Consider the following 144179-nt stretch of genomic DNA (forward strand, 5'->3'; position numbering starts at 1 on the left):
CAGTCTCATCTCGAGTGCAGACAAACATCGTGCAGGTGTTTGTCAGATAAGGTAACATTGATGCTAACTGTTTAGGGTAGTTTTTTCACCCCCATTTGAGCTTTCGGTGAGTTCGGACAGTTTTAATGGTCCCTTTGAAGGCCAAATTAACGAGAGTTTACTTTATTCAGCCGCGATCTGATTTCTCCACATAGTTTCATGGAGGTCCTCCTTAAGTACAAGAAACAGGTGTACAGAATCCCGTATAAAATATATACTGGGTTTTTCTGTACAGTATACAGTTCTGTGCAGTTCTAGTTTAATTTTATTTGCAACTACCAATGAATTCTGAAAAAAACAAGGTGAACAATTTTTTCTATACCTTGATTTTTCTTTCTTTTTCACTCATCAGATATTAATTTGTGCCTTAATTATCTATATATTATATAATTTATTATATTCATTAGCAACTGTAGTCAGCTACCACATTAGGAGAAAATAATCCGACATGGATATTGCAACGAGTAGAAGGCGGATCAGTTTCACACACTGCACTCGGCTTCGTCCTCTTTTTTTCCTCAGTTCCGAGAGACACGCGGCATTGGCAATATAAAGCAATGTTTTAACCAAGCCATGTGAAGATACTGCGTGGCCTAGAATTGTCTGAAATGGGTTCAATTCCCATTTCAGTCTCCTCTCTTCCTGAGAGCAAAGTCGTAGGTTCATGACACTACACAACCCATAGATTCGATTACAATTTGATTCATTGTGATGTTGCCTACCAACTACCTCCTGGCAGAGGCCGGCATGCTCATAATTTTTCACTCGCAACACCGCATTTTTGGAGAATGGAAACATTATTGCTACTGCATTATAATATATTCAATCTGTTACTGTATTGCAGTTCACTGCACAGAACCTACTCGGGTGCCTGAAATTACCTGGAGCCTTATACTATGACATCCCTCATAGCCACTCGCTTTGGAATCTTATACACTATGAGCCACAAAGGTGCGAGCCACCAACATTTTGTTAAGGTCATTAGCACAGCTGTAAGCTTACATAAGAAGGCTAAGCAGCTTTCATGGAAGCTTCATAGTTGAGAAGTTCACCCTGGTCCAAGTTGTTTAGAATATCACAGTCTATCTGAGGCAATCTTTTTATGAACTAAGCTAACCAGTGCTGCTGCAGGTGACAAGGTGAGGCTGAATTGGTCTAACAGCTTGAAGTGTAGCATTGTTCAGTGCACTGTAAGGAATTGGATGTATTAATTATAAAGGTGAGTGCTTCTGTAGCTGCCTTCTTCTTGTTCTATTTGTTCCACAGAACTTAATCGTCCAGACTCTCAGCAATGCCATATATTAAATACTGTAATTTATAGGACGACGAAACAACATATCATGCACATGCACTATCGACATGATGACGGTGAGGCTCTGTGCTGATTACTGTATCGGCCATCAATTCTTTTTTGAAAATTTGCATGTTTCAGGTAATTTTTCACTCAATATCTCAATTCTGAGGTATGGAGATGCGGTTTTTCGCTCGAGCGAGCCCAGTATGCTATTAACCCAAAACAGAAAAGCGTGTCTGTAAAAAAACTTGCATGCGACGCAGTTTTCAGTCATATGATTTTGCTTTTCATTTAGCATCCATCTGCTAGTGAAGAATTGGCTAGCGCGATAGGGATTTGGGCTGACCACATGTGCACCTCCAATTGTATGCTGCTCATTGTAAGTGTAGGTGTCCATTGAGAAGTGACATATGCATGCTTCCTTTCTCGCCAAACCATACTAGCTACCTGCTGCGGTGGCTCGGACGCTGGCAGCTGTGTTTCAGTGAGAGATTTTGGAGAGTCATCTGTGTGCTATGTGATTTCAGTGCCAATTAAAGATAATAATAATTGGTTTACAGGAAAGGAGAGGCACAGTATCTGTCACACTTTTCTATGGACACCTGAACCCTCCCCCCTCCCCCCCCGTCCTATACGTAAGGGAAGGGAGGGAAGTGAGAATAAAAGCAGAAAGGTGCCATAGTGGAGGGCTTCGAAGTAATTGAGGATCCCCCCCCCCTCCTCTGTGGTTGAAATTACTCCATAGCCCACCCACTACAGCACCTCTCTCTCTCCACATTCAGTCATGTTCTAAGAACATTGCTTTCAGTCAAATTTTCCCTTCTGTTATGGCGCCGTTCATGTGCCCAGATACTGCGACTTTCCTTTCCTACAAACCAATTTACTAGCCTCCGCAGTCGCTCAATGGTAATCGCTTGGTAGATGTACCCACGTGTTCGAACTGGACAGCGGCGGAGGAGGTGGTGAAGGGTGGCTTTTCCTGGCCGTACGGGGCTGGGACTGGTAGGTCAACGCCGTTTGCGGCGGGGGCCAGCCTGCCACCGAATTTTTATCTGTTGTAGGCCGTCATTGCACCCGCCGCCGCTTAGGTGGTGGACAACGGCTGTTGCGGCGCGCGTTTTTCTCTCCCTCTTCTTTTTCTTTTAAGGCAAAAGCTTTTAAGGGCTCATGAGCCTCGCAGGGTGGTGCAGTGGTAAGACGCCCGACTACTGTGCGGGAGTGGTGGTGGTGAACTCTTTTATTGCACCCAAAAACGGGACCAGTCAAAGGACCGGTTGCGCTGACAGAGGAGGTCGGCGGGGATCCTTTGGGATGCCGCAGCCTCCACCGCGCGCTGGATAAGCCAGCGTTGGTCTGCTGGCTCGGAAGTACACAGGAGAGACTCCCACGTACGTCTCTGGGGTGTTTGAGAATTGTCTGTGTTGTAATGTGTACAAGTCCACACCATGTGTATGAGTGTGGCAGGAGTTGAGCAGTGTTTACACATGGGGGTTATCTGATCCGGAAAGATCCTGCTGTATAAGAGGGGGTGTGGGAATTGCTGCCAGTTTGTAGTTTGCGGGAGCACCCGGGTTCGATCCCGACCGCGGCGGCTGCGTTTCGATGGAGGCGAAACGAAGAGGCGTCCGTGTGCTGTGTCAGCGCACGTTAAAGATCCCCAGGGGGTCGAAATTACTCAGTAGCCCTCCACTACTGCTCCTCTTTATCTCTTTCCACTAACTCTCACCTTCCTCATTTCCCTTACGGCGCGGTTAAGGCGCCCACAGAAACAAGTGTGGCAGATACTGCACCTTTCCTTTCCTGTGAACCAGTCAATCAATGGCTGCTGTCGTGGACAAAGTGTGTCTCGCTTTTGAGGCGTTCTGATTGGCCGAGGAGGGATGTGTCCCTGCCATCTACAATGCCACTTTTGAACGCGCGTCCGTGTGCTGTGCGATGTCAGCGCACGTTATACTGCTGTCACACGGGCACAGCTGAACTCCTTTTAACTCCCTTCAACCAAGGTAGTCTTTATCTCAATGGAGATACGCGCCGTGTCACACGGCAGTCCTTTAGGAAAGGAAGTTTAAGGAAGTTCCTAGCGTAAGGAGTTCTGATCATCTCCCTCGAGCAGGTAAAGGGAGTACTCTGGTTCCCTGTGAGCTTCAGTGCAGGTGTTAAATAAATGCATATGCATTAATTTTGAGTTTATAACTAATTTTAATACTGTAACACAACGCAAAGCATGGAAAAATGTAAATGTGCAAATATCCAAGCATGCACGCAAGCACACGCAAGAATTTCGCAAGCACATTGTGGCCAGCAGAACAGACAAATACGATATGCTAGTAAAAGTAACAGCGCATTCCTTTCACGTGAATAAAGATACATTTATATTTTAAAGTCAATTCAAACTGTTGAAAAGAAAGCAGCTAAAAATTATTTCACGTGTTTTTAACTGGATTATTTTATATGCATACACAAAACGAACAGCGCCTAATGGGACCCCGACGGCGTCTCGGAGAAGCTGGTTCTTAGCCGTGTGACACGGCGACAATTCCTTCAGGGCTGAACTCCCTCCGTGGTCCTTTATGGAAAAGAAGTTCGAGGGAGTTGGGACTTGCCCGTGTGACAGAAGTATCAAAGATCCCCAGGTGGTCGAAATTACTCCGTAGCCCTCCACTACGGCTCCTCTTTCTTTCTTTCCACTTTCACTCCCACCTTCCTCCCTTCCCTTACGGCGCGGTTGCGGTGTCCACAAAAAACAAGTGAGACAGTTACCGCGCCTTTTCCTTCCTATAAATAAATCAGTTCGCTCTGTGAAAGGTGGCTGTTCCATGGCCGGCTAGTACTGGTAGGTCAACGCCGCTTGCGCTGGGGGCTAGCCTAGCTGCCACCGAATTTTGCGGCGGCTAGCTGTCACGTGGCGTTCCTTATTGGCGCGCATTCAAATGTGGGATTGCAGATGGCAGGAACGCTAGAGAAGATGAGATAGCTGAAGGAACGGCGCAGTATCTTTCACACTTTCTCCGACAAGTGTGCGTTAATGGTACGCCAGCACTCCTGTCACGTGGCATTCCTTGGCGCGCGTTCAAGTGCGGGATTGCCGATGGCAGGAACGCTAGACAGGAGACTTCTGGAGGAAAGGCACCCCAAGCAAAAAAAAGTGTGTGGCAAAAGATAGGGCCGACCTTTCTCGCCGACCAAAAAGTGGCCGGCCGACCTTCGGCACCCGAATGAGGGCCGGCGTCGGGGATTGACACTGACCTAACGTTGGCCGATTTTAGGCAATCGACTACGGCCCAACCTTTTGGCCCGACGTGACCGACCACCTGCCGCACGTGGGCCTGCCGTCTGCCAGCGTTACTGAATGGTCGGCCGCTCGTCTGCCCTAGCATTTTGCTGACGAAAGACCATACGTCGGCCGGTTGCTTCCCGACGCCGGTTAGTGGCCGGCATCGCCCCTCGTGCAGGTATCATGCCATGCATTTAATATATCGTGGGCCATGCATATATAACGGGGTAGCACATACAAATGCATCAAGAAAAGCAGTAGCTTTTCTGATGCCATGAAGAAACAAAAGCTGCAGTATTTGGTGAAAAATTTATTTGTCAACAGCGTTCAGAAAAAGCTCGCGATTTGCTTTTTAATAAGCGTGGATATATGACTGCGCGTGTGCCACATATGGAAGATGGGCTTGAGGCTTGGTCTCCTTCTTTTGGCAGCCTGTCGATCACTTGATGTCTGCGACTGGTCGGATCTGCGGCAGGTTCCATCTTGGTCAGCTGTACGAAGACAAGTGTTTTAATGAAATATTTCCTTTTCGCCTAGACTTTTACATTGCAGGCAAATATAGGGTGAAAGGTAGAAAAAATAATGTCTGCTCACTGCCACCAACTGCACTATCACATCAATATATTTTATGCGCTTGACTTCATGCGACCCTACTGAAAACGCATTAGCGCAAAGCCGCAATAGGTAATCAGGATCCGTGAATCCGCGAGAAAGGCGCGATCACTTCGTTTTGCTGGAGTCATGATGTTGCAATTTGAAACCGTAGCGCAGTCAAACCTTATCCTCCCGAAGCGCGTTCTTGAATGCTAATGCTGCAATTTAATAATTCTAGCAAAACCAAGTGTCCGCGCTTGTCATAGAGCGCGTATGAGGGATTCCAACGCGGCTGAACAAACAGTTTCCGCGATATTTACATGAAACCTACATAAGTTTATTCCGTAGAATACAGCTTAATTTTCTCAAACTAGATGGAACTTTTACAGCAAAAGCGACCGGATATTTAACGATAAGTCATCTGATTTATTTTCGTTATTTAACAACCGAGCATTATTTTAAAAATTCGGCTATTTAGACAGCCCAACTTTTAGAAGCTTATAGAACCCGTTGTAAATTTTTAAAGCTTGAAACAGGTTAGCTGAACACCTCATGAGCATGTAAGCACCAGGAAATAATCCGCACGATGAAAATACAACTGCTTGCCCAGAAAGCAAGCGCACAGAGCAAAATCAATGTGAAACGGCTCAGATCTGCGTGCATCACATATATAATTCCAAAATCCACAAAATGAACGCACTGGCTCACTTACCTTGCCAGCATACCGCATCACTCAATCATCAATTTTCACGTATAGACATCATTACAGCAGCAAAAAAAAAAAAATAATAATAATAATAATAATAATAATAATAAACACGGCATAAACATTGTACTCAGTCCTGGCACGAGCTTGCTTGGCAGCAGCGATGATGCTTGTACAGCTTCTGATCGCTCCTATGGCGAGGGGTGCTGCAATATTTATATCAGTGATAGCATTTGACATTTAACTGGGTTGCATGCGTCCCATCGATGTGAGTCGGATAATCGAATTTTTCAAACAAAATCAGCGCTAATACCTGTCCTGCAAGTGCACCGCCATAAAGAAGTGAAAGGCCAGCGTTTTAGTGTAGAGGAGACCAAGGACTTCGGGCTTCGGCGAAACGAGCTTCCACTGTCGCAGCCAGTTTCCAGATCAGCTGATATCGCCTCCCTGCACGATCAGCGCAAGGCGCGCATACCAATTACAAAATATGCATTTACAGTAACAAGATGCGCATAAGTCTCAAAACAATACATAATTAGTTGCAGTTCATTATCGTATAGAAGAAAATCAGCGCTAATTTGACTTACCTGATGGGTATACATGTCAGTGCATGCACTTCGATATGAAGTGAAAGACGGGCGTTTTGGGGCAGAGGAGATCGGACCTCGGACTGCAGCGAAAAGAGCTAATTCCACCGCCACAGCATCGTTTCCAAGTCGGCTCAGCACGTCTTCCTGCGCAATCAGAGCGAAATGCGCACACATCGATTATAAAAAAAAAAAAAAAAAAAATGCACGTAGTAACAAGATGCGCATATATATACGCGCTCCAGAAACAGTTGCAGTATATTGTCGTATCGAACAAAATATGTGCTAATTGGACTTACCTGATCGGTATAGTGAGTGTCCCTCCATGTTAAAAGGCGAGCATTTTGGGGCAGGAGATACCGAAGGACCCAGACTGCAAAATGAGCCAATTCTGCCACCGCAGCCAGCCGCAGCCTTGTTTCCAAACGGCTCAGCAAGTCTTCCTGCGCGATCAGCGCCCACACCAATTATATATATATATGAAGAAAGATGCAAGGGGTATATAACAAGACGAACATATGCTCCAAAACAATACATTATTATGTTCAGTATAATATCGAATCTAGCAAAAAGCTCCTCTGATCAAGACCGAAAGATCATGTACTTACGCATGTTTTGGTGAACTTCGGCACGAAGAATCTGTACAAGCGGCTGCAATCATCAGCTGCATATATGGGCTGTTCTTTTCAAACGCTGACTGCACCAGGAGGTTGAGACAGATTGAATTTGCGCGAAATAAAAGCGGACGATAAGATTAGGCAGTACGCATCGCGCCCACACGGAGGCTGGCCGTCGACTGAGTGACGCCGCGGCCGCGCATCTTAGCTCGCGCGGGATGTGTTTTCCCGCCATTTGGACATGTGACCTCAAGAAGGGAGGAGGGGGGGAGAGAAGCTGCAAAAAGCAGCGAGAATCTCCCTGTGTGCGGTGCATGCAATTCTTTTTTTTTTTTTTTTTCGCGCTATCTCTCTCTGCTTCGGCATTCCTGTCGCCCCCCGCGGTAGGGTGCCTCGATGCCTTTCGCCTCCCCGTGGTTCTTTCCGCTTTGCCGCAAGGAAAAGAGATGGGCCGATGGGGGGCAGCGGGTCCCGCGCAGCGAGAAGCAGTTTTCTTTCTTTTTCACGTACTCCCCCTCCCCCCCCCCCCTCCCTCGTCGTTCAAGAAGCGTCGAGGTAGTTTCTTTTCTTTTCTTTTCTTTTTTCTACGGCTTTTGTAGAACCCCCGTCTTGATACCAGCGGCTGTAGTTCTTTGCATGAAAAAAATATGGCTTGGAGTGAATGTATGTAATGTTCTTTTAACCGAATATCTTCCACATAAACCAAGTGTGGGGCAGTAGAACACCTGCAGCTTCATTTAGCCAAAATAGCAAGACCTGGCTACGTATATAGTGTTCAGTAACTTTATCGGAACCGTCTTGGAAACTTTTCCAAGACGGTTAAGTTGCAGAACACTGTATATTATGAGTGCTTTTGCAGAGATTACATAGTCCATGCGGATTTATACTTCCCAAAGCAGTACGTGGGTTATTTAGAGTCCCTCGGGCTGTCATATTAATCGCAAACCACATTTCCGTTTTCGCGTTTGGTTTCCATCATAATGCGGCTTCTGCAGCTCGACTAAAGCCCGTGACTTCGAGCTCAAGCTGGTAAATAACGATTGAATCACATAGTAACTGCTGCAAGTTTCTGACAAAAATATATTTTGTCCATTTGTTCTAGGGATGCATGAAAATCAGTAGAAGGTCGCAGGGCGAAGTGCACCGGATCCGGATGAAAGCTCATAAAAGCTCACCGCCTCTTTTCTTGACCCCGTACGAAATGTAAACTCACGGAGGCTGCGAAACGAATTTAAGGGCGTTTAGGATTGATAGGTTTCGAGGGCACTGGCAAAAGTAATTGACGGTTAACATATAAACCTTAAAGGCACGTGATCTCTTCGGTTTACCGTGGGTTTGCTTAGAGTTATGTTATAGGTTAACTTTATGATGAGGTTGTTTAAATTCAGAGGTTACCATTTAACCATAAAAAAAAAATGGACAATTACATTCGTAGGTTCATAGCAGTTACCGCGCAAATCTTAGGCACTTAATACTAAGTACGCTTCAAACAGACAATCAGCGCCTACCAGTTCACAAATTCAAACATAAGTTCATGACAACTCGCGATCAACCACAGAGTGTACCATACCCGCCGCGGCTCAATTAGCGCGCGGTTAAAGCGTTATTTCAAAATATGTATAAATAACAGTTAATTTCACCTCCTGTTGCGCAATGTATATTTCTATCAGCAGGCTCAAATGATATAGTGTCAATATATATCATGCACGCGGTATAACTCAATGTTGCATAAAAATAGCTGTTTCAATGATACGAATTTTCCACTTTTCTCCTGCTAAGCCGACTGCCTCATGGAATGTAGAGGGGAAACCTGCGGTATTGCAGGAGACTTTACTTTGATATGGACAATGTTATTTAATGATATATTATAGCAGCAGTGAATACGCGGCTGGGGAAAAGGGGATTCGAGGAACTTTATATATTTTCTGGCATTTCATACCATATTTCTGCGTGTGAGGCTGACGTTGAAGAATTTAACAATGTAGACCGCCACTGGTGCAGGAACCGATCGATCCTCGTCATGTTGCGCGGGATTCTCAAAACGCAATCCCTTTGAATTTTCTCAAAAGAACCAAATGTTACTTTTTGCACAATGCTTGTGTTCGCAGGAAGTTACGTTCGACAGGCGAATCGTCCGGGCGATCGGCTCTTTGCGTGCCTTTCATTTTTATTTGAAAACTATCAGGACCACATTTGTGTTCTGGATAAACACAGTCGGCCTCGGCATATTGATATATAAGGAATAAAGCTTTCCTAATCCCCGTGTTTTAACTGAGGCGGGCAAATATTTGTCCCAAGCTGTTCCATTTATCCTCATGTCGGCAATATACCCGAGTTTCGTCTATCGAGAGTGCAGCATATATATGCGAAGCGTTACAGCTCATTTGGTCCAAAAGCCACCTCGCTAACCCGGTTTTCGCTTGAGTATCGTCGAGTTTTGTCTGAAATATTCGGAATGTGGTAGTAAATATGCAGATGCGGTCCAGGTTCCCACCGGGATCTGTGACAGATGCTGCGCCTTTACTTTCCTATAACCAATTTGCAATTAACTGCGGTTGTCCACCGAAATAGAGAGATAGAGAGAAGAATGAGAAGGCGTTGTATCCCGTCAAACGTTAAGGGGAAGCTTGAGCGTCCCCCTAATTTTTATTTCCTTCTTTCAATTATTATTAACTATTCCATCGTACCACTGTGTAAGGTCGTGGAACAATTTACTCTGTGCGACTGCAGACGTGCGTAAGTGCGTGCGTGCGTACGTGCATGCGTCACACACGGCTTCGTGCCGGTGTCGGGATAGACTATTAACTCAATAATCTCGGACATCTTGTTCATCCTAAAGTTATAGCTAATTAACGTATGCGCGAAACTTCTGATAAAGCCTAGTGCACACAGGTGCCAACTTTCCCACATCTGTGTTCCTTGATTGTTTATTGATCCAGCCTCCCAATGATACGACCCTGCATGGCTTAGCACGTGTTTTCTTGTGTATTCCTCTTGCAAAGTCAATCTACTTTGATTATATTTTCACTATAGCTAGGTGGTGGCGCCTATTTGGGTTCCGCCTTGTCTTCATTATGCCCTTTGTTGTGCGCTATTGGGTATCCGAGTTAGTGGATCACATAGGTTACGTTGGGCGGCCTTAACTTTTATACTGGCTTGGAAGTAGAAGGCAGATGTTTGTAGTGCATGGTCAGGGGAAGCAGGCGCACGTGTTCGCATAGTTAGAGGAGATGTTCGTAGACGGAGCATGGATAGCCATAGCAGTATCTAATCTCTGCGAAGCGCTCTGCTATTCTGCGCCCCTACACATATGTGCCAAAGGTATGCGAAGTGGGAGACGCCTGTTGCACCCAATCTCCCGCATGCTGTAAGAGACTTTCGGTGGCGCACTGAGTGTGGCGTATTCGATCCCCACCAAATTAAACAGGCTTTACAGCTGGCATATTGATCTGCACTGTATCAACTTTGGTCAGGTCGAGTCTCACACACGTGTCCTTAAGGACTGTGTCGCAGCTTGGACATTCCGCTGCCTAGCGCCGTGAGCTTTTTCGTCGCACAGTGGAAGGCCGCGCGAAGCGTTCGAACAACGTGTAGTGAAGTCCGTGGGATTGATCATTTGGCAGAATAGGAACGCGGTCGATCGTATTCTTTCGGTGACCCCGTTGTCTACTGTTCCCCATGCTAGTGCGTCTCACCTAGATATAGCCATCTGTTAGCTCTTGGAGAGCAAAGCTTTATCCGGAGGTTGTTGACGCGGCACATCAAACTCAGGAAGGTCACTTGTACATCGAAGTGATTTGAACTCGGTTCTTGTCTTGAAAGACGCAAGCCTGCGGCTCACGCGTATATGTGTGAGCACAAAGGATCGAGCAATCGACTGTCTGGAAATTTGTTAGGTGGTCAGAGCTCCCGAGGGAGTCCTGTTGCAGCTGCGCATTATTGATATACAACGTGTGACCAGAAACTCACTGCATTATATATTTCTTGCCGCTACCTTATATGTTCGGTACTGTTTGCTGTTTTACTGAAACATTATTTATTGTCCCAGTGTGCTTTGCTATTTCCATGTTTATCAATAAGATTTCTTTGGTTCCCTGCTAAGTAAATGGTTGAAGTTCACGCCTATGACGTCATGATCGTTTCTACTCTCTTATCCCGGTACTTTTCAAGCAGAAGTCTTAAGTTTCTGGACCTATGCAGCATTCCTTCCACATGCAGGGCTATTCTACAAGCGATCTCTCGGCTTAGTACGTACGACAGATAATTCGCTTTAATCCCTTCCGATACATGTTCACGCCTTTAAACTAAAAGTTCTCCATATTATTAGTATGAAGCCACAACAAAAACCCGAAATTGCGGCAGCTGCTTCAGGAAAGAATTCTTTTCAATTAGCTTCTTTTATTGCGCGTACCTCGTGTAGCTCTCAATAAATATTATTAATTTTCAATCACTCTGTATAACATAGGGGTCTCAAACTCATATTGATATGCAGGATGCGTTGAGAAAATATGTCTCTCGCGGACCAGGAGTGGACAGTAACAAGCAAGAAAATATAGAAGCCATAATTCAAAACAATCTGTAAAACAAAAGCGAAATACTAATAAAATAAATAAAAATCAACTGTATCGTTCCTATGAAACCACACTCCCATTATTGAGCAAAAAGAAAAAAGGAAAAAACAAACAAACAGAAAAACAGAAAAAGCGGAGCATCTTCGATTTTTTTTTGTCCAAACGCGCCGGAGGAGCGCGTTACTTCAGGATGGCTTGGCGGAGTTACTGAAAGGATACAGCGGTTGAAAACTATTACAGTCACTTGTCCTGACAATATATAAATGCGAATGAAAAAGAGGTCTGGTTGTCCAGCGCCTAGTTATTGAAGGTAACAAAGTTGACTGTCTTGTAATTTTAACTAATAACGCGCAACTTTGGAAAACGCGCTTGCATTTCCAACATTTCGTTCGCACGTACAGCGTCCTCGCGCGCTCGAGATCGTCTCTTGGTCGCGCTCTACACTTCTGCAACGAACTTGAAAGCACGCACGCACCCACGAGCACAAGCTGCCGAGTCTTCCAAGAACTGTTGACAAGAAGCGGGGGAGGAGAGGGGGTTAGTTTCCGGTGTAGAATCGGACCGCTCGCTGCGAAAATGCGCCCCTCCGACTTCCGAAAAAAAAAAAAAAATGAAAAGAGCCGCCCGTCCCACCCTGGCAGGTCGTAAAAGAGGATGAATGGGCCACACGCAAAGAAACAAAACCAAATGACAAGGACGCTGGCCTGTTTTCTCGCGGCTCTTAGCTTTACCAGACTGTTTTGAGAAAAACAGTATGCGATTAATAACCTGGACAATAATCATTTTCCTTCGTTTTTTTTTCTTCATGTATTTGATCGTAAGACAACTTTGTTCGAAAAGAGCTCCTTCAAAAATAGTATACAAATACCACAAAACTGCATGCTCTCTTCAAAGTCGGCGTGTATACATTTCTTCTCTCGCCCAGTCAGGAACGCTCGCCACCAACTTTCGAGCTGCGGGGGTGACACACAGTTGCCCCGCCCTTCCCATTTTCCCCCTCTTTTCCGCCCTTCCTTCGAAACGTCCGAGCGTGAGGTCGGTTTTGTTTCGTCCGAGTCTCCCTCCGTGTACGCATTTCTCTTCTCCTGCTGCGAAGTAGTGTTTTTAGAATTTGTCTCTGCTTGCCTGCTGGAGCGTTCGCCGCGGCCAAGGCTTGCCAGTGCCCTACGCATAATTTCTGCCCCCCGTGTGCTTTTTCTCTTCTGTCCGCTTCTTTTATTTTACACAATAGCCTTCTCCTCCCTTACAATGCGAAGTTGCGTCTACTCAAGTGCCCAGCTGCCATATAGCGAATTTCAGTGAGTGATACGGGCTAAATGGGGTGTACGGGAGCTTGTGCGCCAAAAATATAACTGATGTTACATCACCTACAGATGCGCTTCGTAATAAGCAAACAGTATAATGTATAATGACATGATCTACACATGAAATCGCGGTCACCTTGTGGCGTGCTGTTTATCAGAACTCGGTAAATAATTTTACTAACAGCTATAAGGTTCACTAAAAATGTGAGCGACAAGTTAAACAAACAATAGCATTAATTAATGTAACAAAACATTTACAATAAATAGCATGTATCATTTTGTTCCATACTAAGCGCAAATTACATAACATCGCGAAAAACCAAAGCCGAGTAACAGGCAAATTTAAAAAAAAAAGTAGCAGTCATGCTCTTCATAACCTTTTTTCAATGTACCGCCTCAACAGTCGGGCCGACGCATTGCCGCACTCTTGCCATTAACCTGGCGCCGTGCCCGGCATTTAGTCCGGCCAAAAAGTCGGGCCAAAGCCCGCTGCGAACTACTTGCCGAAATGGCTAGCGGCTACCTCCGGGCCGACCGCTTGCCGTGGTTTACTAGCCGACTAAGTAGGCTCCCGACCATTTTCCGAACGTCGGCCACACGTAAATGGTCGGCCAAGGATCTGTCACACTTTCTCCGAAAAGTGTGCGTTTGGACAGTGCACCATCGCTCCTGTCACGCGCGTTCCTTGGCGCGCGTTCAAATTGCAGATGTCAGGAACGCTAGACAAGATGAGACAATTCTGGGGGAAAGGCACAGTATCTGTCACACTTTCTCTGACAAGTGTGCGTTTGGACGGTAACTTATATCGCTCCTGTCGCGTGGCGTTCCTTGGCGCGCGTTCAAGTGTGGGACAGATATGGCAGGAACGCTGACAAGAAGAGACCTCAGGCTTTTGCCTTTCACTAATTTAGTCGCTAAAGTCCCCCTCGTAATTTTATTCTCTACTTCCTCTCAATTCTGTCCGCACGAGTATAGCACGAGGCAGCGGAGGTGGCTCAGCTACAGAGCCAGTAGCAGTCCCGTGCACTTTCTTTTCCTTCTTCAAACAGCCACAAAAACAGCGGCGGCCGCGTTTCGATGAAGACGAAATGCAGATGCGCTCGTGTGCTGTGCGATGTATGTCAGTGCATGTTAAAGCTCCCAATTAAGGTGGTTGTTGACGAAATAACATATAACATATTGAGTGGTCGAAATTGTTCCGGAGCCCCCCACTCTTCTTTCAATCTCATATTTTCCAATTCCCTTACGGCGCGGTCCCAAGTGTGGCAGCTGCAGCGCCTTTCATTACTTGCAAACAATTAAATACTAATTTACTGAAAATAGGGAGGTCCTATTGCCATCGCATTTCATACACATATGTATTAGCATAGCCTCCTTTATCCATGTATTAGTTCTATCATTTCGCCAAATGTAGGTTTCGTTAACCGCACAGTTAGCAACATTGTAGCGGTTGTTTTCAAGATGGATGCGTTTGTCGAGTTTCCCGAGAAACCGTGTTTAAAAGACACATTATCTAGTTGTTTTGGGAGACTAAAACCTAAGCAACACAAGGTAATTCGGCGGAAATACGATTTTTCACTTGTGTGAGTTACGCGTATAGCTTGTCAGCTAGGAAAAAGCTGCACAAATCTGTCGTAGGATTATGCCGACAACGTGCTTGTCACGTGGAATGCACTGTCATTTTTTAAATGAACTTTTGCATGCAGTTTAGCGCTCGCTGTGTGACGGTAGCAGCCGTGGTTCCAGGGCCTGCGTTGTTGTTTAGATCTGTTGCACCCAATCGTGAAGCGACGTTGATACCGACATGTAGAAGTCGGACGAAAGTTTGTCGAAATTCTACGACTTCTGTTAGAGCAGGGGTGATCAAACTGCAACTTGCGAGTCGCGTGCTGATCCTCGCGGATCCAAGTGCAGCTCGCGACTCTTCGGCTTCTGTACCCCTCAGCTCACATCTAATTAAACTGCTCCGAACTGTGACCACGTCATTCGACGTACACTTCATGTGCTTGTTCGCTTCACGAATAGGGCAGCACAATAGAGAGGAACAATGAACAATCGCTGCGTGAGTGGTATTCACTGTGGCCACAGTTTTTTGTTGGGCGGATTAAAAAGAATTTAACGCAGTTATTATTTTGTTGTTATTTATTGTCTGTGGCAAATTCAGCGGGCTGAAATTCTCCCTGCGCTCGCTTCTGAATGGGAACAGGGACTTCTAGGGGATATTGTTAGGAGGCATTTTTGAGGCATGCTTCATGTAAGCAGAGATGACATCCATAAATAGTAAAATCATGAGTTTCCGGCAGGAACGTTGCGAGGATACTCGTAGAAAAAAACAACACACAAGTTCTTGTAGCAGCTGTGTAAAATTTATGTATATTGCTTTTATTTTAGTTGTGTCGAGCCGTGGTCATGCAAACTTTTGGCTCGAGTTCTCAGCAGCCAAGGACAAACGTGAAAACAGGAAAGAAATTACTCTCATGCTGCATTAGGTGCCCAGTTACCAGTATGGGATCAGTCTGGTAGTTCTCACTGCAGCCAAATAAATCAACAGCTCCAGAAAGTCAAGTACTGCCAGTAGAGTCAAAGGCCATGAAAAAAAAAACAAACAAACAAACAAAAAAAAAACATAAGAGGCTTTTACATTGGCTTGCTGCTGGAATGTTTGTTGACCATTCATTTATTTTTATCATGCCTAGTGTTCTTTACCCATGCAGAGCAGGTGAATAAAAAGAGTTGCTGAGACGTGCCAGTGGTAGTGCATATCATTACAAAATATACCCAACATTTACTGCTGTGTTTTTTTTTTGTCAGGTTATGGGGGGGGGGGGGGGTCATTATCTTTAATGTACCTAAATGACAATATAAATATTTACCATAGTGAGACTAAGTATGCTTGCTACACGCACGTAGTGACAGGCCTATGGCCATGTGGTACCACAGTATCTGCACAGCAGTCATACGCCAATCTGTTGTACTCCTCAGCTATGTGAAAACTTTATTATCGGTGCTTTCTGTGGGTGTAACTGTAAGAGTAATTTCTGTTGTTCGAGTTGTTCCATCTTGACAGATGTCTAGCAACAGCAAGAACATACTAAACATTTTCTTATCTTGTTTAATAGGTCATACAAGATGTGAGCAAAGCACATATAGAATCATTTAACTATGTTCTAAGGGAAGGCCTCTCCAGAGCAGTAGCGGTGAGTTCCACGTTTTTTTTTTTCCAGTCTTATGTCTGTTGAGAAGAAAATATCCTCATAGATGTGCCAATTATCCAATGTTATTTTGCAGGACATTCCACCATGTGAGTTCGGGTTGCCCAATGGTGATCGAGTCAAACTGGAACTCAGAGTATGGCTTTCGTTTTACGTATTCGTTGACTTTTATTATCTTGCATTAATTCGTTCAGTACTTGGTTTCTACACATAATGAGATTGACATGGGAAATGTGTGCATTATATCTGCTGCTTTTTGGTACTGTGTTGGTGCTGTACCATGATTTAGATTGTGTGTGGATTCAGTAGTCTTTGTAAAAGGCGAGAAGCTGTCATGCTAGTATGCAATCTGTGCCATTATTTAGAGCATTAGTAACTAGCAGACCTGATCACTATTCGTTGTGAACGGTACTTGTGTGAGGGAGCCAGCCATCTTTATTATTTTTAATTTTAGGTTCTTATTCCGTTCTTCAATTTTTTCATAATGGGAACTTCACTAAAATATACTACATGAGACTATCTAGTTTCTCTAAAACACATGACTGAATACTTATTGTTAATTTCAGTCCATATATTTATGAAAGGCCCCAGGAAAAAGCAGGGCACATTGATGCAAAAGCACAGTGTGTAAGGCATATAGTTGTGATTATTTTGGTCAAGATTGGCTTTGCAGGTGAGATGAGGGAAAACACATGAGAAAGCTGAGTAGGGCTTGTGGAGTATGCATTTATTGTTTCATAAACTGGTAGCTTGGCTATAACCGCATGAGGTGACAGGCCCTAGCGATCCGTCGCGCGCCGCCGCTGCCAACGCCTGTCGTCGCTGGTGCATACCGCACGAAGTGACGGGGCTCAGTGACAGGTGCATTTTCAGCGTTGCTTTGTTACTGTCGCCTTGCCATTCAGTCAAGGAGAGTGCAATCATGCTATATCCCATTTCTAGCACTAAACAGCATGAAGTAATGATAAGACACTGATGAAATTTCTTGTAACGCATCACATTTTAAAGGGTCACAGCGCAGCGGTGCGCTACTGCACTGCGATGCCGACTTGCATTGCTAGCAGTGACTTTCTCCTGCTCCTTTCGAAAATTAACAATATCTAGCCACACTAGCCTTTTTTTTTTCTTTTATTACTCTTCCAAGCTTTTACTGAATTGTCTCAATGCATTCATATATACAGGGATCAGACGAAGTCAGCACGTGCAGGCACCAGGTTCTTCGCCCAAACCGGACTAGGAAAACAAACTTCACACGCAAAAACAAACAAAAAATGCCAGAGCAGAAGTTGAGTACCCTAAAGCCTTCTGCGATTGGCTGCCTTGCGAGCTGCTTCCGGGCGACACGTGAAATTTTCTAAAAACCCTGAGAAACTGAGTGACAGCGACAAGCGGCAATGCTTTGGCGGCCCTCAGCCTGTCACGCGCGCGAATTGTTGCCTCATGCGGTTAGCGCTTTAGGAATAAAATTTTAGGTCTGGTAAATTTTCAAAGTTTTCATGAGCCCCTCAGGCAGCTTAAAAATTGACTGAAGTTAAGTTTAACAAGCTAAATTTTTGAGTGTAGTTTTTTTGAAAGATTGAACTATCTGCTTTAAAGCAGCCATGAAAAGCATTCCTCATACCCTGAAAGAAAACTAGTTAACCTTGATGAATTAATTTGGAGATGAAGAAACTTAATGGAACGTAAGAGAAAGCCAAAAGATTGGCTTCGAGGCCCCTTAAACACCGGCTGTCCCACCAAGACCGTTACCATGGTTTCACATCTACAGTATCGCTTATTTGTTGTATCGATATGTGGTCAGCACTTAATGTGCACGTGTAGTATTATGTTTCTAACCTTCATTTTTTGTTGTGTGCAGGATCCTTACATTGGCAGCCCTATGATCAGCAAAAACACCATTGGTGTAGTGACACCGCAAGTTTACCCTGCTGAGGTAAGTAGCATCCAGTCTTAATGGCACCTTCAGTTTGCTTTGTAGTTGACTGCATGACCGCTATCATTTGTGGCTACAGCATAATGCAGAAAAAGTTTAGTGCAATTCTATCAAGGGTAGGCACTATCAATGATATTAAATTATGGAAGATATGAAGGTCTGGATGCATATGCAAAAAACCTCTGGTCAGCGGTTTGCATTTGTTCACGCACATTTGTTAAATATATACTTTCATATTCATATACTCCATGGCTTAAAGGCATATTGATATGAACATGCTTGCGTGTACAAACAATAAAGGGTATGATGACTGGCTTGAAAAATATTCCTTGAGTCCATACACTCTCTAGCAGTGTAGTTCTCTCTTTGTGCGTTTGGTTGTGCATGCTAGCGTCACTCATTGGATGGGATTGCATGAGCACTATCAATAAAATTCTTGCTGTGCGTGACCACAGGGAGCAGCGTTATTTGGAAATTTCCTGAGGGCTTCTGAAATGGCTGTCCGGCTTTTTTGTGAAAGTATGCAAGCACCTTTGGATATGACTGCCATTCTTGTGCATAAAAGTTCAGATGAGCATTTATAAACATCAAGTATGCACAGTTCCTTTTTTTAGGTCTCACAGAATTCAGTGTGTGCTTGCGTTGTCCTAAGCATGGAAGAGATTCCACAACAAATCCAATTTGTAGAAGGCAACAACAGTCGGTATTGCTTTCTGGGTTGGTTCTGTATGCTTCACCCCCTTACACCAGTGTCATGTGGAGAGGCCATGGCGATGGCTTACAGTAGCTGCTTTTTGGCTCATGCTGCATTCTCCAGACCCAGCCCGCTTGCATGCAAGTAATTAGTTGTAATTACCAAAAAGTTCATCCCTATGCTTCTAAGATGCTGCAAAGAAGCCACTGGATTTCTCCTCATAAAATCATGTTTCTGCATGAATGGATGCCTCGTATGTTGGCTTTCTTTGATGCTTTGCCCCTTCGCATCCATGCTGTGCAGGAAAGCAACTGTGGCGAGTGAGCACCGCAGATTTTTTCATGTTGTGAGCAATTGTTAGCACATGTCGGGTTGATCGCAAAACATATTATATGACCTCAATTCGTCGAAATTTCGAGCGTGGTAACCGGGAAATCGTGTTATCAGGGAACATATCAACGGAAATAAAAATAGTGCAACTCTATGGGAGATGTTTTACTTCCCGGGATTTTGAGTGTATGAAACGGGAAATCGTATGCACCGGAGACATATCAACGAGATTTTACTGTCTTGGTTTTAATGGTTTAAGCCAGATGAGGATGGATACAGGTAATGAGAGCTTATTCATTTTATTCATGGCTTGCTTATTTGCATTATCAACATTTTGTTATCCCCTGTGAAGTGTTTTTTAAGGCCATGTGTACAGCTTTTTACCGACGGGCCAGTACACCTAGAGGTAATTTATTTGTTTCAGGTGAATTTAAAACTCTTGTTGGGATTGGGGATGCTTATTTATACTGGATGACACAGTAATTTCTAAGAACAGCCAGCTTGAGAGCACATCATTTGACATAGGGATGTAGTTAGATATGGTCACCTGTAATACTGTTCTTTCACATTAAGTATCTAGTTCTTGTCCATCTGTGAAGAAATGTGATTCTGCAGTATTTAGAATGCCTGCTAGACCATTTCTAGTTTTTTTGGTGTTACGATTTCCAGATACCTGCTAACTGCATCAAGCATTTAGACAGAAAGCTTTCTGCGGCTTTGAAAAAAATCTGATGCTTAAAATTTAGTGTTTGGTCCTTATAAGATTATTGTTATTTGGGGTCAGGATATAAACGTGGGGTTATGGGAGTGACACATTTCTTGAACCAATTGGTGTGACAAATCAACATACTTTATTTACCACTGCTATAGACCATTATAGTTGCCAGCCGTCTAGCACGTCCTTATGGGCTTGTTTACAGTGCAGAAATCGAGGCACCACATACAGAGGGAAGCTGGACGTGACGGTTGTGTGGAGCCTGAATGGTGTTCAGCAGGACATTGTCAAGAAGACTGTTGGAGAGGTTCCCATTATGGTCAAGGTATTAAAAAGTTGGGTTTGGAATAGCATTTTGGAATAGTTGAGTAGGACTTGTGCTGCATGGGGGCTGCAGTTTCTTCGGTTGTTAGGGCAGTTGTTTCCGAAAACGAGATTAGCGTGCTTCAGCTGCACGCTGTTTTGTGCAATTACTGTATGTTGCTGCATGCAAGTCATGCTTTTTTTTTTTTACAAAAATGTTTGTTCCAAGTTAGGCATACCAGGAGCTAACCCATTTACAGAGTCTAAGGTAGTTTTCAGCAAAATTCAGGATATAGCATACGCCTCACACGGGTGTTGGTTGCCAGCAAGGTGCGTGAAGCTCCGCGCATGAAGGTCAATTCACGCGACGGACCAGATAGCGAAGCGATCTGTCACGTGACCTTTGATGTGCAGTTTGTTCGTCCACGGCGAGCATTCACACGATGGGAGGAGATAGCAGACGACAGCGAGGACGAGTTGCCCAAAATACTCTCGCTCACAAAGCCCTTACGCAACGGTGCCGCGTTCTAGAGTAATGGTGCACGATCGCGCCTGGTCTTTTGAGCAGGGTGCCAAAATGGACAGTGCTTTGGCTGTCATCCTTGAAATGTCAGAGGATGATGAAGACGCAGCTGGTATTGCTCCCAGCAAAAGATCGTGCTGGGTTAAACCATGGCTGACGAAAAAGTCGCTTGGCATGCAAAATCAGTTGTATGAGGAGCTGCTCGCTACTGATCCGGAGCACTACAAGCGCCTGCTCCGTGTCAGCAACGTACAGTTCCATCAGCTCTTGGCCCGTGCCCAGTCAAGGATCGAGCGCCGGGACACCGTAATGCGGAATGCCGTTCCAGCAAAAACCAGGCTTCAAGTTATCCTACGTTTCCTGGCATCAGGTGAGCAATTTCACCTATACCAAGCAGATGACAGTTTTCGAGTCGTAAGCATACAGTTTAGGAGTGTGCATAGGCGCTATGTTTAGCGCAAGCGAATAATAAGTGAAAACAGTGATTCATCATAAGATCGCGGGGAAATTAGGTAACAATTGTCAGCAGCAGCGTTAGGTTGGTAAGTGGTGCCTTAGGAAGCTACTTCTTGCATACTCTGAATAAATCATGTTGCCGACTCCTTAAAAGGTATATGTGGATATTTGAATAACTTGAGACGTGTATATACGTCATCATTATTAGAGATGCATGCCTTATAAATAAGAAGAGGTTCATTGCAGCAAGTATGTATATTTATCTGAATTAAAAAGAGGGTGTGGGAGATGTGAGAAGTTCAATTGCGGCTGTGTTGAGTACAGGTACAGTGTCTCATGACAATGGAATATTCTTTTCATTTTTTATGAGATTAGCTAAGGTTTCTTTTTCTTCCACTTCCTTATAACATGTGTTGGCGTTGCAATGATGTGCGTTTTATTTATTTATTTTTTTTAACATTGCATGCAACTTATTCAGTGCTTGCTTTGCTTTTCAGGGGAGTCAGTATTCACTGAGCCGCCAGTTCCGGTTGGGGCACTCGACAGTAAATGGAATTTTACTTAAGACCTGTCTGGCCATTTGAAGGATGACTACCTCAAAGCACCAAAAATGGAAGAACAATGGCATACAAATATCAAAGGTTTCAATGAAAAATGGCAATTTCCAAATTGTTGTGGTGCCATTCACAGAAAACGTGTTTGCATTATAAAGCCCCAAAAATCTGGATCCCTCTATTTCAATTATAAAAATACATTTATCATCATTCTCTTTGCCCTTGGGGACTCTAATTATAAATTCATTTATTTGGACATTGACTCTCCGGGCTCACAAGGGGATGGAGGTATATGGCAGATAAACTTCCCTGCGCAAAGCTATCGATAACAACAAAGCCGGTGTGCCAGCTTCAGTGAAAATTGGGCACTCCCCCATGCTGACTGTGCCTCCAGTGATTGTTGGATACGATGCGTTTTCGCTGTCCGAGCGCTTGATGAAGCCCTATGCTGGCCACGTCTTACCACTGGACACAAGGACACAAGGTAACCATAATCAGCGTGTTGCATATTTAATCAATCTGCATGCCACTTTGTGGCTTGCCATAGCACCTTAGGGCTTGCTTTTATTTCTATAGGTATCCATTTGAAACTATGAGCTCTACGCACTGATTTACATTAAGCTGTGATGACTCTCTTGTGCAGGCTATCAAGAGCACGCCGGACAGTGGAAAATGCATTCGGGATGCTGGCAAACGGGTTCTGGCTTCTTCATAGTACAACAGAGGCAAAACCGGAGCGTGTCAGCACCTATATGTTCGCTGTATGTGCCCTCCACAATTTCTTGGGCTCCGACTTGCTGAGTGCTGCAGATGCCAGTGCTGCAATGCCACAAGAAACATTCTTTGGTGTTCAAAGTGCCCATGGGAGCCACTCAAGAGCAGCAGCCTGTGTACTGCGAGATTCTCTTTGTGAATATTTCAGTGGCCAAGGAACTGTGCCTTGGAAAAGAGACATGGTGCATTCCGACGTCAGCAGGTACAGGCAGCCTCCTAGCCGACTTTACTGAAATGCACTTTAGCTATTAATTGATGCACTGTGCTGTCTCTTCAATGCTTTTCTTTCTGTGCTTTTTCTTGTGCTTTTTTTTTTTACTTTTTGGAACTTTCCCCTCATGATATGCCTGATTTATGTTGTGGTGTCTGCTGTTTGTTTGCATGCTATGCTAAAGCTGCAACAAGCTGCATTATTTAACACTTAGCTGCCTTGAAATGCATGACATGAATAATGAAGAATGTTTATTCATTTCAAGAAAAATTCTGCATTGTGACTAATTCACATGCAGTGGATTGTAAAGTGAGTTGTATTAGAACCCAGTTTATAACTACGGAATAAATAGAGGTACAGAATTGATACAATACAGAGTAAATATTAAAAATAATACAGTCAGCATTAAAAAGTTCAATGAACACAGTTTCACAGTTCTTGAGTATTGAAAGACAATTTGATAACAACGAGTACATTGCTCTTTTAGGCCACTTGGCTAGTCAGGTACACTCAAGATGAATATCTAGCATTGTTTTATGATCTGAATATATTCACCTTAAAATATTGCACTTTGAGGGCATCTCGTTTGTGTAAAAACTGTCAAGTGAGTGGTATTAGAACTCAGTTCGCAACATGGATTATAAGTACAATGTAAACAGTATCACAGATCTTGAGTGTTAAAACGTAGTTCTATAGCAATTTGCACTTTGCCCTAGCACCAACACTACTACAGACTTACCATGTCATAGCATTTATCAAAGACATGGCACTTCAAGCACTCATGTGAAACAAGGTAAAAGTGAAACTAAGCATCAGATGAATTTGTAAATGTTGGATTAACTTGTGACAGAAAATAAAGACATTGCCTATGTAAAACTGCATCTTCTTAACGGCACATTACAGCTACAGCACATTATAAACTCTCTCTCTCATAGCCCGAGTCACTTCTGGATGTTAAACACCATAAACCAAACCATTATAAACCTTGACAATTTGAACTCAAAAGGGCCGAAAAATTTGCTTTAATGGTATTAGCTGCTGCCATGGCTCAGTGGTTATGGCACTCAGCTTTGACCGAAAAAGCATGAGCCTTTATAATTCATTTCATTTTATGGGGTCAAAGTGTCCGGTAGAATTTAGCGAGTTTAAGTGAATGTGCTTACCATACCTTGTTATGGTTGTTTGACCATAATGCTGTAGTGACATCAAAGCAAAGTAACTAAAAATTACTTAGAATGGGTGTGCAACTGTAGCCAACACTTCGTTGGGTATGGCACTTTGGTTCCTCTAGCATCACAGTAAAACAAAGTTAAAAATATCACTAACAACTGGCTAAATTCAATGCAATTGCAGCTAACATTTAGTAATTATAGCAGCTTGATTCCTCTATGGTAGAATACAACCTAAGAACACAGCAGTTGCTAACTATGGACTATGGTATGTGCCATGTGTATTGCTTCACTCAAAAGTAAACAAAAGCTGTTTTTGATAATTGCCTATACTAAGTGAGCCAGGCGCATTGAAATTCTTTAGCTTATAATTTGATGTTATGGTTATCTTCTGATTTAGGCAACAAAGAGCACTGAACAAGGATAAAAGGGGGAGCCTCAATTCGTAGGTCGAGCCAACGTTTCGAAGACAAGTCTGCTTGTCGAAACGTTGGCTCGACCTGCGAACTGAGTCTTACCCCCCTCTACCCTTCCTTGTTCAATGCTCTTTCTTAGTGCCGCAGAGGAATTCGTGTTTAAGGTACAGTTACAAAAGTTGCACTTAACTACACTATCAAATTAAAAGCTGCTGCAAAATATAAAAAGAAAAGACATTCAATCATCATTCGGCACATATTTCTCTAAAACTGTGAGCAAATCTTTTTGGCACCTGATGAGGTCACGGGGTGGCGAAGAACGCATCATGGCTGCCATCCCCTTCGCAAAATGAGTTGCAGCATTGTCATTTTGCTGATAAGCATCAGCAATCTTTTCGATGGCTGCCGTCCACCCTGTGATGGACCCCGATTTGTATGGCGTGGGCGACTGTTGGGTGTCAGCGTTGGAGGATCCAGCAGCACATTCCTCGTGTCTAGAGATGGGTCAGCCGCCCTCTCCACGTTGCAGCATGTGGCATCATCATCGGCTGACGTTGAAAACACACCACAATAATCTGTCAGTTGGTAGCCAGAATAGCACATAAATTTAGACGGTGCTAATGCTGCGATGCTTCAAGCCTGAGCACAGGCAAAGAGGTACTTTGGAGTAGGTTTGGTGCAAAATGGTTTATATTTTATTGCATGACACATCCTAGTTATGTTGATGTGTAGATAATGAGGCAGCACTTACCAATTCACATTCGTCACCGAAAGCTTCAGTGACAGTCCTGGCCGATGACGATGGTTGTGTAGCATCCAAGAATGTCATACAGGAAAAGAATTTCCATTTACCAGAATAGGTGTCTGAAGCTGGCTGGCCACTCTTGGTCGTGCGGACCTTCTTTCGCTCTGTGCGATAAAGTTCTCCTTTTATTGTTGAAAAACGACCGCAAGAGATCTGAAACAATTTACAACATCTGATTAATAACTGCCCTCGAGCCATCATACACTTGCAATAACTGTAATGTGGATATGCCCTGCTATAAAGCACGATTGGGACCACCAGTCCGATTTGTTTTGCTTTTTTTAATATTCTGGTCTTTCTTATTTTTTGAATTTCTGCAACTGTTGTCCTTTCCCTCAGTGCCCTGCAGCGTCCTTACGCTAGACGAGGAAAATTGGGGATTTCTTAGGAAGTTGCCGTCGATGTTGCTCAACTCATATTTATTCAGGAGACGCTGGGGATATGGCAGCAGTCCTGACTGGTTCCAAGACACCAGAGTATGGCATGCGCCTTGGCTGGGGAACAGACGGATGGTGGTTTGAGTCCTGGCATGGACACAACATATTTTTTTTATTGAACCTATTTTTCTAGAGGTATGTCGCACCGTGGTGACAACTCATGCATACCCTTATGAGGCAAGAAATGCTTTCACATTGAAGTATACCAATGGGTCCAAATGAATTTATTCAGCTAAATAGCAAACAAAATAAAAAAATTGTCAGCTGAGCCATATTTGATTGTGATATCAGATCAGTTATTTTTGACTGAAAGCATCAATTCAGCTGAAATGGTTAAGCTGACTGAACGGTGAAAACACAACTCTTTTTCGAGCAGTTCGTTTCAATTTCTACTTAAGCCCACTGGCTTTTCTTTTTTTTAGCAAGGCGCGCACTGCCTTCAAAGCACCTATGCTGATATGCTTCGTTTGTCGTGCAGCACACTGCTGTAGCGCAGAATACAGTGTGATCTGTATCGAAAGCTATATAGTAACGGCGAGCACACTTAAGACGCGCGTATGCGCTGACAAATAATTGCGAACGAAAACGAGAAGAAACAACTTGTGAGTTTTGGAAACTTACCTGCAGTGGAGCTGCCCTGCGGGTACTTCAGCTCCATTTCTTCAGTAATATGTTGCCACAGCGTGGCCCGCAGAGGTTTGTCGGAATATTCATTGTTGTGAATATTCCAGAGAGCAGGAAAACTTTCCACCAGCGCGATAAAAAAGAAAGTTGCCTCGTCGCTGAATCTTGAACCGTACGAGCAAGATGGGCTTTGAATTGTATAAAAATCTAAGTACTCGGAGTACAATTCAGCCATCGCTGGGTCGTTAACGATCAGCGTGTGACAATTTGGAAATTTAGCGCGGGCAGACAGATAGACAGAGAGAGAACTTTTATTTGTTCAGCAGAGTGACTTGTTGTGCCAGGCCGGCCAAGCTTCACCGTGTCACCGGGTTGTGTGGCACCGTTGTGTCGTGATATGGACGTTGTTCTACTCACCCTGCGTTTGCGGTTTTGGGAGGAACGCGACCTCGGCCAGCGGGAGAGAAGGAACCAGCGTGCTGCTCCAGTACGCACACTGGGATGCGTGGCCGACCATCGGACGCTTGTTGCATCGGCTTCGAGATGGGTCCCGGGCTGTGGCCCCATTCCTGCGACCTTGCGACCTGCAGCTGCATCTCTACCGCTTGCTGCCTGACAGTGATTTGTGACTGTGTGGGCGGGGCCAGACAAGAGGAAGATGAGAGAGCGTTTTCAGACGCGAATATGTTGTGAAGTGACCCAGAGATTGCTCGAGATCTCAACGGAGGCAGGCCGGCCTCCTGCTCTCCTAGTTCTTTGTTTATGCTGTAAATACCTGTGTGAAGCTCTTTTCATTTGTTCTTCCTTACTCCATCTCGTACGTCCGCTTCATTGTTGTTCCCACCCCGACACCACGCTACCCGTGAATCACGATACTCCCGCTCTTCGGGGGTTAGCAAACGACTTTTGCGCTCAGTATTTCAAACCAATCACAAGCTTGAATTGGATTGTAAAGCTGCTTGTTGCCAGACTAAAACGTTTTACCACTAATGCATCGAGAGTCACAGCTACGGACCTGAAGTGTGAAAAGGCCTCTTGGCCATATCGTGAATCGCTGCTTGCAGACTGAAGCGAAGCGGCAGAAATCAGTGACGTAGCTTCACGTCATGCTAAATCGTGAGAGCGCTTCGCGATTTGGTTTGTCGTGTGAATCCACCTTAACAAACAGGAAATGTATTGGTAACCAAATTTGCTTCGTTCACGAAAATTCGAACCATGCTTTGTTCACTTGGCTTGCTCATGCTAATGGTTATTTTTCCGTTTGAAGGGTATATACGGCTCAAGCAAGCCCCCGGTAAATTCCAAAGTGCGCACCATATTGAAATCTGAAGCTATAAAGCCATTGGGGATTCGGTCTACCACTTGTCAGGCTAGTCAGCCGGGTCACATGGTAGTGCGGAAAGCAGGAAGGTGGTCTGTTTCATTACGGTTTGTCTCTGCTGGCCTTGAGTTTGTATCGTGACGTGCTTATTACTTTGACATATATATATATGTGTCCTGATGCTGTACTATAGGAAACTGTGTAACGGAACACTTATGTGGATGTTGTATATTATTGGCTATATAAACTGACCTGATCGTAAATGCTTTCTATCGAAGCTGCACTGCTTTCCCAAACAGGCAAAGCAATAGCCTGGAATGTTCTCAGATTGCTTCATGTTGAGTGTTTGAGCAATGCAAGCTGATCAATGTGCTGATTAAGAGGGCGCTGTAGCAGTAAGCACAGTGCCTGTAGCAGATTGGGGAGGAAATATTAAAGCTAGAGTTGCACAATTCTTTTTTTTTTTTCTGTGTTTTCATCGGAATACTGAGATTTAGGGAATGTATTTGAATTAACGCTGATAAGCAAAATTAGACTCTGGTCTGAGAAGGATAATATTTTACGTTGTTGTGTATAATATTGGCCTTCTTTAACAAAAATGACCGCCTGAACATAGATTGATGACCTCTGCACAAGGTTAACTGGTACATATGTGACGGATAAGTGCAGCTTTATGTGTCAAAGGAAAGCATTAATTCACATGCAGGTTAGTTCTGCTAACCAAAATTTGAGTTGTGCACTGTTTATTCTCCTCATTAGTGCCGTCACACTTTCGTGGATTAGCGTGGTTGCGTGGTGCGAGAATAAAAAACTGTAGGATCTTTGAAAGCTTGCTTTTCCGCTCTATGACTGGAGCGGTCATGAGTATAGAAGGAGGAGGAAGTGCCATTTTATTGCCTGCGACAGCTGGCCTTGCAATTGCATTGTCGCATTTTTTTTGCTTGTGCTTTGATGCCATTCCAGTGCAAACCACATAAAGAGTGCTGTGGCAAAGCTAGGGTGTATGCATCGACTTATAATAGTTTGATTCAACTTTATTTTTATTTTTTTGACAGTGAGGGGTGTGAGTTGAGAAGGTCAACCTACATTCGAAGTCAACTTATAGGCTGCAGTGTAGTGTATGGTACAAGCTTCATAGCTCACGTGGGTTCTTCAAAGGGACCATGAAGTGGAAATATCTTGCAGCAGCGAGCTTTCTTTTTTGTGTAGTGTCAAGTGTACGTTTTCTCTCTAAATGCAATGCCTTGGAATTTTTAGAGATAGCCGCCCCTGTTACATCAGGGTAATGGTTCACTTAAGTGGACATTAATGCCTCTTATGCTTTGTCTGTTAAGATGGCTGCACATATTGTTTCGCTTTGTGTAGTAAATTCTCTTAGTAGCATATTTTTTTCTGTCCTCATTGGTGTTTAGTCCCAGGCTTGCAACATTGCCAAGATGTCCCCTGCTGAACTGGTGAAAAGAGGTGAGGAGGAAGGCGTAAGTATTGCGACTTCTTGGGGTTATTCACCACCTCAGCTTATGTTTATTATAGACCCTGTCCAAATAATACCATTCAACCTTATAGAAGCTCAGGGATGGGACTCCTGCTTCAATTGTGCCATTCTGATACAAACGCAACCTCTTGTTCCAAACTGCACCGAAAATTGCGCCACTTTGCATTAGAACAGCCAGAACGACTTCGGCATCTGTGCTCTGATAGTAGTCACGAGCAGCGCGATCGTTTGTTTTTCTAAAAGAAAATGCAGCCGTTCATATTACATGTGGTGGATACCGCCCGCAGGGGTTTTGATAATTTTCATGCTCTTTTAGGTGGTTTCAGTAAATGGTGGTGTGCGCGCTTTGCCACTCCCGAGTCCCGGCTGTCATCGCTGAGGACGCCAAGGAACTGAATGGGGCTGAGTGAGCCGAGCAGCACAGCCCAGTACACGGCGATTCATAATTTAGGCACAAAACATTAAAAAGAAGGGTGAGGGGGCTGCGAGCAAGCTTGATGTTGATGGGGTGCTGAAAGATGTTGATTTGGAGGGTATGGCGGATCTAGAATAAAGATTGGAGCCGTTTTACGTTTTACCATCCCTTAGTCAATTGCGGCACTCTGGACCTGCGGTCAATCAGATTATGTTACTGCGTCCATTGGACCACGCGTTTGGGAGCGCTTCCAACCGTCATGATCATCCGCGCGGCGATATATAGTTTGATGGTAGCGCCAACAATGTTTTCGGTTTTAACTTAGGGAAAGCCTGCGCTGTGCTGCCGATTGACCCACTCATTCATGTCTAGTTGTCGATACAAAACTACAAGTATCAGGAAGAGCAATGTGTGCTGCTGACAGTCTTCGCTGTCAATAACATTTTGATAAAGATGAAGTGTTATAGAGGCACTTGTATTGTGTGATGTCAGTTCACATTAAAGAACCCCAGCCTCATAATAATATAGTTGTTTTGACTCATAAAACCCCGGCAGGCATTATATAAACTGCTATAATATGAAATTTTATCTGCTTCCAGTAGCTCTAAAATGAAATCTAGCTTGCTCGAAGAAGCTAGAAAGTGCAATTTTGGCTGCGCCAAAATGCTCCAGCAAGTTTGCCTGAGCCATATTGCTCCAAAACACGATCTTGCTTGGTCCAAAATGACTTTGTGCAGTCCCACCCTGGAAGCTTCCAAAATATCAAAGTTTGTAAAAACATCTGCACACTTAATAAACTAGTAGGCTGGAAACAAAAAAATTGGGAGGGGTTTATGTGGAAGTATTAAGAACCCTTTCTGAAAGAAGTAATCTTGAAATCCTGCACTTGATTGTGGTAATGTGGCACATTAACTGATGAACTAGGAGAGCAGCAGGTGACATTACTCTCGTCTCTTTCAGGAATTCGGTGGTTATTTCATCGTCAATGGCAATGAGAAGATAATCAGAATGCTCATCATGACGAGGAGAAATTACGTGAGCCCAGCATGCTTTTCTGAAATTTATGAGGAGTTGTTTTGTACCATGAACTTGGTCAGGCACTTGTGATGTAAAAATTGTTTGGACTGCAGTCCTTAACATTCAAGAACCTTAAATTTTCTTTTTTTTTTTTTCTTTTGCACCAAGCTTTATCTACCATATTTGCCCTTTTAATGGACCCACTCTTATAATGAGCCTCTCTCCTCTTTTGTCGCTCGAAATTTACATTAAAAAAAAAAGGGTGTTAGCTGCTGGGACAGTCGTCATTGCAGTCCATAGTGCATACCTTGGCAGCGCGCCAAGATACTGGGTAGTGATAACATTAGTGCATGTTTATCTTATGACCTTAGCTCCTGCGGCAGTGAGGGTGACTTGCCCGTTGAACTTAGCAGAGTGTCAAGGCACTGTGCATCCTTGATAGGAGGGCCAGCGATGGCTTGCTGGGTGGGCTGCCTGAGCTATGCTGCTGCGTCTAGTTGCGCAAGCCTGATGTTCATCATGTTCGCTTTCTCACGCTGCAATTGGAGCGGATGCCGTGCACTGCAACAAAATCGTTCGGATGCGTGGTAGTAGCAAACACCTTTGCAGCGAACAATGTTAAAAGCTTGCGTCATGATCGTGCCTGACCCTGCACTTTTGTTGTTGACGGCTGGACAGACGGGTATGAAATTTCTACTCTTGCTAAAAAGAAATGTAAACTTTGTTTGTTTATTTGTTTTTTTCTGTGTAGTGAACCCTTCCCCCAAAACTAATTTCAAATTTCTTGAATAAAAGTGGGTCCATTACGCGAGGGCTATGTACAGGTGTGTGCAAATATTCAATAATGTCGATTATTCGGTCAAATAGCGAAGTATCTTATGCTCTGTTTTACTTGAATGTGGTTTCGAAAGTCCTCGACTGCATGGACACTCCAGCGGGCAGAGTTCCCACAAATTGATCCTCCGTCCCACAAACACATCAGCTTCTCATGTAGATCAACGGTCATAAAATCCAGTGGTCATTTTTCGCAGAAGTTTACTCGATTTCAGTGAGTATGGCAAGGCTTCAGCGCAGTCCTTATTTTTTAAATGTAATAGTGTTGTGCATTTAAAGGCCCACGAGAAGCTTTGCCTAGAGCCTATAACTTACAATTTATTTGTAAGTGGGTGCACCTGTTAAGATGACGTCGTGCGTCCCGCACAGGGTAGCGTCACTCAAATCAGTTGCAAGTGGTCGCCAAGAGCATGTTTTAACATGCGCTTGACCAATAGGTACAGTAAACCCTCGTTAACTCGAAGTTGTAAAATCCAGGAAAAATTTCGAGTTAAGCGGAGTTTCGAGTTAAGCAAAGTGCCGAAAATTCTGGCAACAATCCCTGACGATGCGTTGCGCGACGCCGCCGCCAACGCCTGTTGTTGCCGCTGGTGCACATCGCACGGAGCGACGGGACTCTACAACAGAGAGGCACGTTTTCAGCGTTACTTTGTTTCCACCCCGTCGTCGTTCGATCAAGGGGAGTACAGTTATGTTATATCCCGTTTCTAGCCCTACACAGCTTGAAATTGAATAACACGGATGAAATACTTTGCAACACATAGCATTAAAAAAAAAAAGGGTCGCAGCACTGCTGTGTACTGCTACACCATGGCTACACTGTGATGCATACTTGCATTGCAAGCAGTGACTTTCTCCTGCTTCTTTCGAAAGTTAACAATGTCTAGCCGCACTAGCCTTTTTATTTTCCTTTACTACCTTACCAAGCTTTTACTGAATTGTCTCGATGAGCTCATATATGCCTGGATCAGAAAAAAATGAGTGTCTGTGGGTTCTTCGCTCAAACTAGACTAGGAAAACAAATTTCGTTCGGAAAAAAAAAAATTGCCAGGACGGAAATTGAGTAGCCCAAAGCCTCCCGCGATTGGCTGCCTCGCGAGTTGCTTTCGGGTGACGCGCAAAAATTTTAAAAACCCAGAACCGCCCCGCCGGGGTGGCGCAGTGGTTACGGCGCTTGACTACTGTTCCCAAGGATGCGGGATCGAATCCCGGCCTCGGCGGCCGCTTTTCGATGGATGCGAAAAGCAAAATACCCGTGTACTGTGCGATGTCAGTGCACGTTAAAGAACCCCAGGAGGTCGAAATTTCCGGAGTGTTCCGCATCTCTCATAGCCTGAGTTGCTTTGCGACGGTAAACCCCACAAATCAAAAACCCAGAACCTGTGCGCGAGAGCTACGAGCGAAAATGCTTTGGTGGCCCTCGACCCATCGACGCTCCGCAGCACAAAGGGAGCTTTTGTAATAAATGCAAAAGAATTCTCAAGAAAAACTGAATTTTATTATTTTGGAAGGAAGAACTGGGGGTAATATTTGCCTGCTTCACGTTTGCATTCGGCCCGACAAAAACGTCCTCGAGCTGCTGAACGCATCGCATAAGCCGTTGGTCACCGCCACTGCATTCAATTTTGTTGCGGACACCACATACACAACAAATATCAAAGTCAATGCTTCATGCACATAGCGCGACGAAACAGAACCACACAATCACTAAATTGCTCTTGCCGGTATGCACGTGCGAAGGGCAGCTGACCGAACTACGCTGATCCGACTGCCCGATAAGACCCATCAGCCCCCGCTTGTGAGCGGTGCTCATGTGACTGCTCTCAAGGCGAAAAACGCGTCCGCGGAAATTTTGTATTCGCTCTTATAGGAACAAAGCGCTCGCTCGGAGCCCCTATCACTTTTTGCTAATGACCTTTGCCTTCGGTCCTTCCAGTCAAAATTTTGAGATATCCGCATTACGGCCAAAAAAATGCTTCGAGATAAACAAGAGCTAATACTATATATACATAGCACCTATGGGAGGTGAAGGTGCGGCGTGGAAAATTTTCGACTTATCTGATTTTTCGAGATATGCGAGTTCGTGGTAACAAGTGTTTACCGTATTCCTTTCTGTCCATAGTGCAAGAATTTTTAAGTTGGCTTCACCACCACCGAACAAATTAGCGATTGAATATGACGCTCCTCATCAACTCAGTGTACGCAAGAAACAATGAAAAAAAAAAGAAAAAAAAGAAAAATCAAAATGATGCCTTGCTGCACCCCGTGGTGGCCCCGTCACTAAGGAGCATCCAGTAAGTGGGTGCACCTAGCAAGCCCCGATGACACCACGGGGAAGGGGGCGCACAGGGAAGTGTCACTCTAATCATTTCAGAGAGGTTGCCAAAAGATGTTTTAAAATAATTGTAAGTTATAGACTTTTTCACGACCCTGGGAGAAACCGGTTTGACTGGGGTGCGAAGCAAGCGTGAGGGAAGGATTCACAGCTTTTTCCTGTGCTATGAGCACAGCCCAGTCTCCAATATGGCAGCGCTGTTTGGCCAATTTTGAAAAGGGCCTCCCTGCAAAGCTTTAATAATTGACTCGAATACTCACAAAACCAACCTCTGTGAATTCCTTGCATGAGAATAGTGTCACAGGCATTATTTTAGGGACCTTTTAAAAATAAAAGGTTTTTTGAGTTGTCTGAAAAGTGTTTTCACCGCCTTGCTATAACACATACCAAAATGTAGCTATTTAGGTGCTCTTTTACATAAGTAAATAATTTTCTACCTAAGTGTTATACATAACGTGAAAAAAAAAAGAAAGGTTCCCTCCATGCAAACTTGGTCAAATAACAATACAAAAAGGCAAGGATATAAGAACCATTATATAATAAACCAGGATATTCAAAATATAATATGTACATTGCTTTTTCTTAGTTTTGAAAATTTGGCACCCCTGTCTGTAGGTCTCTCTGAAATAATAATAATTTTTTTTTGTGTTCTTTGGTACCAGTGGTCACCACCAATGCTACAGGGGTGTCGCCCACAGCTCTTGTGCCAGTCAAGTAAATAGATCGGTGCCACAACTTCAACTTCTTGAAAGAAAATGGAAAGTTGTTAATGTGGCGTACTCCAAATCCTGAAACTGTTACTGTGTTCAGTCGTAGACTTACGCTTGCTTATTGCTTATTGCTGAAGTTCTTTTTGTCACATTTGGCCTATTCGCATTTTTAATGGTGTCAGTGGTTTTTTTGGATGTTTCAGCTAAAACTGTGTCATTTTCGCGTTTATTCTAGCCCATTGCAATGGTGCGCCCGTCGTGGAAAAACAGGGGCAAAATGTTTTCAGAATATGGTGTCTCACTTCGCTCAGTAAAACCAGACCAAGTAGGCACGGTGAGTAAATTTCTGCTCTTTTTATTTCAGACTTTATTTTGGACTAATTCTGTCGTCTGTGCCAGCCAGCATTATTGCGCTAGTGTGTTGTCACTTGTATGTGTTACAGCAATCTGACAAAGACAAACTTGTGAGCTAATATGCTGCACTCATAAGTAAGCAAAGAAGAATGCAGTTAAATCTGGTTATATCGAAAATGTAAATGTCCGCGACTTTTTGTTACTTCCAGGCTTTCATTATATGTAGTTTTCACGTGAAGACCCAAAAGGACGATGCATAAAGAAAACCAAATTAAGAATTGAATGTAGGGAAAACTACCTGAAAATGCTTACAGTAAATTAGAATTACTCAAACTTATAGAAGCGGGCACGATTGCGCTGATAGCGCGGTGTGACTGCGATGGTAGCCTCCACCTCCACAGTAGCTCGCGTGGCGCGTCTGCTAGGGTGCGAGGAAAGAGGGATAAAGGAGGTGGAGAAGGAGAAAATAGTTGGGTGGAGAACGTGCACGTTCGCCGAGCAAAGAGCAGCCTGTGTCCCCACGCATGTTCCTGCTTGCCCAGTACCGTCTGCACAGGGAATTGATTCTGCCTCGTGTTGCTGGTGCGGGGGCCTGCGAGGAACTGCACGGCAGTGATAGATGCACACTGCTTGCCCCATGTCATTTTTCTTTGTTCTGTTATTCTTTGCCGCTTTTAAGCATAGACTATTGTAGTGCCACATTCCAAAAGCTAAAGCAGAAAAGACTACTGCGTCTGCTACATAGATGCGCTGTTGGCGCTGAAACATGGTGTGTTGTATCAACTGCGGTCGCCTGTAGCTATTGGCCTCGAGATCGAGCAGAGTTACCACCTAGCGGCATGGCGGCAAAACCTACCCAGTGTGGATGCGTGTTCGCGTCGCGTGCCAGCCTGCAGTGATTTACCTGCGTGCTGTTAACTGCACTGTTAACTGCGGCTGATGAACGTGTATCGCGTTTTCAAGCCAATAACTGCTAAAATACTGTAGAATGTGCTATCGCAATCAAGTGTTTAGGTGAAGTGACTGTGCAGAAAATATTTCAAAGGAATTATGAAAACCAGTCGTTTGAAATATGTCAAGGTATGAGGCGCCGTGCATGCTCTATCCGCTGTTATTAATACCACATCACTGTTCGAGGCAGGGCTATAACATTTTTTTTTCCCCAAGAACAGGTGTCCCATTAACTTTGGGTCGCTATAGTACTCCTGCTGAACTGAAAGGCAACGAACAAACTTTCAAAAACAGGTTTGGTGTGTGAGTAGTGGTGACAAAATGTAATTGGAACCTTGATCATGACACTGATTTACACACTTGAAAACCAGGAACAGCTGATTGGCGGACGCCAAGGCTGCTGGGGCCACAACAGCATTTTCAGAGCTCTTTTCAGTTTTTCAGTAAACCTTCTAAATGCAAGACTTTGGAAATATTAAAAAAGACACCGTTGACAACATTTGTCGTGTTCGTAAGCTAGTTCGTCTAAGGAACTGAGCGCCTTCGAAATACCTTCGCCAACGCAGAGCTGCACCTGCATAGAGCTGCCTGCGGCGCTTCCGCCATCTGCTGGCGAGCCAATGAATGGAGGCGCCCGCGATACAAGGCACCTGTGGAGAGTTTGACAACTGAACCTAATCTAGTAACGTTGAGACAGGGTTCATTGTCTAAGAATGCATTGTATAGAACTACTGGCAGTCTTGACTAGTGCCATAAAGTGCTAGTAATTTTTAAAGTTTTGTATTCATTTCATTGCAAACCATAACACTTCTTTTTGAACATTCGATAAGAGTTGAAAGGTCATGACACAAGCTTTAGGATCGGCAGTGTGGGTACGAGGTATGTGGAGAAAGCCTTTGGGGGTCAAGTTTTAGGCTTATTTAACTACAATGATGCTATTTAATCAGCGAGTCCCTTGACCCATTGATAAAACCCATTTCATCCTTTATTGATTGCAGGACACATTCATTCCGCTAGCTTTGTGTGTCAGCAAAAAAACATTGCTGCACCTTATATTGTATTTTCACATTCTCAATATTTCTGTGTAAAACCTCATTACAAGAGACACTCAAGGGACCCGAAAAAGATGTCTCTTGTAAGCAAGGTCTCTTGTAACCAAAAATTATAAAAGCACTGTGTTAATCAGTTTACTGCACCTCAGCATATAAATGCGTTCACGCGCATAACAGGAAATTGTTCAGGAAAGCTTGAAGAAGTTATTCATACTAGTATGTATTTTTGTGAGTGCAGAGTGTATTCCTTCCCAAATTCTGGAGGTAAAGCACTTCACTTTGCAAGCCTTCCTGTTGCTCTAATATTTTTGAAGCACTCTTACATGCTTGTCACCCTCAGATGCTGACACTTTTCCTCTGAAGTGTCCTCGTAGTCATCCTCTGTGGAACATGTGCCATTTACTTGCGCGAGAATTGCACAGTCTATAAGCTCTTTGGGAGCACACAAGATCCACATCTGCAGATATGAATTCCTCAAAAGATTCTGGTACCTCAGCAGTCTCTTGTGGATGCTCGCCCAAGCTTCATCTTCAAGGAAGCTTTCCACAGTATCCGTATATGGGTCTCTTACATCATGTCACCACATTTAAAGCCTGCTTGTCTGAAATGGTTTTCATTTCTCATTTCTTCATTTCTCAGGCCATTCTAGACACCTGAAATCACCTGAGCAGCAAACTTTGCATCAATTACTATTGTACAGTCTTGCTTTCTGACGAGGAACAGGCGTTCTACCAACCTTGTTTTGTACAGCAACTTGACAGAGTGCTTAATGCCTTTGTCTGTTGGTTGAAGGTAGGGTGTGGAGTTTGGGTTGAAAAATAACTTTGGTGGCTTTGAGTACGAGAACTTTGGTGCTTTTGGTGCTGTAAGAAGCATCGTTCACACAGAGAAAGACGTCAGGATTGTGAGCTTTCATCTTGTAATCAAATTTTAACAGCGAGGAGTTAAAATGCTGAATGTCATTCATGTATTTTGATTTGCTTCGTAGGTGACAGTAATGCGATTACAGTGGCTGAAACAGCGGGGTCGTTTTGACTTTCCAATCAAGTAGAAGCACTCCTTAGTTCTTGACATATACAACAAAAAGGATGCTCATATGGAATCGAATTTAGCTAAGGGAATCTGAAGTGCATCATGTACGAGTTGGTACGCTTCAGCTGCATTGCGTGTGCACACCTGGGTTGGGTCTCTTCTAAATAGTGAAGAATTTACTCCAGGGACCTGAAAAAGTTGTCCTTAGTAACCGAGTGTCTCTTGTAACCATGTCTCTTGTAGGCAATGTTGTTAACATGGCAGACATAGGAGAACCAACCAAACCATTTTCAAATGTCTCTTATAACCGAGTGTCTCTTGTAACGAGATTTAACATCAAACAATCTAATAAGCATACTATTTTTGTCTTGCACTGATAGACTTGCTTAGTGTGTTTGCACATTAAAAATGGGTATGTGCGGCCTTGTAGCCTTTTCCATTAGCTGCTTCTTAACACATTTTGAAGCAGTTTTCAATTGTTATTTCAAGTTTTCTTAAACAATAATGTTTCTTCAACTCAACCCCTGTTAATTTGGAAATTTACCACAATGTGTCTTAACATGTACTCTCTGGTGAAGTATTCTCAAAATGTGATGGGGCTGTTTTGTGGAGTGTCACCACTGCTACTGTGTTGCATCGTGAAAGTGGTGGCGAAGGCTTTTGCAATTTCAGAGCACTTCTTCAAAGTTCCCGACAGTGTGCACAAAGCAAGCACTAGACTAAACTAGGAAAAAGATCATAGCGAGACTGTAGCGCAAAGCAGACAGGACATACGAGAAGAACGAACAACACGAGCGCTCGTGTTGTTCGTTCTTCTCGTATGTCCTGTCTGCTTTGCGCTACAGTCTCGCTATGTTCACGCACCAACAAGCCCAAAAAGCCACCCTTTAGGAAAAAGAGTCGCTCTCACTTGTCTTCTTCTCAAATGCAGACAGCCATCATACAGGCGTTCATTAAAATTGCTGCGATGCCGGTTTTTGGCAGTTTTTATAGGCCCATTAATGAGAATTAATGAGAGTTAAATCTCAAAACGATTGATGTACAGGTACATTCTGATTTTGTTCGATTTATGAAATCACTAGTACTATTTTTGTACCCCTTTTTTTTTTTAAATTATAAAGCTCTGGACACACTGGCTGGAGAGAGATGCCATTCAGTTTCTAGAACCATTTTGAGTCCAATTTTAAGATTTTATGCTTGTAAATCATGCATGCAGCTTATGATATAAAGAGTTTTCAATGTCACGTTGCTTTTGGTAATCGGTCATGTGATGCTGCTTTGGAACGTCACCTCGTGTGGGCAGTTGACGCTCTAAAAAGGGAATATTCACAATGGTAATTAGTACAGTATTGTTAATTCAAACTTTAAGGAACCATAAGATATACAGTCGAATCCGGATATATCGAACTCGAAAGGGATCGCGAAATAGTTCGACATATTGATAGTTCGATATACAGAAATCGGCTTCAGGCGCTATTTGCGATCGTGAACAATGATACTGTATTTGTCGTGTCATCAACCCAGTCGCATAATGAATCGACCTCCCACATTTGCCCCCGAGAATTTGAAAAAAAAAAAAAAAAAATGCATTCGGAAGCGAGTTCCTCTTTTTCGACCGTCGCTTCCACAGCTCATTTCTTGACAGCGCGCCAAGATGCTATGCAGTGATAACATCATGGCGTGTTTATCTTTTGACTATACTTATGATAGATCTTGCGGTGGCAGGGAGCGAACTTGGCAGAGTGCCCGTGATGGTTTGATTGCACAAGCCTGGTTCGATTTATCACGCTGCGCTTCGGTTGAGCGTAGTTCACTGCCACAAAATCATTGGAAGCGTATAGCTGCAAATGCTGTTTGAAGTGAACACTGCTTAAAGTTGGTGTCATAATCGCAGCTGACCGCGAGCTTTCGTCGATTCATAGATGTAAAAATGGATGACTCTCATAAAAAAAAAAAAAAAAAAAATCCTGCCACTCCTTAACTAGGTATCGCGCCCACGCCGGAACGAACAGACCAGCTTTCCTGACCCAGACACGAGAGCACTGTGCTATCACCTCAATGTTTTGGTGTAAAACTACAACACAATCGTGCTGTGTAGCAAACAGTGTCGCCTTCATCAAGTTCCTACTGCAACACACTCTTGCACTATGCCCAGAACATCATAGTCTTCATGAAGTTTCACCTGTGCTGTTCCTTCATTTAACCTGTGTAAATACACCATGCACATACATGATCTGGGCGAGGGTGGGCGGGGTACACGAGCATAGTGTCAGGCAAATTCACCAGGTGGCATGTTGAAAAGAGGCGGCTTGGTATAGAGAAAGCTGCTCTCACACACACCCTACAGCCATGGCAGACATACACGTCTTGAAGACCCATCAAACAACGAGAAGCCGGACTTGCCCATTGCCAAGAAGGTTACCAAGCGTAGAAGCGAGCCAAGATCGAATTGGCCGCAACAGCGACTGTGGCTGAGGCCGATGGCATACGCTCGTGAAACTTGGTTCAAGGATAGTTGAACCTCCTCAATCTTTTCAGTGTGCTTTTCATTCAGGCCTGTATAGCAGTTTCTGCTTTCTCTGTGCAGAACATGGTGCTTCACTACCTGACCAATGGCACAGTGCAAGTCATGTTTGCATACATGAAGGAACTCTTCTTCATGCCTGTCATGATGCTGCTCAAGGCTCTCTGTGACGTCACTGACTACCACATCTACAGCGAGCTCGTTGCAGGGAAGGAAAATGACTCGTTCTTCAAAGGGTGAGCAGACCTCTTTTATAATGAACGCGGATATTGTGAATTAGAAGCTGCAGTGAACTTTTGCTAGATAAAACTAGTGTTTGGTTTTTCATATCCTATGGAATTGATGCAAGTGTTTCTGAAACTTAGAAAGGAACGCCTGAAATAGTATCCTGCGAGATTGCATTGCTGTTTCGTGCTTTTTTTGACAAACTTCTGTAGTATTACGAATTTTGGCTGCATCAAAGTATTTTATGATTTTTTGCCTGTTTTATAGCGAGGTTGGACTGCATCGTGTTGTGAGCTTCTAAAAGAGACTTAAGTCTAGGTCTGTATTGGTCTAAGTCTAGGACTGCGATCTGTGCATTTGCATTTGTGAACCTGTACTGGGATTAGTACATTTTGATCATTAATACCACCAGCCAAACAGTATTCACCGCAGGACACAAGCCTCTCCCTGTGATTTGTAATCAACCTTGCCCTGGTCCAGCTATGGTTGCCTTGGCCCGCAAGTTTCCTAATCTCGTCCGCCCACCTGGCTCCTTTTCACTATTTTCAGTGCTTTTTTTGTTACATTTGGTGTATCGTCAACTCCTTCAAGTAAGTTAAACCGTAAAAACGGGTGACACTTAAGCTGTAATTTTAAGGGTACGGTAACGACCACCCCCCTGACATAGAAAAATCCCTGCTTTAAACAAGCCATATGAACGGGCCTGCATGACCTAGGGGCAGCATGCGTAACCTCTGAATCCAAGGTTCTTGGAAAGCTGTATCCTGATCTTACTCTTAGACCTCAAAGGTCAAGCCCGAGCTGGTAGCTCCACCATGTCATGTGGTCGCGTGACGTCACACAACATGGCCATGTCATCCGTCACCGCGAGAGCCATGCTTGTGATTTTTCGCTCACAATGCTAATGATGAATTTTGTGGAGAATAGGGCCTTCAGTGCTGTCACATTAATCATTAATTCTTCCTATTCTTTCCTGCTTTAAAAAAAATGAGGCCAATTGGAAGATAATAATAATGTCACTCGATGAGCTGGGCACTCTTTCGTTGCTTTTATTACGTAAAGGCCTAACCGGAGCCAAATGGCAAGGACGGACTTCGTTACACGATTTACGTGCTGCAGATTGGGAAAGCAATTAAACCAATCAAGGCCAATTAAGTTATTCCAAGCTGTTAGGCTGGCTGAGATGTCAGGATCAGGGTGGAAGTGATCATTTGCGAGCTGCACGGTGAGCATATTGTAGCTCGGTCTAGTTTTGAACAAATTTTCAAACGATTACACATTCTTCTGCACTTTGCTGACTGAGCCTGTAGAGGATGCCATTTGCCTTTAGACTGGTCTCTTTGGTACAGGTTATTTCAAAACATTACAGGATTGCATTTAGTTTTGCTTTAGAGCTTAAGGCGAAAGCCTTTCCTTCTTTTTCCCTTCTATCTCCATCTTGTGGATTTGTGTACTTGTTATAATTTTATTGCTTTCTTTCTTTTCTTTGGCTTCTTCGTCGGCAACATCGGCGTCTCAGGACTCCTCTCCTCAACATGCAAGACTGAATTGACTTACACGTGGTCCTACAGAACTTTTTATAGGGAGTAGGCCTAACGAGCCGAACGGAGAAATTATGTTGACATCAAAACCTATTGCGACGTCCTGACCGGGGAAATTATGTCAGCGTCAGAGCCTGTTACAACATCTCGCTGGCACATATCGCGGAATCTTGCGAACGCAAGATTTTCACCATAAGCCTAGAAAGTGTTTCGCCTTAAAACGAGTCTTTCCTCTCTTCTTTCCCAGGTGCATTATCACCATGCTAAGGCAGGTGCAGAATGAAGGCCTGCTGACTCGAGACCAAGTGCTTGCGTACATTGGGGACAAGTTCCGCATCTGTATGAGGCTGCCCGCGTGGTACACTGATCAAGAAGTGGCCACCTTCTTGCTTAGGTAACAACTTTTTGCTAGAGCTGTTTGAAATTCGCGATGAAGAAAATTAAATGATCATTGATACGACTGGTTGCATACACCGTTTTTATTTCTGTTGTTACTATTCGAAAGGCTTTGGCCAGATTCCTTTGCCTGTGTGTCAGTTGTTGGTTGTAACCATCGCTTCTGCTTTTTAGGCACTGCATTTGTGTACACACAGAGTCAAATCTAGACAAGTTCAACATTATAATGTGAGTAGTACTCATCCCAGAAGTTGTAGTGCATGACTGTAGTGAACTTCAACTAGTTCATGCTTTTTCGTTTATATTATCAAGATTGATGATAAAGAAGCTGTTTGCTGTTGCCAAGGGAGAGTGCGCCATTGAGTCTCCGGACAACCCAATGAACCATGAAGTTCTGCTTGCCGGGCACCTGTATCTTATGGTACTCAAGGTAATGACTCCATATATGACTTACAAGGTTTAAAATGGAGGCTGCTGTTTTTATTGCGAGTTGAGAGATGCTAGTGGAGTTGGGAACTGTTTGTCACCGTTTTTTTTTTCTCTTGTTTAATTTTACAGGAAAAACTGGTTGGTTTTTTGTACTCTATAAGGCAGAACATAGAGAAGAAAATCAAGTCAACGGGCCCCTCATACAAACTCAACATAGGTGAGCGCATTCACTGAGCTGTATCGCATGCCTCACCTTTGTCATACTGATTTGATTATATAGTAAGTGGTGTTTTAGTGACTCATTTTCATTCTAATCATAGGAGTGCTATGTAAACAATAGGAACTGGAGAGGTTTGACACTGCATTTATGTTGATTCTCATTAATAACGCTATGAGCAAGAGCTGCTTTATGGTATGATGGGTCGCTCGCCAAATGTAATTTTTCACGCATTATTGAGGAAATGGCAATTTTAGTGTCTTTAATCGGGGTTATCGCGAACCAACCTTGGTGACCTTGGTTAGCGTCGTTAACTGAGGAGACGGTGATGTCTGCGGGCAAGAAGTGCACTTTGGCATCTGAGTGTGTAAATGCGTACAAGCTGGCCCAATCCAACTACATACACATTGCACGCTATAAATCACATTTCAAGAGCAGCACATAAAATAGGCCATGTCTAGAGTACCGCTGCGCTTTTATGTTACCTTCAAGTACTGCCCGATAGCACAGCAACAATATACTGCAGCCTTGTCAGCACCGTCCTATCATTGCAGCATTGTTTGCGTAGTGTGTTGTTAAGCAAAATATTGAGAAATGTCTGGCCCTCTGGCCCGAGTCATAGCATAAAATTACACAAATTTGCAACGCATACAGCAGCGGTTCTGAAACTTTTTTGCCTCATCTCTATGTGACAAGGAACCCTCTCTTCCTGGTTGTCACAATCGGGCAATGTTACTGTCCATGGAAACATGCCAATTTTTTTCTCTTTTTATTTTATAAACTAAGCATATATATCTTTTGTGTTTTCTTGAGTTTGGCAAACGGCTTTTTATTAAATGCCCACTTATCACTTATGCTCAAATTTTTAAATCGAGAACAAGAATACAGAAAATTAGTCACATGACCAATGTTCTGTCTCATTCATGTCCTCGGCCAAGTAACGACTGGCTGGGTTGCACGCATAGTCACGTGATGGTTCGCCCGGCTTTCATTGGCTATCTGCCTCTTCCGGCTTCAGCGGTAGCGTTGTAGAGACATATTTTTCTACTTTAGTGGCAGGTACGACTTTTTTCGGTGCAAAGGGCTCGCCAGCAGCAAAACTTTGGCTTATTGCACCATGGCCATCGAAATAAAAAAACAAAAAGGCTGAATAAGACGCATACATTTTTCCCTCTTGGCTTCGATTGGCTAGCTCAGCCGTGCTACTCAGCCTTTTAGTCACCACCTCACGAGCATAAGTACCCCAACAAGCATCACTTCGTGGGCCATGCCCTATTTATACATTTTTGCGGGAATTCTAGTACAGGGCCTAGAATATACTTCCATTGTAGTTCTAGACACGTACATGCTGACAGAGCAACTTGGCGTTGTGTGAAGTTCGGCAGGCGAGCCGTCGCCGGCGTTCCTGTCACGATTGGTTAAGCAGGCGACATACAATGTGTTGGCACTCTGCCAAAGTCTTTGCTGCAGATAGTGCCTAAACTAACGACGCAAAACTGAGCATTGAGGTAGGATAAGAAACTCGAAAGCACTAAAATGAGTTTCAACAAGCCATGCATTGTGCCTGGCATGCATGCGTAGCAAAACGTGGGACATGGATAGGGGGAGGCAGTCTAATTAGACTTCACGGAACCCTCGGAAGCAGGCCACAAGACCTCTGTGTTCTCAGTTCGAGAACACATTTTTCCTTTGTAATAAATGTAAGAGGGGGTTAACTTCTGCGAAGCTTAGCAGTGGAGCTCGCATGCAAGAACATTGGCAGGGAGCCGCACCGGCAGCAGCTTCTTTTTGACTGAACATAAACTTGCTTGTGTCGCATTTATGACTCAGTATGAGTCAGTGATCCATTTATTTTTGACATTTCGTTAACCCAGGGCTTATTAAGAGAAAAAAAAAAATTAGCATGCTTCTCTGAGAATCTGCCATATCACTGGCATGGACAGTTTTCAGATGACGTGGCTGGCGTTGCGGTAGGAGCAGTGCTATACCACCGGCTGTACAGTGTCGATGGTCACTCCAGCGGTGGATGCGGGGCAAGAACTAGATAGCGCTTCGTTGCACTGCTCTTTTGTCGAGTGCGCTCAGTACATTCTAAGAAATATAACAGCGTTGAAACGTGCAGCCACAGAACGAGGCAAGAAATTTCAGGAGACACTAGGGCCGACTGTCAACTGTTGACATTCAGCGCACTCTCCCATAGAGATGTCCTAATGAAGTCCTAACTGTCATTACGAGTTATCATGGTTGGTAAGCAAATCCGAACACTGTTCATATGGTGTATCTGCAGCCAATCGGAGCCAGCACTGCAGATGACACGGCGACCTGTCTCGGTTCATAACGTCACAAAGCATTGAAAGATGGTGGTAGCTGTTGATGGGAGGAGCTTCACGGTCTCAAGTGCAGCCACCTATTTTAGAATAAAAATTACGTCTAGGGAGCTCAGACTTCGTGAATAAAAAATAATGTCTGGTGTTATCTGCAGGAATACAAAAGTGCAATATGTTGGACGACAATGTTGTGACCCCATTAAGTGACATTGAACCCACAGAAACAACACAACGTTCACACACAGCTTTCATTCTGGTGCTAACTCAAAGTCCACCCTCACACTATATTTGTGGCTGCATTATGTTTACACAGATATATAGTTCTTTAGCAAGACGAACAGAATTGAAAAATTTTACATAAATGGTGATAACTAAAATTATTATCGTATAATGAAGTTCTTAGAGCGGGATGAAAGGTATTTCTATGCATTTCTTTTTTAATCCAACACTGCATTTAATAAGTAAGCAGATTGCCAGACCGCATTCTTAGACCTATGCCATTACCAACAATTTATCTTTCCAAGATTTTTGCTGATCAGAGCAGCCTTACTTTCCAGAGCTTCTACTGTAGGGAATAAATTCTCAGGACCATGTGCTTTTTCCACGCTGTTGACTTCATTTGATTCTTTCATGGAGTCAGTTTCAGTTTCTCTTTTCATGCTGTCAACTTCAGTTGCTTCTTCTATGCAGCCAACTTCAGTCGGGCACTAGCAACCTCGTGGGACGTCACGTCAGCCATGAACTACTTCCTGGCTACCGGCAACGTGATAACAAAGTCAGGCCTGGGACTCATGCAATTCACGGGCACCACGGTCATCGCCGAGAAACTCAACTACTGGAGATATCTGTCCCACTTTCGTTGCGTCCACCGGGGTGCCTTTTTTGCCGAGATGCGCACCACCACTGTACGAAAGCTGCTACCCGAAGCCTGGGGTGAGCCAGTACTGCCTTCCACAGCATTGTAGTGTCACAGCACTTCTAGCCTAGTATGATGAATTTTAGTGCATTTTTGGACTTCATCCATAGCAGCAACCAAGCCTAGCTTTGCTGAGCATGGTTATGAATTACGATCTTGATATGTATGGGGAGCAAAGTCATGTCAAGTACCAAAGCAGTATGGTAGTCTATGATGAGCTGGATACATACAAAATGAAGATAAATAAGGAACATTGTAAACTAGAAATATTAGTACTCTTTTCTTAGAGGCGGGAAAGAAAAAGAAAGCTATTCTAAATGTTTAGAGCCAATTTGGATTTGTCAAGGGTGATGATTTCTTTACTAGTGCAGGTTGCCATGTGGGGACTTTGCACTGGGCTTCCCATTGTTGTTGTGTAGCCTTGGAGCTGAGTTGCCAGCTCTGGACTGATTTGTGTGATGTCATGGGTTTCTCTTTTCATTCCAGCCTCTATGCAGTACTGTATTAGACATTCCTCCTCAGTTCGTGTTTTATTGTTGGGGAACTTTTTTTGTGGCTATGCCAGATTTAAAAACTCTGTCCCACTTAACAAATGGTTGATGTAGGAGTTTTGTTACATCAAGGTCATCCATCGCAACACATTCTTTGCATGGCGTTCTCAGATATACACACTTCAATGGGGGCGACATTAGGTAATGGAGAAACCTATAATATTGAGAAATTCACTACATAGAGGTTTATTAAATCTAGGTTTAACTGTGTACTGTTTTTGGTTAAACTGAAGGCTTCATTGCGGACTGTGGCTTTCTTCTAGTGCAGGTTTCCTGTGCCCCGTACACACACCTGACGGTTCTCCATGTGGCCTGTTGAACCACATGACAGCCCTGGCTGAGGTATTATGTTCTGTCTTCTCGATTGGTTTCTCATTCCACATGATGAAAGTTTTTTGACATTTCTCAATACAGTCAAACCCACTTATAACAATACCAGTTTTAACAATGTATCAGATATAGCAATGGGCAGTCGCTTCATCGTTAGGTTTGCCATGTGTTCTGTGGTAAAATAAACCACTTATTACAATGGTGTCATATTATATTATCAATTATTACAATCAAATATGGTCACTAAAAGTAAAAAAAAATGCGGAAACGTGGCGACCACAAAAGCACGTGCGCATGAGGCGACGCCAACAATGGCGATGCAGCGACATTAAAAAAAAAAAAACGAAAAAGAATCGGGACAGAGTGCATCAAGCCAGTGCGTTGGTCGAGTGCGCTGGTGAAGCTTGCATACCACGGAGACGTGGGGGAGGACTGAGCGCTTCGTTACGTGGAAGAGGAGGGAAAGGCGTAAGGCGCCGCTATGCATGGCTGTTCTGAGGAGAGCTTTGAGCGCTCCCCCTCAAGACTGCCCACCCTCGAGACCACTCGTTACCTATGAAACTCGCATCCTCTCTGCCTCTGCACGATGGAGCGTTCCATTCTGAAGGTGTGCTGACCGTGGTGCGCTGCACTATCCTCCCCTATTTGCTTTGTCCAGGCACCCGCTTCACGGTTGCACATGTTTTGTGGCAGGCGTGCAGAGCAACATTCATGCACGTGTCTTTCTAGCGTGGTTCTCCTAGTGTGTCATCATTGTTGCCACGATCTTGCTGGCCCGGGATTTTTCATGAATAGCAATGGAGAATTATTCGAGAATGCCGACAGGTGCCAGACTCTCACTCCTGATGGTAGTGCAGTTCATTTTTGGAGCATGGGCAGAAGAAAGCTCCTCCACCATCATGAACTGCTTCAGGAGGGCGGGCTTCGCTGGGAATGCTGGCGATGCGGAAGGTCTCGATGCTCCTGCTGACACAGCGATGACTGAACTTTGGTCCACAGAGAGCAGTAGTGACGGTGACGCATCGGGATTTGAAGAATTTTTAGATGCCCACGATACAGTCGCTACAGATGAAGAGCTGACAGACGAGGCTATCGTCGCAGCAGTCACTGGCGCAGAAGACGGTGACAGTAGCGATGACGACGATGAACTGGAACCTGTGCAGGTTGTGTCTCAACAGGAGGCTTTGAGAATGATCGACTCCCTGCGGGACTTTGTTTTAGCTAAGAACCTTTCACTGCACTATGTTCAGCAGTTGGATGCCCTGCAAAAAGATGTCAGCTAAATTTCTGTGATAGAAACAATGCATACAGATTACGGGTTTCTTCCCATTATGAAATAAAATGTGTAAGCTACCTCGCCCTTATTAAATTTATTGTTTATAATGTTTTCTTTGTTTTTTTTTTTTGTTTTTTTGCCTAATCCGGTTATAACAGTGATATTTCCGTGGCACTTAAATATTGTTATAGGTGGGTATGACAGTCAAACCCGCTTGCCATGTTATGTAGTATTTGTCACTAGATAGTGCCACAGTGTTTTGAATTCCTTGGATGAAGTGGTGACTAGGGCCCACTAAAGCTTTCGCTGAGGAGGCATACATACACTTCTGTGTGGTAATATCCTTGAGTGTGGAAACTGATATAGGCACTACTCAGCATTAAAAATGTCTAATTACTCTTTGGTGGGCGAGATATTTGTTTTTGGTACATATTTATTGTCGACATCTGACCATTATCGCGGTTGCTGCTCGTAGTTCCCACCATCGGACTACATAAAAACGGCCACATACACTGATGAAAAAATGGGGGGAAAATTTCCTGCAGCGTTTTTAACCGAACCACTATGGAATCGAAAACTTTAGATCGGAAGCTTCCATTGCTCTGCAAAAAAATTGAAAGCCTCAATTCCTGTGTTCTGTCCCTTTAAGGTATGATCCCCATATTGCTGATTGCATCATGCTTGTGTGTTCCTTGGAATTGTGGCATCTGTCGGCTGTAGTCCTCTCATAGGAAGGCCACCTTCGCACCTTTTCTTTTATTTTGCTCGCACTTTTGTGACATATTGAGTGCAACCTTGCTGTTGGCATGTTCCTTAAGCTCACTTTTGTGTCTGCACAAAATCACTGTGTCTGTCCTGCATTCTTATCTTGCTTCTACAACATTTACTCGGAACAACGAACCCGTGACAGATTTTGGTTCGGTTGTAAGGGCTCGGCTGTTAGGGCACTTGGCCACCGAGTTGGGTGACATGCGCCATCCTGGCCACAGCGGCTGCGCTTCGTAGGAGGGGAAGTGCAAGGCACCTATGTACAGTGAAATTTCAGTATACATTTAAGATTCCCAGGGGTTTAAAATTATTTTTCCCCGCCGGGGTGGCGCAGTGGTTACGGCACTCGACTACTGTTCCCAAGGACGCGGGATCGAATCCCGGCCTCGGCGGCAGCTTTTCGATGGAGGCGAAAAGCAAGGTGCCCGTGTGCTGTGCGATGTCAGTGCACGTTAAAGAACCCCAGGTGGTCGAAATTTCCGGAGTCCTCCACTCCGGCGTCTCATACCCTGAGTTGCTTTGGGACGTTAAACCCCACAAACCAAACTAAACATAAATTTATTCGGAGCCCTCCACTGAGGCACCCCTCATAGTTGGATGTTAAACCCAATAGACTGTAAGCCATAAAACACCTTTCATGCTTTGTACTTTTGTGTCACAGGTGGTGAACCAGCAATTCCCAGTTGGCCACCTTCCCTCTCTCCTGGTCAGCTTGGGCATGGCACCACTGGATGGCATTAAACCGAATGTAGCCAAGTCATATGTTATCGTCCTTGATGGCCGCGTCCTGGGGTATGTCGAGGATGACAAGGCAGAAACCCTGGTGACCAGCCTTCGTACTCTCAAAGCCTGTGGATTGGAAAAGGTATAGTTTTGTCTTAGATTTTACTGATGCATGTTATTTGATACCGCTCTCATCTGCTCGGGAATGGAGCAGCTGTTTTGTGTTGTTTTGTATTCTTGTGATGTGCTTGTGAGCAGGCGAACATGTACATCTTTAAAATACATGTGGGCTCGCATGCTTTTCATTTTTTTTTCACGGGCCATGGCGACCCATATACTTCATTATATTTAATGACATTAAAGGGACAGAATGCTCACCAAAATGTGTCATGAGATTTTGACGTGAATGAAAACATTTTGCCTTATGTAGTACAGATTGAGCACTACGGTATCAAAGAAATGATGGTTTATAATTTTAATTTGCCATTTAAAATCGCATGGAAACAACTGAAGTGACCTCTTGCAGAGAAACGTTGTTACTATCACTGTAGTACACCACATGACCACATCTTGAGAAAATATCACTAATCTTCGTAAGTGCGCACTGTTCTCTTTTTCTAGGTTTGCGACAATATTGAAATTTTTTAGTATAAATCGATTACTAATATATAGGGAAAAAAATGCCTTCAAATGTTGAATATCTGATCAGTGAAAAAGGAACGGAAAATTAAAAGTAGAAACATTGTTCGTCTTGTTTATTTCAAGTTCACATGGTATTTGGTAATAAAATTGAGCTTGAATTGAACAGAAGCATATATCTTACAGAAACATCCAGTACGCATATTCTACAGGTTTTGGTATAGTACTGGTTTTTTTTTTTTTGTCTGGGATGGACCTGCATGAAACCGGGTGAAACTGCCAGATTGCTGCTAAATTTAGTAAACTCTCATTAATTCAGCCTTCAAGGAGCCAGAAAAAAAATGTCTAAATTAACCGAAAGTCAAATTATCAAATGGGCGTGAAAAAAGTATCGAAAACCGTTTGCGTCACAGTAATTTTATCTTATGAACGTTATCTTGTGGTGTTTTGTTTGAGATGAAACCAAAGTGAGAACTATGTTTTTTCGTGGTTTTGTGAAGTGCTTTGCTTTACGCACACTGTCATGAAAGCCCTCTTTACAAAGGAGAAGGTCCCTCTAATAAAAAATGGCCTCATTGCGTTTTGACGATGCTTCACTGCATTGTTCGTGTGGCCAAGCATTGAGGCAAAGCCCACAGTGTGGTGAAACTGCGGTGAATCCAAATATTTTCATTGTATTAGAAAATTTGGAATATGAGTTTTTCGAATATGAATGTGAATAAAATGACAAACATAATTGATTCATATTCAAAATTTCGAATATTCACGTGCCCTTACTTTTTTCTTCCGGCTGTGCTCATCACATTTCATTATATTTTGCACTCTCTCCATTGCGTACTTCAATAAAAGCCAGCTCTCCTTTCGCATCACCAATGATGTACTTTTAGCTTTTGTCACTTGATAGCGCCGCAGTGTTCTGAAATCCCTGGATGAATAGGTGGCATGGCCTACTAAACCTTTCGTCGATGACGCATACTGTTGTGTGCCTTAATAGCCTTCAGCATGGAAACTGAAATCGACGCCAATTTACACTGAAAATGTCTACTTACTGCCTGGCGGATGAGATTTGTATTTGTTTTCGGTACTTCTTTTTTGTCGACGCCTAGTTATCATTGCGGGCACTGCTCATGGTTTCCAGCATTTATGTACATAAAAAAGATGCATGCAGTGATAAAAAAATTCTCTGTAAAAATTTTTACGGCATTTCCAACAAAACCACTATGTAATCGAACAATTTAGACAGGAAGTTTTTCATTGTGGTGAAAAAAAATTTGATGTCTAAATTCCGGTGTTCTGTCCCTTTAAACTGTTGTTTTCGCATATTAAAAGGAAGGCACTTCTAGCTTATTTAACACACAGATACCATTCATGTGATGATGGCATACCTGGGTAAGCAAGCATGAGAGTGCAGCAAGGTGGTTGTCAAATCGAGGGCAGTGTCCTTGCCATGTATCGGGTCTACAAGAGGGAAATTGGTCAGCTGTCTGGAATAATCGATGGAGAGGAGAGGGGGAGCAGTTCTGTAAGCCATGAGCAGTTTGGATCTTGGGGAGCAAAGGCAGAAGATCTCCTCCCCGAACACTTGCCCTTCAGTTCAAGCATTTTTTTGTGTACATTGTGGCTGTAAGGGAGCTGTCTTTTTGCCAGCCATATCTGAGAGTGTATAATCTCTGACAAGGTAAAGCAGACAAAGTGTATTTTCCACGACACCATATTTCTGCTAGCATTCTGTTATGTGGCCAACTTTTCTATGTTTAATTCCAGGCAGGCTTTGCTTATTAAGGCGAAAGCCTCATCTGTCCCATTAGTAGCAAAACTCGGCAGCATGTTGGGTGCAAAGGATGGTACCAAGATCGGTTAAGCAGGGCTGTGATGTCATCGGCTTGGCAACCGGTGCCAGATTCAAAAGTTAAAAGTGTGGATTACATTGGAATAATAGCGCATTGCGTTGCACTTAGGGTGTATCTTGTTAAATTATGGTGGACTGAGGAGGGCTCAAGGGTGGTATACATTGTATTAAGCTGCAGTAGGGTGGATTATGGATTGAATATGATTGAGCCATTTATGTTGGATTAGTGAGGTTGGGGGGATTGCAATGGGTTAAGAGTGGATTATTGCAGTGGATTTATATCGATAAAAGGGTCTGTTCTGGTAGACTAAAAATTCTGAGGTGTTAATGTCCAGTATGGTGGATTAAGATGTATAATTTTGGTTATGGGGGATTAATTTGTATTAGGAGTGGATTGCAGTGGATTGATAGCTAATCTTTTTGCCTTCACATCGCATAAGTACTCTTAAGTGCTTTCCGTGGGTTGGTTTGTTGCATGAAACAACTGTTCGGCAACTGTCTGCTGCATGTGGACCTCTTGCCATCATCGCTTCTAGGTGCCTCCGACACTGGAAATTGGCTTTGTGCCCAAGACGAGCCAGTCTTCTCAATACCCAGGCGTGTTCCTCTTCACAAGTGTTGCACGCATGATGCGTCCCGTTCTGAATTTGGCAACCAACACCACTGAGTGGATAGGCACTTTCGAGCAGGTGCACCTGAGCATCTGCGTGGTACCTGAAGAAGCCTATGAAGGGGTGAGCAAGCTTCAAGGTTATGTTAAGTTAAGCATGGTAATGTGAGGTAAGGCGAGAAGTGAAGTAAGGTTGGCATCCAACTTAGTTGGTGCACATTTTATGTACACTGTGAGTTTGCATCAAGATTTGCACATTATGTGTGCCTGTTTGAGTGCTGTTGATGTTTTTTTTGATGAAAAAAAAAGACAATGCTGAAGTAAAGAAATCAGAGAGCCTTTCAAACGCACTGCTTTAGTGGTAATCGCTTGTTATCTTAGAATGCTTTAGCTGTACCAGGCTTAGTTCTAATTCATCGCAAAAAATGTAATCCATTTGATTGGTGTTGAGTTCTTCGAGATTAGAGGCGAGTGTTTTTGAGAGAATCATTGAAGATTGTGAGTATCTACTTATCTCTCCACATCAGGTGTTTGTAAGCAGCCCAAAAGTGGGCTTCTTACGAACACCTATGTCGTGCCAATGGTGCCCAGTGAGAAGCCCTCCAGTGCGGCACCTCGAAGAGTAAACTGGGTGGCCAGGAGTCTAACACGAAAGGGGGAGGGGGGGGGGGGGGAGTTCACGTGTGTCATATGAGACAGCACAGGCTGCCCTACAGATGCCGCAAAACCCAACAGGATTAAGAATGAAAGGTTGCATCTTTGACTTCAGACAGAAGCAATGTGAGTTGCATGCACCGTGCAGAGGCTACTAGAAGCAAAGGAGTTCTACTTAGTTATGCTGGGTGGCAAGGAAAATGTTAGAGATAAGAGCAGCATTTTTGGTGATGGCTCTTTTGGGACACATTCACTTTAACAGTAGGTAGCATTTGCCATTTCGTGGCAGCTGCTGGGAAGCGATGCCTGAGAAGATGCTTGGCAGCAGTGCTGTCGCACCTTCGTAATGGCGGACTGGAGAAGAATGCCTTAAAAAGAACATGTCTGTGTGGAAAACTATTAAGAAGTGTGTTCTAATACTATATATATATATATATATATATATATATATATATTTTTCTTTGTCACGTACAAGGTGATTCGGGATACCAAGAATAGCTTTTATGACAGGGGGTTAGCCCAGACACAACGGCAGCAAGCAGCACAGACACAAAAGCACCAGCGCCACTTCGTCGTCCTTTCAACCTTTCAACTTCGTTTTTCTTCACTCCTCTGTCATGCGCCACCTGGCAACGCTAGGTGCCAATATATATATATGCATATTATTCTGAAATTGTTTCCCTCGATATATCACTAAATACAATATCTTACCAGTTCTTCGTTAATCTTGTGTTACACAGTGGCAACTGTCTTATGTGTTTTCTTCTGACCACAAGAAATTGGTGCATGTTAGAATCGCGTTAATGTGTTACTTACTGACAGTGCACCTTCTGTAGATGTTTTCTGCGGCCTTACTGACTGCGCTGCTGGTATGGCGACATTAGTTTGTATTCTTTCTTTCAGGTGACCACTCACCAGGAGCTGAGGCAGACTAGCATGTTGAGTGTTCTGGCTAACATGATTCCATACTCTGATTTCAACCAGAGTCCTCGAAACATGTACCAGTGTCAGGTAAGCAATAACCTCAGAAGTGCTTCCCTCAGAACAGTCTTTCTCGGTGGTGTAGTAGGGGTGCCTAATTATTTCATTGATGCCACATCTGATTAGTGAAGTGCACGAGTGGATTTAGTTGGTGCTATACACGGTTGGCCTTGCACCAGTTAATTTGGGCATGGGATCACGTCAGGTATGACGCTCGCTCGCAGCCAGCAATTTCGGAAATAGACCTGCCAGAGCCAGAATTGCATAGAACAGTGGACCCTCTCTTTCCTCAACTTCACCCATCCCATAGCTGCGATTGGGCGTGCACACTGGCCAGTCGCGCTGCTTTAAATGCTTTTTGGCGCGTCATTATACTTTTATTTTTAGTTAGGGATGGCGGCGAGCTACTCTGACGCCTACTTGTATATTCCTCACGTGCATCCACATGCTGCTTCCAATATGCAAAAACAGCGCGCTGGTCACACACAGTTTCATCGCACTGCATGCTTTGCCGTTTTGGGAAGAGGGGAGTACTGCTACTGCGTTGCACTGCGAAAATGGTAGTGGATGCCTTTGCGATTTTGGAGCAGCAGAGTGCGTGAAGGAACCGAGAAAAACCATCGTTCTCACTTGGTCTTTATTTCATCATCGGTTACTTGCCCCACCACAGTGGCCCAGTGGTTAGGGAGCTCGACTGCTGATCTCAAGGACACAGGTTCAGTCCTGCCTGCAGCGGCTGTATTTCAGCGGAGACGAAATGCAGGGTGTCTACGTTCTGTGTGATGTCAGTGCACACTAAAAGTCCAAAGTGGTCGAAATTTCAGGAGCCGTCCACTACAGCATTCTTCATATTCGACGTCATTTGAGGATGTTAAAACTGCCATATACCATGTTGCCAGTAAAATCTCGTTACAAGAGACACTCGGTTATAAGAGACACTTGAAAATGGTTTGGTTGGTTTCTCTATGTTTGCCATGTTAACAACATTGCATAGAAGAGACATGTTTACAAGAGACACTCTGTTACTAAGGACAACTTTTGCAGGTCCCTAAAGTAACTTTAAGAGACACAATTAACCCAGGTATGCTCCTTCAATGCATCTGACTCGTACCAACTCATATGTGGCAGTTTTGATTTTCTATCTAAATTCTGTTCCATATCAGTGTCCTCTTTTGTCGCAATATGTCAGGAACCGAGCAGGGGTGCCTCCTCTTGATTGGAAAGTTAAAATGTTCCTCGTTTCAGTCACACAGGAATGTGATGACAGTGGCTGAAACAATAAGGACATTTTGACTTCCCAGTCAAGAGGAGGCACTCCTTCTCGGTTCCTGACATATTGCAACAAAAAAAGGACACTGACAGAACATAATTTAGTTTGGGGAAACTAAACTGCCGTGCATACGAGTTGGTAAGAATTTTTGGTTACAAGAGACCTTGGTTACAAGAGATATTTTTTTCGGGTCCCTTGAGTGTCTCTTGTAATGAGGTTTAACTAATAACCGTGCCGTACTATCAAATATCCATCCCCGCCTGATTCTGATACTGACTTGTCTGAAGTATTCCGGCATTGACCATTAACGTTTGTCTTTGGTATTGACATGCTTTGCTCACTCTGGCTGCATTGTGAAGCCTTATTGAAGTTCTTCTCTTTTTCATTCAGATGGGCAAGCAGACTATGGGAACACCGTGCCAAGCACTTCGTTACCGCTCAGACAACAAGCTGTACCGGATCCAGACTCCTCAGACTCCTTTTGTGCGGCCAACAGCCTATGATCACTATCATATGGATGACTTCCCGACAGGCACCAATGCCATAGTGGCAGTTATCTCCTACACGGTGGGTACCTGCTACAGTGGGCATAGTTTATAGGCAGGGCAGCCTGAAAAGAACCATTTAGAGTCTTGAGCAAGCCAAAATTGAGAGACAGGTGGGGTGATTGAATAGGCCCAGCTTGCAGATTAGCAACTACAGTCGAACCCTGATATATCGAACTCGGATAACTTGAATTTTGGTTATGTCGAACTCGCGGAATATCCCCTTGGAAATCCCGTCTAAAAGTGTAGAAAAGCTGCGTCGTATATCAAACTCAATTTCACTGGTCGTTCGATATCTCGAACTCCGCACCACGCACTGGAAGGTACGCCTTCCCCAAAGATGATCGCATCACTCTCGGCCGTTTGCCGTATGACATTTTCAAGCCACGCACCAAAGAATTTAAAGGGAGCAGTTCAGCGACGGCTGGTTTAGGGCAGCGCCGTGCCCTTTCCCCAAAGGCATGTGCCAGCGGTGATCGTTTGAGACGTGCCAGCACGCGACGTTTGCAAGCCATGTGCATGAAGGAACGAGAGGGAACCGATTTGGCAACGGCCGGTACAGAGCAGATGTAACTTATGCAGCCGTGGTGTTCGGGAGAGGGGAAACAACGCAATAGAGCGAAGCGCAAGGGTGTGCCCATTCTTCTGCCAAGCTTTCTCTATCCTTCCTCTCTCTTTCCCGGCCTTCATTTGCAGTAGCACGTACTACGCATGCGCGGACAAGTCGGCTCAGCCCGTGGCAGACAGAATTTCGGACGCTTTCTCCAATGTGTGTTGTAAACCCTCTGTGCGCGGCGGCTGGTGTCGTGCTGAACGTGTGTAAGCTATGACGGCTGCGGACGTTAAGAAGCGGCAGTTTTTTGTTTGTTATATTTTTGCAATAGTCGACCATCTTTGTTGTGGTGCTGAACGTGCAGCGTAGCGTAAGCTATGGTGACTACGGACGTTGAGAAGCAGCAATTTTTTTTTTCTTTTGAGAGAGTCCATAGTCATTGTGCTGAACATGTGGCGTAGCGTAAGCTATGACGGCAAATTTTTTTTCTTTCTTTTTTTTTTGTGCAAGTCGTCCATTCTTGCATCTATGAATCAACGAAACCACGCGGTCAACTGCGATCATGACACCGGCTTTTAGCATTGTTCGCTTCAAACGCATTTGCATCTTCACGCTTTCTTTTTTTTTTATGTATTTACTGCTTATGTACTTGGAAGTACTCGCTCATTCCATGTCCTTTCTTGCTTTTTTGCGCGAAACGAAATCAGCGAGCAAGTTTCATTCAGTGTGGTACCCACGCCAGCCTGTTTCTGTTCGTTGAAATTGCCGTTTTATAAAACCCAAAACGATGCCAAGCACTTTTAATCCTTGCCTGTTGTCATGCTTTGTGGGTGTCACCAACATAATTGTATACTACGGCGTCATGGTTGAAGCTAGCTTTATGGAAATGAGGTGGTCCGAAGTTAAATTACAACAAAAAAGCACAAATAAGGCAGGAAGTCAGGTGGAAGGAAGAGGGGGTTCTGAGCCTCTACATGAGAATACTTGGGAAGGGCTCTCAAGGACAATGAAATTTTTCTGTTGCTTTCTGATGGGTCTCAAGACAAAAGCCAAAATGTTGATTTAGTATCTTTGCGCATTGTTTCTTTAATCTGAAAATTAATTAACTTGATTAATGTTCTTTTTTTTCTTTGAGTTTGACTTACAAGCCTATCTTTATGGCTTTGCAGCATAGAATAGGCTCCGTACCTGCACTGTACTTTAGTGATACAGTCGAACCCGGATATTTCGAATTTTAGTTATGTTGAACTTGCAGATTATCCCTTTGAAAATCCCATGTAAAAGACTCGTGCATCTGTAAGCCATGTGCATGAAACAAAGAGAGGTAACCAGTTTTTATTATGGCCAGTGCAGTATGGAGCAGATGCAACCAATGCTTCTATGTTAGGGGGAGGGGAATAAACAATGAAAGAGCAAAGCACAAGGTTATGCACGTTCTTTCCTTCCTCCATTAGTGTGCAGGAGCATGGAGGAAGGAAAAATTCTTCCACGCTTTCTCCCTCTCCTTTCTTCCTCTTTTCCTGTCATTGTTCGTAGCAATGTGCACTGCGCATGCGCTGAAAAGCCATCTCGTGGGACTCTTTCTCGAGTGTGTGTTGTGCCTGCCCCAATCATGGCATGATGAAGGGAACATACTGAAGTTTTTGCATGACTGGCAAAGCCAGGTAAGCCACCTCGAGCACTCCTGTCAAGGGCGCTGGCACTCTGCCAAGTTCGCTTTCCCTCACCCCGTAGGAGGTAAACATTCTTGGTGTGCTGCTAAAGAATGCGGTGCCGACTGCCACGACTGCAACGTGAAATGTAGGGGTGCGCTAATGACTAATGTTTTTGTAGAACGTTCTCTACTGCCACTATTCCTAAAGGTCAGATGACACTGGGATTTGACCTCTAACGAAAGGGTGCAGTCATTAGTCACATATGTCACCGCCGTGGCAGGGCTGTCTCTCCTGGCATGTTGCCATGTGGTCAAAATATCGATGTTCAGCCTGTGGCAAGCACAATGGTAACCCCCAAATTGAGCCTGAGCCGCCCCCAAAATTCAACCTTGCTCACTTTGGATCAAAATCGAGATCCAGCCTAATCGACTGTATGCCAAACAAAATGATGACCTCCAAATTTGGCCTGTTCACCCCTAAAATTTCATCTCAGTCGATTTGGACCAAAATTGGTGTCCAGCCTATATCGACTATGGTGGTGACCTCCGAATTTGGCCCTGGTGATAGCGTAATTTAACTATGGAGAACTCGATGGCGACCTCCAAATTTGGCCTGGGGCACCCCCAAAAGTTGACCTCAGCCAATTTGGACCAACGTCGATGTCCAACCTAATTCTGCTATGGTGAACACGATGGTGACCTCCAAATTTGGCCCAAGCCACCTCCAAATTTGATTTGGCTGATTTCGATTAAAATCATACTGCATTGTGTGTAAAAATTGTCATTAATAAACATTTTATAAAACCATGGAACCCACGCGCCTTCCCACATTGCTAAGTAACTCGGAGCGATTGCTTGATATCGAGGTTCAGCAGCATAGAATCACTACTGATTTCCATTTTTTTTTCTTCCTTGCCTCGCCAAAGTGGCGCAGTGGTTAGTGCGCTCGACTACTGTGCCCAAGGATGCGGGATCGAATCCCGGCCTCGGTGGCCGCTTTTCGACGGAGGCGAAAAGCTAGGCGCCCGTGTGCTGTGCGATGTTAGTGCACGTTAAAGAACCCAAGGTGGTCGAAATTTCCGGAGCCCTCCGTTACGGCGTCTCTCATAGCCTGAGTCACTTTGGGACGCTATACCTCGTGAAAACCAAACCAATCATTTTTTCTTGTTCTCACCTGCAAAAATGAAGAGTGGTTTCATTACGCTAGTAAATACGGTTTCATTTGTCACAATTGCGAGAGGTGTTTATTTCGATTTCTGTATATCGAATTATCAATATATATAACTATTTCGTCGTTTACTTTGAGTTCAATATATCCGGGTTCGACTGTATTCCAAGTTTTTTATAACTCTGTTAGACTCTATCATTTGTAACTGGAAAAACTGGAGGTACACTATCTTCAGTCTAGTTTCTAACACTGCATAATTTGCTTGAGCATAACAAATTTAGCTATATTTGAGAGTTTGCTATGTAAATAGCCATATTATAGCTTTAAATACTATGTCGACTATGGAATTGACCTCTTGTCCAGCTTCTGTGTCGGACACGACTGAACGCCTGAACTGAACTGAACTGAACCAGCTTCTGTGAAGTCCAATAACTCTGAATAAGCTTAGCTGTATTGCTGGAAGATTGTGAATGGCCAAGTTATTTTTATTGCGAAAGCAATACTACGACAGCCAAAGCGAGACCTCAGGTGGTCGTAGCTACACCATGAAGAGGCCTTTTCACAGCGTAGCTGAGGTGTGAAGAGGCGTAGCTACGGACTCCTCATAAAAAAATCAGTCTGCCATGACATTTGAATTCACATTACCCCTATGCCACGGGCAGGAGCTGCCAACTAGGGTTGCTCCTTTCATATGGGAGGGTGATATCAGAATCAGCCTGCCAGAACCGTTTGCATTCTCGTTACCCCTATGGCACGCAGGCACGTCCATACGACTTGGATGAGGCGTGATTTGTTATTTTTATTTATTTTTTTATTTAGAAACACACTGCCAGCCTGAGTGTCAGGCTTTAGGCTTTATGTGGGCTGGTAGCTTACGCTCCCGCGTCCTACCCTTAAAGGATGAGCTTAAGTGTCCCCAATAATGTAACATCCTTACGCTGATAGGGCATGATAGGGAAATAATGTAGCAGGCAAAAGTTTCCGCCGTTGATTTCGCAATTCAGCTAGGGTTAACCAGAGCTAAACCACAATTAATTTTTTTGTTTATCATGAAAGGAATGGAATATCTTCTGATTTGATTGTTCTTTTTTTAATCAAAATGTGTATCTAAATTCTGTTTCTAGTGCTATCTTATGCACTTTTCATGCAAGTGCATTGCATGAACCGATTTTGATCGTAAGTCAGGGTGTATCTCTGTCCTGCAGGCTAGTCTTCCGAGTGCCCCTTTGAGATTTGCTTTCCTTCCCACCCTGTGACAGGGCTATGACATGGAAGACGCCATGGTGCTGAACAAATCCTCAGTGGAACGGGGCTTCAAGCATGGTTCCATCTACAAAAGCGAAGTGGTGAACCTCCGGGTGTTGGCTGGCGACACAGGCAGACAGGTGTCGCTCGTTTTCGGTCGCAAGATGAGCGACCGGCATCTGGAGGATCACGTTGACCTTGACGGCTTGCCTTACATTGGTACCAAGGTGGAACACAATCAGCCTGTGTGCAGGTGAGTGGCCTAATTTGTCAGAGGAATTCTTGCTGTTAGAGCATGCTTACCAGCAATTCAGTTTTGCAGCATTTTAAGCTTGTGCTGATATTGCAGTTTTGTTCAGTCTGTAAAGTATTACTCTTAGTAGTGACGGTCAGTTGAAATGCAGTTTACGGTACGGTCCATTGTTAAAGGGAACATGAGGTCGCATTACTGCCAGGCTTTACAATGCGCTCCTGACAGAGCTAGCAACAAACGATCGCACAAGGTGCACAAGACGCTGTCGACGTATGTCGACAGCGTCTTTCGTAGCACCTTTTTTTTTTTTTTTTTTTTAACTGCTGGTTGCTCAAACGCGTACGGTAAGTATTAGAGGTGTTTTACATTGCTCAAATAATCAATAACATTTTAGATTGAGCTCTCAAGTCCACTGAAGCGACGCGCACGCAGGAACACCGCCGGCCTCACATGCCCAAACTTGACGTCTTGATGGGTCCGGCCAATTACAGACAACAGCGGCGTTTGCTTGGAGGGCAGTCCCACTGGAGCTCGTTTTCTTGTAAAAACAGCCGTTTGTGCTCCTTTCTGCCTTTTTTAAGTATGATAGTCTTGTTCAGCGGACAAAAACTATAATATGCCGCACATAACTCATTTTTTGCAGAATATGTTTCAGCTTCCCTTTAAGGTTTGTCTCCATAACAAGCATATTTGGCCACTTCTCAATGAGCCATGAAGCGATATGTGTCTTGAAAGAGCACTGTTATGCAGATTCCGGTGTCTGCCTTGCCACTTTCTTGCATCATTGGGGAAGCTAACACATGCACTGAGGCAGCAGAAAGTGTCTAGAAAGAAACTGTAGTTTGCATTTTGCCTGTCAGCTCTGCTCACACGTCACAGTACATTTCCAGCTCACTTGATTTTTGTAAAACGTCCCAGCACGTGCAGTGTAAAAGCAGAAACGTTTGCAAAGGAGGAGGAATGAAAGCTTAAAATGATAGTGCAGAGTTCATAAAATCTTTCAGATGGCATTATCTTTGCAGCGATAGGATCATTACCTGGAACTATTGTTGTTTTGTTGCAGCTTCATCAATGTCGTCACTGGAGAGACCAAGGTGCACAAGTACAAGAACATGGAGCCTGGCTACATCCACGAGGTCAAGCTTCTTGGAAATGACACTGGAACTGATGTTTTGCAGAACGTTTGCATCACCTATTGGATACAGGTTTGGGACCGTTTGGTTATATACAGTAGAACCCCACTATAGTAGTAAGGTTGAAAGTTGGGCGAGTTGAATCTGGTTCATTTTGAAGGTAGCGCGAAAAACGAGGACCAAGAGTAGAAGGACACAACACGAGGTTCAGATGTAATATCTGAGTTTGGATTTGATTGTATTTGAGAACCTAAAATATTTTCTAAATATTTTGAAGCTCAAGAATCGGAGAAAACAAAATTCAGTAGAGGCATTTTAGACGGCTTAAGTGTGATAATGCGAAAGGATTGCGGCACCACAACCTAGTTTCATCTTTGCATATGTCTACCTTTCAACATGCAGCATTTTAGAATTGCAGCTGTAGAATAATAGATGAGTGCACGTTTCTTTATTTGTACAAAAACTTTGGGTATTCACCTCGGCCTCTAGTTGCCGCATCTTTGCATCTTGCTGGCACTTTTGTTGCATTGCCTCAGCCCCTTTTTCGTTGGCATTTCGTAGGTATGTTGACTTGTGCGACAAGTACGGCACTTGGACAGTGACACGCAGACGTTTTTTTCCTATACCAAGGGAAGCTCTTTTCGCATGGCACACCTCATTGCTGTCTGCATACTTGTGGGCACCCCCACTGTCAGACCAAGTTGATGTGGACAGTCCGCTTTCCATGTATGTGATGACATGTTAGTGCGAGGAGGAGCGCACAGGCACACGTGTAGAAGTGTTCTTGGGGCAAGCTTCGGACGACATACACTCTCGCCACTACCCTTGCACGCATGCTTCATTGCGCAGCACCTCTCTCTCTCTCTCTCTCTCTCTCCACTTGCTCCCACTGACTTCATGCTGCCGCCAGTGACAAATTTTTTTATCAGTGGAGCTGGTGAAGGAGTCGCTTTAAAAAACTGCTGGGAAAGGCACTCAATGGTCTTATGCATGCTACGAGACTCCCGCATGTGTCGTGCACATACCATGGCAACTGTGACCACAAACTCGGCTTTAGACATATTCGCCATTCAGCACATCAAGGGAAATTGCATGTAATAGGACAAAGCCAGTAGCCAGTGTGCAAAGGAGGTGCAAGGTAAACATGCTGTGGTAGAAATTGCACTGTGCCCTTCACATATAACGTATGAAAAGAGGAAACGATGAAGAAGATAAGAATATTGAACTGCCAGCATGGCCTGGGCAAGCATTCTATCGCTGTTGGCTGTTAGAGTTGTGGTGTTGCTGCAAACCAGCTTCAGATCGGCCGACGCCTTATACCCTCTTTACACGGGCAGAGTTAACCACGGTTAGCGTAACTGGGGTTACGCGAAACCATGGTTAGCCCATTTACACGGCAGACCAAACCATGGTTACACCCCTAACTGCAGTTATCGCAAACCGAGTTTGGCGACCTCGGTTTGCGTCGTTAACCGAGGTTATGGCGGCGTCTGTTGACGGAGGCTGCTCGTCAGCAGCCGAGTGCGCGATGCGTACGAGCGTGTCTGCGTCAAAAGTGTACTCGTTTTCTCGTATTGAATAGGCGGTGTCTAATGTGCCGCCCGGCGTCTTCGATTACGGCCTACAGCCAAGCCTCTGCATACTGAAGCCCCGTCCTGTGTTTGCAGTATCGTTTGCGCGGCTTGGTGCTGAGCGCGGAACGTAAAAAAATGCGCGGTCTTAGCATTATCATGGAAGTGCCCACGTTTGCAACGCTTGCAGCGCGGGATGCTGCGAGCAGGCTGAGGTACGTTACGCTTATTGCTGCGGTGAAGCCTGCGAGCGCGGCGAACGACGGCGGGGTGCGTAACCCCTAGTCGTCGATAGGCCTAAATTATTTCTCTTCGAAGCCGCGACGGTGGGCGCTTTGTAACTGATCAACACTGTTGAAATGGTGCACTCATGAAACTTCCTTATTGTGAATCCTATTCTGCCGCCATAAAATAACGATATAATTAACTTTGGCGACGCATGCAGAGCTAGTATAAGCTGAGCGGTGAGCCGCAATGCACCGGCGGCAGCTGGCTTGAGCAGAAGCTTGATAGTATCGCGGTTATCGGTCTTGCCAGCAATTTACCGCTGGTCAGTGATCCTCAAGAGTGATTCAATCCTGATATTCGGCTCAGTATTCCAGATGGCAATAAATTTAGCGCGCTTTATTTCTGACGTCGGCGCCAGCGAGCCGCCGTGTCGTTCGCGTACGGTCTGCGGGAAGAGGGGCCAACGCGGCGGTGTTTACGGTGGCCGATGAGGTGCTGCCATCGTGCGGGGCTTGACCGCGCTGTTGACGCCTTGTCGGATGGCACTCCGGAAACTAAGTTATAAATAAGATATTTGTAAATGCTGCTTCGTTCCGCAGATCACCCCGTCGCTTCGGTTGTACTTTATGGGTAATGGCGGCCGTAACCGAGAACGGTGGCGGGCTGTGTAAGCACAGCTAACCGCGATTGGCGGTTAACCGTGGTTAAGTTCGGTAACCGCGGTTAAGCGTAACCGTGGTTAAGCCGGTCGTGTAAAGAGAGTATTATAGTAGTACAGTCGAGCCCACTTATCACGATACCGGTTATTACAATATATCGGCTATAACAATGAACAGCCATGTCACCGTCAAATTTACTATGTATCCAATAGTAAAAAAATCCATTTACTACAGTGATGGGTTGCCGCACTAACGGTTATAACGATTAAAACCGGCTACTGTGACCCAGCTTCAAAATAAAATACGCGTGATTCCGACGAAAACGCAAGCGTCCGCAATCGCGCAAAGCGAGCGCATTTCGCTCCGCATGTCACCCTTCCACCCCTCGAGACGAGTGGACTGCGCCCACGATACGAAGAGAGGAGAGCACTCCATTTCTCTACCCTCCCCCCCCCCCCCTTCCCCCACACCTCCGCGCTCCGTCACATGGTCGCGTCCCCGTCGCTGTCCCGACGGACTCTCTGTGTGGCGATAGCGGCGGCTGTGTGCGGGCAGGCGTCGTAGTGCTTATACGTGTGGGGTGCACGTGATTTTAAGATTAGCCTACTGATGGCAGTTCAGTTCATCTTCGGTGCATGGTCAGAACTCAATGCTTCGACGGTGCAGAATTGTTTCAGGGAAGCAGGCTTCGTTCGGGATCGCACGACTGCCGCAGCTGATGCTTGCGTAGCTCCGACCAATGAAGGGATGCCAGAACTGTGGTCTGCGCTCAGCAATGATGCATCGGGACTGGATGAGTTTCTGCATGCAGATGATGATGTGGAAACGTCCGAAATCCTCACTGATGAGGCAATCGTGGAAAATGTGCGAGTGGCGGGCAACGACAGCGATGACGACGACGACACTGCAGATCAGCCTCTCCAAGTAGTGTCCTCACAGGAGGCCCTGCATATGATTTATTCCCTCCGGGACTTCGTTTTTTCAAGGGGCCTTCCACTTGAGCATGTCGAACAATTAGATGCTCTCGAGACCAATGTTAATAGCTTTCTGTGAAGCAAGCGAAGCTCACGGACCATGCTTTTTTTGTTAAGTAGTGGACAACTTTTTTTCTGCTTGATTAAAATTTTTGAACCTTATGTTGACTGCATTTTTTGGCAAACCCGGTTATAACAATTATTGGTTATAACAATGACATTTTCTTGGCACTTGAGTATTGTTATAAGTGGGCTCGACTGTACCTTTCAATGGCCGAAATTAGGTGAGAGCTGAAATGCCATTTATTGTAGGTACCACAAGAAAAGTGAGGCTGTGAAGAGTTTTGATGCAAGTGCACAAACCTCATTTTGAAGGATACCATCATTTTTTTGCACTTGCAATCTTGATATTCTCTGCGATTCTCTGCTACCTTTCTGTTTGTTTAGATGAAATGACCTGCAGCAGAAGATTCCCATTAAACCTGCTCTCTGAGGATAGGTGTACACTGTGCTGAAGGGCAGCAGTGCATCTGGCTGGAAGTGCAACAGGGCATGCTCACAGCTTACCTGGCCTTGTGATGATGCACCTCTATCCTGAGCAGCTTGGCGTGCAATGTTGTAGGGTCGGTCTGTACGACCTGTTCAAAAAATTTGCGGGTGGCTTGTTCGCGGTGCTTTCACTAGGTGTTGGATGGCTCGGTCCATAGCCTCTTTCAGAAGTGTGGGAGAGATATGAAAACGCAGGGCATTCACTTGACCGCAAGGTGCGAAGTGTCTTATATTATTTCAGCCTTGTTTGTATAGTGGGATGCTTGTCTTGGTGCCGTGCAAGTCTTACAGGTGAATTATGTCTCAAAACTCTCAGCAGTTCTACATTCGAAATCGGCATCATATGAAGAATTGCTGCATAAAGGCTTGAGACTTCCTTGCTTACAATACAGGAAATCAGCGCCATATGAAAATTGCTATTAAGGATTGAGACTACTGTGCCGAGAACACTTTGACTTGCTGTCATTTGAACAATACATAATTCAATTTTATTTTATTTTATTTTTGTTGCTTTGTTGAATTGTGCAAGCCATATCGTTTAGCTTATGTTACTGAGCTCTGATGTATTGCCTCTTATGTTTTCTTTTCCATTACTGCATTTGCAGTGGCAAATTATTCACTTTGATTTCCAAAATAAAGAAAACATTTTGCTGAAAAAAAAATTCTTTGTGGGTCTTCTAAATTGATATTCGTTAATTTATTTTTTCCAGAGAATTTCCAATGACTGAGTGAGTTCCACATTCTTACTCCTGCTAAACCGTTTCTTTCCAGAGGAATCCTATGATTGGAGACAAGTTTGCCAGCCGCCATGGCCAGAAAGGCGTGTGCAGTCAAATGTGGCCTGTGGAGAACCTTCCTTTCACTGAGAGTGGCATGACACCTGACATCATCTTCAATCCCCATGGCTTTCCCTCCCGAATGACCATTGGTGAGAAACAGCTCTTAATGCAACATATATCCAAGAGCCATGATGCAATTTTATTTGTGCATACAGTGCTATTTGGGTGCAATTGTGCCTACAGTGTAATTTGGGTGTAATTTAGTGCCTACAATGTAATTTGGGTGTAATTTTTAGCTTATGGTGTAATTTAGGTGTAATTTTATGCCTACAGTGTAATTTGGATGTAAAGTGTAATTTGGAGTCAGATCACTGCATGTGCACTGCAGGTGCTGCTCATGGCAGCATTAGCATAGTTAGGATAAAGAACACGGGCAAGTTTGTGTGCAAATGAAGTCATTAGTGTATCTTGAAGCTGTTCATCCTAAATGCCTCGTTCACTTTTTGAGTTTGCACACTCGGTTTTGCAAAGAAGGTTGTGCTTCGGAACATGGCATTGCCCATATGTTTCACGAGCTGTACTTTGTCACTGAGTCCTTGGCAAAAAAAATTATGTAAAGAGCCTGGTGCGAAATTCTGTTCAACAATAAATGGCTTCTGCATGGCTCTCATTTGGTCTTACAGAGCATATTAAGGCCATACTCGTCCTAATTTTACCTTACTTTCCAACGCACTATAATTATCCTAGCTTTTCTGGGATGTTTTGGCATTGCTTATTTGCATAACAGATTTTCAGGAGAGGCTAACCCATGTGCAAGCTTGACCTTTTTCTTTTTAAGTTTGGTGAAATTCCGAGGCCTTACCCATGTACAGGAAGGTTGAAAGGAGGTGGGGTGCCGAATGTTACGTTCAGAATGTTATGAAAAAATGTAAATTCTCTTTTATATGTACTAACAGTAATGTCAAAATTTCATGCCCCAAAGATGGTGTTTTTGAAGTCCTCTTTAAATGCAAATTATTATTGTCCAAACTGAGGAGTGTGCTAGTAGTATTCTCAGATTGTACTTATCGGTTACATGACTAGATTGCACAAAAAATTTCCATCTTGTCAGATGCTTACTTATGCAGTTTTTTTCAAGACCTCACATCTTCACATTGCAACTCAGCAGTGGTTTCAGGATCTGTTATACTGCTTTCAACCCTTGTTAGAGTAATAATTAGTTATGCAAACAAATGAGTAAATTTAAGCATCTTAAAGTGCCCATTCTTAAAAACAAACAAAATCAACCGCATATGGACTGAAAGCATACTAGAGGGCTACTGCAGAAGTCAAAGCTGTGCCCTGAATTGAAATGGCTCTGTAGACAATTTTGCACATTTCGGCACTTCGTTATGAAATCAACATTTGTACACACATAGTGCCTTCTACAGTAAAAGCTCATTAGTCTGAACTTCAGGGGACTGAAAACGTTATTGGAATTATCTGAAGTTCAAATTGTTCAATGATCTAAAAATTGACAGGAATTGCTTGCGTCTTGGTGTATTTATTTGATGAAAGACTGGGCACTGGTCGCCTGCTTTATTAGTGTGACAGCGGCTGCTTCTTCTTCATGGCGCTTGGGGCAGCAGCAGGGCCCTTTCACAAGTACCGGCATCTCATGTGACGAGGCTTCACCACACAGTGCATGAACGGCATTTGGCGAGTGCCTAGTTTTCGCGCAATGAGAGAACCACACTGGTGGAATATGCTGGTGGGCTTCGTTGTCTGATGCCTGGCTAACAGCCATCACCACCTAGCTTGAAGCTCATAAAAGAAACCAAAACCAAACCTAAGTGATCAGTACATTCTGGGAGATGAGGCAACCCATACTTTGTCGCACTTTGCCATTGCGCGCACATCGGAGATCTGTGGTCAACTCCGTAGCATGCAGTTTAGGTTTGAGAAAGGCTATTTTCACGATCGTTTTCTGTACAGATCATTACTGGACATGGCCTGCCTTCATTATCTCATTTCACTTAATTGGTGTGAGACCTTTAGCTTTTGATTTAGCAAGCATCCATCCAAGCCATTGGACCATGCCACTAGTTTGATTATCTGGATTTCTTTAATAATGGGACCAAATTAATGAGCTTTTCCTGGAGTTGCAAATTTGGGAGGTCAGCTGTAACGGGTAGGAGGCAGCTGCTTCCATAGCTGCAGTGTTAGTCATGGCACTAGTGTTGCAGTTTTACGCTGTTTTACCTTCTTTTTCCTTTGTCTTCTTCCCTGCTCTGGAGGCATTGCATCCTCGTGATGTGGCTGTCCTATCGTATGGGGCATTTCTCTGGGCATGTGCTGGTGGCGCAGGACTGCCCAAGTGCAGCGGCGTGTAGCTTGAATTATCCGTGGCAGAACTGACTTGTGTTTGAATTACTAGGCTTTTTTACACAACTGTATGGGCTGCATTCAAGGCCATGATGTGGTGGATGTGACTATAGTCCCTATCAAATGATTTTAGTTATTTTGCCCATCTCCCCCAGGTATGATGATTGAGAGCATGGCTGGCAAGTCCTCTGTGCTTCATGGAGTTGCGCATGATGCAACGCCATTCAAGTTCTCAGAGGAGCAGCCGGCATCTGAATACTTTGGCGAGCTGCTTCAGAAAGGTGAGGCACTGCTCTTTGTCTGGTAGCATCCACATCATTTGGGGTCAGGCAGAGTGCGTGCAGTCTGTCTGTCTTCAAAGAGACAGACATGCCGCACCGCATACTTATCGACTGAAGCAGGCAGCGCAACTATGTAGGTGCACCCAACTCAGTGAACTCTCATGGCTGTTTTTTTTTTTTTTTTTTTTACACATTTTCATGTATCCTTTATTCCATGTATACTTTAGGGATTATCAAAGCATAACTGCTCAAAAATCGAAAAAGGGCCTTCATCGTAATTCACAATGTAATAATGTTAATACAACTGGTGCCTTGTCACATCCGTCACAAGTGACAGCATTGCATTTGACACAGCTTCACAGCATAAAAGGGGAATGATATGCGATGAGCGTGGTTTTGGTACCTTTGAAGAAGGAGCTGATGATGCTATGGAGACAGAAGTGAAGAGAACGCTATAAAAAACAAAGAATACGCTAGCAGCACACCATTTGGGATGTGAAACAGTGCTCAGTTGGTTAACTGGCTAAGTGACACTGACTGGTCTAGCTGTTGCTGCAGTAGACTGGTGGTACAGTTGCCGACCAAGTTTTCAGACGCCTGACTTTCCGGACCTGCCTGATTATTCAGACTGCTGTGGCACCGTCACGTGCTCCATAGAGTCAGTGTAGGATGCTGACCAAACTTTGGGGCGCTTGGAACTTTTCTTGTTTGATTTTCCGGACTTTTTCTCTCGATCACAGGTCAGAAGCTACAAAAAATTGCCACAACATTGTTGCCATTGTGTTTTTCTGCAACCTTGAACCTACGTTGCATGCTTCCCGCATACCTGCTGTACTCCCGATAGCAGGCACCGCTAGCTGTAGGGAGTTAGTGGATCCGTTACTCCCCCAAATTTGGCGGCCTGTGCACTGTGCTGCAGCAGGGTTTTGTCGACCAATGGCGACAAAGCGCTGCCCGACAAAGTGTGGGTAAGTAAGAGCGAACGTGCTTTTATCATGAGACCATACGGCCATACATCACAGCTTGCATATAGCTGCGAACAGGAGAACCAGCGGCCACGTCGCTGCGGGCTGTGGCAACAGCAGCACGAGTTTGCTTGCAGAAGAGGAAAAGCAGTTCCATGCCTGTCTGGGGGCTCCAAAAGCGCCTGCTGCCAACTGACAACAGACACTGGTTTTAAATCATTTGCAATACACCGGGTGTCTCAACTAAACAAGACCTCCGAGAAAGCTTTGCATTGGTTGGACCAGACGGTTGCTGAAGCTCGCAAGGCATTGTTGTTGCCATTATTTTTTTTTAAGCGAACGTGCGCAACAGACGACTTCCACCACCCCCACGGAGACAGCCGTCGTTCTTTTTTAACGCGGGATAAAAGAAAAAAAAAACAGTGCTGACATTGTCACGTGGAACAGCGAGGCTCCACCCACATTGATTATCATGCCGCTGCGACTTTTGTGCGGTTTTCCCCGCACTTGTCGTTGCGTCAGAGAGAAGACTGGCTGTGGGATTGAGAAGATTGACACAGAAACGGACTGACCAATTTTCCAAGCCACTTGGTAAACAAAATGATGTTTTTGTTGTGAATTCGTTTTTTTTGGACTACCTGGTTTTTCGGATGCTTTTTCAGCTCCTTGAGGGCTGGGAAAATCTGTTGGCGACTGCATACGCTCATAAAGCTGTCGGACCGAGTTCAGATGTTGTGGGGCCATCCATTCATCGGCACTCCTGCTATCATACACATAAGATGTGTGAGCGAGTCTGCTGCATTGAACTCGGCTTTTGAGGAAGGCTGTTTCGACGGCCTCTTGCTGTGCCAGCCAGCCACCCAAGTGGTCCCCCTGTTCGACTCATAGAGTGGGAGACCCATAGGGTCGTAGTTAATGTCTATATATATATTTACATTGGCTTTGGCAGACAATTTGAACTGTTTGGGCTTTCAAATCAGTAAGGGGCAAATTATTAGTAAGCTTTTACTGTACTGATAATTCAGTATGCAAAAAAAAAACCCAGAAGAAAATATATAATGCACCTATTCTAGCAGCAAACTGCCTGTAGTAGAGTTCCTGCAGCATATATGTCTCTCGCTATGTTTTGCATCGAACGAGCAGCACATGCGTACTATGCTCAATACTTTCAGTGCCTTTATTCTTTTTTTTTTTTAGTAATATGCACCACCTTCTTTTTTGTGTTAACAGCAGTCACCTTATATACATTTTTATGCTGCGGGGTTTGCCCCAACGACATTACCAAGTAGCTTAGCTCTGGCAGTTCTTAAGCCTTGTGGCAAGGGCGCTTTAATGCCTTGGCTGGAAAAAAAAAAAAAAGGCTTGAACTCTTGAAAATTGAATGCAAGGTGCATTCCGAAACATTTGATGCGTTCTGTGGAGTCTCGCTAGTTCTTTATTCTCAGTTTGTGGAATTCAGAATTTCCTGCTGCAGAAAGGGGCATTATATGGCATTTTGTGGTCATATGTGGGTTTGCTAAAGTGGGGATACTAATGATACCTGCAATGGCTTTGTGCGTCGCAGCTGGCTACAACTACTATGGGACTGAACGAATGTACTCGGGTGTGGACGGCCGGGAACTGGAAGCTGACATCTTTTTTGGAGTGGTCTACTACCAGAGGTTGCGGCACATGGTAGCCGACAAATATCAGGTGAGCAGGGGAACTACCCAGTCCAATTTCATTTTACCTTGAGCATCTTATTGCGTTTGAAAGCCATTGAAATTCATTGCGATAATTTCTGCCAAAATGTAATGGCTGTTGCGTACTGTTATTTGTTAACTGTTGCGCAAAATGGCAATGCAGAAGCTCAAAGCCATTTTGGTCGAGTGCAGTTGATAGTGTGCACAGAAAAAGGACATTGCCATGGATCTTGGTGTTGCATCTAGCAGAGAGAGAAAACTTTATTTCAAAAGAAAAAGAAAAGAAAAAAGAGAAAAGCACTTTAGCTTCGTTGACAATCTCAAATGTGAGGCAGAAGATGCTTGAAAAGCTGAAAACCATCTACTGCAAAAGCACTGCGAGCAATCAAAATCGAGTGAGAACTTGCCACCACCTTGCCACCACATCAGCTGGTGTTTCCAAATGTTACGTTTGAGGACTTCATCTCTGTTAACACCTTGGCTGTGGCACCGCACACAAAGTAACCTGCTAATGTCCCTGAACAACTGTTTCAAAAAGTGCTGCATTCGTGTTCACGGATTGAACGTTGAGGAACCATTTGCGCAGAGCCACTTCAACATTTTCACATGCAGCTCTTTGAACACATCTGGCGCTGTGGGCTCTGGGTCTCTTCTCCGCTTTAGCCCGAACGTCATCTTTGTTCTCAAATTGGTGCTCCGAGTGCCTTGTGGAATCTTGTACACTGTGATGACTGAATTTATTCTTATCTCATTCAGCTTGCCTGATATTTTCTTGTTTTATGGAAAAGTGGCTGCCACTGTGCATCATGAAGCACCGTGCTTGTAAACTGCTTCACAACGCTGGCTCAACTATTGCAATGCACAAAAAAGGCGTATTGCAGTTGGCTATGCGATAAAAGAAATCTGCGTCATCAATTGGTCAAACAAAGAAACGCATGAGTGTTCTGTTCTTCCATCTGCTATTAATGCTACTTCCGGAAGTGCTGCTGTTCCAAGTGCCACCGTTCACTCGCTTCAGTGCTGCTGCTTTGTGTGCAAACAGCAAGCAGCAGCATTTTGTGCGTATATGTGTTGCATTAGCTTCATGGCTGCACATTCAAGGCAGCAGAGGCTCACTGTAATAAGGTCCATTATGCTGCAGGTTCTAGGGACAGGGATTTTGGGATTTGGGAAGAGGGCAGGACCGCATTTAGAAAAGACAAATTTGACCATTAAAGGGAGAAGGGGTGAGAGAGTTGCGACTCGCCATGCATTGCAGCGGTAGCCATTTAGAATGTGTGGAGCTTATTCACGTGACGTTAACATTGTGGCACACCTATGTGCCATGCACAACTGGGATGCACAGCCAGATGGAAGCCACACCAGCAAGACAGCCCCATTGTTTACAAATCCGGTAATGACTCCTGCCTCAAGGTGTGACAAAGGGAACTTTTACCAACGCCCTTCGACATACCCCATCTCTGCACTCCTTTGTGCAGCGTATCTCGGGCCTGTGACCATACCTCATCTCAGCTTTTAGTTGTGAACCTTGCAACAGTATTGTGGCTGCGGGGATTACAGGATTGCTACACAAGAATCTCCTACTACCCGCTCAGTCTGATAGTAAATAGAGTCTATACAAAAGAAGCTAAGGCAGTTCGCTGCTTTTGCGATTTTGCATGTTACACAATGTATACGTGTTGCAGAATAAATGTTTTTTCCAACACTCTGTGATGTGCACAGGTGCGGACCACCGGTCCCGTGGACACACTGACCCACCAACCTGTCAAGGGTCGCAAGAGGGCTGGTGGCATCCGTTTTGGGGAGATGGAGCGAGACTCCCTGCTGGCGCATGGGGCCTCATTCTTGCTGCAAGACAGACTGTTCAATTGCTCTGACAAGTCGCTGGTATGGCTGAGCAGTATAGCACTGCACTGCTTTTCATCTGTTTCCAATTGGCGTGCAGCACATGAAATGGATTCTTGGTTTTCCTCTTCAGCTAAGTAACAGTTGTAGTAAAATGGCACTTCAATTCTTGACTGGTAATAATCCAACTTAATACAAAAACAATGCTATAAATTGATGGCACTGGTTACTGGCCAGCATCAATAAAACTGGCATAAAATATTACCTTCCCCTTGAAAGCAGCTCTGCAACGGAGGAAATTAAGTTTGTATTCTGGTGCTACTTCATTGTTGATCTCGTGCACTAGAATGGGTTTCCAGTCCACTGAGGCATCTCTCTAATTTTGCAGGTTGTGATGCTGATGAACAGGGTTGCTGCAACTCTTAAACCTTAGTTCACTAAAGGAGAACTTTCTGTGGTTATGTGGCGAAAGCTAAGGAGCCAAAACACTTCAGCTCACTTCATGGCAGAAATTTTGCAGACCTTGCTTCAAAATATTGCACAGTTCCGGAATTATTAACATCATTAGAATAAGACTAATACTGCAGTATTAACCAGTGCAGCACGAGGATAACACTCCCTGTGCATACCAGTGGTTATGCCATTTGTCGGAAATCATGTGAGGTGTAGGCAGGCCGTTTTCGCCGTTTCTCCTCGTCAGTTTTGGTACACTTTTGCGACTGTCCTCAATCTGACGATGTCCATCGTATGAGCTGTTCATCAATCGTGAATTTATATTCACCTGTGCCTTCAGTTATATACAGAAATAATTTCTGCATATTAACTATTAATTCAGCGTCGAGTCAGAAATGAAACCAAAGCTAACCGAGGCTAGATATACAGCTGATGCAGAACTACTTGGTATGATAACACTGTTAGGAAAACTCTGCCCTCATAGCCTTGCCATACATAGCCACAGAAAATTGCTGCCGACTCTGGAGTCCTAGCGCTTATGGAGTTCTGAGGCATGTCCCTGCACTTTCTCTCTTAGGGTTATAAAATAGTTTCTATAATATATTTTCTTTCTAGCACACGCATTTGTTGTGGGCTTCTCATTTGTTTCGTTATTATGGTAGAAAACACATTCCGAATTCAGGAAATCGAAATAAATATAACCTGGAGCCTCATCTGCAAGCATGTCACCTTCCAGCTTAGTGCAATCACAATTTTATGATGGTGTGTGTATTGATCACCTACCTCTGATGGGTGCCCTTTTTCATGGTAGTTGTCTCATTGTTGCAGGCATATGTGTGCTGCAAATGTGGGAGCATGCTGTCACCTGTCATTGACAAAGCAGAGAGTGACATGGTTCGCAAATGGACGTGCCGGACGTGCCAGACTGGTGACTCCATTGAAATCATCAGCATCCCCTATGTGTTCAGGTACCTTGTATCTGAGTTGGCAGCCATGAACATCGGCATCAAGCTTCAAATCAAGTGATGCTATGTGCCTGCACTCTTGTCATTGTACATATTGTATAAATGGAAGATAGGCATTGTGTAATAAATGATGATATATAAATCTTAGGCTTTCTTCAATTTTTGCTGTACAGTACATGATTACTGCTTGTTATTTGCAAGAAGCTGGCATGCACTGCAAGACAATGAGTCATGCTACTCCGAAGCAAGATTAGTTTGGTTTATGAGGTTTATCGCCCCAGAGTGACTAGGACTACAAGAGGTGCTGTATTGGAAAGCTCCAGATTATTTCGATCGCTTGAGGTTCTTTGCGTGCACTGACATTGCACAGTAGGCGGGTGAATTGTGTTTCACATTTAAAGCATGGCCACCATGGCTGGGATCGAACCTGGGGCCCTTGACTCAGCAGTCGTGTGCACTAAACACTGAGCCAGTGCAGTGGGGTATTCAGAAGCAAAAGCAAAAAGGCTTAGGGAATTCTTAACTATCCTTTAAGAGGCGCTAGAAAGGTGTCCTTGGATTGTAAGGAAAGCCAGTGATACTTACATTGGATTGCCTCTCATCCTGCCATAAAGCTTTTTAATTAACTTATATAGTACCAGAGATATCTATGGTTAAAAAATTAGTTGTGGTTTAACTCTGGTTAAACCTTAGTTGAATTGCAATAGCAGCGGCAGAAGCTTCTTCAGCCTGCTACATTATTCCCCTATCACGCCCTATCAGTGTAAGGTGCTACAATATTGGGGACACTTAAGCTCATCCTTTAAGAGTATGACGCGAGAGCGTAAGCTACCAGCCCACATATAAATGAGAAGGGTTAAAGTGAAATCCCGTGTCCCTGTTGGCACTGTGACGGCAGTTCGCAAGCGGCAATTGGTGTGGCGCGCCGGTCAAGCTTTCTCACATGCGTCTCCTGCTTAATGGTACCACGGCAGAAGTCAAGTTTTTCGTCGAACGCATTATCTTGAGATACGGCGCCTCCGAAGCGCTTATCACGGACAGCGCAATATCATTTACGGCGGAGCTCGCGAGCCATCTTAACCTAGCTGCAGTTAAACCACCGACGTACAACAGAGTATCATTCCAATACCAATGAAGTTATGGAGCGCTTCAACAAAACGATTGTGGACATGATTGCTATGTACATCAACGTGGAACACAAGACCTGGGACGCCACTTTGCCATACATGATCTTCGCGTATAACAGAGCCGTCAAAGAGACAACCAGAGTGACCCCGTTTTATAGCTTGTGTAAGGAATTTGAAGCACAGCGATCGACGCGATGCTGCCGCACGTGACAGAAGGATACAACCTCGACGTAGCTGCCTATACCTGCAGCGTGCAGAAGAAGCTCGCCCGGCTGCGCATTAAAGACCAGCAACGCAGCGACGCCCTGCGATACAACTTGCGCAGACACGACGCAGAGTACAAGCCAGGAGACCAGGAAGACGATGCTTTACTACGCGACATAAAGCCAAGGCCACCGTGTGCTTCCATATACCTTCAAACAGCTAGTTCGAGGTCAAGTTGGAACTTAAACCGCAATCACTTCGCCTTCTTCCCACTATTATGCCCGAGCAATCGGCCATAAATCATCCCAGAGAGTCCGTGCATTCGAAGAGGGTCGCTGGAGAGCTGGCTGTGGTTTTTCGAGAATGCGGCAGCGGACCGAGGCGTGTTGACCGCGAACATCAGGACAAAGGAGCACGGATACTTATCTTCCCGACATGGAGAGGTGCGTCTTGTACAAGCTAATTGAAGTCAAGTGCTTTTGTCGGCAACCGAAACGGGCGTCCTTTGATCTCCGGCACCCCTCTTCTGAACAGTGGACCAGGGCGGCGGGGCGAACCAGCAGCCGCGGCACTCCGTTGTGTTGTGACTGAGCAGCGGGAGATGGCTTCCTCAGCTGTTTTTAGGGAAGCGACTGTTGACTCAAAGATGCTGCTTGTGTCACCCCATGATTATTAAGGCATACTGGCTTGGACCGGGGTGTGGTTCTCCCGGGCTCCAGTTTGACGGCGGGGAGATGGGTGCCCTATCTCCTGGCCAGCGCCGTTGCAGCAAGACTACGTTTTGTGACTGAAAACTTCTGGACAATAGGCCGGGTCGTTGGGGCGAAATGGAGCAGCTGCACTCATCGTATTGTGATTTCACTGTGGAAGCTTGCTTCCTTTATTGTTCTCAGGGAGGTGGTGGTGAATTCAAAGGAGCTGCTGCACGCGTCGCTCGAAGGCCTTTGTGTACCATTGCCTGGCCGGCGCCATTGAAGACGGCTGGAACCAGATGAGACATCGCCGCATCATAGAGAGCAACGGGGACGGCCTGGCTATTCTGCAGCGGTCTACTGTATTCCCTGTTCAAGTGCGAGGAGGTGTGTGCATGTGTGCGTTTGTGCGTGAGGTGCTGGTAGAACAGTTGGGCGGAGCCAAAGAAGCCATGGGCGGAGCCAACAGGAGCGGCTCAGCGCCCATTGGACTTTTAAAAGAGCTGCGGGTTCCACAGCTGCAGGAAGCTTGGACTGAAAAGTGATTTAAGCAGCCTACGAAGGCTACTTCAGTGTGACTCCTCTCTGCTCTCAGTTGATTAAGAGCTATCTCGCTCCCTTTGACGTGCTTGCACGTTTGCATTGTTGTTAATATGTAAAATAAATCTTCAGTTTCTCTTCTCCTAACAACTCCTGCCGTCGTCTGCCTTCCTCAACGCCTTGCAATGAAGTCCTATAGGCCCCGGTCCTCCGATCATATCACCACCAAAGGTTAAGGTCAGAGGTCAACTGACGCGGGAAGTAGCCATGCTGAGCAGCTGCGTGCTGACACACGATTGCTGACGGCCGCTCACCTTGGCGGGAGCTGCGCAATGGACTTGGAGGAACAGCAATTGCTGAGCAGCAGTGCGCATTACGATCGTCGGTTGGCCGCATCTGGCGATTCGGAGGACATTGCGTTGCGAGCTGAGCGTTTGCGGAGGAGAAGAGAAGGGATAAAGCCAAATGAGCGCATGCACAGGACATATAGAGATCAGAATTGCTCATGCCTTCCCAACTTCCCATGTGAGGCATGTAACGAGGGTGGGGCCGGAACCCTTCCGGAAATTTAGATGCCAAAGCTCACGAGGGTGCTGTTGCGGGCTAGTTTCTTTAACTTTGCTAAAAATGGGGAACAACGCAAAAACAGGACGATGAGCTAGAGCAGCGCCTGTGACACAGGCGGCTGTGTTGTTCGTTCCTCTCTTTGTCCTGTTCTTGCGCTTTTCTTGTTCCCCCCCCTTTTTTAGATGCTAAATCACTTCTTCGCTAGGTCCAACTGGGTTTATAAAATTGTGCGTCGCCAGTAGGTAACCGAGTTGGCAGAAACTGCAAACTCGGGCTACCAACTTTCAGTCAGAGGTGCTATTCCTAGGCTATGCAGGAACGTTCGTGCTACTAGGTTATTTCATGAAGTGGGGCTTTATATCTACCTCGTTCCTGCCAAATTGAATACCGTATATCATGGTCCTCCTCACAAGTGTGCCTCTGGCAGGTGGTAGTTTCCAGGTGACATGACCGACTGGTCCATGGGATGGGTCACAGTCATAACTGACTTGACCCGCACTCAAACTTTCGGAGGCCCACCCGCAATATTAAGGTTGGAAAAATCTTAAATGTTGATAGACAGTGAATATTTCGACGTGTTCGCACAGTGCCGTGTTGGTTAGTGGAGTCAACCATGTCTCATTTTTTTCAGACTCCCCTATCCTCGCACGGGTTTCTAAAGCACCGCCATATCACTTTATAGCTATTCGCAGGTGTTCGCCAAGGCTTGGAAGTGGTCTCTTATTGGGCCGCGAACTCCCAGAAAAACAGCACTACGTGCGTACAATGCAGCTAGCGGGAAAGAGAGAGAGACTGAAACAGTATTCTTGAAAGGAAGTGACACACTAAGGGCGTGAAAGAGATTTATACTCTCAGCTAAACAATGGCTAAACATTTTTGCCTTTCTCATTATTTTATTGTTTTGAAATACCAAGCAACTGCTATTGAAAAAGCCTCACCTGACCTTTCAAACTATATATGTTTCACAGTCCTTCAACAAAAATGTAAACCTGTGAATCTAGCAATGTTCGTATGTAATCTTATGCGTAACTAGTGCAGTAAGTGATACGTCTCAGTCCGCCAGAGACCATCACTGCCGAAGCCTTTGCGTGCAGCGTCAATAATGATATTGAAGTTGCTAGCACATACCTTGGTTGAACTTGCGTCTGCGATAGTTGTAAAGGCTTTAATTAATTCAGTTTGCGTTGTTGAATTAATTGAAAGCCTTTACAACTATCGCAGGTCACAACAACTCAAACCTGGCTTTGACGAGGGCCTTTTAAATGATCACAAAATCACTGTGTTGCTGCAGGGGCGGCCTAAGTTCTACCTTTTGTGAAGTTAGGATGAGCAAATTTCACATGCTTCATGCGAGCTCGTTTCTTTGTTCCAGAAAGTCTCCATACGAAGAGGTTACAGGGACCGCATGGCGCGGTTAATTTCTTGGGAATCCTGGAGTGCCCTTTCTATGAAATTTCTATAGAATGAGTTCAGATATCTATAGTGTTAGTTTAATTTATTCCGCGGTTGTTGATATAGCTCCCAGCCGCTGCATCATTTTCGCGTGTTTATTTCTCTTTTTGTTTTCTATACTGCCTCGGTTTCGTTCCTTCATCTGATCCGCTGGCACTCCTCAAAAGGAAAAGTTGAGACACCTCTTCCCTCCGCTCAGCACATTCCCTCAGTCCACAGATGCAGTGTGGCCCTCTTCACATGCCTCGCTTTTCTTTTCACGTGGCCCCTGTTTGAAGAGTTTGAAGGCCTCGTTCGTAATTAGTGCTCCTTCTATAAGCTCACTCGTTCTTTTATGCCCTTTATGCCCTCGACACCGTATCTCGCAGTAGGTTCGCCTGGCCTGCTGTGCCATTGGCCGCTGAGTCTTCTTCCCCGAATATTTTTTTAAGCTGTCAATCAGCGACCTTTATGCGTCGTCTCTTCCTTGTTCTTCTTCTACGCGTTGCTTTCTGTCATGTTTACAGGAAATATGCAAAAAGCGCTCGGAAGCAGCACTCAGCGGTGTGTCGCGGAGGCAGGGCTTTGAGACAATGCAGAATACTGCGGTTGGCAACATCAAGCCAGCGAGGGAAAGTGCACGCAGTGTCTGCCGAATGTTAGCGCGATTGACTCAACAATGGTATGCTGCGAACGCAAGGCCAGCGCGGCGAAGGTGGCGCTTTTCTGCCTCTGTCTATGGGCATAGAGCCGTGCAGAGCCGTGCCAAAACGAAGAAAATCTACCACCGGATGAATGGCGGGCGCTCAAAGACCTCCAGAGAGACACGGACTATGATGAGAAAATTTTTTCTCTACTCAACAGTCAAGAATACGAAAAATTGAAGAAGGACCCCACAACAAGCACCCAGGCAAAGTTGGTCAAAATATAGAAAGAAGTTTTCCAAAGCTTCCCAAGGCACCGAAAAATCTACTTGAACTTATCATGCACCAACGAATCTGCCCCAGCGTTTTCGGTCTGCCTAAAGTCCATAAACCTGGGACCATTCTACGCCCGATTGTCGACTTCAGTTTCTCCCCGCTCGAACATTCTTTGTCAAAATACCTGCACAAGCATAGCACCAATCACGGGGAAAGCTGCGACCCACATCCGACACGCCGGACATTTAATCGAACTCGTATCCCAGGTGAGCCTTGAGGCCGACGAGTGCCTTGTTTCCTTTGACGTGGTTTCCCTTTTCACAAGTGTCCCTGTAAAGCTTGCGTTGGCCGCCACTTGAGAAGCCATACAACGCGAGGGTACACTCAGCGCACAAACCCCACTCATCTATGTAGACAAGGTATGCCGTCTTCTGGAACTATGCTTATCAAACATATAATTCTCGTCCAAAGGAGAATTCTACAGACAAGTTAAAAGAACACCAATGGGTGCCTCCGTCTCTGTCACTATGACGAATCTAACTATGCAACACATCGAAGAACGACCTCTCAGCTCTTTCCACCCACCGCCGAAGATTTTCTGAGATACGTCGATGTCTGTTTCTCAATCATTAAGAAATCCAAAGTCCAAAATTTTCTTTCTCATCTAAATTCCATTGAACCAGATATTCAGTTCACCCTAGAATTGGAGAAGCGAGACGCCCTACCGTCTTTGGACGTTCTGGTGACCCGAAAAAACAACTGTCTGCGATTCTCCGTCTACCGCAAACCCACACACACAGGCCGATATGAGCACTTCATTTCGGGCCAGTCGACAAGCCATAAGACGTCAGTTGTGAAGACCTTATTACGAAGAGTCGAGGTACATTGCAGCACAGAACTATCGCTATTCAAGGAACTATAGCTATGAACGGCTACCCTAAAATTTTATATCCGGAAAATCATTCACCTCCAAAAACGCACGACAGACTCCGAGAAGAAAATAACTTACAACAAGCAGCTACAGCTCAAAAGTACGTCAATATTCCGTATGTCCAAGGCGCCAGCGAAACCATAAAGAAGGAATCCGAGTGGCGCACAAGCCTTCGAACACTGAGGAGCGCGCTACCTTTTCCCAAAGATCGACCTCCAAGAGAGAGCCAAAGGCATTTTTACAAAATTTCCCGCGCCGACTGGGACGCCAGCTACATTAGCGAAACAAAAAAGTTAAAAGAAAGAATTCGGCTGCGTAAGAATGGTGTACAAAACTTCTCAGGAGACCGCAACACCATAGCTGAACATTCAGAGGATTCCGACCACTGAATAATTTCCGTTTTTTGATGGAGGCGAGAAGCTGGGCGCGCGTGTGCTGTGCAATGTCAGTGCACGTTAAAGAACCCCAGGTGGTCGAAATTTCCAGAGTCCTCCACTACGGCGTCTCTCATAGCCTGAGTCGCTTTGGGACGTTAAACCCCAAAACCAACCAAACAGAATAATTTCAAAGAAACGCTCATACTGAAAAGAACAATGTCAACCGGACAAGAGGCAACCTTCCTGCTGTGTACTTACAAGGTGCTCGCTCCTTCCTGGCCAATTCAAAAAAGAAAAGAACGACGCCAACGGGCATAATCTCATCTACTCCCCCCCCCCCCCTCCTTTATTCGTCCTCTCCTCGCCTCTCCGTTCCCACGTCTCCCACCTCTCAAGAGGGAGTCGAGCCGGCTCCGAAACGTCGGGTTTCTGTAAAATAAAGAAGTGATGGCTGGAGAATTTTCCAAGTTTCACTTAAAATTGGTGTAGTATATGTTTTAACTAGACAAAAATATCAAAGGAAAAACAATGTGATTTCACATGCGTACACGTTGTGCACTGTAAATTTTTTCTTCAAGGTCCCCTCGTGCCATCTCTGCTAACAACTCTCTACTACGTAATAAACGAAGTGCGATTCGATTAAGATTGACGGTTTGGGAGCGGAAGAAAAAAAAAATGCGTGTTTGAACTATCACCATTTCTTCCACATTTATGTGTTTTTTTTTAGATGGTATGGAGACTGCAGCTGTTTGGTTTGGCTCTCATTACAATTGCTGTAGCAATGAAACGGGTTGACAGTTTGGAGTTAGAACATCGTTCGTCTTGTGCTGCTCACCGAATTGCTGTGCATCTTCTTCGAACGCATCAGCTCCGCATAAGATGGTGCGGAAAGCACGTACCAGACGGCTCCGAGATGGACTTCGCGGACGCCGAGTCGTAACCATCGCTGCGGCCGCACCCTCATCCTCCTCTTCGCCTGTCTGGCGGTGGCTTCGACGCGACTCAGGTGCTTTCCCCTGATGGGGTTGGTACAGGTGGGTCACCGCCGCTTGCGGCGGGGGCTAGCCTGGCGCCGAATTTTTATCTGTTCTAGGCCGTCATTGCACACGCCACCGTTGGTGGTGGACGACGGCTGTTGTTGCGGCGCGCGTCTTTCTTTCCCTCATCCTTTTCTTTCTTCTCTATATTCTCTTCTATCTGCACGAGGCTGTGGAGGTGGCTCAGCTACAGAGCCAGTAGCAGGCCCGTGCATTTTCTTTTCTTTCTTCCTACAGCCACAACAACAACAACAGCCCCGCCGGGGTGGTGCAGTGGTAAGACGCCCGACTACTGTGCCGGAGTACCCGGATTCGAGCCCGACCTCGGCGGCTGCGTTTCGATGGAGGCGAAACGAAGAGGCTTCCGTGTGTTGTGCGATGTCAGCGCACGTTAAAGATCCCCAGGTGGTCGAAATTACGCCGTAGCCCTCCACTACGGCTCCTCTTTCTTTCCAATTTCACTCCCACCTTCCTCCCTTCCCCTATGGCGCGGTTGAGGTGTCCACAGAAAACAAGTGAGACAGTTACCGCGCCTTTCCCTTCCAATAAATCTATCAGACGCGGCTCAGTCGGCGCCGACCAGCGGCCACCGCTTGTCGCTCCCGGCTCGGCTGCGTTAAAAACCCCTCTATCTCTGGAAAGTAGCGAAATTGTAAGATCTTTGCCGCCGTTTCCCTCTCCCGGCGGTTTCCTCCTCGCTCCTCTACTCTCCCCTCTCCAAAGAGAGAGTGAGGGCGGGTTTTCTGGTTTGTTGTTGGCTGCAGGGCCCCCTGACGTGTCAAACATATCACCATACGTCATCAGCTCACGCAAAATCTTGTTATGCTTGTTTTTTATTTTCTCGCTGCCGCCATTAAACTGCCTCTTCGTACCGTTCCTGTGGCTTGCGCGCGTGCAGTTTCGTGCTCGCGATGCCGTGCTGCTGCGCGTTTCAGTGTTCAAGTAGAACAGAAACAGAACATAGAATAGTAGAACAGAACGACTGCCGCGCTTTACTGATTACCAACACGGCACCGGCAAGGTTGAGTTGAAGAACTTTTCACAATCTCACGTGTCACTGACGAACCCATCGCCAGCCGTAATCGAAACTGTAAAAATTGCTGAGAACTTTTTTCGCAGTAACAGAGAGCGTCTCCTCAAAAATTCAATCAGCACTGCACAACTGCAGGCCCGGATAAAAGATAGCATTTCATTGGTATCTTGCTTCCCTGCCTGCCACGATGTTGTAAAAGAGATTGTGAGTTTGCGTAAAAGTACGGATCCAGATTTTTGTCCGAGATGAAGCCTCCAAAATATCTCCAGTGACTAGCAGTAAATGCGGTAGCAAAAACCTAGTCATGCGGGTCGCTGCAGCTCAGATTCGGTGACAGTATGCATTCGTAATTTCATGTTTTATTAATTTGAAACATTTGTGAAAGTTGTGGTTTGAAAATCTGCATACAATTAATATTTTGCCTGTCGCCTGAATGAATCTGTGAATGGTTCAAAATTTCTGGTAACTGCTTACATTTTTAAAGATATTCTCGTGCATATCTGAAGCTTATAATCATCGAAATTAAAATTGGATTGCAGAATGTGTGAAAAATGTTTGTACGAAAATTATTTGCTTGCGTTTCGTTTTTATATCTTTTCACTTCGTTAAGGGTTCTCGGCATCTTCCAATTGTCTAACAGTGTTTTTCTGTGCATTTATTTTTATTTGAAAATGTGTGTTTTGAATTAATGTGCCTGCGCCAGTCTTAGAACCCTTTTCAAAGCGACCAGTGCTGTGTCAGTAAAATCAAAGATGCTACTTGGTTCCAATGTACAACAGTGTTTATCGCTACATTTCTTCTGTATTTGAAACTGCGTATTTTGTATGTGCCACATCTTACGACCTTTAAAGCAAACCAGTATTGTGCCAATAAAATAAGACCCTATTTTGCCTGAGTCACTTCGCTGATCAATTGATTTTGCGAAGAAATAAAAGCCACTTTTTTCACCTGCACTGCCTCTGATTAGCAGCTGTAGGAACACTGCTTCATTATTTTCTTACAGATGCGATTTGAAAATGAAAGCATACAACAATCGACGCTTTTGCTTATAGGTTAGCCAAAGGCGATCGATGTCAGAATTCGCCGGTTTGCCGCTCGCGCGCAAAGATGCAGAATATTTTTGAAGGAGGCATTGGCTCTCATTCAGGGTCATCTATCTGTCACCCAACACAGATGACACCATGATTGCCTGCTCAGTTTATTTCCCGTTCTTGATGCTTCAGAGTACCCGAGCGCGATGCTGAATGCAAACATTTCTTGCCGTTTTGAGCGTGTCTTCTCCTTCCTTCTTTGTTATTGCGAACAATATGTGCCGCTAAAACTAAACATAACATTTTCAAATCGATTATTCTTTACCTGTGCAAAGCAGATTTAAAAGAACGCTTTAAAAGGCAGCACAAAAAGCCCCCGCCATTCACTATCATTGAACCTTCCGCGGCGCCCTTCGAGCGCAGGCAGGTTCAGCGTGCCGTGCGCAGCGCTCCCACCGGTGGGAGAGTGAAATCAGAGGAGAATTGAGGTGCGGTCTGCGAACGGTGAACTGCGTGCGTTCCGCGCAGTGAGTGTGTGTGTGTTTGACCGTGGTTTTGATTGCATAGACGCGCGCGCCAAATGGACCATGTCGCGGCCCGGGCCCGCAGCAATCAGCACTTCGTCGCATCCTGGCCGCCTCTGCAGAGCCATCGGCTGATGCTTCAACACCGAGCATCAACTCCCCGAGCGTCTCCCTAGTGCTGATGTGCGGACACGTTCACAGACTTTGCCTGACGAACTTTGCTCTGTCAGATGGAAGGAAGGATGCACTAGGTGCGATCCTCCTGTGAGGGTACAGACCTCAACCTGCGACCATCATCCTACGGCTACCCCAGACAAGGCCTCCCGCACCATAAGGTTTGGGGGATTTTTTGTTTCGGGGAGCGGGCTTTTCACAGTCAAGGGGCTCATGCAGTCCGACCTGTTCCCACCGGGGCGGAGTCACAGTGCATATGCACCACGTCCACACCACCCCGGTGGGTCTTCGCGAGCAAGTCTTCTAATACCTCACTTCTAGTTTTCCGTTTTCTTCTTTGAAGATCACCATGGGGTGTTCCCATTCTTCAAAAAACTTATTTCCCCCCAAGTGGCGTCCCGACGAACTTTTCCGCGAGTCTATTATGTTCTCCTCCGTTCCTTTGTTTCTGTGATATGTATAGTCGTCTTTGTTCCTCCTCCTTTTTATGATGGCTCTTTTTCGTTTTGCTTCATTTAACGCGCAAGGCTTTCGCCACCTGAAGTGCCACCCTGACAAGCAAAGGGAGGTGCTTCATCTTGCGCGTTCGCATCGAGTAGATGTTTTGTTTTGCAACTTCCGCACCCCCGCCGATGTCCTTTCCTTTCGTTCTTGTTTTAATGTTGAGGCCTTTTTTTTTTCGTTAACGGACTCTCGTTGTTGTGGCGTAGGCGTGATATCTTTCTTTCACCAGCATACATGGCATGTGCTCATTTACATATATGGCATTGATGGGCACGTGATTGTCGTTGACGTTTTTTGGATGGCCGCAGGACTCGTTTTGTCAACGTCTACGCGCCAGTCACGCGTAGTCTGACAAACGAGTTCTTTCGGTTCATCATGACATACTTTCTCGACGACGTGCCCCACTTTCTGCTCGGGGATTTCAATTGTGTTTTAGACACAATGTGCGATATCAGGGGGTCTGGTCAGGGCGCCTCCAATTACCACGCGAAAGAACTTGGAAAGCTAGTGCGATCAATACACTTAGAGGACGCGTGGGTCACTCTTCGAGGCAACACGAGTCTGGGGCATGAGCGCGAGCCAAATAGATCGAGTTTACATCCCCTCCGCCATAGCACCTGACTTGCTACAGTGTGAGGTATTGCCTTTCCCACCAGGCCTTAAACTGTGATCACTTCCCGGTCACGGTTACTCTTCGGGCAGCCCCGGGCCGTGTAAACAGCCCTTGACGTGGCGCATGGATGCAGCGGTACTACGCGATGAACAGTGCTTCACCTATATACGCCGAGAGTTGCGCTTGTCTGTGGCCGCAGTTAGTGACATAACACCTGCTACCTGGGACGTGCTGAAAACACGCTGGCGCGATGTTGTGAGTGCGGGGAAGGCGCGGCGTGTCCGCATTACGACCATGCTGAATGACGTTCTGCGCCGTATACGCATCGTACGTGGCGGCGAAACGCTTACGTTCGCGATGCGCGAATACCTCGAGACGCTGTGCGAGCGTTATCACCGCATCTTTGAAGACAGTTCACGCGCATCACTCTCCGCGGGACCATCAAACGTGCCGCTTGAGGATGCCGCGGACCTCGGACACGCTCGAGCCGTTGGCCAGCGCAGTAACAGGCGAACTCGCGTGGATAGCGTCACGCTTGCGGACGGTACGACGTCTTCGGAACCCGCGGACATCCGCAATTCGTTTACCGAGCATTTCGCGACTCTCTTTTCATCGCAAGGCATCGACCAGGAGGAGCATTTTCAAGAAGCTGTCGGCCTCTTCCTCAACTTCCAGAAGACGCATATGTTCGGCGCTTAAGGAGCCGGCAACATTGGAGGTAATGCGTTGTGCCTTAGACGCCATGAACAAGTCGACCGCTCCCGGTCCTGACGGATTTGTAACCGGTTTTAAAGTTCCCGGGTTCGAAACCGACCACGGCGGCTGCGTTTCGATGGAGGCGAAACGAAGTGGCGTCCGTGTGCTGTGCGATGTCAGCGCACGGTAAAGATCCCCAGGTGGTTGAAATTACTCCATAGCCCTCCACTACGGCTCCCCTTTCTCTCTGTCCACTTTCACTCCCACCCTCATCCCTTCCCTTACGGCGCGGTTGAGGTGTCCACAGAGCAAGTGTGACAGATTCTGCGCCTTTCCCTTCCTGTGAACCATCATCATCATCAGCCTGATTATACACACTGCAGGGCGAAGGCCTCTTCCATATTTCTCCACTTAACCCGGTTCTGTGCTAGCTGCATCCACTTGACCCCTGCGAACTTCTTAATCTCATCCGCCCACCTAACTTTCTGCCGCCTCCTGCTACGCTTTCCTTCCCTTGGAATCCAGTTTGTTACCCTCAGCGACCATCGGTTATCCTCTCTTCGCACTACATGTCCTGCCCATGTCCATTTCTTCTTAATTTCCACTAGAATGTCGGTAACTTGAGTTATTTCTCTGACCCACTCTGCACGCTTTCTATCTCTTAATGTAACCCCTACCATTTTTCGTTCCATGGCCCTCTGGGTTGTCCTCAACTTAAGTAGAACCCTCTTGGTTAGCCTCCACGTTTCAGCCCCATAGGTGAGTACAGGCAAGATGCAACTGTTGTATACTTTCCTCTTGAGCGATACCGGTAAGCTGCTAGTCATAATCTGCGAGTGTTTGCCAAATGCACTCCATCCCAATCTTATTCTTCTTGTTATTTCCTTTTCATGGTCCGGATCTGCGGTTACTACCTGTCCTAAGTAGACATATTCGCCTACTACTTCCAGTATTTCGCTACCTAATGTAAACTGCTGTTCCTTCCCGAGGCTGTTGAACATTACCTTAGTCTTCTGCATATTGATTTTCAATCCTACCTGTCTACTTTTTCTGTCTAGGCCATCAATCATTATTTGCAGTTCATCCCCCGAGTTGCTTAGCAAGGCAATGTCATCAGCAAATCGCAGAATACTAAGGTATTCTCCATCTACCCTTATCCCTAACTGCTCCCATTCCAAGTCTCTGAATACTTCCTCTAAACAAGCTGTGAATAGTACTGGGGAGATTGTGTCTCCTTGCCTAACACCTTTCTTTATGGGAATTTTGTTACTTTCTTTATGCAGAACCATAGTTGCTGTGCAGCCACTATATATATCTTCCAGCACTTCCACGTACGGCTCGTCTACACCCTGATTTCGCAATGCCTGCATCACCGCCGAGGTTTCAACTGAGTCAAATGCTTTTTCGTAATCAATGAATGCTATGTATAAGGGCTGGTTATATTCCGAGCATTTTTCTATCACCTGATTGATGGTATGGATATGATCGATAGTAGAGTACCGTTTCCGAAACCCTGCTTGATCCTTTGCTTGATTGCAGTCTAAGGTTGTCCTGATTCTATTAGCGATTACTTTAGTAAATACCTTATACGTAACAGACAGTAAGCTGATTGGTCTGTAATTGTTAAGGTCCTTAGAGTCTCCTTTCTTGTGAATGAGGATAATGTTTGCATTCTTCCATGGTTCCGGTACCGTCGATGACACCATGCACTGCGTATACAGGGTGGCCAGTTTTTCTAGCACGATATGCCCCCGTCCTTCAGCAAATCTGTAGTTATCTGATCCTCTCCAGCTGATTTCCCCCTTTTCATAGTTTCTAGTGCTTTCTTGACCTCGTCCTTCGTCACTGGTGGAACGTCTGACTGTGTTTCCCTACCGCCAATCTCATTACGGTCCTGACTACTTTGGCTACTGTAGAGATCTGTATAGACTCCTCGGCTACTTTGACTATCTTGTCCATATTAGTGATGACGTTGCCCGCCTTGTCCCTTATCGCATACATCTGGTTTTTGCCTATGCCCAATTTCTTCTTTACCGCTTTAAGGCTTCCCCCGTTCTTTACAGCATGCTCAATTTTCGCCATGTTATACTTCCTTATATCGGCCACCTTGCGCTTATTGATTAGCTTTGATATCTCGGCCAATTCGATCTGGTCTGTTGGATTGGAAGCTTTCATACTCTGGCGTTTCTTAATCAAATCTTTCGTCTCCTTAGACAGCTTACCAGTATCCTCTCTAACTATCCTACCGCCTACTTCTACCGCGCACTCAGTAATGATATCTCTGAAATTATTGTTCCTTGCCTCTAGGGTAATGTCGCCATCCTCAGTTAGAGCTGAATACCTATTCTATAGCGAGATCCTGAACTCTTCTGCCCTCCCCCTCACCGCTAATTCGTTGATGGGTTTCTTTCTTACTAATCTGTTGCGTTCCTTCTTCAGATTTAGGCTAATTCGGGACCTCACCATCCTGTGGTCACTGCATCGCACTTTCCCGATTACCTCTACATCCTGCACAATGGCGGGGGTTGAACACATTATGAAGTCGATTTCATTTTTAGTCTCTCCGTTAGGACATTTCCATGTCCATTTCCGGTTCTTCCGTTTGCTGAAGAAGGTATTCATGATTCGTAAGTTATTGCGCTCTGCAAACTCAACTAGTAACTCCCCCCTGCTATTCCTAGAACCAATGCCATAGTCACCTACTGCCTTGTCTCCTGCCTGTTTTTTCCCTACCTTGGCATTGAAGTCGCCCATTAGTACAGTATACTGCGCCTTTACTTTTCGCATTGCCGATTCTACATCTTCATAGAAGCTTTCAACTGCCTGGTCATCATAACTACATGTAGGTGCATAGGCCTGTACAACCTTCAGTTTATACCGCTTATTAAGCCTGATTACGAGGCCTGCAACCCTCTCATTAATACTATAGAATTCATCTATATTACCCGCTATATACTTATCGACAAGGAAACCTACTCCTAGTTGTCGCCTCTCTGGTAAACCTCGATAACACAGTACATGCCCATCCTTCATTACAGTATATGCCTCATTCGGCCTCCTAACCTCACTAAGCCCTATTAAAACCAATTAAAATTAAAACGCGGTAGCGTTAAGGGCCCCGTGTCGCTGAAAAGTCGGTGTCGTCGTCGGCGGCCGCCGTCCCGCGTCGTCCGGCGTTGGCCGTGAGCGAAAAATCCCAGAAGCATTAATAAATAAAGACTAGTAGGAAAAAAATTACCGACGATTACGTTACTTCCTAATGCGAAATTTGAGCGCAGCAAATAAGCTGTTTCACGTTTTCGATATATTGAGGCAAAGAAATCGAGCAACACATGTATGCGCTATCACAAAATTTTTTTTATTTTTCACACGTACTCCTTTAACAAAGACTCCACTAACAGTTATTGACAGGAGACTCGCAGGAAGAGGGGGGAGGGGGAGGCGTGTACACCCAGCGGCAAACGATGGGGGCAGAAGCGCGCGCAGCAAGCGGACAACGCGATAAAGGGAGGAGGGAAGAGATAGCAGCGACTGACTGATGCTGCTGACGCCGATAGTGAGTCAACCCCAGCTGCGGAGTTGGTTTCAGGGACAACGCCGCCGATGCCGACGCAAACAATATGATACCCTCGCTTCCGCAGCGCCAAGAACCAGGTCTAGCCGTGGGAAGGTGGTCACGTATTCGTCGACGTGCCGGGGCCTACGTGAAATAACCGGCGCGTCGGCAACTGAAGAGCACCCTATCCGCCACACAGGAACAGGGGAGGGGGGGGGGAGCCTCCCCTCCTCTTTCTGCATGGCGGCGACGGTGTTCTATGCAGTCACGTTATCTTGACTCTCTGGCGGCGTCAGGGGCATCCAGCGGTATCAGTCGGTCGCTGCTAGCGCTGGGGGGATGAAAGGGGGGCGGAGCTGGTTACGAGGCCGACGACGACGCCGACGCGAAACCCAGGAACGGACGCCAAAGAGCTGCGCTCTAAAAAGTGGGCAGATGCTTAGCTTGGTTAAGCCCGGTAGGTTGCGAAATCATCCTTAGCAGTAGGCGGCATCGTATAGTCATGCGCACCGTCGTCTCTCACGGACGGCGCGTTGTCGGTCGCCGCTTTATGTTGTTGTTGTTATGAACTTTATTTTTCCACCGATGTAGGAGGCCCCCTACTCCCCGCCCCCGGCACGCAGGCCTATGGGACGGAGGCCGGGGCCTCCGCGACTAAAGACAGGCGAAGTGACAGTGTGTCTTCGCGGCTTCAGCCGCCAGGCGGACAGCTCGCTGCTGGTTGGCGGGGGACTCGCTCCGCAGTAGCAGTTCCCAGGCTTCTCTACTGTTTATGTTTTCCTTGGCGCCAGGGGAATCAAGGCATTACAGCTGTATAACGTCACAACACCTGTGGCGCTCCTGGCGGAGAGAGCGGGAGTTAGGCCGCCGTTCATGTGTACCGCCGTCTCTCACGGACGGCGCGAGTTGGTCGCCCAGTTGTTTTGTTGTTATGAACTTTATTTTTCCACCGATGTAGGAGGCCCCCTACTGCCCGCCCCCGGCACGCAGGCCTATGAGACGGAGGCCAGGGCCTCCGCGACTAAAGACAGGCGAAGCGACAGTGTTTCTTCGCGGCTTCAGCCGCCAGGCGGATAGCTTGCTGCTGGTTGGCGGGGGACTCGCTCCGCAGTAGCAGTTCCCAGGCTTCTCTACTATTTATGTTTTCCTTGGCGCCAGGGGAATCAAGGCATTGCCAGATTATGTGATCCAGAGTACCCCTTTCTCCGCAGGTTTCGCATTTATCGTCCGCCTTTTCCTCCACTTGCGTGTGGAAAAGCCAGACGGGACTTGGGAATTTCCCAGCTTGCAAGCGCCGCCAAGCGATGGCCTCCTTGTTAGTTAGCGTTCGGTCCGGTGGTGGCAAGGACCTTCTGCTAAGTCTGTAGTGTTCTAAAATTTCCTTATAAGTTTGCAGCCTCTCGTCCATCCCATCGCAATCAGGCGGCTCTACGGCTACCCGGAAGTAGAGAGCTCGGGCTAGCTCGTGCGCCGCCTCGTTGCCGGGGACGGACTCGTGCGCGGGGGTCCAAATAATTCGAATCCTTCTTTCAAGTTTTCCTTTCTCTAAAATTTTGGCTGCCTCCTTCGAGACCCTCGCTTTTCTAAAGTTCCAGACAGCTGTTTGCTGTCACTAATAACTATGCTGGCTTCCGTTCCAACGCAAGCAAGCGCTATTGCAACTTTTTCAGCCGTGTCTATATTTAGGCTTCTAACGGACGCGGCGGCGGCGGGTACGCCGCGGCCGTTGACGACCGCAGCCACCGCCGCCCCCGACTTCCCGCTAGCCGCGTTCACGTAGGCGACCTCCCCCGGCTTCATTTTCCCCGCTTTCTTTGCGAGAGTCTCGGCCCTCTTTTGTCTCCTCTCCTTGTTGTATGTGGGGTGTATGTTTTTAGGTAGGGAGGGGGGGGGGGGCACTATTATATATTCGCGACACTTTCGTGGAATGTCTACTTTGTGGCTTGTTCCTCTTTCTGACTGCAGTCACCCAGCCGAGCATGGTTCTGCGCTTGGTGGTTCTTCTCAATCTTTCTAGTTGCGCCATGCGCACAGCCTCCGCTAGTTCCGTCCAATTGTTGTGCACCCCCATTTCGAGGAGGCGTTCAGTCGAGGTCGAGATGGGTAGTCCCAGAGCCCTCTTCGCGCATCGTCTGATGAGTGCGTCTACTCTCCGCTTTTCGTCTGATCTGATGTTTAGGAATGGTGTGGCGTAACGTATGCGGCTAGTGATGTAAGCCTGCATTAGTTTCAGGAGGCTTCGTTTCTTAGGGCCCCGACCCTTGAGTGCGATTCTCCTGAACAGACCCGTGACTTGCGTGGCGTACGTGTTCAGTTTCTTTACCGTTGTATCGTTGTACCCATCTGCTTGTAGAAACAGCCCCAGGATCCTAATTTGTTCGACTTTTGGCACTGTTTGGCCGTCTACTGTTCCGCTGATTTATCTGGCATTTGCACCTGAGCGCTTTCGGGTTGTAGATAAACAGTTCCGATTTTTGTAGAGAGCACGAGAGGCCCCTTTCGGCCGCGTAGGACACCACGGTGTCCGCCGCCGCTTGCAAGCGCTCCTCGATGCTCGCGTCACTCCCCTGGGTGGCCCACAGGTCGACGTCGTCCGCGTACATGCTGAATTTCAAGTTTTCCGCTTTCCTCAGTTCTGCCGGGAGGTTTTTGGTCGCCCAGCTTTGAGGCGTGACGTTATAACACCTGTGGCGCTACAGTGGCACCGCCGTCTCTCACGGACGGCGCGAGTTGGTCGTCCAGCTTTGAGGCGTGACGTCACACAGAGGTCCCCTAGTAGCACACTTTGTTGCCTCAATGTGGCCGCAATGTTTGCTTTCAACATTGCCTTAACGTGGCTAGTGTCCTCTTTTTGTCACGTTGATGCAACATACATAAGACAACATTGAAGCAACATTGCACCAATGTTACAACAACCTTTAGTCAATGTTTAAGCCACTTCTGAAGACGATATTAATGCAACATGGCTGCAACATTTTCTTAATATTGGTACAACTTTTTATTTGCACACATGCAACATTCCCATGACAACATTAGTGCAATATTGCTGCAAAGCTATTGTAATGTTTCAGAAACTTTCAGGCAGCATTCCAAGCTACTGAAATATTCCGCCGCATTGATGGCCACTAGCTATCAATGCTTGCTGCTCAATAAATTTATCTTGTGAAAGGCTAAACCATGTGCAATGGTATCGTCGTACCACAATGGTTATGGTAGCTTAAGGTCGCAAGAATGAGCAACTGAACATTACTTGTTGCCACACGGCAGTGCGGTGCAGAGGAGTATGAATACCTAAAAGGCTGCACTGGACAACACAGCTTTTCCACACTTTTGAAGCCGCTTGCTCTGAATGAGACCTTAAATGTAATATTCATCAGCTCTGTACCAGTGCTCATTTAGATGCTATAAGGTGCTGTGACCTGAAAATGCACTGAAAGTGGTTATTCTGGCAATTAGAATGATGTATATATATGCATGTGCATTACAAATAACCATCATTTGTTTTTTAGCGCTATTTTATTTGCCAAGAATTTATTCAATTAGCCTAACAGCAACTTGATTCCAGTATACTCATTAGCTTGACATACAGCAGCTAGTTTCACAAACGTAAGACATTTACTTCAAGACAATCGTTTTATGCAGAAACTTGCAACAATCATACATAGCACACAGCCGATTTGGCTACTCAAGAACAGGAAGCACAAATAATGTCAATAGTTACTAAGCACATCAGCATAGCTTTAAAATGTGCATGTCCCTCAACTTGAGTTTTACAAACATGACACATTAGTAAATTATTAATTGCAGAAACTTGCAACAAAATATAAAACAGCAGTACTGCCTATTCAGAAAAAGGAAGCAGATATATAACATACTGAACATTTACACAGGCACACTGGCATGTGCCACATGGGCCTACATTTCGCAGACAAGATTTATTTTATTTAATTACTTTATAAAGTAACTTGCAACAAAGCTACAAAACAACACACAGGCTACTCAGGAACAAGAACCAGAGATAATGTTTTGAACAGTTACTGGGCACAATAGCATAGCATGAAAATGTACCCACCACCCCTCAACTTGCATTTACAAATATAAAACACTTCAGTAAACTATTTACGCAAACACTATAGCACAGTATAGCACTATTTTGTGCAGAAACGTGACACAAATATACAAAGTGGGAGTACAACCTAGTTCGGTATTCAGAAACAAGCAGACGTATTATGAACAGTAGAGTCATTACGACTAGTTTAATCCTCCCTACTTTGGACATGCACCATTGCACTGGAAAACTACAAACAAGTATTGTCAGCATTTGACTGAACAATTTAGCATGTCTAAAAATGCTTGTGCCCTGGTAGCCTCCAGCTGGTCACGATGAGGGTCTCTTCCAAATCATGATGTCACAAGTGAAGCTGCATCCCTGAAAAAAAAAAAAAAAAAATCGAATTGCTAAGCTAAGCATCTTGGTGGGCACATCTCTAATTACAAAATTTTTACGCTGCTCTATGAACAGACATGGACAGCTGTCACGACCTATCTGCTGCCACAACCATTATCAGGACTGACATCTGCCGAACAGTTTTCTAGTCGTCGTTAACAGCCTCTGCTATTCTTCGGCGTCGTTGCCGGATCGACACTTCGCTTGGCGAACACTTCACTCTCTTCATGATACAATGAATGTAGCACTTTACCAAACTATCACGAAGAGCATGAGTAACACATGCATATATGCACTACTGGCTTTGTGCCAGGCAACACGTGTCACAGCTCAATAACGTAGGTTAGAAATCACTCACCACTGATGTTATCCTCTGTGCAGGCCTCCGTCATTTCAGCTGAATTCTTATGAAGCCGCAATGCAACACAGCAGCAAGAACACGGCGACCACAAGAAAACTATGCTAGAATAAGGGAAACACACGTGAGCCATGGAGGAAGGAAAATGCTCCATGCACGTGAAGAATTTGCCGCGATCGCCGCTTACACGCGGTTTGGCAGGAATGGCTCTCTGCGCGGCCGCGATTTCGACTTGATTTGGATTCGCGACGATCTTTACGACCATTAGGCTGCGGGGCATTATTGAAAACAGAACTAAATTTTTTCAGCAGTTATAATTTTAGTCCTCATGTTTAATTGAAAGATAATGCAATCTCCGCAGTCTAAATATATTACATATAAATATATATATTTCTATCTCAGTGTAACAAAGTTCAGTACACTTGTACTGTTCATCGCATGCACATGACATGCAAGGTTGCACTCAAACTAAAAAATAAATAAACATTGTCATGCGGGGAAGTGACAAGTTCAATGGAGTGACCTAATACCGGCTTTTCTGTTTGGGCTGCAGAAATAGTCTGAAAGAACGACAGTTAGCCAATAAAGTAAATGTTATAGCAATGTCATCGTATGTGGTTCAACATTTATACATCATTTGACAATATTGCTGCAATGTGGAAAGACCACTTTAGAGCAACATTGCCAGCATGTTACTTGTTAACATTGCAGCAACGTTATCGAATGTTGAAAGTTTTCGCATTATGTTGGATAAATGTAGTCCAATGTTATCGCAACATTATACAACATTGACAATGTTGCTGCAATGTTACAGAAACATATTGTGCTACTAGGGTCATTTCATGTGCACCGCCGTCGCACCGCAAAGGCTTGAAAGTGAAAGTAGTATTGCTTTTGCAATGAAATCGCCGACCTGAGGAATTGAACGTGGGCCTCCGGGGTGCGAGACGAGCGCGCTAACCACTCGGCCACGCCAGCTATAGATGGCTTGAAATGGACAAAGGCGCGTCTATTGATTGCGGTGTTGTCTCAAAGATGTCCCTTAGAGAAGTGTATTGTGGAGTATAATAGTAATTATGAGCATGTAAATTACAGAATTACAGAACACGCAGTTAAGCGAGTGGCAAACTACTCTTCCGCTGTACTTCCTCTTCGCTTGGTGTGCACGTAGCGCCATCATGCGTGTGGCGCACGGAATAAGATAGACAGGGCATGGCCTCCGATATCTTCATCGCGCCGGCTCGGATCGGCAACGATGTTGCCGACGAACTACGACTGCAACTTGTGGCCCGCGCGTTTCGGCAAGGTGGCTGGCAGCGCTTCTACGTCCCAGAATCACGTTTCAGAACAAGTAATTATACAAACAGTCATGTTTTGGACAAGTTAACGAGTGTTGTCTTATGTGAACTACGTCTCTGTGTCACTCAAAAGCGCGACAAGGAAATTAGTAGACGGTGCGAATGGGGCGCGATAACGTTATCGCGTTCCATTCTTAAGGCGAAGCTTAAGCATCCTCCAAATTTTTATTCCACTTTCTTTGACATCCTCGGTCCTACTTTACTCAGGCTCGTGAATTGTTTTCCTCGAGAGCGGAGCCAAGCCACCCTCGTTCAGTGTCGGCCGTATTCTAATTCCGAAGGAGGGCATGATGCCGTCGAGTCCCTCATCGTGGCGACCGATTTCCCTCCTTAACACCGACTATAAACTTGCAGCCACATTGCTGGTCCGTAGGGTGCGAATCTACCTTCAGGATTTGGTTAGCCCATACCTGTCCTGTTCAGTACCTGGACGATCGGTGTTCGCTTCGCTTCGCTGACACTGACGCGAGACGTCTTCGAATACGCCTGGGCCAAACGGATCACTGTGGTGCTCCCGAGAGCCTTGCGCATGTTTTTTTTTTTTTTTTTTTTGAATGTGTAGTTGCGAGAACAATGTGGTGGCTCGTATATAGGATGTTTAACGTCCGTATGAACCCCGGCGTCAGGCGCCGGCGCCGCCCTTTTGAACACTTTGTGTTCACAGTGGTTCTGTTTATGTTGTGGCGTCGCAATTAAGTGCTTCGCTGAGGCGCGCCGCACTCCCGCCTGAGCAATGTACCCAGCCTTGCAGATGCTGCGCCTCGTCATCTGGAAGTATCCGTTCGGACAGTTAGACGCGGTTTCTCCGGCGCTGGCACACGCGCTTCTATGTTGTACGGGGTTGCAGACTTGAGAGGCCTGTCGTCCTTTATTAGAACTCTCCCCGTTTATACTGTTTTCCCCTCTATGGGGAATCATGTTTTTTCAGTTTATTGTGTATATTCAACCTGTAGTGTTTTGTATATTGCTTTGGTTTGTGAGTAATGTGCGTTTTTGTATGTATATATGTACCCAATAAATTCTCTTTATGTATCTTTTTCCTTTGTACTCTTGCAGTTTTGGTCAGCGGAGAGCGTGCACAGATTGTGTTCGCTGTCTATTAAATGTTCCGAACGCCGTGGCGCTGCATGCGTCGCAATGTCCATTCGTAAGCGGCGTGGCCGGCTTTCGGTTCCATTTTAGGATGTGTTTCTCAGTGTTTTACGCTACCAGAGCGCCTCAAAGTTGTGTACATTACGTTCTACAGTTTTCCACGTTGTGGCAGGCACCGCGCACGAACAAATGCTACAACTAGCTTTTCGTGCCGCAGTTTGGGACCAGCCCAGTGATCGTCGTGCAAGCTCACGTGGTGGTGTCGACCGACGCCACGGACGGTCGTCGCGGCTTGTGTATTTAGTGGCTGTGATGTGTTTGCTGTTGCCGTCGCACACAGAAGTCCAGCCGGGTCCATAAAGCAACCAGACGTTATTATGGATAAGATAAGATAGGCACTAAAGAACTTCTCCAAAAATATTTTCACCGCACGGTTGTGTTGGGGCGAGTCTGATTGTCATAGAGTTAAAATCCACTCATCATTTATGGGTTCTAGCTTGACGTTCACGTTGAATGTATTGATGGTCATCACGCAAGCTGCGCTAATAATGCCGTTTCGGTCCCTTACTGACGATAAAATGTTTGTGAACAATTGCAAATATTACCCTTGCGTATGATTTGTATATAATTACACTTCCAATGCGCTCTTCTTTCATCCTGCCAGCCATTTCGAACTTCGCCAATTAGGATGTGTTGTCGTTTGCCTGGTGTGTGCCAGTCATGTAAACAAATTGTCGCTATGTTCATCTAAATTGACAAGCTAACGGCCGGGCAAATTTTGTTGCGCTTCATTTATGAACACGGCCTCATTAGGATCGTTTCTATCTCTGGAACTCTACAGCGCTTATCAATTTGTTGCACCTGCATGTCAAACATAATGAACTTTTTAATTTATATCCTGCACGCACATTCTCGTACATACCAAAGAAACAGTAACAACAAAAATGCCAGCTGGCGTATAACAGCTCAGTTTTTATATGGTATTAGGAGTTTGGCGTTAAAAAGTGACATCTGATATGAGGTACGCCGTAGTGGAGTGCTCTGGAAATTTATCGATTGCCTGGGATTAATTAACGTGCGCTGACATCGCACACTACACTACACAGGCGCTTCAGCTTCGTCTTCATCGAAGCGCGGCAGTCGCTTCTGTGATCAAACTTATTTCTTCAGGCTCAGCAGTCAACAGCCATAACTACAGAGCCACCGCTGGAGGGCACAGCCCTATTTCGCCATTTGTATTAATCCTTGAACAAATACTAAAACAGCAGCCAGCTCTTGAGAGTTTTCCAGCGACAAGACGAGTATATTTAATTTCAGTGTTATTGGTGTGCGTGAAACCGCTGTTTAGCCGTTTGGGACAGGTCATAGCAAGTAATGAAATCGTGTTTGTTGCGTCCGAGGTATGTGCTAACAGCAAAAAGCTGCTATGCTCAACCGTTTTGCCCACCGACTTCTAAGGAAATAACAGTTGGGAGTACTGGTAGCCGTATTTAGATTTTCTTAAAAGAAAAAACGAAAGCCAAAGACAACTGTCGACAAAAAAAAAAAAAACCTTTTCCTTAAGAAAAATTGAGCGCGAAGCTAGTCGATCCGGTTAAATGTCACACCATGGAGTCAGGTCCAAAAATGTACATCATTGTACGCAAAATCAAGAAATAAAAAAAATTTGTGGATTTATCACATGTGAAAAACACCCCCCTCCGCCCCCCCCCCCCCCCCCCCCCCCCCACCTCAGAAAAAAAAAAAAAAGGTAACGTCACTGCTGCGCATAAACGGTGGTTGATAGTTCGTATCCATGCATGGTAGACTACCCTCGTATATTGCGTCACCAAGAGAACAGTGCGCTTCAAATTGCTGTAGCACTTTCTGGAACAAGGACAAATGTGAGTAGCGATGCACAGCACACACCTACAGGCATAGGTGGTAGAGCGCGTTAACGGCAGAATTGAATGCTCGCTCACAAACATATTCAAGGCGAGCGCCCGCGTGACCCGCAAGCCGTGTTTACATGAATGCGATAGCTAGCGCATCGCATCGCAACCGGTTTCCAGCGCATCGCATTCATGTAAACATGTAATGCGCTAGGAAAGGCAGGGCGCGTTCGCTGCAAACGAGTGGTGAACGAAGCTTTTTATTTGTCTGAAGATGCCCGCACCACGCAATTCTGGCGACAAAACGCCTCAAATTTTAAAATAGCTTCTAGAATCAGGCAGGTCATAAGCTTAGCAAGCGTTGTTGGGCGCCATAGACAGAAAGCGCGGGATATTCAAATACCTTTGGTTTGAATAAACAAAGGAGAAGTATTTAATTTAGCTTCATACGCTGTTTTGGTATTTATTAGTTTTTCTTTTATTCTCGTATGTATAAAATAAATATTCAATAAATTTGAAAAATTTGCAACCTGGTGCCACTAATGCTTTCGATATGCGACACCGCGTGCCGCCACCACCGCGATAGAGATGATGCGCTACATGTAAACGCTGTCGCATCGCATTACCGTGAGGCGCTGCGAAATTTGATGCGGTGCGATGCACTACCGTGTCGCTTGCTTAGCCGGCCGAGCGGTGGTGCAAAATCAGGAACCGTAACCCTTCGGTGAGCCAGCCGTATTATACCACGAACTCACTGCACATTACAAAGCAATGAGAAGAACACTCCCACCATCCCATAAAACACTGACCAGACAACAAGAAGTAATATGGAGACAGCTACAGACGGGGACCCTCTCCAATCCAAACTACATATCAAAATTCATAAATAAGGACATGAATCCCTTCTGCCGGTTTTGCGGGGAGAAAGACAACTTCGAGCATATGATCTGGGCGTGCAAAGCCCGTAAGCCTCCCTCAGAACTCTTGCCTGATCTCTCTAAAGAAGCTTGGGACAAGCTAAGGTCCAGCGATGACCCTGGCATTCAGTTCAAGGCCGTCGAATGGGCCGGCGTTGCCAAAAGTCTTCATGGCCTGCGGCACGCTAGCTGACTTCCTCTATTCCTCCAACTTATTGTGAATAAAGTTTTATGAGCCTCAGCCTCATGTAAGCACGGCTGCAGTACCCTGGCCGTGCACGCCGGACAGATGGCGCCTGGTGTCGAGAGTATAGAGCGCGCTAGCAGCCTGCGTGGGAGGATAAAAGCCCTGCGTCTCGCACCCCCGGAGAAAGATCCGAGCCGGCTCAGAAACGTCGGGTTTTCGTAAAATAAAAAAATGATCGTTGGAGAATTTTTCAAGTTTTAATTAGTGATCAACTCAACCAGACAGACAAATCTGTCAAAGTGTTTAGCTTTCATTCTCCTCTCCGAAAACTATACTTCGTCTCACAAGATTTCTGCAGCAGAGACGCTATATTGACCGCTAAGTAGCGCTAAGCAGTGCAGCTGCCCACTCGAAGTGGTGTTTATTTGCGATGTAGTTTCCTGCTGCTGTTGTGTGCGGCGACGGCTGGTCGAAACATCTTTGCTCGCGAATTCCAAGTGGCAATCTGAATGCACCGCGCAAGGGGAGCATGCTAGCGGAGGCTTTCGTCTAGTACATGCACCGCAATATGGCGGCCGACAGCGTAGTTGGACGACCTATGCTTTCTGAATGAAGTGTAGTGAGAACACATGTTTAGAACTAGGTTGCCACTGGCTGCTATTGCCGTGGCACGGGCAGAGGCTCTTTATTTTTCTTTCCTTTTCATGCCTCAACATAATATATGTCGTTATATCGGCGAGAGAGGTTTCACAGCCAAGACTCCCGCGTTTTCGTTCAACTATAGTTCATGTTAGCAAAGAAAGCGGTTTCTTGCGGCATTTTTCATTGGCAATGCGGCACACAACAGTTCTTAGGAATCATCGGAATCCGGCAAAAAAAAAAAAAAAAAAAACGTAGCTTCATTATTGCGGTGTATGTGCATTTGAGGTTACGCAGGGACGTTATTTCACTAACACACGTACACGTGCCCAGGAACACTGATAAAACGCAAGGGACAAACACACAACGCCCGAGTTTTCGAGCCTCCCGCCACGCCGGCCTCCCGGGAGGTTTCACCGATGTCTGGCGCTCCTAGCGGTCGAAAGCGCACACGGTAACTTCACACGCTTTCGGCCGTTCCTACGGGAGACGAGCGGCCGCGGCTCAACCATTCCACCGAGCGGCTGTACCTCAGCCTTCACGGACAGCAGGCGTGTACGCGCAGCGCAACCCGAGACCTTGACTCCGCGCCGCTCGCCGCATTTTCATGCAGCTTGCGCACGGCATTTTAAACAAACAAGCCCAAAGCTTCGAGGAAGCTGGAGGAGAGAAACACTGCAGAATCGGTTTGCTTCGCCCCTGGAATGCAATGCCGCATAAATTTTTCGAAGAGTAATTACTAGCGCAGTTACAACCAGCGCAATCAGCTCATTTTGCCGTAGTTCCTCTCCTTCCGTTCCCTCTTAGAGGTTCTTCACTCTCCAGCTCGCCTGTTGGCATGACCGTGTACCTTGCACAAGCCAAATTCTCCTTCTTCCTCCACGCTCGGCTGGAGGCGTATTGTCTGGTGGAATACGTCACTTAATTGCGTGCGTCATGGCCCCGCCTTCCGAGACGTTTATGGTTCCTTTTTGCTGTCTCGTCTGTGCTGGGACGAGCCATCAAGGCGCAGAGGAATGCGACCTTTTGTTTGAAAGCCAAGGTAGCTCCTCCTCCTGCCCCCGTGTTCGCGGTCACACGAGCGTATGACCGGCAGAGCACACAGAGCGCTCTGAAGCAAACATAGGAAAAGGAACCAAAAGCCTTCTTCTTGTGGGGTTGTATGCTTGGGTGAACACGAAAGACGCGACGGAAAAGAGCGTACACAATTAGAGGTCTACGCCCCACCATCCACCCATCAGTCAGAGACGGACCAATGAGTGCTGTCTCCAGTTACACGTCATCCCCGTGGCTTGTCTGGCCACCGTGGAGAGGGAGGAAGCTGGAAATAGATATGGCGCATCTGGACCTGCCTGCTGTGGTCATTGGCAATGCTCACATGTACCAGTGGGCAGACTACCCAGTCAAAAAAATTCAATGGGTCCAATTGGGAATTTCCCAATTGAAATGAATTGGTCAAAAACCAATTGTGTTTTCGCCACCCATTGGGCCTGACCATTTCATATGAATTGGTGCTCCCAATTGGGAATAATTGGTCACCCATGAAGACCAAATGGTTTCCCAATTGAACTCAAATGGTAAACCCATTGAGCCCAAATGGTTTGAACTCACATAGCCGAAGAAAAAAAAAGAATGGAGATGCAATTTCAATGTTTCCTGCCTAGAAGTTATAGGGGAGCCGATTTTTAGACAAGTTCAATGAAATTACAATTTTTTACAGAAATCATGGGAGACAAGCAAGCATTACGCATGGAACTAACACAGATTCAATGTATACATCCACAGGTTGCAGACTTATATACTCCATTCTTTGAACAGTGCTGCTGGGACCAGTGACACATTTTTGTTATTCAGAGTTAACTTATTTAATTATGCCTGCAGTTACAGTAAACATGATATAATCAATTAATAAGATAAAGCGGCATATACTTTTTATAAGAACTTAAATTTTTCACTCTTGTCTCTTTATACAGGTATGTATATCTGTGCACATCTCAGTCAAGGATATCACTGACTTGACTTTCCCAATTGGGAATGTTTGCTTAGGACCAATTAGAACCAATGGGAAGCCCAGTTGGAAGCCCAATTCGTTTCAAATGGTGGTCCCAATTGGGAGTGAGGGAATCCCAATTGGGATTGAAGTAACCCATTGGGCTTCCCATTAGCCCAATGGGTTTATTCAATCCCCCCGTTGGTTTCTTCAGTCCCAATTGGGACGCCCAATTGGTTTCTTCATTCCCAATTGGGAGTCATGAAACCAATGGGTGTCCCAGTTGGGAGTGAAGAAACCAACTGGGCTTCCCAATTGGAAGTGAAGAAACCAGTTAGGTTGGACAGTACCCATTGGACAAACCATTTGGGATTGGCAGAACCAATTCAATCTGACTGGTCTTCCCAATTGGACCCATTGATTTTTTTTGACTGGGTATACTGCTGGAGTGGGTAGTTGTATGCTTGGACGAACGCGAAAGACGCGACGGAGAAGCGCGTAGCGAGCGGCTGACACAATTAAAGGTTTACGCCCACCGTTGGTACGTCCAGATGGAAAACGGAAAATTGGAAAAGCGTACTTTTCCAGCCTAAATGAGTACGGCATAGGAAAGCCTACCCAGTGTCCATTTTCATGTGAGAAGAGAGAGAGGGAGTGGTTTAATCATGGACGGGAGGGGGGGGGGGGGGTGTAATTGCACACTCCGAAAGGCTGACGGATAATCCCCTAGACTATGACATGTAAACATCCACCCACTTCTGAATCTAGAGCCTGTACTCCGAATAAATTGTATGACCCGCATTCTCTATTTTTGGCACTATAAGCTATTTCTCACATCCTACTGGACATATGGTCAGCTGAAGTCATGACAGATCATCTCGTGCACTGCCATTATTGCGACTCGAACAGTCAGAACAGTCCAGTCAAAATGCAACTGGGACAACAATGCTTTTTGTTTCGAGCCGCTGCAGTTTCTGCCTAACCCATTCTTTCAGGCCAAATGGCGATGTACAGCCTTTATCCAAAAATGTACAGCCCAGAGGGTCTGCTTTTAAGCCGTATAATATAAGTTCTGTAATAATCGAGTAAGTCCTATCCATTGGAGAGGGTATGATGAGAAATCTCCTTGCCTTCAGCAAGTATGGAAACCTCGGAATGCATTACGAGCCACATAGTATCGCTCAGAAATAGACCTCCTGGGCTGTAAACTATTGATAAAGGCTGTACAGACTTAAGAGCCTGGGTGGAGCATCTCGGGAGAATCCATTCTCGATGAACTAAGTGTGCTTGCTACGAACGTCTTTATTACAAGGCCACTTTTTGCACTCAGAACTCTGGCCCCAATGCACAGCCGGACAGCGCCAATCGCGTCAAGCACCTGCAGGAGAACTTGACACCAGTCGTACTGTGGGCGATTCTGTTCCGCGCAGCATGTTCGCAAGTGTTTGCAGGTACTTACTTGCAGGGTTGCAGCAGTATCTCGAATAAGACGGCTTGCGGCCCATGTATATCGCTACTCGGTTAAAAATATACTGTGCAATATGAGCAAAATCTTTATTAAATATATTATAAAAAGATACACGCGGTCTGCGCGTGTACAACAACGTCATCGAGGGCTCGCGGTCGTATGCGTAGAGGCCCTTGTCTTTGCTGAAGCACAATATAAAATAGTAGTTCCCTATAAAATTCTGCTGTTCGCAGAGAGACCTCTTGGGAAGGTGACAGTCGTATAGAGCTGCTCACTCCCCAGGCGAACGCACTGAATATATAATACAGTAGATACATGTTCACAGTTGCCTGTCGACGTCCGTCAGTGGCGCCGCTCCCTTCGGGCCATTGCTAGCCTGGCCGCCCAGTGCATGGGCGGGCGGACGTGCATGCCGACCGGTCCGTGGTGTCCCCGGTGTCCCAGCAGTCCCGGCCGGTGCCCCATGTGCGGAATGTGGGGTTGGTGGTGGTGATGGTGATGGCTGTCGTGCGTGGCCGCCGCCGCCACGCCGGCCACCGCGGCGCCAGCCACCATGCCCACGGCGGCGGCACCGGCCATGCCCAGGCCACTGCTACCGTGAGACTGCTGCGGTGGAGGTGCGGGCTGCACTTGCTGTACCGGCTGTCGCGCGAGAAAAAAACGCAACAGACTATGTAGCTTCGGTCGAACATGAAGAGGCGCTACGTTTCCATACTGCGCGTCAGTTATTAAAATCTGTTGCTGCAAGGCCTTTAATAAGAACCGGTCACTTAGTAACATTGTAAACGTACAGTGAACATTACGAACAAAAAAAGTTTCTTACAGCGTCATAACCCAAAATATAAAAATACGAGAGCTTGGTGCACACCACTTGTACACCACACAATACATGGTTTCGCACGGAGTCAATCGTGCGCAGTGGACCATATGCTCCTTATCATACATAGTAGGCAATGCTCAGAATAAATAAGCAACATGATCAGCAAAGGGCAATGCTTTACTTACTTAGGACTCGTGTGTTTCACCATAGCTGCAACTCTAGTAGAAGAGCTAATCTTAGCAAAATACCTAAACATTTTGTTGAAAATGCACCAAGATACACCAAGATCGTGGATCGAGAAAAGTACATGGATCTTGGACATAGCTCTCATATCGCTTCAGTTTTTTGTGGAAGCTGAAGCTAATTTCTTTGTTCCGAACACGTGAGCAAAGAGATGGCTATTATATCTCTAGGACCCGCTAAGCAAACCGCAGTCTATTTCGAACCATTCTATGAAATTAAGATAAATGCGCCAGTATTGATTAAAGTCACTGAATTAAACTGGCACTTGACATTTATTTTTGACTGAATTTGACATTTATCTATGCATAGTGGCATGATGAAAATTTAGCATTTTTAAATATTCCTGTCTAAGGTTCCGATCATTTGCAAGTATCTTCGAACCATGTTTGCAGTTTCATCACCATATAAGCCAAAGCCATGCATGGGCTTATTCTCACAATTATGAGTATAATTTTTCACATTTTTGTGCTATTGTGTCACGCGACCAAAAAAAGGCTATAATTTTGGACAAAATTTGCAGCTTTCCAGCATATGCACTTGTGGGCCTCAGAGGGATAACAGACTCACACAGTACGTCTTGGCGCTCGGAGAAAATGCACGTGCGTAGAACTGCATTGTCGGTTTTTGTGCGTATTGAGTGATGCCAAGTCTGTACCCGGTATGAACTAGTGCGACAGCATTCTCGATCTACGTTCCATCCCGACCTCGCGTGGACTTACAAAGCTTTTTCCGCACAAGCAAGCAGCATGTGCACACAGTAAACACTACATATCCCACTATCGCGTTGAAGGACACGCAGGCCTCTTTCGCGTGCCTGGCTCGACTGCAAAGTAATCACAATGGAAAGGCATGCTCACCGCGGTCTGTGCTCCGGGCTGCTGCTGCACGATGACCGTGACAGGTGGGGCTGACGCTGGCGCGGCGACGTAGGCTGGATTGTACGCCGGCTGCACACCGGCGGGCGGCGGTGCGTATCCAGCCGGCTGCATGGTCGCTGGCGCGGGGGCATAGTACGGCGGAGGAGCTGGACCCGCGCTTGACACTACGACCACTGGCTGCGGCTGCACGCCGGCAGGGGGCGGGTAAGGGTTGTAAGGCGCACCTGCGGAGACACCACTTGGTTAGAAACGCGGAAAGGTGTATGTAATCCAGAAACCAACTCTCAACGTGTGGTGAAATTCCCGCAGCTAGCGCCCACTGTTAGCACCCCACACAAAAGGGAAAAAATGAAGCTGACTCATACTTAAAATATTGAGCTGGCATTTACAGTGATTTTTAAATTTGATCTGTGCTCATCCTGACTGTAGTTAATGCTAGAATTAGTGCTCTCGGCATTGTTAGTCATTAGCATCAGACATTCACACAAAAGCCACCTGCTGGAGCCAGTTGCGCAGTATAGTCGTCTATGCGTGTACGCTGACCAGAGGGTCAGCGCTCTTTCTGTCCAAGCGTACACTTTCATATATGCCACCATAAACAGCGTTTTATAGCAGATAGCACAGCCAGAGCTTGTCGAGGAGTGTCTCCAGGCGTGAGAAATAACGCCAACGCGTCATTTAACCAGATTGTATGGGAACGAACACAAAAGAGAGCTTCAATTGCTTCGAATGCAGATATCCAAATTACGTCTTTAGGCGAACATTTCAAATGGAACACTGGTAGCATAGCCCGAATTAAAGGCCCGCAATTGGTAATACCTGGAATATAAACAGTGCGTTAAAGTGCGATATATTAATGGGATGTGGACCGTCGCCTGATCTACTTCAAAGTTACTTTAATTGGAGCAGAAAACATCACCAAGGAGGCAGTAGAAAAAGTGAAAGGAGGAAAAAGCGAGAAATTGAAACTATTTCTGACAGCATGAAAAGTAAGCATTAAAAATTGGTTTCAGAGCAAATGCTTGGTGTCACAAAAAGTGCAGATTACGAGGGCGTATAGTAAATCATCGTGCAAGACGAAGAACTAGCTGGTGAATGGTGCCAGTTAAAAAAAAAAGAAAGATAACCAGGTTCCACTCTAGCGAACTTCACTGTCAAAACCAGCATAGCAAAGAAGTCGGTACAGAGAGAGCATGCGACGGCACAAGGAATAAAGAAGGCGCTGTATCAGCATTTGGCTCGGCACGCTCTTCTGCAGGAGCTGCGATTTTTCTTGGGCTTACCGTCCAGCAACACACAACGGCGATATGCACGAGTGCGCAGATAAGTGAGACAAGTGTTTACTTTGGATATAATGTTCGCTGCGTGGCATAACCCGCACCATGAATACTCACTTTGCAAGACAAAGATTGAAACTCGACGCTTCACACTACGTTTCTTTAAAATGCGAAAGCTCTTTAACGTGTAAATTTTAGTAGAGTTTTTTCGTTCTTGGATGCACTGCCAATCTTGGGAAATTTTATGACACTGCTCGTTAGACTGTGCTTAGGTGTCTGCACCTTGTTTCATGCAGCAGCAACACCCAGCATAATTCGTGGAAAATGTGACACAGTGAAATTTGTGACAGAACGAGTCTACTTTTGCGCCATTCCCTCGAGTACGTGTGTAGCCGTCGGTGTTATACGTGGCGGCTACCGATTGTGTTTACAACATGCAGCTCACAACGAGGTTCCTTATGTCAGTCGCACTTCATGCTCAAAATGTGTTCGAAATTTAGCTAGTATACAAACAAGCTGGATTTCAACGCGGAATCGAGAAAAAGGTGAAATAAACGTCTAACGGATGCCTGAAATTTAAATGTCCGCGTTCATTGTCTTTACTTTCGCATTTTGGCTCTTTTTTGCGGCCATTATTACTTTCAAGACCTCTTAATACTCAGAATTATTAGATCATGTCTTTTTATCCTTCTCCGCTTGTTTGTGGATTACAAACACTTCATAGAAAGTGGAGCGATATAATTCGTAAGCGTCATTCATTTCAAGCGAAGCATATAGCACGTTCGGTCGAAAAGCCATCGGCGTAGTGGTAGTGGGCACCACTCGTCGCAAATATTCGCGCGGAAAAACCCTGATTGGTCGACAAGGTTCCACATAACGTCGTGCACGAATTTCAAACACACCACATTGAAAATAAAGCTATATAACGAATTGCGGCGGGTTCCAAATTAAGCCAAAATCGACGAGGAAGTTCCTCTAATTGAGGTGCTTCAGAAATTTGAAGTAATTCAGTGAAATAAATTTGCTGCCATTCGGATTCGAACCCAGGTCCTCTGCATGTTAGACGGGCAGGAAACTCATAAGCCATGTGTTAGAGGGGGGGCATCTATAAGTGAACGCGTTGTGGTGGGTACGATTTACTAACATGTGTTTTGAACGTCTACTGATGTTACAGTAATAATAATTTGAAAATTGAAATGATTTAAAAAGTAATTTACGCAATGAAAAGGCAGTGTTAAAAACGCTTCTTGTCCACTCTTAAAGCGAAGCTTAAGTGCCCCCTTTTTTTTAAACACCAACTCTGCTTGCCGCTATCTGGAAAAACCGTTAGCTGACGTCTTTATCAAGATGTGAACCAAGCGGCCTCAGAGCAAGTGTTTTCCTCTCGCGCGCGTAAACCACGCGCATTTGGCAGGTATTTAGAACTGCACAGCGGGGGTGAAACCTGTTTGCTTTCCACTTAGTGCGTCATGGGTGAAAGGAAAGTTACTAGACCTGCGAATGACTCACACTGCGGTATATCTGTTGACAGTTGTAGCCAAACTGGAACTGTAAAACCCGCACAGTGGTGTGGAAGCAAAATAAATTGCACGAATCAAGAAAGAACTCACATATGACTTCGTTCGCAAGCAAGACAACTGAGGAAAATGGTGGCAGCCCTGCACCGACCTTTCAAGATAAACAATGTTGGAATACAAGGGCTCTAGCAAATATGTACCGTTATTTTTCTAATTTGTTCCCTGGTTATATTTTTGTATATCTTTTGTGCCATGTGAACATTTTGTGAGGTTTCTTATGGAGGAAATGAGCCAAAATAAATATTGTTATAGATGCCAGGGCGCTAGCGAATACCTCTGTTAGTATCTTAATTTGTTCCTTAAATATATGTATCTTTTTTTTGCACCAGGTGCACATTTTGTGAAAGAGGTACATTCCTTGGAGGAAGAGCCAAATTCGCCCGTGTTCTGTGGCTAAAAACAGCGCTAACACGAGACGAAGCAGAGAGAGGGGACACGACGCTCGCCGGGTCCCCCCTTTCTCCTTCGTCTCGTGTTAGCGCTGTTTTTAGCCACAGATCATGCACCAACCAGCCCAAATTTCCACCTTGTTAAAGTTCACCTGTATTTTCACTTTATCGGCGAACTTTGAGGTAGCTTAGTGGCCTGTTAAACAGTAGTTTGCGATATCAGGATTCCGCACAGCATGGCCGCTAAGCTGCTGTTTCCGCGGTATGCGAGTCCAATTGGTAAACAAGAAAGGAAGAGAAAGTGGTCTTTCTGCAATGGAACTGAAAGCTCTCCACGGAGAAAGTATTCGTTTTACAATTTCGACGCGTTAAGTTATTTGGGGTGAATGTCACAAAAGCACTGGACCTTGGCTTGGAGGTGTCAATAGCGAGACCTGGAGATTATTCAGGTCATTGCCTGTCCAATGGGCTATCTCAATGAGATGTAGATTGGGGTACGTTCCCATGCATGTAACATAATGCGGCTAGTCGATGGGGACAACAAAGGGGTGCACATGCATATTGTCTGATAAGCGTCCGCGTGCGTTGCCAATTTTAGCCTAATGATAACGTCGAGAAAGTAAATGCAAGGTGGAAAGGGTGCGTGTGCTTTGTAGACAACGCGTAACGTGACAGCGCTCTCGGAGTGCGCTATGCGGCTGAACGTAGCCGAGTGTTATGTTGAAGGCATTGTCGCGACGCGGTATGCATGCATAATCAGACATTGACACTGGACTTAAACGGCGCTGTGAACGTTGTTACTGGTGGTGATAATAGCAGCGCAGTAAGTTCTCAGAATAGGGCGCGACTGCGCGTGAGTCTATTGTGAATTCTTACACTTCGGTCGACGATGTTCCGTGACGCCGTTTTGTGCTATTTGTTTCTCTGCGTCATTTATTTTAGATGCCTGTTAAGCAGAGAATGAAATCATCGGAGCTGATTACTCCTTGCGGGATGATGAAACCAGGTCAGCGCTCGGAAACAAAAGAAGCACGGCACCTAAAGAGTATGATTGACAAGACTACGGAAGGAGCATGAGCTAGTCTGTGACGTTCGCGCTTAAAAACCTTTTCCCGCCGCCAGAAAGTTAGTACAATACACGACCGCCCGCAGATAATAAAAAAATTCCAAGAACATGGAACTTGCACAACAGACCGTAAGATAAGGCATATAACACTTATATCATAGGCTGAGTAATCATGAAAGAAGCTAGCAGAATTGAGAAAGTCTGATATGGCGTAGCACAAGGCAGATATCAAAACCAGGTCACAATTACTTCCTGCACGCCAATATAGATAGAGCTCCGGCGCTTAGGCCCCACACTGTTTTGCTGTACACAGCAGTCTTCTGGCCTCCGAAAGTGGTATTTTTCAACTGCGTGTATTGTACTCTGCATGCTGGGATATTTCATGCTACAGGTGCTGTCTAGATGAGCAACTGAAGTGAATTTACTCTAAGAAGCAAATAGGCGCTTCACAGTGCATCCAAAATTCAGCTTGTGTATCCTGGTAGTTGAGTGGTTCAGAGGGAGAGCGAGACTGTAACGCATTACCATTCACATGAACTGTGGTGTAGACTTCCAGCGGAGTGCTTCAAAGAAGCAACTTTTATGATTATGCACAGGATTTGGCGCATTTTTCTGGCAGAAAACCGGGAGCTCCACATTGCGCTTCTGGATGAGGCAATGTATGCAGCATGCTGATAATGCTCAATTATCTTGTATTTTATTAATGACGACATAATCACTTCCTCTGATTTTATTTAGCTGCGTTGATTACGTACTATGTATTAAAATAAACCCACGAAAATCGACCCTCCCTCATTGCACTTAAAAGGTATGCTTATTACGTTTCGAGTTAGAGCAAAACAGCATTTCCCAGAATAGCCGTGCTGAAAGTAGTACAGTGTCGGTTGGTTACAGATCACATAGAACCACCACTTTCGTGACGTTCCGTCGAATGCCGTTAATTGCATCAGATTTGAATATTGACTTACCTGTTCATTCTTCAGATGAAATCTACTCTAGCGGCCGATGGCCTTACCTTTGCGCCAATACGCCTTACTATAGCTATCGGCCCTTACTTTTTTCTTTCATCTACATTTATGTATATTTTTCTGATATGACGTATAAAATGAAGCCGCATTTTAGTCAAATTTGAACAACCGATGGTCTAAATTTTCTGCGTCCTGCACAGCCAATGTCGCTGTTTTAGGACCACGAACCATATAAACCAAACCAAAACAATCAAACCTAAGCAAACAAAATCGATTAGAATGCTCAAAGACAAGCTTAGAGCTGCTGCCGAGGTGCTCCAACTTGCGCGTCGAAACTAGTAGTACATTTCAAAAGGCTGATAATTCAGTGATTTACGGTTCAGCGCTTTCCCCCTTTATTTGATTAGTAATTTTCGGAGAAAGCAGAATACACAGTTAATAACTGATCAGCAGTTTCTACGTTGCTCGTGCGTATGCTTAACTGTGTGATTAAAAAAAGCTTTAATCGAACAAACTGTCGTTTTCATTTTTTCTTTTTTCTGCAAAACAATAACACTGATTCTCCGTTTCACCTCATTTCCTTTATGATGAACGATGCAGTATCTGAAGCTATGGGTGGCAATATGCGGGAGTTGCAAGTATTCATGCGCATCTCTTTAGGGAAACTTATAATAATGATGCTCAGAACACGCACGCGAAACTGCTTACTTTTGCGGCCTCCGTAGACGCGACCCGCGATAATTTCTGCAGGCACACTTGACAAGATGGTAGAAAGTAGCAAACAAAGTGCAAGCTGAGTTGCATCGCATGTACTACTTTCACTGAGGCAGCATACCCGAAAGCTGAAGCAGCACTGCAAACCGACCCTACTTCACTCACAAAACGCGATCCAAAACGTTTGGTATGTACTTACTCATATTTAAAGGCGTGGCTTCCAGGCAGCGACTAGGTCAACCAAAACACATCCAACGTGAGGCTAACTTCGGTATAGAGTCTGTAGCACACGTTAGAACCGCTTGCTGTGAGCGCCAGGCGAAATATGGGGCGTTACTGCCCACTAACGTCCCCTTGTGTGTACGTATCACCGTTATCGAAACCCGCCGTTATCTTGCTCGTCGAACGCTAGTCCCCTCGTGATATCGAGTCAGGCTGCTCTCTTTGACGTCTGAACCGACGTTGCGCTTGCAGCTTTCTCTCCGCCACTCGCATCTTTCGCTCTTCTCCCACCCCGCACCCTCCGGCATGAGCAATACACGTGGGGACAACTGCGTCACCTCCCCGATGCCAGTACACAACGTTCATAGACACAGCTGGATTGTTTTCCGCTCGCTGTGCCCCTCTCATCCGCTACGCCCTTGATCGAGGTCCCGAGGACTCAGGCTGCCTGCATGCCTCGCGCGCGGCCACATAGACACCGCACTTATCCGCATCCGAGCTGCCTTTCCGTTTCGTTGCCCTCTTTTCCGGCAAATATGTCCTCTCCTCACTTTGCGCACGTGCCTCCACGTATATCGGCTGCTGAAACGCTTCCGCTGTTTCTCGTTCAGTGTATGCTGTTCTTTATTTTGTTTTTGTTTTTCTAGCGCCCTTCTCCGATAACGTTCCAGGAGAAAGCTGGCCAATGTGCTGCAATCTGCGTGCTCTTATCGGGTGCTTGTGCGGTGACTCATTGTGTTCGCGAAGGGAAAAGAAACGTTCTTCTCCCTTTTCGCTGTGCGCGTAATTGCGTCTATAGAGGACAACGCAATTTCCAGCAATAGCGCGCGAGTCACGTAGGTGAGTCGTCGCGACAGTAGCGAAAGTGTCTCTGAGGCAGCACCCTCTTCACAATGTACCGTTGAAGTTTCTTCTGTAGTGTCGAAGACACACGGTGGATTTGTTCTGTGCAATTATTTCTTCCTCATCTATATATATGTTTCTGCACTGATCAGGCAAAAAGTACGTCATCTGGTCAGGACATCTCACCAAAAAAGGGGAAAAATTAGCGACGGCCTAGCTGTACTAATCATTAAGTTTCATTTGAAATTGCTGGTCTTTCTTAGTTAGGCTGAAGATGAAAGTCAAAGTTTAATTCGTGTCATAATAAAAAGCCGAAATTATGTGGTGGTCAAGAGTGGCAAAAGTGGGGATTTGTTTCTTGGCTACGGACCATTCGGAGAAAGCTACAGAAATTTTCCTATTGTCATATTAGAATTTCTGTGGGTTTTTTTGACAGTGAACCTGTTGTGACAACTGAAATTTTTATAGAAATGTCATAAAGTTTGTGTAGTTACAGCAGAAAATTACTACACAACTTCTGACTACAGAAATTCCATCATCCATCAGGTATAGAGTTTAACGCGACTTTATCAGCGCAAGTTAATGTCGCTGCGAACTCTTCCATGCCTTTTTATCCTTCGTGCTTAACCGCCTGCATAGGGCTTGCGCGATTCTACGTGACTTTAGGATTCTCTGCATAATCATCACGCGGGACACCTCTCTACCGGGGTAGATGTAGTTGCAGTTTATTCGTATGTCAACATAGTTGGCTTGGTTTATGGAATTTAACTTCCCAAAGCAACTCAGGCCTATAAGAGACGCCGTAGTGGAGGGCTCCGGAAATTTCGACCACCTGGAGTTCTTTAACGTGCACTGGCATCGTCAGCACACGGGCGCCTGGCTTTGGACATGGTTGACAGGAGCAAGAAACAGATCTTCGGCGACTATCCAGCTTTATACAGGGCGCATAGTCATTCAGATAAGATCGCCGTTTTGAAAGTAAACGTCCGCTTTTGCCAACTTTCGTCATGCTTTGTTAAACATGGCGATGCGTTCAAAATATTAGATTACAGCCAGATAAAAGACAACGCCTTCGATAACATGATCAAATCGATAAAAACCGCAGGCATTTAAAGTCCATGTTACATCAAGGGCAGACGCAAAAAGTGCAAATAGACGCGGGGTGAACGTGCGGCACTAATGAGGAGGAGGAAGATGAGGAGGAAAGGCAGGGATGTTAACCGGTAAAAGAAACCGGTTTGCAACCCTGCACTGGGGGAAAGGAGTGAGTGGATATATTTGTTGTTGCGGCACTAAGAAGAGCAAAAAACCTAACCGCTCTTTTACCTCACACAGCCTTGACCTTTGGCTTACGTTGAAGTCAGCTCGGCCGATTCTACAGAGCCACCCACACCTTCCTCCGCGCCATAGCTTGATTTGATGATGCTTTACTCTGAATAACCGCTTACCGTCTACTGTATCCGAAAGCGCAGAATCGTGGCTTTGCAGATAAGGAGCTGTCCGAGACAGCACGAATGGGGCGCTGAACGCAGCAAATCGGGATGCTGGCGTGCGCTGTTTTGAACCCCTGTAGAGTTAGTAACATAACAAGGAAGAAAAAAATGGAGAGGTTTAACGTGGTTAGACCTATAGTATAGCTTGCAAATACTAGTATGGTGTTGTTTATTTGAAGACGGCAGATGCAGATGACGTCGTCGCTATCTTCTCTCCTGATGTTTACGCAGCTTGAGGCGGGGTATCTCAGCCTTTGACAACTGCCGCGGTAGCTGCAGCTTGCTGTGCATTACTAAACAGACTAAATTTATACGGTGCATCAAGCAAGTTTATACGCTTAAACCGCGTGACACACGCGCCAGTGCTGACGTCACACGGACGTTTATTGTAAGCGAACACAAAGATAAATACACTCAAGATAGTGACGTCACAGAAACACTCGACCAATCCGGACCAGGCCATGTAATTCGGTAAATACCACCTGCCATTGACACGAACGTGAGTGCATGGGACCGTGATGTACGTATACGATGTCCAAGTTGCCACTGGCGACGCAGATAAAGAAACAAACCTTACAAGTGTGCCTGCATGGTCTAGAAGTAGCTGTCTGATTCGGGATGCGAGAGTCTGGTAAAGATACATATATACTACGAAATATACATTTGCGCTAAACTAGAAAATAAGCATCTTCAATATACCAGGTGCTTCAGGGGAACCGGTTCCTAATTTTTAAAGATAGGCTACTTGAGGCATGAAGACGGATTCTGCAGCGCCGCAATACCAGTGTTGGCGGACATCAGAAAAAGGCCAGCAAAGTTAACTAGGAAGCTTGGCAACCATTTTCTGATAACTAACTTGAATTAATGCATTTTGGTGTCTGGTGAAAATTAGAAGATGGTAGCCGGCCGTTAGTAATAACCACATCAGTTTTAGAATTTCGAAAACGCGATTACCCTCGGTGCTGAGGCTTGACCAATTTTGGTTGCCTTACGCCAAAAGACGTGCGCTTTAATAACCCGTGCTCTATGCAACGCCCCTGTGACATCAGTCATTATCACTCGTGCCCACTGTACTCTCTGTTCCGTATGGGCTGGGGCGTGGTATTGTGGGGCAGGGAGGTACGGCAGCGAGCAGCGCAAGTACTGCGGCGCGTAACCAAATCATTATATTCTGCTTTAACCTCAGCCACATTCTCTACGATGGCTTAGTTACTTTGGCTTCCACATGCTGAGTTTAAGTGAGTGGTTCAAATCTGCTGTGACGGCGACATTTCGGCGGATGAGAAATGCAAAATCGCCTAGAGTACTGTGCGATGCCAGTACACATTAAGCATTCAGTGAATTAATATAAAGCCCTCTACTGTGAGGGCTTTCTGGACCTGAGATTGAGACTGTAAGCCATGCATGACCTTAACCTGAACTACGGAATCAAAGGAAACGCGATTTCTATAGATTTTCGTTGTATCTGCGCGCCTGGTTGACTGAGAAATATCTCTGAAAATTAGGTCAGCAAACGAAAAATATTTTTGGTCTTGTTTCTTTTCCACAATCACCGGCCGTATAGGGCTCCCAGTCTAAGGTTTGGAGTCGTGACAGCAGCGCCGCATCCAGCCCCTACAGCGCGAAGCGAAATTGCCGAGAGCCTGCAGCGGAGTGTAGCCAGGTGTGGTGACGCTTTTGTCAGTGCGAAACTTGCATCGCGCCTAATATGTCTCGAGGTTTTGCAATGGCATCTGTTCCTCCATCTTTGTGGAAAGCAAGAAATCCTTGTTGTTATGTTGCGGAGTGTCACAACAGTTTGCGCAAAGCAAATAACCTTGAACCGTCAGTGAAGTTTTGTGGCTTCCCTGCAGTGACGCGAAGCGCGGATAGCAGTTGTCCGCAGAATCAAGTAAGTGTGGCCTTTATAAATAATCCAATTCAATTTATTCACCGGAAATTTCTGGATGGTTTCCTGGATAAAAGCTGCTTACGTAGCTTAACTAGGTCCAGGAAACCAAGGCATAACGTAGAGCAATGAGACATCTAATTAGAAGTCATCAGTGACTACAAAACATATTAAACATATTAAATGGTGAATTATAAACCACAAAATGAGAGGCACTGATAAGGTAAAAAAAGTCAAGGAATGCCTAAATGTATAAAAAACACAGGCAACTAAAAAAGGCACTGCACTGGAACAGAGAAAAGCAAAAGTTCGAGAAGGACATCGAGGTAGTAAACAAACAAAAGAATAGTATAAATAGTATTACAATATTTACAATTTTACGAAGCAGCTCCGTAGTCCCTTTCTGTTATAGTTAGTAGTGTTTTGAAATGGGCGTTCAAGGTGTGGGGAAGGTTGTGCGCAAAAGACTAATATATAGCTGCTAAGAAAAAAAAAATGGTATGACCCATACATCCTGATTTCATGTGTTCATCAGAGCTTGGCGAATTTCTAAAGATGCCAAAGTTCATAAATAATTTATAATATGGGTGGTTGGAAAATACATGAGTTGCAAGAGACGAAATTCATATAGGTTATCTACGCGGATAATAGAATGTGCTTGGAAGGCAGTTGCTATTGGAGTTGATTATCAAGATTTGCAATATAGGAAACAATTCTTTTCTTTTTTTTTGTGGTATGAACAATTTATTCATGTTAGTCTTAGTAGTTGTGGCCCATACAAACTGTAATAATTTAAATACGACTAGAACAATGCAAAATAAATGGGCATTTTGCATTTTAGAGACAAAGTGCCGCGGCATCTTGAGAGCGCACCTGCAACTGAAGAACGTTTTTTGCAAAGGTGGACAATTTGGTCATCCCAAATCAAGCTAGATGAAAAATATACTCCTAATGTTTTATGCTCGCGAACAACGTAATTTACCTGTTTTTCAAAGTTTAATGCATAATTCTGATCTAGAACTTTATTCTTAGCGCGAGATATTATTGCTTTGGTTTTTGCAGCATTGAATTGAAGTCCATTTAATAGTGACCAAGGTGATATTTTTCTAGAGCAACGTTACGCTTTGCTATGAGATACTCCAGGTCAAGGTCAGAGATAAGCAAAGTAGTGCCGTCGGCGCATATAATAAACTGAATTGTATTGTTGATGCTAATAATGTAATTATTGAATACATTGAATAGTAAGGGCCCCAGATGGGTGAATAAACAATCCGCAATAATTAATTAGTCGTTCTTACGCTAACTCATGCAGTGCTTGGCGCAGCTGCATTTCGGAACTTTACAATTTACGATCAAGTGCACTTCATCGATATTTCGTGTTTTTGAAAATAAATTTCTCCAAGTGCATGTCTGCTCAAGCTTGCAGACATACACGCTCAGACAAATTTGCGCTGTACTCATGCGCAACCGTTCTTAGGAATATAATGGCGCATATCACCTACCAGAAAAGATTTTTTTTTTTTACAGTGCGTGCACACATGAATGTGTGAGCTAGAATGTTGCCGTGTGTTAAATCATGCATATATAATAGAAACGCGTGTAATACAATGCGAAATTACGTGCGTAATGAAGGGTAAGTTGAGGTGATTAATTATTGCTGCAGCGCTTTAAAGACTAGACAGGGTGCGCAGAAATCCGAACCGTTCTTCGCTACCAGTGCGAGCTCATTTATTACCAGGAAACCTGAGATTTTGTGCACTTATCTCGGGGTGCACGTCGTAGGCGATGTGTTGTTTCATCTGCGGCACACAATTTGCGTGCACGGAATTATGACTGCCCTGCTTGATCCACACTATGGACATTAGATATCAATTGCTCTCTCTTAGTGAGGTTTGCAGATGGAAAATTTCAAGAATTAAAAAACAACAACAACAACAACAACAAAAACAGCGCTACTAAGACGGGACAGGCGAGCAGACAAAACACATGCGCTGACTAGCAACCATATGATTTATTGCTTCAAGTGAGGCAGCATATAAGGAAAAACAGGACAGTGAAAAAACAGGGAAAAAAGGAATCTCACAATCACACACATGATTGAGAACCCATAAACACTGCGCATACTTTTGTGGAGAGGAGGCTCATTTCCAAGGCCCACAGTATAAAAAAGCTAGGTCACCTGTGCATCAGCAGCTCGTCGAAAGCTCTCCCCACAAAAGAATGCGTGTATCTTGATCAGTGTTAATGGGTTTTCAATCGTGTGTGTAGTTGTGAGATTCCTTTTTTTCCTTGTTTTTTCACTGTACTGTTTTTCCTTATATGCTGCCTCGCTTGAATCAATAAACCATATGGTTGCTAGTCAGCGCATGTGTTTTGTCTGCTCGCCTGTCCCGTCTTAGTAGCGCTGTTTCCATTCGTGATCATCTACCAACAGCCTGTATTCGCCTTCTTCTGAAAATTTCGAGATTGCACCTTTTTTCTTTAGACAGGACTATCTGGTACAGAACAAAACGAAACTCCTCGGCGGCTTTGCTCCCACTGCATCAAATTCCCACTGAAGAGGGCGCTGATTGCTTACTTTTGGAGCGCCGCCTGGCGAGGTTAGGATCCCTATGAACCTTCCTTATCCATCGCGCGTTTTAGCGTTCTGTGCTTGCTTCAGCTCTTTGCTGATGACTGCGCTTTACGTGCACGACCACCAGTTGAATGACCGAGACCGTAAAACAACGGTCAAATGCATCTCCCTTGATCCTAAGCTCAACAGGAAGAACGAAACTCTGCTCCCGTACACGAACGCGGTATCCGGTGCGTTCGCTCTTTGCGTGCACCGAACTTCCCGTCAGATGTGCTGTGAAGATGGACACCGCACACGCTCGGAGTATCGTGTAGAACTGCCGGAAACATCCACCAGGAAAGCAATTGATGCAGTCATGGTGCTGCGGTATACTCTTAGCAGTTTCAAACAGAGGTAAAACGTACTGCTCTGTACAGATGAGCTTACACGAGACGCCAACACCCCGAAGAGATGAGTGCACGCAGTATTGTCAGTCAGCGCGTCTCCATTGAACGCCGTCCTGCTCATTATAGGAGTCAAACAGAGCCAGTCGATGAATCACAACGATGGCAACGAATGGCGGAAAAATTTATTATTGTTAAGTCGATGGTTTAAAGAAGATTTATTCTTGGCTTGGTAGACTTCGCATGACACTCGTAGCTTGTTTACACCATTATGAATATCCCAGGTAGTCGCCGTCATCTGAAACGAGCCGGGGAGATGAGGAAAATGATATCGTTATGGACGAACTTGCGAGGCGATTAATGAGTTGCATTTTGAATGCTTTGCTTCTAGGCTTCGCATATTTACAGAACTCTTACGCCGGACTAGGCCATGGGCGTTCTAAATAATTGTGACTTTAGGAATACATCACACGTAGACATTTTTCATTCCTCCACGTCCGCACGTTTGACCCGTACGTCCGAGCTCGCCGGCAGGGGCCAACTAGCTAATCTACGAGGTCATCTACGCAGTTTGCGATAAGTGTCAGGACATGTAGTGTTATTTGTAAATACCTTGGTGCTTATTACTGTATAGGCTGGAGGAGACCCGAAAATAAATCGATCATCTCATTTTAATGGTCGACCGCGTTGTTACCACGAGAATAGCGCAAGAGATGGCAGTGCAGATTTGCGGAAATGACGCACATGGGAGTGTGGTAGTTTCCATACTACAAAGGAATGCACCTTGATGTTGTAATCGAAAATCACGAATTCAATTCCTGCAACCAGCGTTAGCGCAAACGTGGTTTCGAGTTTCTTGCATGCGAGAAAAGCGTTAGCATAGAGTCATAACCACCAGCCCCCTTTTCGGGACATTTTTCACAAGTATAAACAGAAACAGGGCACGGTATTGCATCCCTTTTCTCTCCTCAGGTCACCGTCCAGATTTATTTTCTGACACATTTTATTGTGCGGCTATAGCGGCAGTTTACTGCCAAGGAAAATGTGCCTGCGCCTTTATGTTGCCCTTAAAGCCATTTTTATTTACGCATCGACTCTGTATCAGCAAGTTATTCGGAAATAATGTAATGGCTGCATGTGCCTTTTTTTGGCAGGACGTGAAAGCGGAGCTGAAATAAAAAAAAAGTGCTTAACGCGAGAGTTCTGTCGCGTAAATCCCATAGACATTTACAGAGCGGAAGCACGACGACAATAAGATGATATGCGACGCACGCTTTAGCGACACGCGCATGTGACACGTACAGAAATCACAGATTCGCTATTTTCGGGCAAACAAGTGCTGTGGCGCGCTATATACATTTCCGGACGCCCACACAAAGCCAAGTAACGTGCGGTACGGAAGATGGCTATTGTATAGGAGGGCTGTTTTTATCGGCATTGAGAGGACCGTGCAGATTACTCCCGGGTCTGGAATTATCTCTGTTACTATACGTTGCCAACGCTTTTGCCAAGTCCTGCTGCGAAGTCTCTACATCTTTCATGTGGCTATGTACTGCACGGCTAACGAAGGATGCCGATAAATAAGCTGCTGTACACGCTCATGTCGTGGACACAGCTAAGAGCGAAAAAAAAACGAGAACAAAAAAGCGAAACAACAACAACAACAACAACAACAACAGAATGTCATTGTTGTTTCGGGGCCTTCTCCTTCATCTCGTGCGCTCCGTCCACAAAATTAACTTAAACTTCATGCTTATGTGACTTAAGGGGGCAGTGCGTTTTAAAAGGAAATTCCGCATTTCCTACGTTCTTCGTTTGCGCCACGCTTTGTAAAGAAATTACTAATTCTAGGTTGCACCAGAGTGCAAAGCATGTCATTGCCTGTATACCGCCCCACTGGGAGGCTTCAGATAAAAGAGCACCATTATAGAATGCGCTTTGGCACCAAATGGTGCGTTTATAGGGCGGCGCAAGTAGCGAGTGCCATAATTGCTTTTAGCTGCTCAGACTATAACTTGATTCGGCGATCATAATTAACCACCGATAACATACGATGATGGTGCAGTCGATATTTAGGCTGATTGATTTCTGTTGGAGTAGAAGATGGATAGTTTTTTTTTTACGCTTGCACTCACGAATCTGTAGATCGATAGCTGAGAAACGTTAAGTTGTTCTCACCTATAGATTAATAAGCACTGCTACGAATTCGTGCACCGCAGGCAGGATGAACACTGATGTATTCGAACGCTCGACTATAAGCTCCAAATAAGGATATCGGGGTATATAAACTTTGTATGTCCTCTCCACACTAAGCGATTAGTTACATCTTTGCTTACACTATCGCAACGGCTTTAATAAAGGAGAGAAAAATCTGACTTTCTTAGGGAGCGGCTGGAAGGCATTAATTAGGATGTCTACTCAACATTCAATGCTTGCTGTGCAATAACTTAAGTTCTCGTAAACGACGCCTTCGGTTGCGCGCCGTAATGCGCTGCTGGTGTATACGAAACAAGGCTTGTATGTCTCCCATTGTCGCCGCTGTATTCCGAAATTTTCGTGAACTGGAGCACCATCTGCAGGTTTCTGCATATGGCAGTCTGACCTTGTGCGTTTGGCACGCACAGAGTTGCCTTTGGTGGCTACTTTGGTAAGAATTGGCTGCTTTATGACCCTGTCTGTATAGCGATGAAATTTTAGTACGGCTTCCTGGCTACTTCCTGGACATTTCGAACGTTTTCTCGGGCCCGTTTGCTACCCACCTTTTAGGTGTGGGAGATACAATAGCAAAACCAATAATTAAATCCATTATTTACAAGCTTCGCTGCCATGGTAGGCGATGCACATTATGCCTGCTAACGGAGATAGTGTGCATCGACGAAACCTTGCGCTCTATGTTGGGAACCTACACTTATTGGCGACACTATTTTATGAGGACGCGCTTGCAGTCTCCACACTCGAGGCTGAAGGGAGGCGCTATCTGAGGAACACCGTGCATCTAAAGTACTTCGTCCGTGAGGATACCGCATGCTAAACTGGCTTATTGCACCAAGCAGTTGCGAAGAGTAGAGATAGCTACCTCAAAATTTCGACGGTCCGCAATAAAATCGACCGAGCGCTTCGTTCAGACCCTGACGAGAAGTTTTCATAACATGGTGTATACACAAGGGGGAGCAGCGCAAGCTAAACGCGGACAAAAAGGGAGGACGAGACACACACAGCGCCGACCTACAACTGAAGGTTTATTTCAGACACATCAGTAAATATACAGTAGCATCAAGGGATACAACAACAACCTGGTTAGGAACAGTCATCGCCATCAGAAAACATACAGGTAAACACAGATCATCCAGCTCCCGATAAGAACTGCAATTCTTTATCTATAAGCGCTATGGAGGGGGTGCTGACACAATGTTCTTTAAGATGCGCAATGTTTAAAGCTTCAATAATCTCTCGCGTGGTTTTGTCACCACACCTGCTTATCACCCTCGTGTTGCCCAACTCAGGGGTGCATTTGCAATCTCTGCAATGAATTCCCAGATGGCCCGAGATTCGTTGCGTAACATTGTGATTGTGCTCAGACAATCTCTTGCTGAGGCATCTGCCGGTTTGGCCTACATATGCATGGCCGCAAGACAAGGGGATGGAATATACAACACCCTGAGCACAGGAAACGAACTGGTCGCGATGATTAACTGTGCATCCTGATTGCCTACGACCCATCTGGTTAACGCGCTTGCAGAGGCTGGACAAGCGATCCGGGGCTGAAAATAAAACGTCTATTCCTACTCTTTTTCCTGTTTTTCTTAAGTTGTGGGAAATCCCGTGTACGTAGGGGATGACCGCGATCTTGCCCTTATCTCTGATTCTTTTTTCTTTTGCTTTCAGAGACAGTGACCGCGATCTTGCCCTTATCTCTGATTCTTTTTTCTTTTGCTTTCAGAGACAGTGGCTGAGGCTTTGTTGAAAGCAAAAGAAAAAAGAATCAGAGATAAGGGCAAGATCGCGGTCATCCCCTACGTACACGGGATTTCCTACAACTTAAGAAAAATAGGAAAAAGAGTAGGAATGGACGTTTTATTTTCAGCCCCGGATCGCTTGTCCAGCCTCTGCAAGCACGTTAATCAGATGGGTCGTAGGCAATCAGGATGCACAGTTAATCATCGCGACCAGTTCGTTTCCTGTGCTCAGGGTGTTGTATATTCCATCCCCTTGTCTTGCGGCCATGCATATGTAGGCCAAACCGGCAGATGCCTCAGCAAAAGATTGTCTGAGCACAATCACAATGTTACGCAACGAATCTCGGGCCATCTGGGAATTCATTGCAGAGATTGCAAATGCACCCCTGAGTTGGGCAACACGAGGGTGATAAGCAGGTGTGGTGACAAAACCACGCGAGAGATTATTGAAGCTTTAAACATTGCGCATCTTAAAGAACATTGTGTCAGCACCCCCTCCATAGCGCTTATAGATAAAGAATTGCAGTTCTTATCGGGAGCTGGATGATCTGTGTTTACCTGTATGTTTTCTGATGGCCATGACTGTTCCCAACCAGGTTGTTGTTGTACCCCTTGATGCTACTGTATATTTACTGATGTGTCTGAAATAAACCTTCAGTTGTAGGTCAGCGCTGTGTGTGTCTCGTCCTCCCTTTTTGTCCGTGTTTAGCTTGCGCTGTTCCCCCTTGCGATGAACCAACTAGCCCGCAACGTTTTGTTCAAGTTCATGGTGTATACAGCCCGCATTTGCCCTATCACTAGTGTATCAAGCTTTCTCCATTGCATTTTCATTGCAATGGGGAAAGTATGCATTGCATTGCATTGCATTTTGTTCATCTATGTTTATGAAGAGCGGTGTCTTCAATATCATCATGACTTGTCCGGAATCGGTACTCTTGATCAAACATGTTCGAGTTTTTTCCTTGCAGCTGCATCGTACTAGTGCACTTGCGGTGAATGTCTTCTATCGTCGCAACCCTCACTAAAAATTTGTCATCACCAATTTCTTTCAGTTTGCCTCTGAGCCCGTCTTCTTGTGTGCGAACTTGACGAAAACAAATCGATACAAGGCAAAATGAAGCTGGGCTACCTTATGGCATTTCAACGTTTAACTTTCCAGCTGAGTTGCTGATCATTGATGCTCTGAATTTTCTCCGTTAGGAACACTATCTATTCTAGGAAAGTTACGGGCACATGAATTGAATATTTAATTATCTATTGATTTGCTTTAAATGCGCCCGTGGCTTGAAGATGAAGGAAAATGGCCAATGCTTGGTGGATTTGATACTTTCTCGTCAGTTGATTCAAAACGATATTATATTGTTAAGTAATAAAATTGTTAAGTAATAATATTGTTAAGTAATAAAAACTATATTTACAATGTGGCTTTTGCCCTGTTTGGTTACAAATGTGGTGCTAACCTCAAATGACGTGGTTACATTTGGCTTCTTTTATCTTGAGTTATGGCTCATTTTAGCATCTACTCAACAGCAACCTTGAGTGCGGAGTTTAGCGCTGTAATGTCTACAAAGTAGCGCTCGTTATTCGTATCAGTCAATTCCCCGTGGTGATGGCGGTGGTTGTTTATTACATCAAATTTCAACAATTAAAGATCAACCAGGACGATTTTTGAGGATAAAATTTTGGTAAGCGAAAATAACCCATTTCGCCATTCACACGTTCCTTGCGAACCTATACAAACGGGGCTGTTAACTTACGTACTTTTTTAGCTGTGACTAGCCTAATGTCCAGGAGGGTGTGTTGAGGACTAGATGTGGTAGCCAGCTCCGTAGCCGACGCCGACCGTGTGCACGCCGTATCCGTAGCGATCCACACCGAGGCCGACGGCGTGTACAAGTCCCGGTGCCACGTAGGGCGCGTGGTATCCGACCAAGTGCACGGGTGCCGCGTAGGCGACGCGCGGTACGTAGCCGTAGCCGTAAGGTCCGCTATAGACAGGGCCCACATTGGTGGACTTCGCCTCGGACACGATGGAAACAGGAGACGAGGCGACGGCCACAGGTGCTCCCGACGAGCCTCCCGTGCCAACCGCCAGCCCGGGTGCCAGGCCACCTAATCCGTATCCAAGGTACGGCGCCGCCTGGGACAGGCCCAGCATGCTGCTGAGGAAAGCGGCGACCGCGACGAAGCCCTGAGAAGAAAGCTTGGTGTTGATTCTGGGAGTATGCATCAGTGCAGTAACAATGAGAACGTGTGTGTTGGCTCCCACCGGAGCATTCCCAGTCGAAAAAAACTACAGAACTGTGTCAAAAATACGACAAAATATCCTGTAGTTCTGTCGTAACCATCAGATTTTTCTGTAGTTCTGTAGTACTTCTCTCTAGTTCTGGTGGTTTCCTTTGGTATATTTCTGTTGTCTGTAGTTCTGTAGCACTTTTCTGTTGTAACTACAGAAATTTCTGATGTTACTACAGAATGTTCTGTTGTCACAACAGGTTTCCCGTCAAAAACCGCACAGAAATTCTGTCGTAACATCAGAAAATGTTCTGTAGTTTTTCCGACTGGGTTTAGTTATCATAATTTCACGGTGAGCGCAGAGTGTTGTAAATATAGAATAAATCTCTCACAGTGTGCTTGCAGGCGCGTGGTTGCATCTGCAAGGACTTGAAACTTACCGATCTTGGGGTGGCTGCTGCAGTTTGACGGAGACAAATTTTGAAAACGCCATTACACGTTGATTTTTGGTGCATGTTACTATAACACCAGACATGCAGGTGAGATTGGTACTCTACGGTGTCCCTCATACACCTGACGTAGCCTTTTTTTCCAGAACTATGGACAAAATGAACAGGGAGAAAAAGAAACGTTTATTCAGAGCATGCCATCAGTCTTGGATATAGGTGCGAAGCCTCCTCAGTCCAGGAAGCCGTGAGCCCAAGCCATCTCCTGAGTACGATGGAGCGGACTACGCTGGCCATCCAGAAATCCAGACTGGGACTTCTTTTTTTTTTTTGCCACGACTGTTGGCTCCATACGGTCACTTGCATTCCCAGAAAAAATGTGGCAGGACTTTTTTTTTTCCAGAATGCGTATTAATAGCTGTAGGGGGTGGGCGAGATCCTGTGTAGTAAGGTGCGTTGGACGTGACGGTTGGTGTGTATTCTTCAGAGGGTGACTGCTCCTTCTCTTGTGAGTTTCGGATGGGACGGGGAATAAGGTATTGTATCAAGCCCGTAATTCAGAGGGATGTTATTATATTTCTTGACAACATCCTGAGTTGTCCGCAGTTCCTTTGGCAGGGGAAAATGGAGAGAGCTAGAATAGGAAAACCACTTTACTGCGACGCTGATCAGTAGCGTCCACGAAGAGTAGCTGACTTTTCAGTAGCCTGGCAACAAAAGTGTTTTGGAAATGTCACGACCATCGGGCTGATCTACGGGACATTGCAGTGCTTAATTGCGAAATGCAGTCACTCTCGTGTGAAGTCCTTTTCAAGTGTTTCCCGGCCGTAAGGTATGCTGTTCGTCGATGTCTACCAGCACTCCTGACGAGTAAATCTTCTGAGCAAATCGGGAGGAAAAGCTCACTCTGCGAACATTTGTGACTATCGAAAGGCTCTAGAAGCCGCACTACAGATCACAGAAAAATTTGGGGGCGAGAAACTGCAAAAGGTCGGTACCTGCCACTTATATTCAAGTGGGGAACGGCATGGCTGCTAGCGCAGTAGCAAAATTATACTCCTAATACAAAGGGCTTTTTTACCTATTGCATGGCGCAAAATGCGGTAGCCAATGCTTAATTCCTTTGGATGAAATTAAAATTTGAAATCTAACGACCAACGTAAGGAACGAGTGCACCAGTCCTTACCTCAAATATCAATAATAATAATAATAATTGGTTCACTGGAAGGGAAAGGCGCGGTAACTGTCTCACTCGTTTTCTGTGGACACCTGAACCACGCCGTGAGGGAAGGGAGGAAGGTGGGAGGTAAAGTGGAAAGAGAGAAAGAGGAGTCGTAGTGGAGGGCTACGGAGTAATTTCGACCACCTGGGGATCTTTAACGTGCGCTGACATCGCACAGCACACGGACGCCTCTTCGTTTCGCCTCCATCGAAACGCAGCCGCCGAGGTCGGGTTCGAACCCGGGTATTCCGGACAGTAGTCGGGCGTCTTACCACTGTGCCACCCCGGCGGGGCCTCAAATATCACCAAAATATAATTTCTTTAATTGTGCTTGTACATGTCGCTGTTACAAATGGGCCGTAAAAAAGAAGACTTAAGAAAATTAAAACTAAGCGTCAGTCAGAAGTTTTGAAGAATGACGTCATCAATTTAACTAAGCTTAACGAAATAATTTCTGTCGTTACCATATCAACCACTGCCGCCTTTTGAAATAGGTGTTCAAAATTTTGAAGTTGTATTCGCATTCGAGCAGCATTTTCAATGCCGGACTGAGGCACGACAGGATGCCGGGTTTCAAGGTCACGCTCTTCTGTATTGATATTTATTAAAATGACCAAGATGTAGAATCGAAAGGCGTAGTAACTGGCTCATTCTTTTTGAGATCTCGACCGTACCGTAACATGATGAAAGAAGGCTGAAAGGGGAACCATTGTAAAATTTCCTGTACAGATTTCGGAGAAGTATGACTGAAAGCGCGTTAGCTAACGTCAAAGCATGCCGTATGCGGCAAAATAGTTACCAAATCAAATGTGAATGGTGTTTCGCTAAACCTTGCCCGGGCCCTAATGATGACCTATACATAACCGAGGATATTTCGGAGGCGCGAAGACAAGGAACAGCGGCGTCGTATAGTGAACTGTAGCTTGGGATGAGTCAGACCGTGTTTCTTCATTTATTTTTGTCCAGCTTTCAAATTGTGCATACGACATGGATTGTAAACAGGGGATGCGACTCTCAGTGCTTGAACGCGGTGCTTGTCGCCAAAAGTTTTTGTTGGACGCAAGTACACCAGCTCTCAAATGCGACGAACTTCGCCATTTTTTGCTTCGCCATGTTGTTGTCAGCTTAGTGGAAACAGAGTCCAATCGAAAACGTTTATTGGTTGCAGGGACGAGGTTTGCTGCCGTAGCGAGGGTTCCTCAGCACGGGGCTCCAACGGCTTCTGGTGTACGAGTCATCTTGTCGATCAGTTGAAGCTGGTCTTGGGGCGAGCTGATTTACGTGGCCGCCCGTCATCATTTTCTTTTTGTACCTTTGAAATGCATGGTACCACCACCTTTAGGGTTATGTTTTGACGCCCTTTTCTCTCCCCTTCTCTCTTTATTTTGGCACTCTCATTGCCATTTTCTTCTCAGACGTTTTCTTCTACTAAACTAGACGATATATCCCTTACAAAAATGAGTTTTGAAACTCTATTGTTGGACTATTGACCACCTTTTGAATTTATTGAATTTCGATAGACATTCAACCCCAGCTGAGTGCAATCTTTACAGGGCCAACAGAATTTTAATTGTGTTCTACCCAATAGACTTTTCGTGCTATTTTTTCTATGTGCTGTTTGTTGTCAGTTTTCAACGTTCACGAACAATTAGCGTGTACTGTTCATGCTGACCCATGTTTTTAAGTAGATTTAGGCACCAATGATAAGAACATGATGTGACAATTTCGTTATGAATTTTTGGTCTCACTTGTAATCAACTATTGGCCCCATTCTGCAAAGGGAAATATAAGAGCAGCATGCAGTTGCGTGCTCGTTCACGTTATATAAAAGTACATATTAACGGTGCACACTTAGCTCAAGCTTCGCAACACAGTGAAAATATGCCCTAAAAACTTCATGATGGCAAAGCCTCCACTAATAATACAAATACATCGTTGAATGTCAATCAGAATCCGTAATGGATCAGCTTCTGTATGTCGCAGAAGGTAACTTTAGTGGTAGGACATATTTTATATTTATCATAAAACAAGTTCAGTGAGTCATCATAGTAACAAACAGGATCCTAGATTGAACCTACCATGTAGGGCAGGACAGAGCTTTTTTAAACCAGTTGCAAAGTTCACTATATATATGCTTCAGGGTCTGACATTCTGCCCAAGCCTAGGTATTTTTGCCCGTAGCTTTTGCCGCAAAATGAGGTGCAGTCTGTATTGGAATCCTTCACCGCTGCATATCTTTGGAGAATTTTACTGTTATTTTTTTCTTTTCCTTCCTTTCTTAAGTGGACACCATGCTAAAATGAAGTCACTTTAAACATTGAGGGGTTCTAATAATCACGGATTGATCCCACGCATACTATAGAGTTAACACGCATAGCAAAAACATTCGCGTATGAAATAAAAAGAAAAACAAAAACAGGATTGCACGCGTCTTCTATCGGCGACTCTTCTTTTCAAAGAAGCATTCGGCCACTGCCTTGCTCCCCCTGTGCCCGCGAACTGCGCCAGCATGTCCGGAGGGGTCGAGGTTTCCTTCCTGTCGGCTGGGGGGCAAAAAATGGCGGAGGGGAGGGGTTTCTCCCGCTGGGTCTCTGCTCTCTGCCTTCTCTGTGGTTTGTCTTCACGGAGATGACCTTGGCTGCAGCATAGCTGGAGTCGCGCAGCGGGGGCGGCGGCTCCCCCTTTTCACCGAGGCTGTTCTTCTGCGCCCCGTTTTCTTTGCACGCAGACGCGGGTACGCTGAGTGCGGCGATGTGCCAGTTCAGTTGGCGTTTTCCCGCCACCGTGGTCGCATCTTGCACTGTGAGCGAAGCACCGTATGCAGGTTTTTAGCTGGTGATTATCACGAAGATCGTTTTGGTCAAATTGGAGCGCGAACGTACGCATTTAAGTCTTCGGAGGAATCCGCTCTTGGGCGGCAGCTTCTGCGCAAGGAGGACATGTTTAAGAAGTTCAACACTCGCAGACGTTTTGGATTCTAGGCGAAAAGCCGGCGCGGGCGGAGGGAGCGTCTGCACTTTGGTGAGTGTTTTACTTTTTCCTATTCGTGTTTGTGCCAGTCTTGTACAGTGTGTGCTACAAGTGAAGCACGCATGTAAATATTTCTAGCAGGCAAACCAGCCTCGTCGGAAAAAAAAAGGATGGGGAGAGAGAGAGAGAACGAGGCTTGTCTCTACGCGGACGCTGGGGCCGACGGAACGCCAGTTGGGGTGGCGACATTTTCTTTCTTTTTTTTAACCGGTGACCGTTTTTGACGGATTGTTCGGCACAGTGCTGTACTCTTTCGATACGCTACTCGCGCTGAGACGGACACATTATCGAGATCATAATATGCCTCTGTCACACATTGTGGATTATTGAATCTGTGCAGCTCCACCATTTTTGCAGTGTTTGTTTTTGTTTCCACTCATTTTAGTGCCTATAGTTGGTAATTTTGCTTCAAGTTTTCTGGGTAGTAATGCTTGTGACCTGCGCTTTGCTATTTATGTTCAGAATGGGATCTTTGACGGCAGCATATATTGTTTATCAGGAAAAAATGAACGATGTGGTAGTGCTGCCGAGCTGTGGAGGCAGCGGTCGATGCCGTCTAAGCAGTGAAATACAGTGACAACTCATTTTAGACAAGAAATTTCTTGAGCTATGACGTGGAGCAGCGCACAAATGCCTTTGCTAGATTTTTAGGTTAGTATATACCGCAACTTAATTATGATTTATATTGTTTATTTCAGCATCACATGCGAGGAGTTCCCGGACGTATCAGCGTTTTACGCAAAGAACAGCCTGGCGTCATACCTTGCACATGAATTGAAATAAAGCAAATAAACAACCCAGCTCATGTTATGGGTTCACCAAAGATGCATATTTTTTCTTTCTCATTAACGCACATTTTTTATTCTGTGTTCCCTTTCCGCTGCGGATTAACAGAAAATGCTGCGTGATCAACGGTTAGCCAGGAGCAGGCACGAGGTGGATTACATTAATGCAAAATTAGCACAGCACATATCCTTGCTGCGGTCAGTCAACACATTCTATGTTCTGCTCGACCAATCAACAATTTAGTCAGTTTAGTGTAGGTTAATGAGTGAGTAAGTATAATGGGGCTTAAAAGATCAAGATCTGTTTTATTCTTTTAAGCCTCACTATGCTTATCAATAACCAGCACTGATCAGACAGGATTGTTGATTGGTCGGGCAGAACATAGAATGTGGTGACTTATCACTGCTAGGAGATGTACTGTACTACTTTTGCATTAATGAAAATCACCTCGTGTCTGCTCCTGGCAAACCGATGGTCGTGTACTATTTTCTGTTGTTCAGGAGTGGAAAGGTAGCAGAAAATCAAAAAGCGTCACTTGCAGAGTTTGTGAAGCATTTGAGCCTGGAATCAACAGAATTTCAGTGGCGCGAATTCGAAAAGCGCTCTTAAGAAACACATGGGCCACTATTCCAAAAGAGCTCAACATGGCGTCAACACGGCACCTTCAAAAATGTCGATGATTATCGATAGAGTTTCAACAGCGTCTGTTGACACACCTGATCCGAATTTCTATAGACACCCAACATGCATTTTTGTACGCATCGCAACGGTTCGCTGTCGTTTACGAGCAGACTATATAAGATATCTTTGTATTGCTACTACGCCCATTTCTTGATTGATTCGGGCGATGTTACGAATCGAATCTGCTCGTTGTAACCGGAGCAAACGACTCCACGTCCAGCAATAGCATGGCCGTGGAAACGAAATGGGCCACAGCGCGGTTACGTTATTCTGGCTCCGAAGCCTTTTATAACCGGAGAAGTGCTACATTAGAATTACGACATTATAAGGCTATCTAAAGATTCCAAGGACGACAACGATGGTTTCAAATGCAAAATTTAGGCGCAGTTATTTAAGCGACTTTGCGATATATAGAGGAAAAAGTATAGAGATGCTTGTAATGTATGTATGTTGTTGTTGCACCCTTCGATAATGACACATATCCAGGGGGGGGGATTGGCCACACATGAATCCATCAGAAATAGGTACTATGCTGCCTGATATGAGATTAAGATATACACATATGTATGAAATGCGATAAAAAAGGGCCTACTGATAAAAAAAAACTATTAATTTCGACTCAATAAGAAACTGAAAGGGAGAGATAGCGGAATGAACGTACATAGCAGGGAATCCTACCAGATGCGTTAATAAATTTTTGTACCACGGAGCGAACCGTCCCGCTGCTGTAGCCCAGCTGGGTAGCGCCAAACGAGACTAAACTTGGAATAGTCGAGGATAAAGATAGAGTTTTACAAGGAATTTCAGGGAAGAGTTTTCGGAGGGAGGCAATGCATTGGGCAGCTACAAAGCATTCTTTATTTTTTCTTACGAGTCAAGGAGAATTTCTCGGAAGAAGGGAAATTCTCTTTTTCTTGTGACTCTCTTTCGTTCGGCTACACCGACAACGGCTACGCGGCTCACCCGCCGAACGCGCATAAGAGGTGATCTCAAAATCCTCAGACACTTCATCTTCCACCGGGATATACAAACGGCTGCGATATGTAACTTTCACTCCTCCCTGTACCTGTTAAGCGGGACAAGTATACTTCTGAAGAGTGCTATTTATGTGAGGTGCCGTGGTGAGAAAGGTATCGTTTGGTCCGAACCTTCCTCCTCACACCCTGTGCGCTCGAAAGACACTGAGTAATTGGCTCAGGAATATGGCCTCTGCACGTGCTTTTAACGTTCAGTGACGTGTAATCACTGAATAGCCGTTCATCTGTATCACAGTCAGCTTCAACTAGATGAATGTGGACGCAGCCACATTCTTAATTCTTATATGACTGAAGTATGAACGGTGCTAGTATTCGCAATGAATAGCGTAAACAGAAGCATTTGGAAGCCCGAAGCAGCGGGGTACCCTTGATTTACATAAGGACCTTTTTTTTTTTTTTCTGTTCCAGTTGGAATGCCGTTCAATTTGATGCCTACATCAATAGCCAGTGCCCTATAGGTCACGGACCGATTTTGTTTGTTTATTTGTAGATGCTGCAATTACAACCAGGCCACCTTAACAGGGTCGCACTAGCGTCTTCGTCATGCAGTGGCACATACAGGTAATGCAGCGAGCACTGGTTCATGTAACTAAGTTTACGATAAATACAAAAGACACGACTTATGCTTAACAACCAATAAACAGGTACAGAGTTCTTCGCCAAAAAATAAAAAATAAAAATGAAATATCATATAGACGTTCGCAGCGAACAACCAAATAGCAAATAATACCCTTCGCTTAGCAAATTAACCCTTCGCTGATAGGTGGTAATGAAATGCTTATGCTAATGAAATAAAATTGCATACGTCTTTTACGTACACAACGCCACTCACCCTCTTACGCCCCTTACGCATGTCACGCATGCCGAAAAGCATCGCATGCTTGTCACCACAATCTCAACAGCCGATCGCTCCGATGAAGCCTTCTTTGAAGCAGCAGTGCTAGTCTCCATGTAGGTCCTGGCAGCGCTGTTGCTTCTGAACAACATAATTCTTTAACTTTTTGCGTGTCATGGACAACCTCTATTGCAAAACTAGGCAAGCAAACATGTCATCAAATTTAGTGACTTGCGTCAGAGCAGAGCAAGAGAGTTGGCTCTAAAAATAATGTTGTTCTTCCCTCCGTTCGTCTTCTTGTTTCCTAAAAACCTTAGGTCAAATCTGTTCGAGGTCCTCGCAATCTTCTAAGGGATGCTTCGTTCAGCGTTTAGCGTCTGCGCTGGCTAAAGCGAGGGCTAATTGTTGTTGCTTTCGAAAGAACGAAAAATCGGTTGTGTTCAATATGGTTAAACGTAGTTTATTGAGAGAAAGCTATATTTTGTATGGTATGACATTCAGTTAGCAGTGTTGTAATTGTAATGTTTTTCTGAGTAGCTATCCAACGGTATACTGCACCTATTGCAATTATTAAATAACAATAATAATTGGCCCCTAAATAGTTAGCTAAACTATCAGATTATACTTGCTCTCGTACGTCAGGAGCTATCTAACGATGTATAACAAGGTTTGCTAGTTGTATTTTACCTGTTTAATTCTGCTTAATTATACTGCCATATAAGTATAACTATACACAATAACTATTAAGTCATACACAGTCTTTTAAGCGCTAACCGCATGAGACGATCGTGCGGCGTGGGCCGCCAAAGCACTGTCGCCCTTCGTCCAGAAGCAATTCGCGAGGCAGCCAATAGCAGAAGGTTCTTGGGTGCTCAACTTCTTTTCTGGCTCTTTTGCGAGGGTTTTGTTTTTCTAGTGCGGTTTGAGCGAAAAACATGCAGACACTCGTATCAGCGGAGCCGTGCATATAAGCGCATCGAAATCAGTGAAAGTATGGTCGAACAATAAAGTACATGAAAGGTTAGCGTGGCTAGATATTGTTAATCAGTATTCTGCAGGTTTCTGCACTGCGGAGCGTAGTTTGGCACTACTGCACCGTGCCTCTTATAAACGCGATGCATTACCAGAAGAACTTTCATTAGTGCTTTTATCGTACTTCAAGGATCATGGTCATAGAAACAAAGTACTATCTTAATTAGACTTCCCGTGACCGAACGATGAGGCGGCGGTAACAGAGCCACACTGAAAACGCGTCACTCTGGCGCATAGTTTCGCGCGGGTGCACCAGCGTAACGACAGCTGGCGTTGGCATCTGTCGCACGGCGCACCGCCAAGGAACATCGCCTCATGCGGTTACCGCTCTAACCGTACGACGCGACACGGTTAATGACTCGAGTCTGCGGAACCCCGTGTCGACCTTCGTCCGTGTTACATGCACATTGTACTGGTTTGATTCTTACTTAATTTGTGCCTCTATTATCCATACATATATATACTCAGTAGCGTACAGTCGTAATCTACCATATTATGCGAAAGGCCACGCGGCATAGATATAAAGCCCCGCCTAAACCAAGCCGTACAAACGTGCCTGTGTTACCTAAAACATAGCCCGTCTGACTCGGGATGTGAGGATTTTAGATTCGGTTCCCATCTCACCCTCCGTGAAGATGTTCTGCCAAATTGGCCGTGCGGCGCAGTCTAGTGACGTCACGATACTCACCAACCAATCAGAGCCCGGTCATGCCACCTGCCAACGACCACCTGCTAGAGAAACGAGTGGCAGTTCCCGGGGTTCTCCGCTGAAATGCCACCTGACTTTTAGATCCTGCTTTTACCAAGCGGTATGAACTTGCCTGTGTGGCCTTGGGGCAGTGTGTCTGATACGGATCGAAGGATCTCGGGTTCAATTCCTGCCTTCTACTAACTCGGTTTGTCACGTGTTCTCGTGAAGTGACACAACTCGCTGACCAATCAGTGCCCGGCCATGCCACCTGCCAGCTACCACCTGCCAGAGCCATGCTTGTGATTTTTCGCTCACAACGCCGATAACGAAGCCGAATGAAGGCCTTAATGTTGCCATTTTAAAGTCAATTTGAGCGTACGAAAAAAGTTCTCATGTATTCTCATCCATTTATTCGTTGTATCAGCCGACAACTGAGATCTATAGGCGCAAGCAAAGCCCTCCTCGTGTCGTGGTGTTCGTCTAGCAAAATCTCCGACGGAACACCACTTTCGCAACCGGTTGCCCACAATGCTTAGGTCGAGCGAAGAGTAGTCCCTATTCGTGACCGTTATGCAGGATTCAGTCGAAACAGTGCACCATATTTTGTTCGGCCTGCCTACGAACCAGCATCCTTCGTGGGCAAGGTGGAGACCCTCACTCGATCGCCACTGTCGATGAACTGTTCTTCTAGCGGCAGTGCCGTGCAGTCCACTTTTTATTCTCCTCTCTTGAGGAAATTGAACTGATTAAACTTTAAAACTGCCTTGTACCACTCTGCTATGTATTTACCCCGCGATGCAACTTTTGTCTGTCCACCTGCCAGGCACTGACGGGGAACTGCACTTTCTCACTATCTTTGAAACCTTACAACATTCCCTTTCAATGCGTATGCGCCCATTTACAATGGCTATGTAAATTTTACTCGAAAGTAGTGCCAGTGGCGTTCTCCTGTAAATTTGAGGTCTGTTACAGTGAAGCCTCCAGCCCAAGCGAAAAGGTTCCGCTCTCCACCTTCACATCTCAGAAGCAGTACACCCTGTCCACCTTACCACCATACTCCTTTGTTATGGGAGGCTGCCGTACCACTCGCCGCCACTCTATTTTCAACGCCTGATTCCACTCTCGCTCACCTCCGCAAGCCAGAAGCATCATCTATTATCTGTTCAGCCAGCTACGTTCTTTAAAAGCGCCACGCAGCACCAAAGAACCTGACTCCAAGTTCCTCAAGGAAGTTGAAGGCTCCCGCAATAGTGCAACAAACAGCGGCGGCGAAATCTATCTCAAGACAGGTAGGGATATCCTACCAGAAGCAGCTCCAATCTGCCACCTTCCACACCCTGCACCCAAACCCAGAGGCTACCCACCCACTCACCGTCACCCTCGACCGCCTCCGTCTATCTTTACCTTATGGTAAATTCTGTCGCGTGTGTAAAGCCTTAGAATAAATTAAAGTAAATGCATGAAATTAATAATTGACTGCAAAGTCAGCTGCTTTTGTAAAATTGTGGCACCAAATGCTTGATCTTTGCACAGTTTTCTTATTAATTTCACTATTTTCTGTTTGTATCTATTGCTGACTCTGTTTCCCGAAACCTTACTCCAACGCAGAGTAGCACGCGAGTGCTTCACACTTGCCGGTTGAAGTCTCTGACCTTTATTAAAGATGGTTTGGTTTATAGTGTTTAACGTCCCAGAGCGACTAAGGCTATGAGAGGCGCCGTAGTGGAGGGCTTCGCACATTTCGCCCACCTGGGGTTTTTTAACGTGCACTGACATCGCACAGCACACGGGCGCCACTCTGTTTAGCCTCCATCGAAACGAAGAAGAGCTCTCCTCTCTGGATTCTATAAAGCTGCTTTTAATTCCTACAAAGGCTATGAGGCTAAATTTAGCTGCTTTATTATTTGCAGGAAGCGGATAAACTGGCAGTCAGCATCCGCCTTTAAGCCTTATTCAGAGGAGTTTGGAGAATCCTTCTTCTTTATGGAAGTGAGCCTGTTGGTTCTTTAAACCATTGTAGCGAGAAGCTCCCGTTTTACAGCTAGCTATAGACGCATGAAGTGTAAGGAACCCAAGAAATGCCGTGTCCTGTTCACTTCGCTCGCTTAGAAGGCAATATGTGTACATTGCTCTTCTATCTGCGCCTCTCCGCGGTGGATGAGTGGCTATTGCGCTCGACTGCTTAACCCAAGGAGGACGCGGAATCGTATCCCGGCAGCGGCGTCCGTTTTTGGTTGAGGCGAAAACCAAGGCGCCTGTGTACTCTACGTATTTTACGATGTTAGTGCACACTAAAAATTTACAGAGCCCTCCACTACGTTGTCTCTCATAGCGTGGGTCGCTTTGTGACATTAAACCCTATAAACCTAACTAACAATCTTCAATCTGCATTGCAGAAAAAAATAAAAGTAATAGAGACAAGAAAAAGAACAAACAATTTAATAGGTTTGCTGTGGGATTTCCGGCGCTTTAACAGGAGGGTGTGAAAGCCATAAGCTCAAATTACTAAAATTGAGTGGTGTTCTGGTCTTGCGTTACCTCATTTGAAGTTTCAGCTAATTCTAAAGTTGGCATCATTTGAAATCTAGCCAGTCTGCCTGCCACACTGGCAGTCTACATAAATTTTTACTGCAGTGCTTGCGTGCGGTAACGTTACCCTGTACACTGAGAGGTGAGCAGATATGAAAGCTTTTTCGGATGCTCGTTAAGTCAGTGCAGCAGCTTTGTTTCGCTTGCTTCCCCGAATGATGTTTTGTTTCGCGGGCTCACCTGAGTGTTCATGGTGCGGCGGATGATACAAGAGGGTCGCTCCAGGGAAGGCTGTCTGAGAAGAATCAAGAGCCGAGACGACTCTTATATCGCTCAGCTCATTCCTCCCATGACGGACCGACGTGGACCCTGAGGTTGCGCGTTTCCCCTGTGTTTCGAACTTCTCTTCGGGTAACGAACGATCAGGCGATGTCGCGATTCATTAGACGGGGCAAACCCTGTATACTGTTGTTCCGTTCGTGATCCCACGCTACACAGACGAAACAGAGAAGCCACAAAAGGCTGCCTTTTCTTGACCGAAATACGCCAGGATCCCTCTCCGCTCATTCGCAATGACGTCGGTGGCCGTGGAATGTCTCACGGAAAGTCTGTCTGTCAGCTCCATCGTAACGCTAGAACGGAGCGCGTAAGAGAGGGTATTCTTTAGTTTTCTTCCTTCCGTTGCTGGCTTTAGCCTGTTTTGCTCGGGCAGCCACTTTTGTTTCCGTCTGCTCCGTTCTTGGTGTTGTGCACCGGACGGAAAAGGAAAGGAAGGTTAGCTCTCCGACTAATACCTTTGTTCTGGTGGCCTATTCTGTAACCCCAGACTAGAGGGCGCGTTGCCCTAAACCACGCGTTCTTGCGTGAGCCAGCATTGTGGCAGCGTGATGTTGCGTGCTGCTCGGGAGACAAGGCTTCATTGCTTGTCGCGAGCGAATAAAGGGATCGCGTGTTTAGCTGGAGTCTTTTTATTGTTCGCTTACCCGTGAGTGACGCCGAGCGATTGTCCGAAGCTTCTGTCAATTTGCACCCGCTTGTTCTTTTATCGGCTTCGCGCAGGGGCATGTGACGCCTGCGCTAAGCTGCGCCTCAGCGGGCGTCGAGCTGTTCTCAACTAGCACTCCTCTCTTTCCTCTTTTGCTCCTCCACTTCCCCCCCCCCCCCCCCCTCCTTCCCATTACTGGTCCACTCTGAAGCCCGGCTTCGATCGAGCTGACGCCTTGGTTCAGTAGACACTGGATTGTGAACCTGACCAACGGTTTGTCGAAGGCCAAGCCCTATGTACTTGCCTGTTATATACGTATACGTTTTGTTCGGCGTGATATCGATATTCGCGGTGTGAGATATTGCAAGTATGAGTGGTGGTTGGTAGCAGCGCAGAAGACCTTACTCACACCATCTAATGACAATAATGGGTCCCTCAGCGCTTATTAAATTGTTGGAATAGGTAATAACAACATTAGATGTTGAAATCGAGTTATCTTACTGTAGTATGGGTTGCTTGCATTTTAGCTTGGAAGCTGAGAGAAGGTAAAACTGATCCTCTCTTGCTGCGATTGGCAAAAATAATTCAAACCGTATCTCGTAAAAGTTTCACATTACAGATGTTTACTTTGACTCAAAGTAGACTTCCAGAACAATATGCTCAAACTAGACTGGATAGAAGAAATTTTTGCCTTTTTTTATTGCAAACGCCCCAAAAATCTTGGGCGATGTAAGACGATCTGAAGTAAGCTCGTTGAAAGAAGATCAGTTTAGCGCTCTGTAATGAAGTTCTATTCGTGAATCCAATCCCGTCCCTCTTACGCTGAGTGCTTGGAAACGCAAGTAGTTTGCTTACTTCTTCTCCCCTCTTTTACTGCGTTGTGTAGAGCGGAAGCATATAGTTACTCCGGGTTATTGTCCTGAGTCCTGGCCTAATGCTTTCTACCCCTTTTGTGATCTCGCACAATTAATATGTCATGTTATCTCATATGGTACTTTCCCCACACAAAAGACTCAAAAGGAAGAGAGATGTTGGGACGAGTGAGGAGTGAAAGGGAAAGGAGGTCCTTTCACTTCATCGAGGCATAGTTGCTTGTCACAGGTGTTCAATGCCGTAAAAAGGCCTTTGCAAATGTGAAAAGAAGGGTGCGCTACGGATTTCTTCAAAGGAAAAAAAGAAAAAAAAAGAAACACAGGGCCTAATTTTTTCTTCTTCTCGGGCATGGCCATGCCGTCAGGTCTTGAGGGCTGTCGTCAGCAAACCACGGAAGGAGATGATTGTCTCGAATGGTGGAACAACAGGCACGCTGATTTACTGCACTATTTGTCAGATACAGCGTTTCCGCCAGTCTCTGCCCCCCCTCCCCCCCCCATCTTTTTTTTATCACAGGTGGAAATACATCCTGAAAACGAATACACAAAACCGTTATGAAAATACTGAACTGGAGAGAAGTGGTGTACAAGAATACACATGCCCTTAGGAGACCAATTAAACTTGCTGCGAGGAAATATTTATTGCACTAATCATGATCAGAATGCATGCCGGAAGCCAAACATAAAAAAAGGCGAAACTGCACATTTTCGCTGTGTTCGCTGCGTCCATATGTATGTTCATTGCGTCGTGACAATATCACTCAGCAAATCTGCATTATGTACCAATGAATTGCAGCATGTTTCTCTTTTTAGTAACCCATATTCAGTATTATGTTTATTCATGCCGGAACGCGCTTAGCTAGTTATCGTTGAGTGTAATAATTATGGAACAGATAAAATTGTTCTTTATTCGGCTTTTTTTTTTTTGGGGGGGGGGGGGGGGGGAGGCGATATTCCTCATGTCCTATACTATGCAGCTCTTTGATGAGCAGCTTTCATGTTAGCACCATTGTGGGTTATGGGATAGGTGAGCCCGCATGCAGGGGTTAGTGAGTGCGCCCAGAATAGCGCATTGGTTATTCGGGAGTGGCTGAACATTGTGAGGCTTCTTTCAGACGCTGTCCGGGCTTTAATTTCTCGGCCAAGCTGTGCTGCTTTAAAGTCACTTTTTTGCAGGCAACTGCTATTAGCAGTGTCAGCCTCAATAGCGAACAATTTTGTTTACACATTATTTCGGCAGTTGCTCTTGGTAAATGCAATTACAACTGTTGTCGATTAGTAATTGCAAGTTTTTTAAACAGCAGATGAAATAAAATGCGGAATTGCTAGATGCTGTCATTTATTTATTTTCGTGCGAAGTGGGTATAGTGACAACACAAATTTAGTTTATCGACGCAGTCCAAGAACTTCGACGCAAGAAGTCGACGGTAATTGTATCCTGTTCAACGTTGACGTTAGGGTTCCCAGCTCCCCTTCGCCTTCGATTGTACCAGCTTCACTTGTACCCGAGCGAATTGAAGCCATGTGGACCATGTCATTCTTTACCAACGCACAAAAAACTCCTCTTGAAACAGCTTCGCCCTCATCACTCCTTAAACTTTTTTTTCCTGTTTTAATCTAGCTGCGTTATGCAAGAGATTCGCTCACAAAGAGCCACTCGTAAGAATTTCCATTTGTTTAATTGCTGGAAAAGCTTCGTTTAGAAAAAATGGTTGTGCTGGTTATATATGGGTTGTCCGAGATATAGTATGTAACGAAGTTTTTAAAAGAGACAGAGTGTCATACCCAAACGAAACCAAATGAGGGCTCTGTCTTAGGTATCAGTACTTTTGTTGTCCTGCATAAATTAACAGTTACAAAGATCAATTGATCAATATTTCATTTATTGGCTAGATAAAAAAGCTTACCTTGAAAAATAGCTGACTCAAATATTTTTATAACGCTCAGTTACGTGACTTGCTTTTTTACCGGCCTTGAAAATACCTCGCGCGACTAAAAAGCTCCCAGGGGATAGCGATGCTTCTTGATGGCACCAAGTGGCGTCTCACAGAGCAAAATATTAAGAAGACGCCCAAGCTTTGCCTTAAGTGTAGGCACGAAGCGCCATTTTTTTGTTTAAGTTTGTTTATGAGGATAGCGCGGCACAAGATCTAACTTCTCAGTGCATATGTCATCGGTTCGAGTCCCTTATCGCAAACTAGCGTCTAACAAGACGAGAAGACTGATACTAAGTGCGAAGCAGAATGGCATGAAATCCTCAGCGTCAAAATTTTGATATAATTTTAAAATTTATTTATCTACTGTTGTGTATCTTCTCCGACACCGTTTTTCTCAATTTGGATTACGGCGCGACAGAGACGGCTTTTCGACCGAACAAGCTGCATACTTTTAGCATAAAATGCTCGTTGCGTGCATAACTCTACTCGTTCTTATATTGTGTGTGCCTGCACTGGGGGCGCCACAGGATCACAG

The 144179-nt window shown here is 45.2% G+C and overlaps 4 protein-coding genes and 2 long non-coding RNA genes across 6 annotated transcripts; 3 read left to right on the forward strand and 3 right to left on the reverse strand.

Annotated features, from left to right (window-relative positions):
• Positions 1 to 4904: 4904 nt before the first annotated feature.
• LOC146199642 (uncharacterized) lies at positions 4905 to 7629 on the reverse strand. The gene is made up of 5 exons (XR_014705109.1): positions 7103 to 7629; positions 6794 to 6937; positions 6495 to 6641; positions 6221 to 6354; positions 4905 to 5098 (listed from the first exon to the last, which is right to left on the reverse strand). It is a non-coding gene; the product is annotated as an uncharacterized LOC146199642 (long non-coding RNA).
• Positions 7630 to 14395: 6766 nt separating this feature from the next.
• On the forward strand, positions 14396 to 75892 carry Polr1B (RNA polymerase I subunit Rpl135). The gene is made up of 26 exons (XM_084595164.1): positions 14396 to 14537; positions 16106 to 16183; positions 16275 to 16334; positions 18057 to 18131; positions 20076 to 20195; positions 28876 to 28941; positions 30334 to 30408; positions 34505 to 34603; positions 40246 to 40418; positions 42196 to 42342; positions 42519 to 42572; positions 42657 to 42774; positions 42903 to 42990; positions 46008 to 46250; positions 47053 to 47126; positions 49820 to 50023; positions 52906 to 53103; positions 54537 to 54644; positions 56275 to 56451; positions 61064 to 61302; positions 62366 to 62507; positions 67188 to 67344; positions 69715 to 69840; positions 72370 to 72497; positions 74210 to 74374; positions 75614 to 75892. Exons 1-26 carry the CDS (start codon positions 14448 to 14450, stop codon positions 75809 to 75811), a joined length of 3402 nt encoding a protein of 1133 aa, XP_084451290.1. The 5' UTR covers positions 14396 to 14447; the 3' UTR covers positions 75812 to 75892.
• On the forward strand, positions 20207 to 21861 carry LOC146199644 (uncharacterized). The gene is made up of 2 exons (XM_084595165.1): positions 20207 to 21066; positions 21650 to 21861. Exons 1-2 carry the CDS (start codon positions 20709 to 20711, stop codon positions 21715 to 21717), a joined length of 426 nt encoding a protein of 141 aa, XP_084451291.1. The 5' UTR covers positions 20207 to 20708; the 3' UTR covers positions 21718 to 21861.
• On the forward strand, positions 21872 to 25753 carry LOC146199645 (uncharacterized). The gene is made up of 2 exons (XR_014705110.1): positions 21872 to 22190; positions 22350 to 25753. It is a non-coding gene; the product is annotated as an uncharacterized LOC146199645 (long non-coding RNA).
• Positions 75893 to 106103: 30211 nt separating the features above from the next.
• Positions 106104 to 114610, reverse strand: LOC146199646 (uncharacterized). Its single transcript, XM_084595166.1, has 3 exons — positions 114166 to 114610; positions 107955 to 108199; positions 106104 to 106676 (listed from the first exon to the last, which is right to left on the reverse strand). The coding sequence occupies exons 1-3, from the start codon at positions 114167 to 114169 to the stop codon at positions 106377 to 106379; spliced, it is 549 nt and encodes a 182-aa protein (XP_084451292.1). The 5' UTR covers positions 114170 to 114610; the 3' UTR covers positions 106104 to 106376.
• Positions 114611 to 127133: 12523 nt separating this feature from the next.
• Positions 127134 to 128054, reverse strand: LOC146199647 (uncharacterized). The gene is made up of 2 exons (XM_084592163.1): positions 128002 to 128054; positions 127134 to 127542 (listed from the first exon to the last, which is right to left on the reverse strand). Exons 1-2 carry the CDS (start codon positions 128052 to 128054, stop codon positions 127134 to 127136), a joined length of 462 nt encoding a protein of 153 aa, XP_084448289.1.
• Positions 128055 to 144179: the final 16125 nt, after the last annotated feature.

Source organism: Amblyomma maculatum, chromosome 2 (genome assembly GCF_055883805.1).
Source record: "Amblyomma maculatum isolate TAMU_Amacu chromosome 2, ASM5588380v1, whole genome shotgun sequence".
In the NCBI taxonomy this organism is placed as follows: Eukaryota; Metazoa; Arthropoda; class Arachnida; order Ixodida; family Ixodidae; genus Amblyomma; species Amblyomma maculatum.

What these genes read in the sequence shown, in the direction of transcription:
- Polr1B (XM_084595164.1), top strand. Translation starts at nt 14,448, where the DNA reads ATGGATGCGTTTGTCGAGTTTCCCGAGAAACCGTGTTTAAAAGACACA. An exon ending in GACAAGTTCAACATTATAAT is followed by an intron (nt 42,573 to 42,656) that starts GTGAGTAGTACT and finishes TATATTATCAAG; the next exon opens with ATTGATGATAAAGAAGCTGT. An exon ending in TCCCTCCCGAATGACCATTG is followed by an intron (nt 67,345 to 69,714) that starts GTGAGAAACAGC and finishes CATCTCCCCCAG; the next exon opens with GTATGATGATTGAGAGCATG.
- LOC146199644 (XM_084595165.1), top strand. Translation starts at nt 20,709, where the DNA reads ATGGTGCACGATCGCGCCTGGTCTTTTGAGCAGGGTGCCAAAATGGAC. An exon ending in CCTACGTTTCCTGGCATCAG is followed by an intron (nt 21,067 to 21,649) that starts GTGAGCAATTTC and finishes TTTGCTTTTCAG; the next exon opens with GGGAGTCAGTATTCACTGAG.
- LOC146199646 (XM_084595166.1), bottom strand. An exon ending in AGCCCGGAGCACAGACCGCG is followed by an intron (nt 106,677 to 107,954) that starts GTGAGCATGCCT and finishes CTCGCGCGACAG; the next exon opens with CCGGTACAGCAAGTGCAGCC.
- LOC146199647 (XM_084592163.1), bottom strand. Translation starts at nt 128,054, where the DNA reads ATGGCGTTTTCAAAATTTGTCTCCGTCAAACTGCAGCAGCCACCCCAA. An exon ending in CAGCAGCCACCCCAAGATCG is followed by an intron (nt 127,543 to 128,001) that starts GTAAGTTTCAAG and finishes GCATACTCCCAG; the next exon opens with AATCAACACCAAGCTTTCTT.